Source organism: Clytia hemisphaerica, unplaced genomic scaffold, assembly GCF_902728285.1.
Source record: "Clytia hemisphaerica strain Z4C2 unplaced genomic scaffold, Clytia hemisphaerica genome assembly, whole genome shotgun sequence".
Lineage (NCBI taxonomy): Eukaryota > Metazoa > Cnidaria > Hydrozoa > Leptothecata > Clytiidae > Clytia > Clytia hemisphaerica.
Genome location: NW_027104274.1, coordinates 1,234,282 through 1,370,621, shown reverse-complemented (window position 1 = coordinate 1,370,621; position 136,340 = coordinate 1,234,282). Strand labels below are relative to the sequence as shown.

At 35.4% G+C, this 136,340-nt stretch overlaps 3 protein-coding genes and 1 long non-coding RNA gene across 9 annotated transcripts; all 4 read right to left on the bottom strand.

The window, feature by feature from the left end:
* Positions 1-62,311: 62,311 nt before the first annotated feature.
* Positions 62,312-62,836, bottom strand: LOC136816807 (tropomyosin-2-like). The gene has a single exon (XM_067073134.1). The coding sequence runs from the start codon at positions 62,834-62,836 to the stop codon at positions 62,312-62,314; it is 525 nt and encodes a 174-aa protein (XP_066929235.1).
* Positions 62,837-97,237: 34,401 nt separating this feature from the next.
* Positions 97,238-109,026, bottom strand: LOC136816793 (uncharacterized). 5 transcript variants are annotated; one of them, XM_067073118.1, is made up of 13 exons: positions 108,765-108,852; positions 107,348-107,612; positions 106,815-106,847; positions 106,544-106,636; positions 106,010-106,384; positions 104,679-104,777; positions 104,060-104,434; positions 103,694-103,720; positions 102,979-103,020; positions 100,678-101,136; positions 100,119-100,313; positions 99,408-99,551; positions 97,238-98,474 (listed from the first exon to the last, which is right to left on the bottom strand). In XM_067073118.1, exons 2-13 carry the CDS (start codon positions 107,418-107,420, stop codon positions 98,383-98,385), a joined length of 2,007 nt encoding a protein of 668 aa, XP_066929219.1. In that variant the 5' UTR covers positions 107,421-107,612; positions 108,765-108,852; the 3' UTR covers positions 97,238-98,382. The 5 variants fall into 5 exon arrangements, with proteins under 5 accessions (XP_066929219.1, XP_066929221.1, XP_066929216.1 ...); XM_067073120.1 differs by lacking the exon at positions 106,815-106,847 and having other exon boundaries at positions 108,765-109,026; XM_067073115.1 differs by lacking the exon at positions 107,348-107,612 and having other exon boundaries at positions 108,765-109,026.
* LOC136816806 (uncharacterized) lies at positions 108,855-115,234 on the bottom strand. Its single transcript, XM_067073132.1, has 9 exons — positions 114,874-115,234; positions 114,405-114,486; positions 113,699-113,892; positions 112,870-113,091; positions 112,220-112,477; positions 111,612-111,989; positions 111,087-111,134; positions 109,382-109,431; positions 108,855-109,004 (listed from the first exon to the last, which is right to left on the bottom strand). Exons 1-9 carry the CDS (start codon positions 115,226-115,228, stop codon positions 108,855-108,857), a joined length of 1,737 nt encoding a protein of 578 aa, XP_066929233.1. The 5' UTR covers positions 115,229-115,234.
* A 10,857-nt stretch (positions 115,235-126,091) lies between these two features.
* Positions 126,092-128,061, bottom strand: LOC136816792 (uncharacterized). Of its 2 annotated transcripts, none has more exons than XR_010847982.1 (5): positions 127,855-128,061; positions 127,481-127,580; positions 127,054-127,252; positions 126,723-126,844; positions 126,092-126,515 (listed from the first exon to the last, which is right to left on the bottom strand). It is a non-coding gene; the product is annotated as an uncharacterized lncRNA (long non-coding RNA). The 2 variants fall into 2 exon arrangements; XR_010847983.1 differs by having other exon boundaries at positions 127,054-127,229.
* Between the last annotated feature and the right edge of the window lie 8,279 nt (positions 128,062-136,340).

The following is a 136,340-nucleotide window of genomic DNA, read 5'->3' as shown; positions in this document are numbered from 1 at the left end:
GCATCTGATCCTTCTTTCGTTCGAGGAGAAATAAAGCATATAGACAACTTACAGCGTCAGTTTCTTTTTGTTCTTGAGAAAGCTGAGGCCATATTTTCCACCAAAAATGTCATTGAAGAGTTTGTGCACTGGACAAAGAAACTAGATCAAGAAATCTTTTTTGCAAAATCTTCCTGTATAGATTGGCTAAAGAAAGTTGAAAATGAAAGTGCCAAAAAATTAAAATCCAAATCGAAGTCTCAATCTTCTAGTTCTAAATCCAGCTCGAAAGAATCGTTCATATCTAAATGTTTTCGTTCTTCTAGACTTGTCGATGAAAAGACTGAACTAGCTGCCTTAGAGGTTAGGCGTGAATTTGCAAAATCTAAGGGGGCTACCGAAAGACTTATGGATATAGAAGAAGAAATAGCTGTTAGACGTGCTAAAATTGATGTTTTACAGAGTCATCTGCATTCTTCAAATGATGTTCAAGATGTTGAAAATCTAGTTATTGATGAGTCAAAACTTCTAAATCGTCGTTTTCTCAAGTCTGCCAATGAAAATTTAGTGCCTTTTGATAATCAAGTCTCAATATCTGCAGCAGAAAATTCATTTTCTTCAACCTCAAAAGAAGACCTGAGTCAAATCAATCTAGTTCATTCTTCAGTGCCTTCTACAGTGCCCTTTGCAGTGTCTCATGTTTCGTCGTTTTCTGTTACATCTGAGGATTTTAGAACTCCTTCATTACAAAAACCTTTAGTGTCTTTTTCGACTGTGAATACTGAGCCTATGTTTCATTCGACTATCTATACTTCACCACGTGTTTGTACTGGGTCTATTCCAAATAGATTTAAAGCCTGTTTTTCCACCTAATCAATCTGATGCATCTATTGAAAAACTATGTGAACTTTTCCAACTGCAAAGTGCTCCTGATATTGATTTAGACGTTTTTAACGGAGATCCATTAGAGTTTAATTTTTTTATTACAAGTTTTCAAGAAGTAGTTGAAAAGAAAATTAAGGATTCTGTTGGTCGTCTTCAGAGATTGATAAACTTTACTACTGGTGATGCCAAGGAATTAATCAAGAGTTGTGTGTATGATACCAAGTACGGCTATGATACTACTAAGCGTTTGTTGAAGAGTCGATATGGAGATCCTCGTCGAGTTCTTTCTGCGTACTCAAAGGAATTAAAGGAGTGGAAATTTATAAGATCTGGTGATTCTGTTTCGCTGAGAAAATTCTACACTTTTTTGATGAAATGCAAGAACGTCGTTGAAGGGAATTATTTGAATGCTCTAGATTCTATTGATAACCTTTGTACAATTATGTCAAAACTTCCAGGCAACAGTCGTGAGAAGTGGAATAGAAATGCTTTGTCTTTGAGAACAAGATAGTTTCGGGAGCCAGAGTTGAAGGACATGATTTCATTTGTTGAAGAAGAATTGACTTTGTGGAGTGATCCATTGTTTTCGAAAGAAGTTCTAGAACAAAGAAAATTGTTGAATGATACAAATCCACCTTTCAATAGAACACCTTCTGCAGGTCCGAACAAAGGTTTTAGAAATTATCATACCGGTTTTCAAATAAAGTGTCGTCTCTGTGAATCTGATCATGATATTGAGTATTGGCCCGGGGGGGTACTACCCTTGTCGACCGACGGGGGTGCTCCGCTGGGGTTCGAAAAATGGACCCTACGTGGGACTCGAAATTTGCGAAAAAAGTGACCCTGAATGGGACTGAAATTCCAAAATTTTCTCAAATTTTCTACTTTTTCCCCAAATTTTCCAAAAATAGGCACCCTACGAGGGACTGATTTTTCTATTTTGGTGTTTTTGCGACCCTACCTGGGACTTGCGGAGGTTAAAAAAGGTACCCTGACCAGCGGAGCATCCCCGTAACCCATCTTGTCCTAGTACCCCCCCCGGGAGTATTTGCCACTTTTTAAAGAGAAATCTATGAGATATAAGATCAACTTGTTAATGAGGTTTCGTCTCTGTTTTGGTTGTTTTTCAAAAAATCATGTTGTAACAGCCTGTAAGAACATTCGTGTCTGTAAAATCTGTAAGAAAAACCATCCTACATCTTTGCATGGTTATGTTCCAAAGTCTAGAGCCCCACCTAAAAATGATTCTTCAACTTCTGACAATCCAAGATATACACCTGTTTCATCATCAGTGCCAACTACAACATCTCAGAGTGTGCCTATAACTTCAGCATTAGTGTCTGGTGAATCTGCAGTCAGCATGTGTGTTGTGCCTGTTTTTCTAACTCATCCAAAGACAAAACGAGGAGTGAAGACCTTTGCCTTGTTAAATGCATGTAGTCAGGGTTCTTTCATTGAAGAAGCTCTGTTGAAAACTTTCTGTTCAGATTTTGTTGAGACAAATATTACCATCAAGACAATTAATGGCTGTTGTTCTGAATACGCAAAGAAAGTTGAAGGGCTGCTTGTGAGAAACATCAATAATAAAAATTGGTTGAAGTTAACCACTGTGTACACAAGAGAAAATCTAGATATTGATGGCGATGTGAGATTGTCTTCTGAATCATTAGAGAAATGGCCTTATTTGAGTAAAATTTCTGATCAGATTTCTCAATGTTTTGGAGGAAAAGTTGGCATATTAATTGGTTCCAATTGTCCAAGATTGTAATAAAGCTTGCAGGTATCACACTTAAGTAGCCTGTCAATAATTTTGTCAAAAAGTGTCACTTTGTCTTGAAAATGACAGGTAACGTCCACGTTATTAAAAGTAGCATTAAAGATGTTTCTCGATAGGAAGAAACACGCGCATTTCCTTTCATAACTTAAAGTTATGAATGGTCTGTTTTGTTTTTTTACAAAAATGAGCGAAAAAATGTGTGATTTGAGTGGTTTCACAACTTTAATCACAAAACGTAAACAGTTTGGCTGAGTTTTCCATGCTTTGCTTTGGGTTTAGCTTTTTTTTGTGCTGTTATTATTTAAGATAACAATCTCAGACTTGATTTTAATTTGCAACTCGAACTTTTAATTTGCAGCTCGCACTTTTAATATGCAACTCGCACTTATTATGGAACTCGCACCTTCAATTTGCAACTCGCACATTTAATTTGCAACTCGCGAATTTTGTGTGTTAAGATGCAACTCGTAACTCGAAACTCGCGATTTTATTTTGTTAAAATGCAACTCGTAACTCGTAACTTGTAACTCGTAACTCGCATATGAAAAATCCTCGTATTATCTGCATTTGACGGATAAATAATTTCCAATATATATAAAAAACATTCTTGAGCATCAAACTGCTCAAATCTGGAATGGTCGTATCCCCCGATTTCAAAGAAAGCAATTAGTTTATATGTTTCTATTGGAACAGCCGAAGAAGTCATTGATGTAAATAATTCATTGATTGCTATTGTTTTACTTGGGGTACCGACATCAATTTCAAACTGACAAACACGTTCCCGAAGACTTTTAATTGAATACCATGCTTGGACAAGTGAATTAAAGAAACAAACATTTTGACCAAGATTTTTGGGGCCTAAAGGTGCTGTCCTTGATTGCAAAATATCCATCTTTTCAGGACAATGTAAAGTGACAATTAATTATTATATTTAGCTGAGTAATGTTAGGAGTATTGGTATCACAACTCTGTCGGAGTGAAAACCTTTACCACAGTTGAAAATGTGCAAAGTTAAAAAACAAAAAAAGTAAATATACTTCCCTAGCTAGCTGGAAACAGGTGAACGAACCACCAGAAAAACTTGACAATGGAAGCCAACAGCAGTGGTAAACTAGACCAAACACAGCCAACAGCAATATGAATATAACAACAATTCTTGCAAGAGCAGATAATCCAAACGCAAAAACAAATTGTGCAAAATAGTATGTTGATACTAACAGACTAATAAATCAGATTTCTCAAAATTTGTTAAGAAATTTCAAAGAAATTCAACAATCAATCAAACCAGTGAGTGACAGACAGACATATCAACAGAAAAAGCTTTTGTTGGTAGGTACAGAAACAGATTCAAAAAAATCAACCAATCAGGTTCAGATAAATCGACCAATCAAAAAACATTGTCTGCCAGTTTCCTAGTAGCGCGGGAAAACAAACCGATAAGAAGAGTTTTTTTGCTGCGACATGAGGATTTAGTTTCGAAAGCGATGCGATCTGAGGAAACACGAGAATTTGGTGTCATGTAGTCATACACGAACACTGAATTTTCAAAAATGTTTAGCCATATAGGGACCAATTTAGTATATCGCGCGCACATTTTACCAAACGAGATACGCGCTGCGCGCAGTAATTAAAACATCTAAATACCTGTGTGTGGGCTCCTGTTTGAGGATCCACAAAATTATATGTGTGATTTACTTCCTTGCTCTTTGATGATTAAGATGTCACAGTTATTTGAGCAACGCTTCAAGACTTTGACTTGGAGATGTTGAGCAGGTCCACCCATTTGAGGGGGATGGTCGTGAATGGAAGCCTGACATTGCTCTCGCAAGCCTTTAACCATCTCTGAGACTGTTGGGATGGAAACATCAACATCATTCTTGATAGCATAAAAACGAGGGAAACAGACATATTTCGAACACCCCTGTGTCTGTGACAACAGCGACCACGATAACCGGACCTGATCCGTTGCATATCTGGTCTGTATTTTACACTTACCGTAAAATCGAAAGAGAAACCGTGTATTTTTCAATACGCCGTTCCTTAACTCAAATCAAATGACTTTGGAGGTTCGGTGAAATGGTGGTGGAATGGCCCTCCCATGTTACGTAAGATAGTCCCAAGTTGGAGCAGTTGACGGTATATCTTTCAATTGAAACAAAAAAAAGGTATATTTCGACTCCCTAAACACAAAAAATATTACTACCGACCAACAAATTTGAAGCAGTTTGAATTATATTTTATGAGTGCACGCGAACGGAACATATTTTAGATTGCCGTCTAAACTAATAACATAATTTAACAAGGGGGAGAAATTCAAGCATTCATCAGATTTTGAAGTTGGCTATCAAGAGCAAAGTCATTATAATTGTATCTTTGTACATAAAATGACACATTTAAATGAGAGGTTCTGTAATCGTATTGCATAACTAAAGGTGTACGTACAGAAATTACAACCTCTGCATTTCCATTGTATGCTCTCTTTCGTTTTTTTGTATCGTTATCAATAACCATGCGAAAAAATCTCTTCTTTAGAAGATTTGATCCATCGTACCGAGTCGGATGGAAGATAAAAAAGGCAGTTCTTTTCCCTGTAATTGTAATTGTTGTTTTGGAAACCTTCTTTCTCTTCCCTGTGCCACGATATTCGTGACTCATCTCACCCCCATAACCAACACACAGGGCAAGAATTTTAGAAAGAATGGTGGGAGGGAAGAAAATGCTCACTTGAGGAAGGAGGCATGTCAACTTTCCTCTGCTAAGTTTGGCCTGAATCCTCACACCAATTTCATTGAGAAAATCGTCCAATATTGGACCAACTAGAAGCAACCTATTGCCAAGAACTCTCATGCTGGCCATTCAAAGCACCACCACTCGAACAGTCTAAGGGCAACATATAATTTCTCCTCCAATCACACTCAAAAGAGACCAGTTTGACTTCCCGTTCTCTCCAAAACAATTTTGTGCCTTTTCTCTCCGCCGTTTTGTTTGAATTCTACCGAAGTACTTTTCCTCTCCAAATGAACTTCCCGCGAAAAATCGACTTCCAAAGCTGCATCCTGATCGGCCGATTGAGTAGATTACGTAATCGGAAAATCTTTTCCGAGTGGTAAACAAATCGCGCTTTTTGACCACCGTGTTTAGTCCGAAAATTCAGGTCCGGGACCACTATAAATTCTAAAAGTGGCAAAGTTTCCCAGGTCTTGGGCCAGCAATTCAGGTCTTGGGCCGCTTACAGAAAAAAATTTGCAGCCGGGACTTCTGAAAACAGATCCTTAGAGTAATCAATTTCCTAATATTAGAGTGATATTTTTTGGCTCCTAATGTTTTTTTGTGTCCTAGGAGAACGAGAAAAGAGGATAATCTCGAACAAGTTAACAAGCCAGAAAAACCTAAATTGCTAAATTGGGTATGTTATTTTTGATTATTTGAAACTGTCGAAACTTTTTGTGTGGATTTTATTTCTTGATTCGTTATTTTCCCGATAAGTACATTAGGCGTACAAAATTTCGCAAATTTGAAAATTCGCAAAATTCACAACATTTACTTTCGCGTATTTCTCAGGAAAAAATATTTTTCGCGAACATAAACTTTTGTGAATCGTTGGATATAAGTTAGCAATTTTGAAGGAAGATTATCTAGATAGAAAGTAATGAATGTTCCCAGAATCCGACAAAACACGGCGATACGTACCTGGATGTTCGCGCCCGGACCGCCTATGTTCGCGATCCACATTTTTCTACTTTCTGTTTCATATTGGGCTGCCCAAATTTAATTAGAAAAAGTCCGTGAAAGAGTTTTTAGGTGATCATTTAAAAGCAAAAATCGTTGAAAGTAACAAAGCGAAAAGCAATTTGAAGAACCCTCACCTCCGCCATATTGCTTCTCATCCTTGCCACAAGAATGTGTTTGAGCAAGACAGTTTGAATTGCAGTATCAGACTCACAGAGTTTCACAGAGTCTGTGAAATATTCGAACCAGACTGTTGTGTAAAAATGTTATCTTATTCAGACGTTTTATTTGTGTGCCCCTGGATGTACTTGAAGAAAAACATTTCAATTGAAAAAAAAAATAACTCTCATATTTTGGAAAAAGGACGTCTTGTAGTAACCCTCAAATCTTACCCGTGAATGGATGGTAAAACTACTGTTTTTCTGCCGTCTGGAGGACCTACTTTTTGATAAATAACGAGATTGCTCACGGGAATTTTTTGACCCGCATTCCGCGCGATCGTGTTTAATCGCCCGCGCGTTTACGCTCTGTGAATTCTGTCTGCTGTATATGGGTACTGTATGCAAGAAAAAGCTCCTCTCCTCAGTCTTTTGAGACTTTAAGGAGATTGGAGAGTGTCCTAACCCCCCAGATGGAAATTCTAATTTTACAGGCACTAGCAGGGTTTACAGCCCGTTTGCAGCAGTCCCACTAAATAGTCCCGTAAATCCCCTGAGAATCAGCGATCGGCTTCCGCATGTTGGAAATGATCTAAAATCATTTGTTTAAGAAGTTAATACCTTGACAGGGTAAATAAAATTATACAGGTAATGGCAAATAAAGATATTGTATATTTCATCATTCTTCACTCATTCAACGTATTAAGTGGCCGAGTGGATAAGGTGGTGGACAGATGGGTATGCGAAAGCCATTTTCGAGAGTTCGAATCCTATACGGTGCGTTGGAGTTTGTGTTATTTTGTCAGCATCGACTAAAATCTTTCTGGTTTTATAGTCTTATTGAATATTTATGAAAATTCCCATTATATTTTTAAGAAACAAAAAAAATTTCAAAGTAGTGTCACCTCAGTGTAGTTTGACTCAAGTACAGTATTTCAAAGATCAGGTTGGTTATTAGTGGGTGGAGAGTCAAGAGTCAAGAGTCAAGAGTCATGACTTTCCCTTCTCTTGAAAATCCAGTATTCCAAAACTTTAAACTAAAAAAAAATGCATAAAAATCGACTTTCGTCTTTTTTAATTATTATCACTTTTTCCGAACCACAAGTGAAAAGAAAAGCATCTAAAAAATGATTGACAGGTCTAAAAAATGATTGACAAGTGCGGTTTTGCTCGCGCGGGTTAAAAATTCTCGTGAGCAATCTCGTTATTTATCAGAATGCGAGGACCTAGAGATTTGCCATCTTTTTTTAAAAAGCTCTCTGTAGAGGAACTTTTTCCAGTTGGGAAACTACCATTGAAGACTGTTCCTCTTGATAAAACGCCAGAAAATGTTGCCGTGGAGAAGCAATTTGACTTTTTCAACACACCGAGGAAGGAAATGAAAGAAGGTGATGTATTTTGTTTTAGTGGGAAACGTTACAGAGTGGAGAGTGTCACCTTGGATATTTTCAATCCCTGGCTAGATTATGTGTCGATAGGACCTGGTAAGACGTTTAATCAAAATAACAAAAAAAGCCCTATGAAATTTGGATCAGTTCCTGAAATTAGGATACAACATGGGAGTTGTAAATGTTTTATACAAGAATGCTAGTTTTAATGAAGCTAGTAACCTAACTCATGATGTTGCTATTATTCCTTAGTTTCTTATTATTTTTTATATCCTTTTTTAAGGTCTCTTTTCCTTTGTTAGCCAAACTGAAACTTTTTTAATCTTTCTCATTTATTTTACTGTACAATTACCCAAGCAGTTCCTTGTCTAGATCTTATTAAAAATGAAGACTTGAGTGTGTCCAATTATGCGCGTTCGTGCAAAAACTGGCACTTAGGAAGTTTGCGTTGTAGACGTCCTTGTTTTCATAATATTCTGGGCACTGCATCAAAATCAAAAGTTCCTTGTGAAAATTGTCTAGAAGTGGACTGAGCTGATTGGGATTACTAAGTCTATCCGAAACAGATATCTGAGGGCAGCATTGGAAATCTCCAAGAATAATTGGGTCGGACGATTCTTCAAAGTGTTTGAGGATGCCCGTCATTGTAGACAGTTGAGAGTTATATTTGTCCTTGAAATTATTTGTATTGTTTATTGATTGTAGATATACACCAATTAGCATTATGGATGAGAAACTGTTGATTTTGATATTAACAGCTGTGGCGATTTCTTCCTCTAGTATCGGCACTGGTTTTTGAGGGCATTTCGTTTTACGGACAAGGAGTGCAGTGCCACCAAAAGGTCTTCCGGTAGTCCCCTTCTGGGCAGGTGTGAAGAATAAATGAAAATGTTCTTTGAAATTGTGTATTAGTTGTTGCTCAGCTTCTGTCAGTCATAATTCTGAGAGATAGATAATGTCACTTTGAGATGTTATGTGTTCAATATACTGGCTGTTTGATTTGTAGCCATAGCAGTTAAAGCAGATAGCAAGATTTTGTTTATTGGTAGCGGTATCCATCTTCAGTCATTTGGTTAAAGAGTTCAAAGCGATTGTTATGGGCAACGTGAGGATAGTGGTCATAGTGAGCACGATTTTGGTTTCAGTCGTTGTTTTCAAAGCCATTGTAGTTTTGGTCGTTATTTTGGTATCTGTGGTTATGGTAATAATGTTCATTTTGATCTTGTTCTTGTTGATTCTTTGGTGGTCTTGGTGCGATCTGTGTTTTTTGACTTTGAAAGGTTTTACGGTCATAACTTGCAAAACCGATTGAACTTGCAACAGCACCTTAAAGACATGTATTTTCTGAGCAAAATTGCTTTGCTTTCGTCCATTATTTAAAGGGAAAATTCACAAAGGTATCCTAGATGTTAATCAAGCAAAATTAATCCGTTCAAATAATTCCTTGCGTTTATGAGATGCTGTTGCAAGTTAGACCGTGTACGGTAATTAATTTTTATTAATTTGTGAAGAATCATGAAGAGAAACTTTGTTTTCAAATATAATACTTCTTTTTTGCATAAGATAAAGTAAAATGTACAACAAAAGCTGCTTGAGGCAAAACTAATATGTTTGCAAGTAAAATGAAATACAAAGCAAAATAATTCATAAGAATTACTAACTTAACAATAGTAATAAAAACAAACAAAGGACCTTTTGATTAAACAACAAAAGAAGTTGCAAGCTAAAACAAAAAATATCAACGAAATGTATCTAAAAATAAAATTTGCAAAGCTGTTTAAGATTTACTAGACTTAAAGTAGATTGTTACATTGCTTTTATATTCCTAGAGAAAATAATCAAATACAAAATAAATCTTGAGGTACGATGAGAACACGAGGGTCAAATAAATGTGAACAAAAAGAACTATCCATACTATCGAAACAATGTATGAAATTCAAAAAATGAAATACAAAATTTTGTATCTAATAACTGAATGTAATAAGAACAGATTTGAACCCACAAAGTTTAATATATATGTTATTTCTTACTTTCCTCTGCTAATTCTCTATGCGTTTTCTAAATTATTTTCTTTCGTCAATAAAGTTTTACTTTTGCGTTTTCCGCCGCTGTATTTATTCGCTTGCGGTAAGCGCGTCATGTAACTAGCGAAAGTAATTTACTAGGTTGGTTTTTGTTTTTGTGTACTTTCGACGCCCCTTTTGTTTCTATTTCTATGCTTTCGGCGCTATAGTCGTATGCCGTAAAACTTAAATACAACATTTTGATAGTGTAAAATGCAAGCTTCTTTGCTGGGGAAATTCTTGCTGATTCAACGGGTGTTTTCCAAATGGTGAAAATGTCTAATTTTATGGATGACCGACTTATATCGAAAGTGCTTTTACTGCAGGGAAAAGGAAGACAGAGTAGAGAGGAAACAAACTTGGTAAACTTTGCAAGAAGCTAAGTCCTGAGAGGGACGTGTTTTTCTGGATTCATTTCTACCTCAAGAAAAAGGAACAATCATAAGACGAAATTTATACAAGGGAGAATGGATATTGTCATTATTGTGGAAGCTCAAAAATTATGGGAACGATTTGCTTTGAATCTTGTTGTGAGGAATTTTTGGAGGATTTTATTTTGCCTATAATATCAAAAATGGAGAGATTTCACATATTACATTTTCCTATCAAGAAATATATTATACAACAATATGGCTTCAAAATTTTTTCTCATCTGGGAGCGATCTGTTAACACCCGTGGGATGAAAGGTTGCAATATCAGCATGAATTTTCTCAAAGAGCTCCTCAGAGATCGGGAACCTCGATCAATCTAATGCAGACAGAGTATCCAAGGCTGTAAATAATCTACACACCATCGTGCAAAAATTTGAAAAAAAATTGGAGATAAAAAAGCAAGCATCTTCAAGAAATAAGGCAAAAATCATTGAAGATGTCAGGAATCTGAGTGCAAATCTTTTAGAAGATAACATTTTTGCTGAAGATCCAAACAAAATTAGCAGTTACGATTCTTTTCCAAAATTTAATGAACAGACTTTGTCATCATTAGACATTATAAAAATTTATTTATAAAATAGATTGAAAGAAACTTTGTAACATATCTTTGTTATTAGATTTTTGACGTAGAAAATATTCTTATCTTACCACCTAACTATTTTGAAAAGTAAAGATAAAATGTAAAATTTAAGGCTTGTGATACTTTGCGCAAAGTAACGGAATTTCGTTCCGTCTTTTTCTCTTTTCTCTTTTTCTTAAATCAGGGGGTAATGTATATCTACTAAAATTGATCTCTTTTATCAAAGAGTGTCAAACAAATGTGACCACCAAGCAATTTATAGTACGTTGAAAATGAGACTGGTATTGGTGCGGACAGATCGATAAAATGTGCGGCAAAAAAGCGGCAAAAAGATTACCGTGCGGTAAAATGATACCTTTGTATCGACCAGAGATTATCCAAAAATCTTTCCCAAAAAATCCATTCAAACGCACTTGATCGGTCACTAAAGAGCACCATTAGAATGAGTGCGGTATTCAGTGCGGTCATGGTGCAGACATTTTGTTTTTGTTGTTTTGCTCATTTGAACTCGAGGCTGAAATTCTTCTGGCAACCGAAAGAAATATAAAAAACGGAGGGACCGCACCATCGTCCGCTTTCATCGACGTTTTGTCCGCGCAGACCATACGGTACTGTGCGGTCTTCTGGCCCCTTTTTTCAGCTTTTAGTCGCACAATTAACCAGTCCAAAAGCGGCAGAAGCATAACCGCACCAATACCGGTCTAACTTTTAATGTACTCCAAATCGCTTGGAGGGTCACAAATTAAAAACGATTTTTTTATAAGAAAATCAAAGGATTAAGATTCAAGACTTAGACTTCTCCTGTATGTAAGATTTTTTTTCTGTTCTGTTTTTCAAAGAATCAAAACAAAAATTTATTGAAGGGAAACTATGAATTTTCGAGACTGGGATGTTAGACTAATGAACATTCATTTAGCAAAATTCCGTCTTATATCAATAAACTTGGAAGTCGTTTTACTATTTAATCGCACGTGACAGGGATATAAGATATGTAAGACTAATGAACCTTTATTTACAGCTTGATATTTAGCGAAATTCCGTCATATATCAATAAACTATGGAGCCATTTTACTATTTAATCGCACGAGACAGGGATGTAAGACTAATGAACCTTCATTTACAACTTGATATTGAGCGAAATTCCGTCATGTATCAATAAACTATGGAGTCATTTTACTATTTAATCGCACGAGACAGGGATGTAAGACTAATGAACCTTCATTTACAACTTGATATTGAGCGAAATTCCGTCATGTATCAATAAACTATGAAGCCATTTTACTTTTTAATCGCATGAGGCAGGAATGTAAGACTAATGAACCTTCATTTACAACTTGATACTTAACGGTTGTCGTCTGAAAAATGCACATAGATGGCGGAAAAAATCCAAGAAAATAATCAAAAATCACCATCAATAAACGACTTTTGCAGCCCGTCAAAGTGCATAATAACTGAAGAAAACGCACTAAAAGATACCCTACAATGCAGGAAGTGCCACCGTTTAGTCCATTATCTTTGTACAGAACTGCCACTTTACCAGATCCAGATATGCTTGTCATACAAATCAAGAAGTTTCCAGTGTCAAAACTGTACCAAAATCGCACCACAGGTAATGGAAAGGTATAATTCAAATGAAACATCAAAAATTGAAGGATTCGAAAACGAAATCAAAGCCTGTGAGAATATAATGAAAAGGCAGGACGAAGAAATAAACCATTTGAAAGCACAAAACGTCAATGTTATGGTTAACGAAATGAAAGAAACTATCGACACCAGAATAACCACACTCGAAAAGAAGATTGAAAGCATCATCGAAAAGAAAGAAGAGGAAAGACCACCAATGAGCTACGCTAAAATCACATCCAAACACATCGAGAAAAACATTGGAGATGTGTTTCGAAAAGAAAAGCAGGAGGAGCAGCTGATTCGATCGACAGCACGCAACCTAATTTTTCATGGGATTGATGAATCGACAGATGAAACTGAAGAAGTAACAAAAATCGAAGACGAAGAATTTATCCATGACAAAATTATTGGTCAGCGGCTCCATCTGAGGAATATAAAGATTACCGAGACGCAGCGAATCGGGAAATTTACGAAAGAAAGAGAAGATAAAGCGAGATACCGACCAATCAAAGTCACATTTACGAACGAGGAGGACAAGAACACAGTGTTGCAAGCAATAACAAAAGAAAAAGGCTTTCCTTACCGAGTGACAGAGGATTTGACCAAAAATGAAAGACAAATAATCAAAGAATGGTGTAAGGAAGCCGAAAAAATGAATGCTAAAATCAAGGGAGACAACACAAGATGGAAAGTCTCAAAAAGATCATTGTAAAAAGTAAGAGCGGTTTATAGAGGCTCATGTGTCTTCACGGTGGCCTGCAAACCTGTAAAGCTTTATTATATTTAACGAAATTCTGTCATGTCCCCGGTGGAAAATTGGCAACCCCGGTCAAAAAATAATCAAAAATTTGAACCCGATCAAATTTTAGAAATTTATAGTCGAGGGCCGGTCAAATATTATCCTTTTTAGGTCACCCCGGTCAAAAAAGAGAAATGCTTATCACCCTGTCCCGAAAAATTGAACCGGGATATTTTCTTGAGTTATTTTTTTATCAACCTATTTCAAGGCTTCCATTGAGTCTACATTCTTTAAACTTGAAGTATTTTACTTTTTAATCGCACGAGACAGGGATGTAAGACTTAGTAAGTTTTATTGCCTGAAGAAAAGTTGCCTTCGTCAAAGACATCCGTATTTTTGGAAGGGCTTGATAAAATGCAACAATAACACAAGAAAAGAATTGGAAGACACCCAGAAACAAATAATAAAAAAGGGCTTAATCTTGACTTATAATATCTATCATATCTACAACACCTTTTATGATAAGTATTTTATATAGAGTCCAAATTTATTGATAATTATTGATAGCTTTAAAGTTTATTGATATAACGGAATTTTGCTAAATATCAAGTTCTAAACGAAAGTTCCTGGCTCATAACATCCCTGTCTCTATTTATGATATTGTACATTATGGGCCTTAGATTTTATTTTGATATAACACGGAATTTTGCTAAGTATCAAGTGTTTCAAAGCAATATAACACTCCTATCTACCTTTTGGGAATAAATTGTCAAGTTATTCATCAATTTTAAAGAGATTTTGATTTTTAACGGAATTCCGTTTTTTTGCGCAATATATCATAAGCCAAAATTTAAAACATAGAAAGAAATAAGGGTACAATCTTTTAAAAAACTTTCAAGGTCATAATCAAAATCAGACAAATCTTCATAATCTGAAAACGTATATTTTTCATTGTTTCCAGTCTCTGCAACTACCACACTACTAGGATCAGGTGTCTTTTCAGATTGTTCAATCTCCATATCGATATCAAATAAATCATTTAAATCTTTATTAGAATAAAAATCAGAAACTATTTCATAAACACTTTGAGCAATATTTAAATCCAGAATACATAAGTTATCCATTAAGAATTTTGGTGAATCTATAAATTCCAGTTCATATAAAATTGTTGAAACGATGGATTGTGTCAAACCACTCATAGACGATGATGGCAAATTTAGATTATCTGATAAAAATTTTCGATGATATTCATTGAAGGATATTCTGATTGATTCTCGATCGCTTAAAGACACTTCCCTGATCTGGACTTTTAGAATGGAACATGTTTATAAATAAATTATTTGGATCCTTGACACCATTTGCGTAAATAGACATCCCCAAAGTTGCTTCAAATTGACTAAAAAGCCAAGAAACAAGATTGTGGGAATTACAGTAAATAAAAACTTTTAGATTTTCCAATTTCTTCTCAATCAACAATTTCATTAACCAGTTACTCTCGGGTGCCTAATAAACGTACATGTACGTTTAACGTTCATGTACGTTTAACGTACATGTACGTTTATTAATTTTGACAAAGATTTTCTTCAATTTCAAGTCTCTACTTGTGCTTCTGAGGCTAAATACCTTTCTTTGACTATGAAGGTTTTATCTATTCGTCAAATGAAAGCAGAATAGCCATTATTTACCCCCTAACCTAACCTGAAAAGACCCTTCAATTAAATTTTTATGCCTCCATTCTCGTTTTTTGAATAAATTAAAATTATGCAAGGTCACACTTGCAAAAATAAAAAAAACCGGGTTTGTTTAACGAAACTGTGTTAGAAGTTCTGACCACGGCTTTTGTGATGTGATTTCACCTCGCTCAAAAAGACCTGTCTATCTGCTGAACAAGGAATTCGACATTTTGAAGGTTTCCGCAGTGAAGCGATAGGCGGGTTTCCTATCTACGACAGACTTTGATTTACACTCTTGATAAGGAAATATGTATCGCCACTTGCTATTAGCTGTTAAAAGGTAAATAAAAGTTCTTCGCAAAATAAATCAAATTTTTTTAATGATATTTACACTTAAATACACTAAGATACATTTCATTGAAAAAGACTGACTGAATATGTAGATTTACCGAGTTGGATTTTTTAAAAATCATCAGACAATTTTAAGATTTACGCCTTTAGAATAGAAATATATTTCAGTACTTACACGTAGAGACCACAACATCCTTGACGTGAAAATATTCTATCAGCTTATCTAAAGAATCAAATAGAGAACTTGCTGAATTTTGATATGATATGATATTAATTCTAAATGTTATAACTCAATTTTCAATTTAAATTTTTATTCTTAGTAACGATTTGCGATCAACCCTTTAAACTGTGCGTTTTAGGGGGGAAATTTAGGGGACATAAATATTAAAACTTTTTGAAAGAGGTGAGTCCATTTTGAGCTATGAACTTTTCCAAAAAAATCTTTTACCTTCTAGAATGGCAAGACATGAACAAAACTTGCTTTACCCTTACATAGAAAAATTTTAAACCAACAAATTTGTCTAGCTGTGGGATGTATAGAGGGATTCAAGAAATAAAATAATAAGTTACAATCAGAAAAGCAACTGATAGTTTATAAATTTTGACTAAGAAACGCTAGCCTTTTCTTACCTATACAAAACTCCTTGGTGTCTTCTGATACCTCTTCAGTACGAGAACTGTTCATTTGAAGCTTTTCAAGATTTCCTCTTTCTGCATCTGATGGAAGAAATTAATCACAACACTAGAGGCCATGAACGGAATGGAAGTTAGCCCCTGGAGTGTCAAAGAAATCACAAAGCAGCACGGCGATCTTTGATTGGATTAATCGGATTCAAATTTCCTTGTTTTAGCCAAAGTTTAGTAACTAAGGAAAAATGCTTTCTTTTTCTTTTATCCTTTAGAGGACAAATATAAGTATATTCTGTATATAAGTCTCTAGCACTTTCCTATCTGGAATTATCTTGATTCCGATTTAGAGGGATCTCAACCGGGATGAGGACGGGATAGAGGGATCAATAACTGGTGAACAGTTTGATGTATCAAAAAAAGTTTTCTCCTGCTTTTACATTGTTATAAGGAGACTTTATATACCAAATTTCATCTCCTTCTGAGCACTACTTAAGGAGATACAAGGGATATTAGCCAAAATAATCCAATGATACCTTTTTCTAATCGTTTTAAACAGAAAAATAGATACCATTTCTTGTTTGAAGGACAGCGTGTAAGCGCCATATAGCGCACATCTTAATGGATTGTTTTTGTTCTACTGATCTATAATAGATGAAGATTTGCAACAGACATTTATAAGATCACTGTTAATAATATTTTTGAAAATTTGATCAAAACAATGTTTCCTAGAAAGTTGAAAGAATTTTGCTTGCATAGTAATGTGAAATATCAAGATATAACATTTGGTCTTTAGAATACCTTTTTACGGTGAAAAGCTAATTTTTAACATGTTTTGATTCTTTATACATCCTGAAATCCATCTTTAACACCTCAAACTCTTCAAAAACAAGAACCTGTTCTTCCTTGTTGTCGTTCTGAAAGTAAATTCAATTAAAAAAGATATCACACTTTACAAAACAGTAGTTTTCGGGTTGAGACCTAGTTATGTTGTTATTTCCTTTGGTTCGGACTGTTTACAAAAACATTATGCAACCGATAATTTCATGGGTTGGTGTAATTTAAGATGCACGATCTAACGATTTACGATTCACGATGCGCGATCCATGCATAAAGTATGCTGATTATTCCTAATAAATATCATAAAACTTAAGTTATATAACATAATTCTAAAACAATGGCATAATCTTTTCTCGCTTTTGTTTACCACGGTTAATTTATGCAACAAAAAAGAAATGAGTAAGTAATGAACTACGAATAATTACGACCGTAAAATTATGAAAAAACTAACTTACATAATCATAATGTTGATAATGGAAGCTACCTTGTGAACATAATCTTGCAATAGACAGATAGTGTAAGTAATCAATGCACAAGAAATATTTTTGCTCTCTCATAATCAAATATAGGAATTTTCTTAAAGCAAATGTACGAAGCAAAAAACTGGTGCTCTATTATGAGAAAGAATTTTCTTTCGGTAAACAATTCCCCTATTGATTTCAAGTTATGAAAAAGAGAGAGAGTACAGAAGGTGAACGCACGTGGTTTTCACTTTCTTTTATTTAAAAATAATTTGTATAATCTTACATAAATGATGTTTCCAAAAATAATTGAGTTTCAGCGAATGAAAGTTTGTAAATTGCCTAAACATTTAATCATAATTTGCATAATTACGCATGAATTAACATATTTTATGCACGGATCGCGAATCGTGCATCGTAAATCGTTAGATCGTGCATCTTAAATTACACCAACCCGAATTTCACAGTGGAAATACATTTTACCTGGTTGAAGTTTATAACAAATTCTGATGAATAAAGAAAATACTACAAATATAAGTTTGAAATCGACGGCAATAAATGAGCAAAAAAAAAAAATTGATTCGATTTTTCTCTTCATTTCTCAAATAAAATTGATTTTTTTTAATATTTACCCTTTATCATTGCCTCTAAAACAGCTAGAAAGACCTGTAAAATTGGATAGCTTAACTATAACTAGTAAAAATAACGATTTATTGAGAGTGATCAGAAATAACATATAAATAAAACTAAATAAAATAAAATAAATAAAACAAAATAAAATAAAATAAACTGAGTTTGAAATAAAGATATTTTGTCAACTCTTTATTATAATAAAACTAAATAAAAACTTCAACTAGTAAAATCTAACCCTTTGAGTAATCTTCTTTTGGCTTAGATGTCTCAAGGTTGCGGTCGTCTTTTTTCTTTTTTTTAGGAGGTTCTATATAAAGTCGAGTGAGAGTCATGTTATTGGCTATTCATCACATTAAGTAGATAAAGTAAGAGAAAGTTGAAATTAGCTTGTAAAAGAGGAGAAGAATCCTTCTAACACGATTCCACTCGCTGATGTCAAAAAATTAGATAAAACATTGGATATGCAGTTATTCACATTCCTTTAAATTTGCTTCAAAAAAAGTAATCTAATTAAAACATAAAGATTTCAGAATATCTAACCGATTCGACTACTTTCTTTTGCTATTTCGTCGTTACCATTTTCATTCGCGTTATTGACCATTTTCGCAATTTTTCGTTTGCCTAAAAGGTGACAATAAAGATAAACTGAAATGAAAATGTCTTCTTGTTTAACACCTTCCCCTATAACAATAACTCATGATTTAGTAGCCCTAACTGTAACTAAGATTTGCTCTAATTGTACTAAAAGTCTTGTAGGAAATATTTTCTGCAAATTACCGGGTTTGGATGAAGTTTTACAATCAGAGTCATCAGAACCCTCATAATCTGTTGGTGGAATAAAATCTGGATCATCATCGTCAGTCTGGTCTGAACCTTTAATACAAAGCCCATTATTTTTAATCGCTGTAATCTAATGTTGTGTTCTTAGAAAAATGACATTATATAAAGTAAATAAAGGAACTTAAACTGAAGCACAAAACTAATAAATACAAAGAAAAACACAAATCAGTAAGCTTCAAAGTCAAAGGAAAATACACTATACTAAAACAAAAAAAGCACAAATATAATAAAATTAAATCCCTCTTTCATCTCTAGCAGCATTAAAAAGGAAGTCTGAAATAGAGAAAAGCAATAATTACGACTAAATATCATCAAGATTTTATGAGGAGACTGAAACAATTAATCATTGTGATTCTAGTAATGAAGCCTAAAGTGTAAATAATATTATCTCATACCATCTTTTGAATTTGCCAATTTGTCATTGAACTTCTGGAGCTCCTCTCCTGGCATGACACTATTGAAGGCTTTACTTTTGGCTTCTGATTGCCACTTTCTTTCAAAGCTCTTGCCCGCTCGTCCTACAGACATTCATTACATGTTTTCACCAATAAGCCCATGTGCTGAAAACCTGACCCATCACATAAAGAACATCGAAACTTTTCCATTGTCTTTGTTGCTACTTGTTTAAAGCATAGTAATATTTTCTAACCCAACAATATAGAACAAAAGTTATTCTACAATAAATTCTCTTTTTCTAAATTATAAATCCTGCCATTTTTTGACGCCAAAGAGTAGAAATCGTGACAATTAATTTAAAAAAAAGTAACAAGATATAATCATAAAGAAGCAACAAGATATAATCATAAAGAAGCTATTTTATGAATTTTCAAACATTAAATTGTTGTCCAACTCTCGATTACATTTAAAGATCTACCTCTGTAATGTAATCGAGGGTTGGACAACAAAATTTATCATCAGATGAAGGAATATGACATCAAGAACTTTCTTTCTTAGGTTTAAGCCTGAAAAATCGAAATAATGACTACTGATTGCTATAAAGTTTCTGTTCCTAAAAACTACTCCTACCATTAGCCGGTAAAAAAACAGTCTCTAATGACGCATTAGATTTAAACGTACAAGGGAATACACCAAAGTTTCTGCAAATTATGATGAATATTAAGATAGAGAAGATCGATGCCAAGAAACATAAAAATTGTTCACAAACCTACGTTATCAACACTGATGAACGGTTCAAATGCGACCACTCTAAAATTTACTAAGTCTTTTGACTGAGAGCTCATTTTTTGACACTTTCAAATGTTTATTCAGAAGGATGGTGGTATATATATAGTAAAATATGCATTAAAAAAGTATGCTATTTACAGTAAAAGATACAAATACATGAACAATACATTACAATGACATAAATAAACGGCATAGAAAAACAGTTACGATTGACGGAACACATTATAAAACAGACAACACAAAATTAGCACAACATATAACACAATTACACATTTACAACGAGGAAAGGAAGTAAGAAGAAATTGAATATTTTGGTTGTCGTCAGAAACAACAGGAACAACATCAGACCAGGAGGAAGAAAAGGTGGAACATCTAGAAAAATTTCATGAGGGACGACATCAGGGACAGCAGGAACGGGAGGCAGAGCAACGGGTACAGGACGAAGAACAGCCGGAACAGGAACAGACATCTGAAAGTTGCCCTAAACTAAGCCAAGGTACATATATGTTCTTTCTTTCTTTCAATTGTAGCTTTTGTAATTATCTGTATAATAATAATAATATAGAAATTCATATTAGGCCGAGATAATGCGTTTTACCCTTATATAGCTAAAATATTTAGGTTCTGCCACACGACAAAAATTGTAAAACTGTACGGTCTGCTATGCAAAAAATACTTGAACGTTCCATTTCAAACTTCAACTGTGGCTAGTACTTATTAAAAAGTAGCTGCATATAAAGTTTCATGATGTAATTACAAGTAAAAAAAAAAGTTATGAGTGAAGCAGAAATTTTCTCGCGAGAAGACAAAAATTGAAAAGTCTACGGTTCGCTATGCAAAAAATAATTGAACGCTGTATTTCAAACTTCAGCTGTGGCTAGTACTTATTAAAATGAAGCTACATATGAAGTTTCATGATGTAATTATAAGTAGACCAAAAGTTACTGGTGAAACCTAAAGTAGGTATAGTTCATAGACACCCTAATAATTCCTACTACCAGGTTTCGTTTCCACAGTGGTCATTAGTGTGTTATTTTAGGGTTACCTCTACTTGCTGAAAATAATGGACCATTCAATTTCATCTTTTACATGCACTTTAGTACTATGCAAATGAAGCTCCATGTCAAATTTGACATTGTAATAATCAGTAGAACACGAGTTATTAAAAAAGATAATAATATTTTACGCAAACAAAAAAATTAACACTTATCATTCAGCTGCGCAAAGAATATTGCACTGCTCAATTTCATTTTTTACATACACTTTAGCATCATACAAATGAAGCTCAATGTTATAATGAGTAGAACAAAAGTTATTTAAAAATATAAAAACATTTCACGCAATCAAAAAATCTGTCCGCTGCGCAAAGAATGTTGCACCGCTCAATTTCATTTTTTACAAACACTTTAGTACCATGCAAATGAAGCTCCATGTCAAAATTTACATTGTAATAATCATTAGAACAAAAGTTATTTATAAAGAAAAAAAATTCTACGCAGTCAGAAATATTTCAAACTTATCGGTCCGCTGCACAAAGAATATTGCTCCGCTCAATTTCATTTTTTACATACACTTTAGTATCATGCAAATGAAGTTCCATGTCAAATTTGACATTGTAATAATCAATAGAACAAAAGTTATTTAAAAATATGAAAATGTTTTATGGAGTCAAAAAAATTTCATTTTATCAGTCCGCTGGGCAAAGAATAATTGACTGTTCAATTTCATCTTTTACAAGCACTTTCAAGAAGAAGCACTGACATTATCATGATGGTCTTTGGGGCGATACTTTTCATTTGTGGATGTATTGTTTACTAGCAGCACCTTTTAGAAAAAGAAATATGTTTTTCTTCCAGTATACAATATTCTCGTACGAATGGTTCACCTTTCTTAAAAATGAATCACCATCACAACTTCCCCATTTGAAATGGTAAGGCTTCACTGGATCCGGCGCAGATGATGGTGGATCAGGAGATTTGGGGCTAGCTTGTTGGTATCTGTTGTGCCTTGTTGAAGGACCTCGTCATTGATTGATGTTATTGTTGTATTTGTCGTCTGAACCTTGGTCTGGACAACATCTGCTTCTGGCGGGGTTTTTTTCTTGCAAGCTTTTGACTGCATGTGTCTTTTCAGTCCTCCGGTGGTTTTGCAAATTTGTCCACATTTTTCACATTTTATAGTTGTTGAGATCTCGGAGTCTTAGCTGGATGCCATTTCTGCTGTCTTATCGTAAAACACCAGGTCTTAATGTATTCTACACTCTACCTACTTGCTGCAGAGGATTTTTCTTCCAGCTATATATATTCGAGCCAGTCAGTCTATTTCAACTAACCTTCTGCAGCCTTGACTACAGGCGTCTTTTCTTCGAGGTATTTGTTCGCCCTCACACTCCGGCCACCTTGCAGCGGCAGTCTTTTCTTCAGAATTTGTCGACCTTATCTTTTTGATAGGAGAGGTGCCTTTCGCTTCTTCATTGTATAAAGGATGCCACATTGCTGACTGTAACATCCCACCATGCATTTTTTATGGATCCATCTTTTCAGAAATTTTACGGATAGCACGTAGCACACTCATGTTTGAAGATCTGACTCCTAGAGTCATTGAGCTTTTCATTCGAATGCGAAACCAGGGAGCTTCAGACGCTTTCTTGAAGAAGCAAGTTGTCATATGTTTTTCCAGGTTTCCAGACTGTTTTATGAAGTATGGGAAAACCGTCGAAGAAATTTTACATATTTTCAAATTGTTTTTTGTGTATTGTGTGTGCGTAGATACTAAACCCCGAAACGGGTGGGAAACTAGTGGAAACGAATGCAAACGGGTGGAAACGAATGGTGAAACGAGTGGAAACGAGTGGTGAAACGGGTGGAAACCAATGAAAAACAACTGGAAACACATGAAAACGAGTGGAAACGAGTGCTAGGGGGTAAAGATAATTTGGCATTCGCGTTCTATTCAGGTTCTAATGGTGATTGGTGCCATATACTTGATGGACCTTTACGGTTTGGCGAAAATATATTGTATTAAGAAGTATAAAAATGATGTTTGGATAAACAAATTTTCGTTACTTTTTGCTCACCGAAAACCAATATTGCTTTCCCACTAAAAATCGTTAAAACTAATTTTATTCAGTCCCCTTAAAACAAAATTGAAAATTCCATCCTTTTTTACCACCTTTTTTGTACACGAAAAGGTCGAAATTTGAACAAAATATACTTGACACGTTTTCGCGAATTTTCGGCCTTTTTGCAAAATCGTTTTGCATTGCTCTTTCACGAAATTAAATTACGCGAACAAATAATGAACATCAAAGAGTTTAAAGATACAATTTTATATAAAATGAAAAGCAATATAACAGCACACTCATGGGATTTTGAATTTATTAAAAAGAGTATTGTTGCATTAAACAGACTGTACCTTTATAATCATAAAGGTTGGCGAGTCCAGTCAAAACACAGATTTGATCTGCAGCGTCACGCTTCACCTTGCCTCAATAGTTAACTCAAATTGAAACAAACCATTGCCAAACAAACTCTGGTAGTTTTTTATTATTTCAGAGAAGTAAATGCTATATTATGGCACACAAATTGTTGTGTGTTTTTTCCCAAACGAATTCCAATTAGAGAAAAGCTTTATTTCGATTGGGATAAAAAATGTGATCTAAAATATATTAAAAAACTTACCGCTTACAAGACTTCATCTTTCCTGACAAACACCGTAAACAAGCCAAGATTGGTCGCTCTCGCTGGAAGTAAACAAACACTGTAGTTAGTGTTATAGTTTGGAATGCAAATCTTCCTTTTACAAACTCTCCTGGTGTTAATTTTCATTGTGGTGCGAAGATTATACCAGATCGATTGGAGGGCTTTTCCGAGGGCTTTACAATGTAATGGTCCAGATACACAAAAGGACGCCCAGAAAAGGAAGGTTTTTGTACACCCTTTGATAAAAATAAAAGGAAGGTTTTAAAAATTGGAAGCAAGCAACACAGTACAGACAGGTCTTATTAGGAAAAAATCTTCCCTTGCCTTACATTAAAAAGACTTTGCAGTGATCATTCACATCCTAAGGAAATATCAAGAATATATGCTTTGCAGCAACAACCATGTTTCTTTGTCATATAAAATCCAACCATAAAAACATATAACATCAAAACACAAAAGTATCTGAAATACTGGATTTGGTTTCAAATGAAAATAAGCTGCTTACTGACTACCAAAAAGAAAATCGCTTCCATTCTGTTATCAAAGCAGCGTTCTGTTTTTAACAATGTTTTAAGAGACATTTGAAAAAAAATTATTAGTTTGATATGAACCCCTAGCACTCGTTTCCACTCGTTTTCATGTGTTTCCAGTTGTTTTTCATTCGTTTCCACCCGTTTCGCCACTCGTTTCCACTCGTTTCACCACTCGTTTCCACCCGTTTGCATTCGTTTCCACTAGTTTCCCACCCGTTTCGGGGTTTAGTATCTACGTTGTGTGTGTGTGTTTTTTTGTTTTTTTTTTAAAGAATACACCGTTTAGGAGTGTCGACTGCGCACGCGTCAATCCAATTTTCCATTGTTTTGATTTTAGCGACCACGGAAAATTCACTCTCCTCCGTAAAAAAAACGATAGGTAAACATCTGGTTCTCATAAGGAAACATAGCAGAAAAACGGTAGGTAAAGAACTCCTTTTAATCATAACTTCTTTTCCTCTTGATGAATTTTTGTCAAATTTTCAGGAGAAACTTATAAAATTATCATTGATATCATGTTCAAATATCTAAATCATTCTCTTTAAAGGAGAGAAAAAAATTCACAATGTTTACATTCCTCTAACCTTTCACAGTACTAAAGTGCGCATTTTTACCTACCATTTTTACCGGCCTCTGCAATGGAGTACCGTGAAGATAGCGAGACTCCTAAACGGTGTATTAGCATTAGCATCGGAGTTATTTATTTCCTACTTTTCTTTTCCCCGTGCGGTCTTCCCGTCACGGCACGCCGAACCGGGTTCCCGTCCAACTTTCGATTCTATTCTTTTCAATTTTTGTGTGTTTTTTTCTATTTTTGTGTGAGATGGTGTTTGCTACAAATGTTTGTTTCACCTGTAGTGTATGTGTGATAGTTGCTACAGTGTGTCTGTTTGCCCTTTTGTACTGTATTTTGTTGTAGTGTCTGTTATTTGTTTAGAAGCTGCTGGTCGGTTCCTTTTTGTGGGGGCCCTTAAAACACGTGGAAAGTCACTATGCCAGTCACAAGTCTGGGACTTTGGGCTATATGTTTTGTGTTTGTATGTTTTTTTGATGTATTTGATGTGATTGCTTTTGTATTTGAAATGATTTTACGGAAGTGTGTTTATCAAAAAAGTTTTTTGCAATTCATTGTTTCTCCACTTTCTATCTTCATTTGCATAAGGTTTTTCTTTCACATACCACTATTTAAATTCCCTTTAACTTTTTGCTAAATAACCCTCTGTTTCGGATTGATTAAAAATTTAAAAATACCAAAAAATCGTAAATATACATAATTAACAAAAATATTCTAAACTTTTTTTTCGTTTTTATCAGTTTGAGTTATTTGCATTTATATATCAATACTTTCAGGGATTTTTCCAAGCACTTTGAGCTACTACCATTTTTATATAATTAGGTTAAGTTTCAGAGGCGTGACAAAACGCTAGCAAAGCGAGCGCAATTCAGAGCTGGGGGTCTGAGGGGCGCTCTAAGCCCCCCAGCAGGAAATTTGGCCCTGGATTGCTTTAAACAAGAACAAAAAGTGAAAACATTAACGCCGCTTAATTAAAAGTTGAAAGGTTTTGGCTCATTTTAAGCCGGTCTTTTTAACGCTGGCCCTTTAAACGGGTCCAAAAAATAACACATTAAGGGCCGGCTTAAAAAGGGCCGATTGGGTAAATGGAAAGAGTTGTGGCAAAAGCGAAAGAAGAAATAACAACAAATCTGTTTTTTTTTAAACATCTATAAAAGAATATACAAGTAATAATGAGGATTCTCTTAAACATAACAAATAAATCTTGCTATTTTAAGTCTTTAGATTTTACTAATTAAGTTACGATCTTTTCTACTTACTACTGTCACGATCAGAACAGACATAGAGTTTTATGTATTGAGGGACAATGAATTTCTAATTTTAAGATAAAAACGTAAAAAGCAACAATTAAAACAGAATCTGCTTTTTAGGAAAAAATCTTCAAAAGAATATAAAATGTTTTCAAATAGTAAAATACTATAAACAAAATATAAAGATGCCACGGGAATGATTAATAATGGTCTATGGTCAGTTATTTTGCAAACGATGAGCAATTTCTCGGGTAAATTAATGCGTGTCCAAATTTTCGTTAATTCTTCGGACCCATCATCACCCCTCCTAGCATAATAAATTATACCTTTAAAGAAGCGCATTACGATGTAGAACATGAAAATCGGTGTTACTTAAATTTAGGTTTTGCCAATTTTGCGAAAAACCGCAAAAACCAAAAAATGCTGATGTCCGCAAAACTTGTTTTTTAAACAACTCCAGTTTGCCTATTGGTATGAACATGAAATTTGGACCAAAGTTGCACATTATTAAAAGAATCATTGTGAAAAAAATTTTTTTTGAAATTTTGCTGATGTCTGCACTTTATTGCAAATTTTCGTATTTTGCTGATTTCTGTTGACGTCAGCAAAATTTGAAAAAAGTGATTATGCAAAAACGTTTTTATTACTGATATGCAACTTTGATTCAAATTTCATGTTTATACCATTAGCCAAACTGGAGTTATTTAAAATACAAGTTTTGCTGACGTCAGCATTTTTTGTTTTTTGCGGTTTTTCCAAGGATGGAGATCTGTAAAATTGAGATATCGATTCGATTTCACTTTTACCGTAGCTTGCTAATTCTTCTTCCGTCTGTGGAATTTGAGCTGGATCAAGTGCTGTAAAACCTTTCAAATGTTCTGGAATGTTAAAAGCTATCTCGATTTCATCTACTAGCTTTGAGATGAAAGGTTTGATGACCTTATCTTCAAAAGATGTATGGTCAAAGGCTTTGTTTGAACGAGATTCGTAACGCCCTTGCGCTGATTGTTTTGCAATATCAAGAAACGATTCAAGTTTGCCGAAATATGAATCAATAGGGGCAGATGGGCTGTTATATTTAGCGTTCAACTTTTCAATTAATTTTTCTTTCTCTCTGGGTATATCCAAGAAATTGAGCCGTGAAGACTGTAGAAATTTTTGCATTGTGTTTGTCATCATAATTACATCAGTTAAAATGCAAAGAGTAGCTATTGTGGTTGGCTTGATAAGATCGTCACGTAAACCCCTCACTGCTGGTTCGTGTTTCCGTAAGAATATTTCATCAAGTGCAGCAATCAAAGCCTCGTAAAGGTCTAATACTCTTTGACCAGCTTGACCATGACTTAACCAGCGAGTTACGGCTGCTTTGATCAATTTGAGGGATGTTAAGTTGTATGCCTTTTGAACCTCGTCGAAAATTGACTGTTTAACGGTACTTTTTTTAAGTAATAGATAGAGATTTAAAAGTAACCCATCAAAATTTTCGAACTCTTTGAACTCTGGAATTAAATGTGCAAAACACAATGCAAGACGGTGGTTACGACAATGTATATAAATAAAGTTTGGAGTAATGTTCCCAAGAAGAGCTTTGAGTCCGTTATGCTCACCAGACATGACAGTGCAACCATCCATTCCACCAAATCTTGCGTGATCTAAGTTGATCTCATTTTTCTGACAATATTCGACAATGGAATCAAAGATGCTGCGAGCGTCTCCTCGTTTAAGTTGAAGTAGGTCAAGAAAATGATTTTGAATTTCTCCTCCTTTTACAATTCTCACTTGAAGACAAAGCTCAGATCTGTTACTATCATCAGTTGACTTGTCAAGTAAAAGTGTGAAATCTTCGCAGTTCCTTAATTCTTCTAGAGTCTCTTCTTTCATCCATTCACTGATGACTTTAACAAGTTGAACGACAGTGGAAGTCCAGAGATAAGTTGCATTTTTATGTGACTCCGCAAGTTCCATGTACTTCTTCAAGACAGCGTCGCCTAGATCAAAACTAACAAACTCAACAAAGTCCTTGTAGTTGTATGTATGGGCCCAGTGTTTTTTAATCATAAACACTGTTATTTTCAGAAGCTTGAGAAGAGCTTCTTCTGTTATCTCGGATTCTCCAATCTCTCTCCGTAGTTTTTCCTCTTCAATACTTGATAAAGTGTGTTGCATCTTGAATTCTGTAAAATAGATTGAACGAAATGTATTTTATAATTACACGCCTTTCCTACAAGAATCAAATCTATCCCAGCTGGGACACAACGTTGTTTCAACGTCCATCTAACGTTCAGAACGCCCATATAACGTTATGTGAACGTTAAAATAACGTTGTGTGCCAACTGGGATAAGAATATCAGAGTGAAAATTGCCTACATTTTTTACCTCAACCAAAATACGATATTCTTATAAAAAGGGTGTATCTAAAGATACGCCAACTAAAGTTTATGAGCCAATAAATCGAGAAAATAATTGTGAATGATGAAATATTAGAAAGCCTGACAATTGACATCAGCATTCTACCTTAGAGCAATAAAAGTTGTAAATTGTTGGCATTGTTTCAGAGTACTTTGTCGAGGCTTTATAGTGCATAAGGGTGCAAATGTGTCATTGTCATAGTTATTGTCATTGTCAAGTTACTTGTAACCGGTGTAATGTAAGATCTTTCGTTACTGTTTTTATAGACGTTCATGTACTCTATGAAAGCAAAAATAAAAAAGATAATAAAAGTGAGTCGAGAATGGTAATATAACGTCAAAAATAAGAAGAACATGTGGATATTTAGGTGATAAAGGTCATATAGTTGGAAAATGTCTGTCAATATCCGAGTTATGAAGAGTCCTGATATATGTTTGATGTACACACCTTCGTATTCTTTGACGGAATCTTGATGTTTCTTCGAATTTTCATGTCCTTCCAAATAGCGTTTTGGGTGGTCAGTGAGGCTTTTAACAGCTTCTTTTCCAAATTTGCCCCCCAGGAATTTTTTTCACAAATCGGGCTCCGTCACTTTTCAGGCATTGCCATTTTGTATCATTGTGCAAAAAATAAAAAAAAACTAATGAGCCAATCCCGAGAAAAGCTTGTAACAGACGAACGGACAACGGTCAAATTAAAGGACCTCCCGGTAGGTCCAAAAAGTCATAACTAGAACTCTAAGCAATCCAGTGTGGAATCCCGTATCTGGGCGGCCGAAGAGGAAAAGAGAAAAGAGAAAATGAGACACAACTTCCAGAAATTAACATCTTTACTCTGTTATAATATAGTAATTATAAATTTTGAAGCCTAGGGACCGCTTGTCCGTGCTCTTTTGGATTGAGATGCGATTGCTTCTTCATTTGATAGTGAAGGTTTTCGTTTTTTATCATAATCTTCCTCTTCTGATCTCGGAAGAAGTTCGTCGTCCATGAAAACAACAATAGCAGAAATATTGTCCGCACGAGCACGTTTTCACTGCCAAATGCTAAGTGATTACATCCACCAAAAATTTTGCGCAATTACGGATCTTTCTTTCTACATTGCGTTCGTATTGACAAACATTTTCCACGGCTTTTTCCCCATTCATCACTCCCCATAAACCATCACTGGCCAAAATGATGAATTTAAGTGATGCATGGTCAACATCTGGTTCCGGAGAGACGATAAATTTGTTGGAGGATTCGTCATAACTCCATTGATCACCCAGTGAACAAGACAAATTTAGAAACGACACGCTTTCATAACGTGGCGTGGTCGAGTGGTTGAGTTTGACTGTGCGCTTCCAACAGACTCTTGGTTCATCCATCCCAGCAACACGTCCTCCCATTTGTTCGAACCTAAAACAAGAAAAATTCAGTTAATCCAATAAAAATAATATGAAAGGTTTGAGACCTATGCTGACCTATGAAGACCTTTTATCCCTGTGTAATTAATTTATCAATTGTGTGCCTGCATTTTCAACTATTAGTTTATTGGAACCCCCTTGTACACAATGGGCTACTTTGGACAGAAAGTGGCCATGAAATAAAACCTTACCTAGCTTTTTCGTTTACACTTCCAGGCTTATGGTCTACCGTCTTAGGGTTAATAGCATAAACACTGACTGGAACTGTAAATTTTTGCGCAGTTATGAAAAAAATATTTTGAATGGATCAATCAAAATTTTCAAGCAACAACACATCATTATAAGGAAGCTATTTATGAATTTTGAAACAATAAGAAAAGCTGGTTAACAAAGTATATAAGAAAGGCAAAAATGTCAAGAACCGACTGGAAAGGTGTAGATTTGCGCGCAATTTTGAAGTGGGTTCACAAGACAAAGATCTGCGGTCCGCTTTGCAAAAAATAAATCAAGTATATACAAAAACCCTATAAATATATAAACAATAAAAATACAACATTATTTACAACAAAACAACAAATACCAACAAAAAAGAACTATACAAAACCAACCAGATGACCAACAATTGCAAACACCAACAGGGAAAACACAGTGAAAGCCACCAAAAACAACAAGCAAAGCAGAACGGAAATAGTATTAGCAGTAGGAACAACAGGGACAGCATCAACAACAGGAACAACAAGGAGAGCAACAAGTAAGACAGGACAGGGAACAACGTTATTATTATGATCCATGTTAATGGTTAAAAAGCAGGAGTTCTTCAAAGAGACACTCTTGCTCCTTTTCTTTTCATAGTTGTTTTGGATTATGTTTTAAGAATTTCTGTTGATACTTTTAACAAAAAGGGAATTCAAATTAAAACGCCCCAGGGCACACGTGATCCTGGCTTGTTTGTGACTGATCTGGATTTTGCTGATGATCTCGCACTTGTTGCAGAAAGTATTCAAAATCTCGAAAGTCTACTCCATTCTTTAGAAACTTTAGCAAGTCAGGTCGGTCTTTACTGTAACGGGAAAAAAACAGAATATCTTTGCTCCTCTGAAAACTTTCTCCCTTTATTTTCTTTGAAAGGTGTTGACATTAAAAAAGTAATCGATTTCAACTACTTAGGCTCTCTTATCAACAGTTCTGATAGCGACTTTAAAACCAGGAAAGCACTTGCGTGGAAAGCTTGTAACAAGCTCAACAAAATCTGGCAATGTGATCTTGACAATAATCTCAAGCTGAAAATTTTCAAGTGTCTTGCGGAGCCCATTCTTCTTTATGGTTCTGAAACCTGGACCATGACAAAATCTATGGAGAAAAGTCTTGATGGGTGTTATACCAATCTCCTAAAAAGGGTTCAAAATCTTGATTGGAGAGATCATCCCAACCTCGCCCAAATCTACCAAGGTCTCCCTAGAATCTCTTCTGTTCTTTCTTCCAGGAAGCTAACTTTTTCCGGCCATTGTTTCAGAGCAAAATCTGAAATCATTTCAGATATCTTATTGTGGTGCCCTACTGGTCCTAGACACTCAAGGAAGTGAACTTTCCTCGACAATTTGAGGCGGGAAACAGGGCTCGAGTTAGAAGAACTGAAAACAGTTATGTCAGACCGTGAGCTGTGGAGAGAGAGATACTCGGTATTTCCGACCTAACGGTCGAAGGATGATGATGATGAATGGTTATTTAGATTTTTTGCTATTAAACAGAAGATGATATGATTACTGAAGAAATAAGCCAGAAATGTAGCAACATATACAATAATAAACAAGTAACGTGACCTCTCTAAAATTTAGTAAGTATTTTGACTGAGAGCTCATTTATTTGACACTTTCGAATGTAAAAAGGTCAGCGTTTTCAGCTGTTTATTTAGAAGAATGGTGATATATATATAATAAAATATGCATTAAAAAAGTATGCTATTTACAGTAAAATATGTAAATACATGAACATTACATTACAACTAGTCATAACTTTCACTAAATGCCCCTACAGAAAGATCATGTCATGCACTTATAAAGCTTTAATGCTTTAAAGATTAAAACATTGAAAAATGATCAGGAATAATTGATTGGTTGATTGATTGATTGAGGCATTTGCCTGAAAAAAATAAATATATTCCATTAACAAAAGACTTGAAGAATTCGCAGCTTGATAATTTAATAAAATTTAAGGAAAAGCTGGAAAAGCTTCTCAAAAATATATTTCAAAAATTATGGTATCATTAGCTTACAGCTTTTCACATCTCCTGTTTGTTTTTTTCTCCTAGTTTCTTTCTTACAACAATATATATCGTGATTATTATTAACTAAATAGACCTTTTCTGATAATGCCGCAGACATCTTAGTTTGTAGGCAAAATATATAGTGGTGAATAAATCAACAAGATGACCAATCAGAAATAGCTTGTTTTTTTCATTGGCTGCTATATTTCAACAATTCTCTATTGCAACTATGCCTAATAAACAATAGTCAAGAGGATACTGCGTATGAAATTTATCAAAAAGTTCTGCGCCATCTTAAATAGGGTGAAATAGAAACCAATCCTAGTTAAGACCCGGCCTCCACTTGCGTACGCTCTGATTGCACTTCTCAATAGAAAAATAAAGGAATGCCATTGTGGTCCATTCAGACCTACAGTCGAGAAAAGTTGATGTGCGTCTAATTTTTTTTTCAAGTGCAAAGTACTTTTTCATGATGCAATCTTTTCTCCAAGCTGAAAGGATTGAAGCCATTACGGGCCGTCCATATAGCAAAGATTGATCCAAAGATGTACGCAAAGATTTTCCAAAAATTTGATACCCCTCCCCCCTTGAACGCAGAGAACAATAGAAATGATGTCATTTAGACAATAGATGTACGCTTTTGCTAAACCCCCTCTCCCCTTCACTGCGTACGTACTATAGATGGCCCCTTAGGATGATCGCAGCACAGATAATGAAGAGACGTGCCTTCAGGAAGCTAGACTTTTTGAGTTTATAGCTATATATACTTTCACTTTATGGTGTTTCTGTATGACTTTCTGTGTACCTGATTGGTCTAACCACCGTTAAATGCCTTCGGGAAGGTCCATCCTAACTTGGAAAGCCAGAATTGGAGCTATTTCACCAAACCACTGGAGCGTAAGTTATTTAGGCTATCACAACTGCATGAAAAATAGGCTATCACAACTGCATGAAAAAGTTGAATGTGTGCATGTAAAGTTAAACGAATGTAAACAAACTTTTTGCAGGTTTTTGAAATAGATTTACCACACTGAAAAAGCAGTGAAAAAACTCTAAGTGAGGTAAATCTATTTACATTGATTGACATTCAACATTATTCAGTTAACCACTTTTGGATTCAACTTTACATATGCATACATTCAACTTTTTTGTACTTTGCCGGTATCTTGTTTTACTTAGTTAAGAAGAAGGACTTTCTCGAGTTACGACCATATGATGGTATTTAAAGCTCGAGAAGCTCCAAATACAATAAAGGTTGTTATTAATAAAATAACAGACAAAGATAAATTAGAGTTTGAACAAAAATATCAAATGTACATTTGAAAACTTGAGCAAATTTCTTTAAAGATTCCGGAAAAAGAATTGAAATCATTGCTGAAGTGGACTTCTGACTAAATTACAGTAGTTAGTATTCAATTTCAAAGACAAGAAAGAAAATTTGACATACAAAACACTTTTTCCAGTCAATGAATCAGCTCATCATCATAACCAGTCTGCCATTTTGTTTGTTTTGATTTGCACAAGTAATATTGCAATGTATGTTATATCATACACTGTTATCATTTGCATTTATAACACTCGCTTCAGCTTTTCAAAGCTAAATCAAAACTAAAATTGTAATATGTAATAATGGTAATAGCATATAATGTAATATGAAAATATGTATACTACCGTCCTGGAAAAAAACTGAACATTTACGGAAGAGACTAACTACAGGTATGCTTGGGCGACAAAACAAACACGCGCAACACTTCGTTCGTTGCGGGGGCAATGAGATAAATAAACGACACAGAAAAACAGTTACGATTGACGAAATACATTATATAACAGACAGCACAAAATCAACACAACATATAACACAATTACACATTTACAAAGACAATCAGAACGAGGAAAGGAAGTAAGAAGAAATTTAATATTTTGGTTGTCGACAGGAACGACAGGAACAACATCAGGAAGACCAGGAGGAAGAATATCAGGAAGGACTACATCAGGGACAGCAGGAACGGAAGGCAGAGCAACAGGTACAGGATGAAGGACAGCAGGAACAGGAACAGACATCTGAAAGTTGCCCTGAAATAAGCGCATGGTACATATATGTTTTTTGTTTCTTTCTTTTGTAGTTTTTGTAATTATCTGTAAAATAATAATAATAATATAGAAATTCGTAGGCGGGGATAATGCGTTTTACCCTTATATAGCTGAAATATTTAGGTTCTGCCCCACGACAAAAATTGAGAAATGTACGGTCCACTATGCAAAAAATACTTCAACGTTCCATTTCAAACTTCAAATGGTCTTAGTACTTATTAAAATGAAGCTGAAAATAAAGTTTCATGATGAAATTATAAGTGGAACAAAAGTTATTCGTGAACCAGAAATTTTCTTACAGAAGACAATTAAATTGAGAAATGTACAGTCCGCTATGCAAAAAATACTTCAACACTCCATTTCAAACTTCAAATGCTGTTAGTACTTATTAAAATGAAGCTGCATATAAAGTTTCATGATGTAATTACAAGTAGAACAAAAGTTATGGGTCAACCAGAAATTTTCTTACGAGAGGACAACAATTGAAAAATCAACGGTCCGCTATGTAATTAGAAGTAGAACAAAAGTTATAGGTGAGCGAGAAATTATAAAGTCATCGGCGCGACGACCCTGCCGATTCACCGGACATTCCGGTGTTGTTTGTCCAGTTTAAAAAAAACTGGAAAAATCACCGGACACAAGTCCGTTGTAGTGTCGGGTGTCTTTTATTTGCAAGTGAAAAAATTGCACCGGACATTTTTGCCGCGGCATTCTCCGATGTCTGGTGTAACGGGCAAGGGCGTTTTCTTAATGCTCCTCAGTCCCGCCCAATATACTTTTGTGCGCGCCCATAATGTTTCTCAATACTTCTATGGTTTTTCCACTATTACTTTCCTTTTGTCTTCATCTGGATTAGGTTTTTTTTTCACATACTACTATTTAAATTCTCTTTGAGTTTTTGCTAAATTTACCTCTGTTTCGGAATGATTTATAAATTAAAAAAATTAAAAATACCCAAAGAAATCGTAAATATACATAATTAACAAAAACGTAAAATGTTGAAGCAGCAAATTTGTAAAACATAAAAAAATGAAGCGACTGCTTAAGTAGAAATTTTCGTCATCTTTCGTGACTTCATCAGCATATACCTCAACAAAAAATGATATCCTTTTTTTTAGTAGATAATTTAACTCCTAACCTGTCAACATAACGACCACTTTTTTAACTTTTGGATTTTGGTTGCCTGATGGAACGTCTATAAAGAAGATTGTGATATGTATTCAGTAAAAAGCAAAGTTAAATCATTAAAAAATATCCATTCGTATCAAGTTGGAAGATTTGATTTGCGAACGTAGTCCGTCATCAAATGATTTATTTCTATATTGTCATAAGTATGATTTATTATGACACGATTTAATACCCTATAGAACTTAAGGATTATGTCTCCGTCACTTATTTTGAGCTATTGAAAATTCAACACACTAACAATTAGATGAATCTTGCTTCTCTTGTCTGTTAAAATCTGTAAAAGTGAAATATGTATTTCATTGAGAGAAAATGATGACCTAAAAAATTTATAACCCTAAAATATCTTATCAATGACTACTCAAGTTATCTCATGCTAATTTAAGGTTGAAATACCACTTACTGAAATACCAAGAGGCTTGAAAAAAAGCTCTTCAAGTTCCTGAATGAAATAGACAAAATTTTTAAAGTAGCTGTTGTATCGATATTTTAGGGTTAAATATTTGGAAAAAGCCGCAATTTAGAAAGCGAAAATAAAGTTGGAGATCAAATTACTGTTAATGATTGATTTAATGTAACAAAAGTTATTTAAAAGATAAAAACATTAATGGTCTTTTGAATTTACCAAAACCAGAAGTAAAGATTCACGGTGAACACACTTATATTTTAACAAATTACTTACTTCTTTATACTTCAATTCTTTTTTTTCAATGTTCATTTCTTTATCGATGCATTTCCAGATAAAAGTTATTCTTTGGCGAGTTTGAATGGCCTGGCTTTTGGAACGTCCAAGTGAAATATACCATCTGATAACAAATGTAGTATATTAAACTTTTACTAATTGCCTCAAAAGTTTATTCGTATTGAAAAACTACACTGCAAAATCTCAAGTTTTAAGTAATGCTTGTTTGAAGTAATTTTTTACTCGTTTCTAGTAATGTTTTTACTTATATTAAGAAGTGAAGATTTGTCCGAAGGGTAAGTAAAACATTTACTTAAATTGAGTAACTTTGTAAAGAATTCTTGTATTTAGTAATGTGCGATTATAGGAAAATGCTAGGCGAAAAAATTCATCATGTTGCTAATTTTCCTTACCAAGTTTGAAATTTTAATTTGCTTTATTTATGGCTCTTTTTTATTTTCTCAATATTACAATAAAAATATTATTCTTAAAGTCAGAATACAAAGACAAGGAACTGGACTCAAATTTACATTCAATAACAGTTTTCTTCCACAATATGGATAAGAAATAAAAAATAATGAGTATAGAGGTAAAAATGAATGAGTATTATAAGTAAAACAAAACAAAATCTAATCTAACAGATGAAAAAAGGAAACTTTATAACGTTAAAATATGCTTTTTATGTAATATGTGCAGTAAAAAACTACTCTATAATCTCTAAACATACGGTGTGTCATTTTCATTTTCAAATCATCAAAAAACCAAATAAAAGTTCGTCAAAATTGAAAATTTTTGATGAAAAACTGATAAAGAAAAAGGTTCTTCAATTTTGAAGAACTTTTTTTTCAGTTGCCATGGTAACCAATGACGTCACTTTCCATGGCAACGAGGGGTCGTCCCTAGCCTCACCTCCCAAATTTTGATCTTCTACATATGAGGAACAATAATAAATCATAAAATCCCTTTGCACAGGCTTTATCACACGGGAAGCTTTTTTGCGACTAGTAGAGAAAACATCCCAAGCCATGTTCAAATAAATATTTCTCCTTTTTGTTTTGTGTACCCAGATAAATCAAAATGTTTCCAAGGTTAAATAGAGTTTCTGAAAAATTTGTGAGGAACACAAAAGAATGGATCAGTTAGGTAACTAACCTCAACTTCAACATATAAAGTTGATTTTGACGACTTATTTTTTGATTTTTGAAATAGCACTTGGAAGTTTTGCAATATGCAAGACAAATTGTTATCTAAAACAAAAAAAGGAATGATGCAATGTTGAACTGGTTGAAAAGGACAAATTCAGTCAAACATATTTATACTTTCAAACTTTCTAAATTTTATGTAATTGAGTTAAAGTTAAATTGTTTAAACACCACCAAATTCTTCATCTTATGGAAAATTTCTTAAAATTTTAACATCAACTTCAATTTAACTTTTGAAGACAAACATTTCAATTGATTCTTTCAAAGTCACACTCAAATTTCTACTCACGATGGCTAGGCAGCCCTTGTTTACCATGAAGCTGTACGTAAGAAATCTGATTGTGGTTTATAAAGCAATGCAAGGGTATTATTTTGAGAGCATTGCTTTCTAGATAAGACATAATTTTCTTAGTGAAAAAAAGGTCGAGCAAAACAAGTATTTAAATCAAATATGCAAAAAGGTATTATATTAAGTGCACCGAGACCGCCCAATATTTTTGCATGGGTCCTCAGTATTTCTAAAATTTTCCAGATTTTTTCTTGACCATCCTATTTGAAAGTTCTAACTTTATACCGGGTGCGCCACAAAAAAGTTTCTCTCTTTGAAACTGAACTTCTCGAAATCCAAAAATTTTAAAAGGATCATTCCTATTTCATTGGAAAGAAGAAAGATAAACTTAAATTTTGATGGGTTATTTAATAAATTCTGTTCATTAGATCAAAAGTTATGCTCAATTGAATAAAAAATTTACTTTCAGAAAGTGCCCGAAAACGTTAAAAATCGACCTATCAAAATTTTATTTTAAAACTAGCAATCGCAATAGGCTTTACATGATTAAGAACATTTTTCAGTAATTAAACACATAAATTTTGAAACTAATGGGTCAAAAGGGTTTAGAATCTTCATCAAAATCATTTTAATTTACTTTTACCGAGATTTTCTTAAGATTTTTGGTTGTAGACAGGATAAAGTCTATGTAAGGCTGGATGTACCTCGAAACCCATATTTGATGTATTTTTCTGAACTTTACAAGATTTTTTGGCTTTTTTCGGCGAACTTTCTTCCTTTGAATGTAATTCATCAACCTTCCTTTATATAACAAAAGGTCATTTAGACAGCTAATTATCCTTTTTGATGACTAAAACGAAAATACTGATGCCTCATGTAATTATGCTTCTGTTTAATTTGATAGGTCGATTTTTAACGTTTTTGAGCACATTCAGAAAGTAACTTTTTTATTCAATTGAGCATAACTTTCGATCTAATGAACCAAATTCAATAAATGACCCATTAAAATTTAAGTTTATTTTTCTTCTTTCCAATGGAAAGGAATGGTCCTTTGAAATTTTTTAAAACTTCCAGAAAATTAGTTTTAAAGAGAGAAACTTTTTTGTGGCGCACCCGGTACTACGTCTGATTACTTACCATAGGACATGATAACTTTTGATCTATTGAATAAAACAAGATACTCTGTGCTTCCAGTTCAAGTCTTTCAACGCATTTTTGCAAAAAATCTGGTTATTCTGATCCAATTACAATTGCTTCTTGAACAATCTGTAAATAAAGAAAGTGAAAGACCAGAAAATTCGACTTTCAATACCAAGAAATTTTCTTAAAATCCCTGAAAAGTTCCTCAGTATGGGGGTGTGTCAGTACTTAAAATACCATATTCTTTTTTGAAATTTTAGATAACTTGACATGAAACACCAACTTTGAATAATTCTCCAGTACAATTTTTATTTCATTATCATGAGATCTGGGCTACTTGCTTGAATTCTGGGTAAACATAGGTCTTGAAAAAAATTTCCCCATAAGGCTGCATAAGGTAGTAAAAAGTGGGAGATGAGAAAGAGAATTTAACTCACCTGAGCAGCTACCGTCTTTCCAAGTGAAGGATAATTTATGAAAAAGGATTTTCCCATTTCACCTATTTCATGATGAGTTGGTAAACGCTGTGCAAAACTGAATGCTTTTGAGGTCATGTTAACCATAGTTGAATGAATAAAATGCTTTTGTACTGTCACAGGCATGTCTAGCTCTTTGTTGGTGTAGGGTGCCAGTATTTTATCATAATAAATTAAGTACGGGGGTGATACCTTGGGAGTTGTACCAGTATCAATACTATCTGATGAATGATGGCTTGCAGCAACAGATATAGTAGGACTAGGCTTGGGAGTTGTACCAGTATCAATACTATCTGATGAATGATGGCTTGCAGCAACATATATAGTAGGACTAGGGAGAGACGAGTGAATTATTTTATCACTTGGGGTACCTTAAGTAAGTGGATTTGATTCTGGTTCATTTTGTAGTGATTGTGCTTTAACTTCTTTTTTGAGAGTAATATTTATAGGAAAAAACTTTGGTTTTAATGCATTTTGTGAAGCTTCATTTTCCACAGTGATACCTACTGGAAGGGAATTTAAAACATTAGAGGATTGTCTTATTTGTACAAATTTTGGCAGGAAAAATATTGTTGGCTTAATACTTTAATGTCAAAAATTTTTGCGCTCAGAAAATTTTGTGCATTCTGTGAGAATTTTGATTTTGTGAATCAATTTTCGAATTTAGACACCCACCCACCCCTATAGTACAAAATGTACCAAATACTATCTAGCAAACTCCCAAATACACACCCACCAACACCCCCTATATTTTACAATATATTATCCAGCAAACTCCAAAATACACCCCGACACTCAAGTCACCAATTTTCGTTCTTTGCTTTCTGTCTGATAGATGGGCTGCTATGAGACCTAAGGCACTCCTTGAAAATCCGTATGCTTCAAGTTTAGCAATCAATAGTTCGTGCGAGATGCAGTCGAAAGCTTTTGATAAGTCAATGAGCAGCGCTGCAAACTTTTTCTTTTCGTCTGTAGCTTTCTTCCAAATTTCAGTCATGACTAAAAGTTGAGTTTGTGTACTCATTCCTTTTCTATATCCAAATTGTCTATTGCTCAAAATGTTGTTAAAGTAGGTTGAGACTTGGGTATGTATGACTTTTCATAAATTTTTGACAGAACTGGGAGAATGAATACTCACCGGTCTGAAGTTGCCCTTGTCATTATTTGAACCTTTTCTCTTATACACAGGTGTTATATCAGCAAGTTTTTAATTCTTTTGGAAAAGAGTTTGACTCGAATGACGCATTTATTTCTGAGCATAAAAACTTGGAAAACATATCACAATTATCCTTTATGATTTTCACTGGAATATCTGAGCTTGTCTGTGATTTTCCTTGCGCTAAGTCCTTAACGATTTCCCTACGTCCTCTTTCGTTGTTGGTATAAAAGAAAATTTATTTAGTATCAGTTTTCTTGATTTCAGTGACACTTGGGTGTTGTCTATATTTCTGAATACAAATTTCAGTATGATTATTTGTTTCGTCAAATGCAACATAGGGAGGCTCAGGCAAGTTTAGTTTTGACATTATTTGGCCATAATAGTCAATTAGTTATGCAAAATTCTCTCAGAATATGTACCTCGATGTGTACAGTAAATCAAGCAATATCAACCAGTAAAATATAACTAATGTTTATTTATAAAATGCACAAAGATTTAATCTTCTTTGCAAGTTTTTTCGTGTTTCTTTAATCGCGACTTGTTTGACAAGAACTTTTTGCAGGTTTTGCACTGATGGTTCGATGTTTTTTGGTGTACTTGCTGCAAATGAACGGTGACTCGGGAATTTGATGCAAAGCCTTTTTCACACAGGGTGCAGTTCTATGTTTTCCGTGTGATTTGTTAAAACATGACGTTTTAAATGCCAAGGCGACTTTTGCACCTTGTTGCAAGTTAGATCCTGTGTTTTCTTCTTTTGTATACTTTTTCTTTTTTCTTCGACAACATTTCTCTTTCACGTTTTTTTTTTCGCGGGCTCTTAGTCGCTATCCGACTCTACGATTTTGACTTCTTGTGGCTCCGTCACCTTAAAAAAATACGAAACAAATTAAAATAAAGGTATTTCTGAGCGTATGTTGAATTCTTGAATCAAATGTTAGTAAGACGTATAAAAGAAAAGATTTCCATAGAATTTCACCCGTAGTAGGGGAGAATTTGTTCGTTTTTTTAAGGTCGCTCGATTTTTTTAGTCAAAGCACTTGTCATACATTTTTGGAAAGCTAAGGGGTAGGGGAATCAAAATAACTTGGGTGCCAATTTATTTTCGGACACTTTGGTGTGATTTTCGGACAAATACGACGGTCTCAGGCCCTCTAAGGGCCCATCCACCGAAAGTCGGGCGGCACATACCCGTCAGCTCGCAACCCTAGCACGCCCCCCGGGCTTTTAAGACAATGGGACTTATGACTTTTAATCAAAGAAGATCTATTTTTAAAAGCGACAAAGCAATATTTGAAGCTGTTCGAACCCTTCGCTTGAACGCTTCACGTGCATTCCAGCAAGAAGCAGTAAAAATGCTTTTCTTTTCTAGACTTTCTTTGTTTTTTTAACAAACATTTTTATGATTAAACACGTTAAGCCCACTAGCTTGAAATTTTCAGTGTGAAACCACCCAAGGCCTGCAATGCTTTTATGCATCTCGAGAAGAGTTTATTAGTCTCGCGAGAACACCGTTTTCCCAGTGTCATTGGAGTGACAAAGGTATACCGTGAGTGGTCCTAAATCCGACAGCCCCGCCTAATTCTGACACACCAAATAACTGTTATGAAAAAAATTCTATGTTTACAAACATTCCTTCTCCAAGTTGAACTATTGCAACGACTTTATAATGTCAAATTGTCAATTAATGTGATAAAAAAAGTGCGAGTTGTAAAAATAATTAGCTCTACTATTATTCTGAATCTGTTTCCGTGTTTAAAACGTTAACAATTAGTGATAAAAAATTATGTTTTGTACAAGAAGACATCATTGTAATTTGGTTCAAACCAATGTGTATCAAATCTCTCAGTTTAGTTGACACTTTGGTATCTTTATTGCGTCACAGCCAAAGGTTTGTTTTTATTTTAGTTTGTATCTTTGAAAGACCCCTTCAGATTTAGGCAGGGCTGTCGGATCTAGGACCACTCACGGTATGTCACGGTTCGCGGAGCTCGCTCTACTACCAATTCTTTTTAGTAAATAATTATAGAAATTTCCCTAATTTGAATGGATGCACCAAAATAATTAGACATATTATATGATAAAACGTACCTTATGTAAACTTTTGCCGATGTGTACAGCTCAGCTGTCAAAGAGATGACACACGTACCAGAAGTATCTAACGTCTTATGGTCAATAACACTAATATTGAGAAAATCACCATCGATCAATTCGCCAAAGCTCCACTTCTGGCCGCGTTATCTAGACACATCGACGTAAGGATATAATCCCTGGTATTGACAAAATTCGTCATTGAGAGGCTGCTTGGTTTTGAGCAGAGTGATGCCAGAGTGGACTTCACCTGCGCAGATTGATCGAACTTCAAGATGTCATCAGGTGTGAGCATTTCCTCAATCTGCTTGACTTCGTTCTTCCAAGTGCGCTCTTTTTCTTTCTTTCGGTACACGGTTATCCAGGAGTCCATTAAGTTTTTCATCTCCTGACACTTTGACTCAAATTGTGTCAGGGACTCTGGATGGTTGGTCTCAATAAATTTATAGAAAAAGCGTAGAGAGTACAGATAGGATTTTACGGTACCAGGTGCACGATCAAATTCGGCCAACCATTTGTCCCTGATGGCCTTCCTATCAAATAGGTACTTCATTTCGAATTGATCAGAACTAGCCTCTTTCAATATGACCGTGGCTTGGTTTTTATGTTGCTCAGCCTGACGAGGTGTTTTCAAACCACCGTCAGGTGACTGAAGCCAAGATACTTGACTGAAGCCGTCAAATACTGATCGCTTCCAAGGCACGAAGAGTAGATGAGCATCATCGTCTTCGTCATCCTCACAGATGTCCTCAGTCACGTTGTCAGCTGAAATTTAAAAACGGGGATGAATTTACTATTTATGTAAAAACTTTAGTTCATAAATATTTATTTTGAAGACCTAACAACATTCCAAACTAATAAAATAAAGCCAAAACAAGCAAAAGGGAACACTAGTAATTTATTTTTATTTCCTCTATTTCATAGTTCGCACCCCCCTTATCCCCTTTATAAAGATGGGGGGGGTAGGGATGTTCAAGAAATCTCAGAAAGGGGTAAGATATTTTTTTTTTGTTGAGAAGAGGAAGTTTTCATAATGCCTTGAAAGAGCGAAAAAAACTCCGTTGACACCCCGGTTTTCAGGAGGTTGTCTCAAATTTTGAAAGAGGGAGGAACCTAAGGTAAGGGGGGGGTTCTCTAGACTAGGTTGGGGGTAGTGACCCCCTACCGAACTATGTTTTTTTTCTAGCTCTAACCCGGTAAATGTTGAAAGTATACATTACTATCTACCATCAGAGCAAATATAACTATCTACATCACTCACAAACAAAATTTGATTTTAACAAATTGAGCTTTTTAGAGAAAGGAACTTTTGCCCGGGAAGAATTTCATGTTTTTGATAAGAGGTTTTTTTCATTATGCGCGAAAATATCTCTATTTTAATTAAGACTAGGTATAAAGCTCTTAAAGGGCGCCAAAATTGTATAAAATAATTAAAAACTACAGGGAACATCCAGCGTTCCCCTGGGACAAAGATCAATGATGAGACTAGATAAGTTAAAGTCAGCCTAATGAAGAAAGTTTTTCCTTTCCTCGATTATTTTTTCAGATGATTCTTTTGCCCTCGTTTAAAACTAATACTCACCATTTTCGACTGGATCAGACTGTTCCTCGTAAATATGATTTACATCATCAGGATGGGTAAAGTTTTGTGCTGAGAAAAATGAAAAATTGGAAAAGAGTTGGTTAGCTATCTAGGATGAAATACTTTCCAAGAAGATATAAAGAAGTTAAATTAAACTAAAATATGGAGAGCTATTCTTTCCCACGGATGATCATGTTGTTTGTGTTTTAGCTAATAGATTTTCTCCCGGGTGTACTAGGTTTGAGAGGTGACGGGTATGTTCGAGCCAAAAATTGAAAATTGACCCTTTGAGAGACTGAATTTTGATATTTTTGGGACCTTTGAGAGATTTTGCCCAAATTTTGGGTGATTTTCACGTAGCCTTTTGTACTTGTGCTATACCATTCAAACTTTTTCTTAAATTCTGAGCATTAAGCAGTGAGATATCAAGTACAAATGACCCGACCAGGGATTGAACCTACGACCTCGCGCATCGTAGCCAAGTATTCCATCTTTACACTATGGTTCGCTTCAACGTTTTGTTTCCAGGGTTCGCAATTGACCGTATAGGTAGTTGATTTTTATCAGGCGGAAAAGTTGGGTCCAAATTAATTATTTCATGTCTAAGGAACTGTATCGTACGGGTTGTTCGACAATATATCCAAGCAGATTTCTGGGAAATTTCTTGTAACGGACTTTTTTTGCTTTAATGCTTAGGTCGTAAAGTGTTGTTTTACCTTGCTCCTCATTACTAAGTCTTAGCGATTGTGGCGGTCAAAGCTGTTTCTAATGACGAATGACAATGCGCTCTCGAACTAAGTTAAGTGAGCAAAATAGGAGAAATATAGGTAAAAATACATTTTTATCACCTGAACCGTTAAAAAGTGCTGATAATGACAACGTAACCTTAACGATTTCGATTAAGTCCAACATTTTCTATATTTTTGTCGAGTTATTTAGTATTATAAAGCGTGTAATTTGTTAAAGAGGGTCAAAACAGGCCAAAATAGGCAAAAACGGCTTCTTTTTACCCATTTTTCTCCTTGCGAGCCCCTGGAAAACATTTTTCGAAGCTTTTTGTTTTACTACTTCTTTTGAGTATATTTAACAAGTTTCAAGACATTTCCATGGCTAAGATAAAAAGATATGGACTGATGTTACTGACATAAAACGGCTTCTCAATAGTAATTCCTTACCCAAGCTCTTTGGAGACCCCCCTAATTCAAAAGTCCCTTTAAAACGCTATTTACCTCTTCATTCCATAAACTGGATGTCGAGCAGCACGAAAATCGTATATAAAGTTACTACCCCTCTAGGTTGGCGCTACCCGGCACTCAGGAGCTGGTCTAAAAACACATGGCTTGAAGCTGTAAGGAGATTCGCTGCCATTGGGAATAGGGAATACTACTACATAATTCAAAAATAGTTGGACAGTAGGGTCTTTTCTGATACTCATAACTCTTTCTGACTTCTTGTAAGCAAATTTTTTGTTTGTCTTGAAATTATCTTTCTTTTGATATATATTACTTGTATATTTGAACAATTTTATTTCGGACATATTTTCCGGACATGTCCGGTTTAAAACTGTCCAAAAAAGTGGTTTCCAGTTGAGGATAAACCAGTTATGACACTTTTACTCGTGCAATATAGGATATATTTTTCTCCTTTAGAGTTTTCTATAACGATATATGACGAAAAATCTAAACTCGAAAAATATATCCCATATTGTACTCGGTACCGTGTGACTATTACATATACACAAAACAATGTACTCGAAATGTAAGAAGATATCAAGGCAAATTGATGATGAAAAATAAAAAAATGAAAATCATAGGTGACAAACTAACCGAAAGATTTTTATCATTAACTTAGAATGATAGTCTGTATTTTTGGTTTTCATTTCATTTCTTAAAGCTTGCTCAATATTATTCAATTTCCCTGAAAGAAAATTAATATGTTACTCTGATTTGTCAATTACAATTAATAAAAACTAGTGCAATGCAGTGTTCCTTCTAAAAATTAATTATCCAAAGTCAAAAAGTGACTGAAACAATTGCCCAATTCGTGGCCCTTTGAATAAAATAGTACCTATTAAGAAAAGTTTAACTGTTACTAAAATATTTCTCTCAATTAAATTCGTTGTCTCAAAAAGTTTATTTTGCTTACCTTATAGCCTTAAGGGACTAAATTCTGGCGCAAAAAAAATTGGCAGATTTGGCCAAAATCCAGAAAATTAAGTTCCCACCAAATTTTATTTCTCATCGTCCACCAAATTAAATTCCCGCCAAATTTAAATCATTATCGTCTAATTCGTTCCCCGAATGTGTGCTATTTCAGGCCTTGAAACAGTGTTTTTCTTATTTATCAATAGCATTTTTTGGCCGAAATATACCTTCAACTACCAAATTAAATTCTCTCTGAAAACTTTTTGGACCATCTGCCAAATTAAATTCCAAATTAAAGAATGCTGTAAGAATAGTTTATAAGTATTATGTTTTATAATGGATTTACACCATTCTTATATAAAAGTGTGTGTCTTGGCTCCAGCTAAATGTTGTGGAAATAATGCTGCATAGGTTTTAACTTTAAACGAGCCTAAGTTCCCGACTAAATGTTGTCGAAATTACGGCAAAGTGAAAATAGGTTTTATCTTTTAATGGGTCTAAGCAAATTGGTCTAAGTTCCCCCTGAATGTTGTCAAAATTACGACAAAGTGCTTATAAAAGCGAAAACCCATCTTTACTTTTCCTACTTTAACTAACTTTTACCTCAAACAATGCTTATAAAAACGAAAACCCATATTTACTTTTCCTACTTTAGCTATCTTTTACTCCAAGCAATGCTTATGAAAACGAAAACCCATATTCACTTTTCCTACTTTAGCTATCTTTTACTCCAACCAATGCTTAGAAAAACGAAAACCCATATTCACTTTTCCTACTTTAGCTATCTTTTACCCCAAACAATGCTTATAAAAAGAAAACCTATATTCACTTTTCCTAATTCAGACATCTTTTATTCTACTGTTCCATTACTTGATGCATAATCACGAAAAAATCATTTTAATAATTGTTCAAATAAAGAAAAATCAAACAAAAACAAGTCATATAAACACGCTCGTGGACATATGTTTTACCCCCGCAAAGAGAACTTAAAAGATCTCCCCCGCTACAGCTTCGAAAACTCATACTCAGGCAGACCTATTTTCACATCAGCGCTATAAGTACTGGTGGAGGAAACTGCATTGTAAAAATAATCGAAAGATATAACAAAAGATGAACAGTTTAGATGCTAACTGATAAAGCCAATCAGCAACTCTAACAAAATGAAGTCTTATAATACCAGAGAATCTGTAAAATGAAAAATTTCTCATCATGATTATCTATCAACACTACTTCAAACATTGAAGCCCATCAATCGCAGTTTTAGTTTACATCAGGAAAAACAGCACTATTTTTTAGGATGAAGTCGTAAATATCATATATTAATGAGACGTTGTATTGTTTTTTCTGCTCTTACTACTTCAGCACACGTATAGACACAACATATCTCATCTAAAGACCAGCATCCGTCGGGTAAATCAATAGACTGTGCATTAAGAAAAACTTCACTTCTCACCTTCTTAAATGTCTTAAAGTAGTTTGTCTTTCTTTTAGCTCCAACAATACCTTTCAACTTCGTTTGATTTGTATTCCTTCCATTAGGATTTTCACACCTTTTACAAGAGCAATTAAGACAATCATCTCCACGCTTGAAACACGGGCACTTTGTTTTACGTTCCTCTTTATCTTTGCAAGATGTTGTACACTTACATCCTTTACCCTTAGATCGAACCTCTTTATCATTGCTGCAGTTCCTGCAGCGACATTTTGCAGAACAGCTACTCTGAGCTTTCAAACATGGACAAACCTTTCCATTTTCTTTCCATATGCACCCTGACATGCAGTAAAAAATGACTAAAATAGAAGAAATAATTTGAATTTATTTATTTACTTTATTTACTAGGCGAATTAAGATTCCACATTAGGATAGTCCGTGGATGTTAAGAGATAACAAGTAGCCCTTTGGGCATGAAGGCCCAGCAAAAGCGAAAAGTTGTAAAAACGTGTTAGGGGTCATCGTACAATGCTCTACAATGTTGCATAATCAAAAAAGAAAAATACCAAGACGGGGGTTAGCTGGGGCAACAATAAACGAGACGATGCGCATCACCTATATCAAATGCAACAACGGAGTATAATTTTTTGTTGTTCAATAGTTTTTCTTTTATAAAATAACGTTTGGTTTTTATAAAATAAAGTTTAGTTTTTCCTATGCAAAGTATAAAGTTAGGTATAATGATTTCGTTTGCTAACTCAGCTTTTTTAGATTACAAGCTCTTTCGTATTGAATAGATACAAATGTGAAGCAATTTTTAATAGAAAACAGAGAGAAATCCAAAATATTTGTTTATCTCAGCAAAAAAGAACAATAAGCCGATATCTGGTCTGATACGAAATATGTGCTCAACATGAAACGGGAATACTTATGTTAGTACATAACCTATAGTACATAACCTTTAAATATAACGGTTTTTTGTGTGAATGGTTTTTCCTTTGCCTGTACCAAACCCTACTTCTTTATGTAGCTGACAATAGTAGTGTTTGTTACGTTTAGAGATATTTTGTGTGAAGCGTGTTTTCAAAAAGCCTCTAAGTGAAGTGGAAAATTCTTATTGTCATCTGCAAAAGAAAGTCAATTAAATTCTCTTGGGACATTTACAAATTTACAAAAAAATTAACTACTTTAGCTTTTTATGACACATGCAATAAAAGGTCTAAAAGTTGATTCTCAAGTTAATTGTTTTCAACAGAAAATGCATGTAATTAAGAAATAACATTTCATTAACAAAGAAAAAAATTCAAACACTCCATTGTCTCTAATAATCCCAGATCAAATACAGTTTGTTTTTCCTATGCAAAATAGAGTTTGTTTTTCCTATTATATATATAATAAAGTTTGTTTTTCCAATGTAAAATAAAGTTTGGTTTTTAATTCAAATTTCTTTATTTAAATTTTGATACTAGTAGATAAATATTAGGTGAGCGGAATATGAAGAGTAAGTTAAGTAAGCTGAGTCGATTTCGTAAGCTGAGTAATCTGATAATGTCGCAAGTTTTGATTAGCCAAGTAATCTAGTAATGCCGAGTAATCTAGTAATGCCGAGTAATCTGCGGTTGTTCCAGGTAATCTGGTGATGCCAAGTAATCTGAGGTAGGTTGGTTGAAGGGTTTAACCCTTCAGTAGGGGTTTAGTAACCCTTTGGTCTTGAAATCTGTAAAAAGAAATAGAAAAGGAATTTAGAAAGATGTATACTACTCATCATCATATCAATTGGAAATTAATTAGTCAAAGAAAATATTTACATGCAAAGTTATTCAAGAAAAATCACAAAAAGCCAGTCAAATTCATGGCACATGCTGATAAAAATAAATTTCATTTACGAGAAAGCTCTTGACTATTTACTTACTTAATGGGAACTTTTTCCATGAAAACAGTTAAAATATGAGCAGAATTACTGTATGAAAAGTTTTCCTGGGATAAAATAAACTTAAAGGGTACAGATGGTTTCTAATAATAATAATAATAATAATAATAATAATAATAATAATAACGAAAATCACGAGCAATGAACAAGAAGAGATAAGGCGAATGATCCTTGAGGAGTACGCTCGAACCATCATAACCCCGTTAGAAGAACGAAAAAACATCCAGAAACCAAGTAAAAAGAAGGGAAAGTCTCTGGAAAAATCCATCGGGAAAGTGAACGAAGCTCTGGAAGGCATTCCATTGCTAACCGACGTAGCTGACGTCACAAACCTCGATCACCTCGTCTACGCGTCAGCGGTCGTGGCAATTGAAAGAGCGCAACTGCAGAAAGAATGTCTCCCGAAAAAACGCATCAAGACGAACAAAAAGACTGATTGGACATTCAAAATGCAGAAACGAATCGACGATATCCGTGCCGACATCAGCCGTGTGTCGCAAATGGTTGATCCTAACCCGTCACCAAAAATGAAGAAAAACTCTAACTCTATGAAAAACAAATACAACATCCAAAACGATGAACAAAGAATAACAACACTCGAAAAACTGAAACAACGACTTCTAGCGCTAAACAACAGACTCTCTCGATATCAGAAACGGCAAAAACAATTTCAACAAAACCGTGACTTTACCGAGAAACCTTCCAAATTATACGATCAACTCCGTGGGAACCGAATTACCATCTCTGACCCACCCGAAAAAGAAGCTATCAAAGAATTTTGGAAACCGTTGTATGGCAACCGCAAAGAGTACAACAAAAACGCGTTATGGTTAGACGAGTATAAAGGATCAACCAATCACATCATCCAAGCTGAATACACTGATATCGAACCGAAAGAAATCGCTGAATCGTCCTCCAAGTTCGCAAATTGGAAAAGCCCAGGAATTGATAATATTCAGAATTATTGGTGGAATAAACTCAAAGTATTCCACAACAAAACCGCACAAATCATGAACTCAATCGTTAAAAACCCGGAAACTTGCCCTCAGTGGTTAACTACTGGCCGAACAACCCTCGTACCAAAAAAAGTCGAAACTCGAAATCCCTCTAATTACAGACCAATCACCTGCCTCCCCATCGTTTACAAAATCCTCACCAGCATCATTACATCAAGAATGCTACACCACATCCAAGCCAACTCAATCATCCCCGTTGAACAAAAGGGAAATGCCAGCAACACCTACGGCACGATCGACCAGTTGATGATAAATAAACTGATCATGGTTAATGCCAAAAACAAACTGAAAAACATCTCAACAGCGTGGATTGATTACAAGAAAGCATATGATTCAGTTCCGCATGACTGGATCATCGACACACTCAAAATTCACAAATTCGACAAAACCATCACCAGCTTCTTTGAATCCACAATGACTAATTGGCAAACATCACTCACCCTCAACCACGACACTGGCCTGATCTCTACCAACAAATTTTCCATCAACACCGGAATCTACCAGGGAGATTGCCCATCAGGTACATTGTTCATCCTTTCGTTACTTCCACTATCCTGGCTTCTAAAAGAAAGCAAACTCGGTTATCGATTTAACAAAGAGACAACGATATCTCATCTACTCTTTATGGATGACTTGAAACTGTATGCTGCGAATGATCAACAACTCAACAACCAAATCAAACTGGTCAAAACATTCAGCGACGACATCCAGATGAATTTCGGAATTGAAAAGTGCAATAAAGTGACAATCAAACGGGGAAAAATCACGAAAAGCGACAACATCGTACTCGACAATGGTGAGATACTAAAAACCCTAGACCAAAACAAACAATACAAATACCTCGGGTTCAATGAACACCAACTTACTGACAAATACACCAAATCAGCACTGAAAAATGAGTACTTTAAAAGACTGAAGATGCTACTCAAAAGTGAACTCAACAGCCTCAACACAATATCCGCCATCAACTCTTATGCCGTCCCAGCTCTGTCGTATGGCTTTCCTGTACTGGACTGGACGATCACTGAGCTAGAGAACATCGACCGCGAAACGAGAAAAGTCTTGCAATCATTCCACGTGATGCACAACCAAAGTGACGTAACAAGACTCTACCTCCCGAGAAAAGAAGGTGGAAGGGGTCTTATCAACATCGTTGACCACTTCAAAAACTGCATTATCAACTTCAGCTCCTACCTACTAACATCAAACGAACCCTATCTGACCTTGCTATCCAACTGGCAACTCACCCGCGGTGCAAAATCGATTCACGCTATGGCCCAGTCATACAGCCAAGAAATCTCTCTCGAAATACAGCAGCTTTCCATCCTTTCAAAAAGCCAACGAAAAAGCAAAATCAAGATAAAACGAATTGAAACAAGAACTGAAATCTTGAAAGCCAAGAACCTCCATGGACAATACTTCCAGCTGCTTGACGAACCGCACGTTGACAAAACCCTAACGACAGACTGGATACGATCGTCAACCCTGAAACGTGCAACAGAAGCCACCATATGCGCGATTCAGGAACAAGCAGTTACTACCCGCTACATTCAGAGACGAATTTTCCATCAGCAAGTCGAAGAAACATGCCGTATATGTAACCGAGAAAAAGAGACCATCCACCACATTATATCAGGCTGCACAGTACTTGCACCAACAAAATATCTCCAAAGACATAACAACTTGTGCAAGTACATTCACGAGCTTCTCATGCGTGAAAACGATTTAAAGCAAGAACGCACCCCATGGTACGAACACCAACCACATCCAGTGGAGGAAAACGAATCCACCAAAATTCTCTGGGACTTCTCCATCCAGACCGACCACCAAATCGACCACAATAAACCCGATATCGTCGTCCTAAACAAACAAACGAAAGAAGCACTGATCATTGACATCGCAATTCCGTCCGACTACAACATACCCCGTAAACGAATTGAGAAAATCCGAAATTACACCGACTTGGCAGTAGAATTAAAAACTTTATGGAACCTGAATAAAGTTAAAATCGTCCCAATCATAATTGGTGCAACTGGTGTGATACACAAAGGATTGAGTGATGATGTAGGAAATCTTGGTTTGACTCAAAATAAATTTAATATTTCAGAGGCCCAAAAAATAACGCTGTTAGGCACAGCACATGTCGTCCGAAGTTTTTTCACTTTAGCTTAAAATTTCTCTAGTTAAGCAAATTAAGAACTTAAAAAACAATAAACTTTCTCGAAAAATTTTTAAAACTTTTTCAACTCTTTTTCAAAGCCCGGGATCCACGTAAGGCAAGTAGTATATATATTGCCGAAAAGATAGGAGCCCATTTCCTCATAGTCGAGTTGTAAGTCTAGTCTTCTAAGAAACTACTCTTCAAGTCACCTTAAATTGGGGATCTTCGTAAAACAATAGGCTTATCACAAGTAACGTAGGAATGCAAAACAAGCTTTGCATACCTCAATACAACTGATAAGCGCATGGTTGAAAAGGAGAACCCAAAAGAAAGTTTCGAGCGGTTAAGAAATAATACAAATTGAAAAGACAATTTTATATTTCTATTATTTATCTAGCATGTTTGAAATCAAATTTTGAGAAACTCTACTAAACCCACCATCTTAACTTTTGAAACAACATATTTTCAAGTTTAATTAGCAACTCTTGATTCCACAACTTTTAAATTCAATCAAGCTCTTCAAGTTATCCATAACTTTGAAATAACTTTGTTTTGATAGGCCTTTGATAAACTTACGGCATAGTTATTTATTTTTCTAAATAAATTATTTATTTTGAATATTATCTCTCTAGGAAAACAAACGTTTTTGGCCGACTTTCTTTAAGATCTTTTCATCCAAGTTAAATTTTTTTTTTTTTTGAAGCACTCCAAGCTCTTGTTAGTTCTTTTAGCACTCTTGAAAATCAAAATCAAGACTTGAAATCAATATCAACGGTATTATATTATGTTTTTAGTATTTATTTTAGTACGAGGTGTACTCTTTATAAATTATAAACAGGAACCCTCTATTGTACTTTATACCTTATATACGGAAAGAAATGAGTAAATAATAATAATAATAATAATGTATACAAGTTCAAGGCACACGAGGGCCTCTGAGAACCGGATCTTGATTACAATTGTCTTGTCTCGAATCTTTTCGGATGTTTTTTCCAAGCTTCGTTGAGTCTTTCTTTAAAGATTTTGACAGTCTTTGCCTCTACAACGTATCTTGGTAATCTATTCCAGTTTGGTATACTCCTGTAAAAGAACGAGTTGGTTTGTGCGCCTCGGAATCCATCTTTACCAAAATTTGGTATCAGCTCATCTTTGTGTCTCCTGTTCGGACGTGTTCGAGTCGATAATTTACTTGGAAGAGTATTTTTATCGTAGTAGTGGAGATGTTTGTATACTTGGACCATATCACAAAAGAGTCTCCTGAATTCAAGCGTGGGGAGGTCAAGTATGCGCAAGCGTTCTTCATAGGACATATCTTTGCAGATAGGCACGAGTTTTGTGGCGCGTCTTTGTACACCCTCGATCAAATTAACATATTTTCGAAGTTTAGGTGACCATACCGACTGAGCATACTCCAAGTGCGGACGGACAAACGAAGTATATAGTACTAGGAAGATGGATGGATTCAGATGTTCAAAGCTCCTGTTAATCACTCCTAGTATTGAATTTGCCTTCTTTACCTGCTTTGCAATATGCTCCTCGAATGTAAGTTCTGAGTCGATCACAATCCCAAGATCTTTCTCTTCAAAAACATGTTCAAGCTGATTTCCATCCAAACAATATGGATAGGCATGTTTGATGTCAGAGAATTTGCCAATAGTTAGTACGTGACATTTGTCGGGATGGAAATTTAATAACCATTCTTTCGACCACTTAACTAGCGCGTCTATATCCTGTTGGATGGAAATAGAGTCTTCGATAGTGTTGACCTCTTGGAAGATTTTGGTGTCATCAGCAAAAAGGAGAATAAATGATGAACTCACTCTTTCAGGAAGATCACTGATGTAAAGAACGAACAATAACGGTCCAAGGACACTACCCTGTGGGATACCACTAATCACGTGATCCGTTGTCGAAAATGATTTATTTACTTTCACTGATTGGGTTCGTCCATTTAAAAATGATTTTACCCAAGACATTATCGGACCATCTATGCCGTATGCTAATAGTTTCTGGCATAAACGACGATGAGGTACAGTGCCAAAGGCCTTTGCGAAATCAAAATAGATACTATTATGAACAGTTAACAATAGAAAAGAGAAAGATGCAGTTTCCTAAGGAGTTCTTGTTCATCATCCAGCTTCGCTATTACATATTCCTGCTGCAAGAAATGAAAAATGATGTCAAGTTAGACCTATGCTTTCAATTCTTTTAACTATGTTGCTTATAAAAAAACAGAGAAATCTCGTTGTCAAATTAAATAAGAGAGCCAAGAGGCAGCATTTTAGAAAAGCAATCCAAAACACTCAAGGTCGCCCGAAAGACTTCTGGAATTTTTGTAAACCTTTCGTGTCCGATAAAGGCATTTCGGACACTCGGATTGTCTTAAATGCTGCCGACGGTTCTATTATGCAAGACGAGAGGGGAGATTTCAGAACTGTTCAATAGTTACTTCAATAACATCACAAAGCCCTTAAATCTCTTCGAATGGAACAGTGTGGGTATTCTACTTCTGATAACGATCCTGTCATGTCAGTCACTAAGTCAATGTTAAAATATGCTGACCATCCTAGTATTCTCAAAATCCGATCGAAAAATTCCCACGGTCCATTTGAATTCAAAAAGGTTGCTATACCTGAGGTCTATGAGATGATATTGAAATTGAACTGTTCAAAAAAGACTAGTGGAAATATACCAAACAAAATATTGAAATCTTCGGTTAGTATCATTTGTCCATTTATAACAAATCTTATAAATTATTCTATTGAGAATAGTACCTTTCCTGACAAGTTAAAACTTGCTGAGATAACTCCTGTTCCAAAAACTGAAGATAGTCAAGACGTTGGCGACTTTAGACCCATTAGTATTTTGCCAGCTATCTCCAAGCTCTTCGAAAAAAATCTATCAAACCAATTAACATCCTATTTCGATAAAATATTTTGTAATTTACTTTGTGGATTTCGTAAGCGACACTCAACTCAGCATGCACTTATGCAACTTTTGAGATCGTAAAAAAGCTTGGATGATGGAAATATAGTTGGTACAATACTAATGGATCTTTCAAAAGCCTTTGACTGTTTACCGCACGATCTAATAATAGCAAAGTGTGCGGCGTATGGAGTTGATCTGAAAAGTCTTTGCTTGTTGAAAGATTATTTATCCAATCGTTATCATAGGGTAAAAATTGGTAGTATTTTTAGTGATTTTCTTTTACTCAAAACTGGTGTTCCTCAGGGTTCTATTTTAGGCCCATTACTTTTTAACGTATTCATAAACGATTTTTTTGAATTTGTTAAAGAAGCATCAGTCTGCAATTTTGCTGATGACAACTCACTTTCTGCTTTTGCAAAATGCATTCTCCAAGTCTTGCAAACCCTAGAACTTGAAACTGTGAATTTATTCGAGTGGCTTAGAGTAAATTCCATTGCAGCAAACCCAGGAAAATTTCAACTGATGCTTCTCGGGAATGTAGGAAATATTGATCATATTAAATTGAATATTGGTAATGTAACTCTAGAAGCGAAAACTGTTGTTAAACTTCTAGGCGTTAAAATAGATTGTAAGTTGAATTTTTCTGAACATGTCAAGACACTGTGTAAATCAGCATCCAGCAAAGTTAAGGCCTTATTTCGGATAAGACTGTATTTAAATATCAACAGCGCCAAAAAACTATCAGAGGCCTATATTTTGTCAACTTACTGCCCTTTAATCTGGATGTATGGCTGCAAAGGCAACGATACCCTCATTAACAAAGTCCATGCGAGGGCGTTGCGAGCAGTCTATTTTGATTTCTCTTCAGATTTTGAAACTCTACTAAACAGGGATGCCAGTGTTTCCATACATGTTAAGAATCTTAGATTTCTTCTCTGTGCAGTATACAATATTATTTGGAGAGAAAGCCCAAGTTTTTTATGGGGTATGTTTATTCTAACAAAGTCGCCATATATACTTCGTTCTGGAAATAGGAGAATTCTTTTACCAAATGTAGGCGAAACCAAAACCTACGGACTAAACTCCTTATTCTTTCGAGGTAGTCTTCTTTGGAATTGCCTGCCTTCTGAAATCAAAGCTGCCGATTCTCCTAAACTTTTCAAAGTTAAACTCCAAAGCTGGCCGGGCGAAAATTGTACCTGCAAAATTTGTGCATAATCTCCATTGACTTTTTAATTTTTTATTAATTTATTTATTTTAAACAGTTTTTACTAGTGTTGGTTTTTATTAGTTTTGTATTTATATGAAGCTATTTTGTTACCAACAGAAAATAAAAAGTTAATAATAATAATAATAATAACAATTCCCCGTCTATCTCAGTAAGTACCAACCTGAATAAATCAGTCATAATGGTGGGTAAGAGAGAGATGACAACTGGTCAGGAATTGTCCACGCAGTTGGTTTTCAAGCTGAAAAGAAGAAATATTAATTTAACATCAAAGAATTTGAAAATTTACCAATTTTATAACCATTTTGAAGCAGATGAAAGGTTGTTCTAATAATAATTCTGCTATGTTTGTTCTATGTACCTTAAAGGGAACTAATTTTCACGGTCCGTGAAAAAATCAGAAAAATTGCATTTTCCGGGAATTAATTTTTGCGGTTAGTTCAATTCTAAAATTTTCACAGTTGATCCTGGTGTAACACATAAAAATTACAATAATAATTTTTGAGAAAAACCGTGAAAATTAGTTCCAAAAGTTTTTTAAAAAGACGCAATGAATTATCAACATTTTGTAAGAAAAGGCAGTGCGCTGGCCAATGAAAGAAGAGTTTTTTTATCAAAGCTAATTCAAAACTGTACTTTTAAAGTTGCGATTAAATTGTGCGCAAAGGTGAAAGCAAGTGAAATTGTATGCTTTCAGTGAAGTTTGTGGACGAAATCAAAAAGAAATTGGCTAAAAAGATTTTCGTCACAATACTTGCTTTTTTATCGGCATGTAGTTGGAACTCCTCCCCCCCCTAATCAGCCAAATGCCGATAAAAAATTCGAAAATCTTTCGTCAAAGAAGTAAAAGATGTAAAAGAGAATAGACCTTTTTTCAAAGAGGACGTCCTGTTGAATAATTATGTAGTCCAGCCATAAAAACAATGATAAAGCCATGCATAATTACTGTATCATGCATATTGTAATAATTATGCATGGTTTTATCATTGTTTTTCTGCTGCACTACATAATTATTCAACAGGGTGGCCTCTTTGAAAAAAGGTCTATGTATTCAAACACAGCCAAATTGACTGTCCAAAATTTTACTAGGCAATGGTTGTGGCCGTTCTCTCCTTCGTCATGCTCGTTTTCGGGGTAGAGCGGAAGAAAAGGCAAGAGGAAAACCGGGCAATTAATGTCTACCCCCATATCGCCCTGGAAATTTCTGGGGTTGCCAGGGACATGCGTTAATGATTGGTTTGATTGACTGTCAATTTCGTTTGATTCGTTCGATTCATGGACAATGATGTTCGATTGCGTTTGATCAGACAAGGCCGCGACCACAGAATTCCCTCTATCAAGCACCGCCCTCTATTAAGCGTTGTCCCCTATTTAAAAAGCCCGCACCCTAAAATCACAAAAATTAAATGAGGCACACTTTAGTTAGAGTAAGTAATATTCAATTGATTCGATTATATCTCATAATCGAACGGCAATAAATCCTGGGTAATATTTGATTGCGATTAAATTGTATTCGACAATCGAATTAATCGCATCATTCAATTGCGTTCGATTGACATTGTCTGGAAACGGGCATTGGGCTGCTCCAGTTTAAGTCTGTTATAAGGCGGTGGACGACACAGGTTTTCCGAGGTAAAATGTTTTTTTGAAAGTACTGGATTACCAATACAGAATCATTTTTATAGCAGAAAAATCTTGAATCTGATATTGTCAGATTGTCTAATCCTGACCACCCCTTTCTAATCCTGACCTACCTCTAATACTAATTTTACAGAAAATACTGTCTTTACTTTAAAAACTTTAATTTAATAGTATGAAGAAGAACTAATCTACTAAAATACCATCTAAATTTGGAAAAATTGTTTGTTTTAGAGGTAGGTCAGGATTAGAAAGGGGTGGTCAGGATTAGACGTTTTGTGGCCTATTCTACTCGATCTGAAAAATTTTATTCCAAAATACATACCTCTTGTTTTACAAATGAGCAAGCAGCAAACAACACAGTAAAAGGATGAATAATCACGAAAAATAGCGATTGTATATCAATAAATCTGTAAACAGCAACAATCAATGAAACAACAGCGTCTGAAAATGTCAGAGTTGGTCTGATATTTCAGGAGGAGAAAAAAACTTTGTCTCCACTTAATCCGCCATTTTGAGCTATAAAATGCAAAGAGCGCGAGATCTACAACAACAACAACTTAGATAGACTAGTAACTAGTCGTTGTATTTCACTCTGCAGCTCCCCTTGCAACAGACTAACTCCCTTCACTGAATACAATACGCAATACGGACACTTGCTAGTCTACAATTTAGAAGGAGCGCGGTTTTTGTAAAAACGAAAACGAAAGTGGGACGGACAAACAGACAGTTGCTTTTGAAAGGCCCGTTCGCTAACGCTGGGCCAAAAAAACAATGATCATATGGGACTGTTGGATAAAAATGTTGGTTTTAATTAGTACTACTTGTCACTATTTTTTGATACGCCAACGTTAAATAAAGATGAAATAAAAAATAAAATAAAAACAGTGACTGATTAAAAGATAACTCATACAAGAAAACTTTTACCAGTAGGTTCAAAACTGGCCTCAAATAATCTAGAACTCATACAATAAGACATAAAACCACCATTGTTAAATCTTTAAAAACATACCACATCCGGTTACAGTCTAGAATTTCTTAGGATTTTTCAAAATAATAGTCCCGAAAAATGATTGTAACGTAAGGCTGCTCTTATATTTTAAAAGTTGAGACTGATTTTTCAAACAAAAATGAAAATTGAAGTAAGCAAAACATTCTGAAAGAACAATAGAAGCTTTTTAGCATTTTCTATTAAAATTGGATTTTATTCAAACAGGAAAAGAAGATATGGAAAAATAAAGTGAAATGCAGGGCAGTAAGGCGCCTAAAGTGTAAATATTTTTACCTGATTTTTCTTGTTGATTCTCTTCTTGCCTATCTCTATTATCTTTATGAGTATCGGAAGAGTGAACAGTACTGCTATAATGCATCTCCCATAAGATAAAAGCCAATATAAGAGGCTTAGAACAAAGGATAGCTTGTGGGATGAATGTTTCTATTGATAATCTGTCATTAGATTGGACAATCATGATAGGAATTTTGAGAATATCACTTACTTACTACCTTTACCATAAAGTTCCCATTATTGGATGAAAAAACCCCACGTTGTTCAAAGCAAGAGATATCATCAATTCCAGAGTTAACAAGAAAACTCCTATAGTCAGCACCATTTTGGAGGGTCTCAACAAACAGTAATCTAAAAAAAGCAAATATATTTAGGAAGTGCAGAGTGTATACCAGGCTTTAGTTCCAGGCTAATCTCGAGCAGATATTGGCTGCTCTATACTTTAATGGGATAAATTTTTGCGGAGACTTAATTTCGCAGATGGTATTATCGGGATACAACATTTTCATGCTATTGTGTCTTTTTACTACCAAATTATACATTAGTTGTTGCTCAATCAACATTTTTAAAAGTAGTTATTTAAAATTTTTTTGAGAGTTTTGTTCCTAAAGATTTTGTGGATAAGACCATTCCAAATTTCCATCAGGACTTAATTTTGCAGATATGAAATGAAAAACCCAAATCTGTGAAATTTAATCCCGAAAAAAAATTATCCAAGTAATAAAGAAAAAACAAAGAGAGGACAAAAAACTTGATTAGATTATGAATTTGGATTCAAATGGAGTGGATTTTGAAGATAGTACATACTTTTGATGTTTCGACAAAATAAATATAAAAATCAATTTTCGTAGTTTTAGAAGAAACATTTCAAGATTCATTGTCAGGAAGAGCTGCAATCACTTTGATTATATTTTGACTGAATTCAGATATCAAAATTATATATTGTTTGAAATCGAAATAGTATCATTATTAAACAAGGCACCTTATCTCTTAAAAATGTTTCCTGTATTTACCAAGTAGTTTTAATTTGAATTTTAATCTTGAGGTAATTACGGGGAGGCCCGGAATCTTTGAGTTAGCAATTTTCGAGTTAGCAATTTTTGAGTTAATTAAATTATGACGTCATAAAAGTGCAAATTATGACGTCACTTAACTCTAACTCGATTTATCATTTTCAAAAATAGGATTTTCGAGTTAGAATTAACTTGAATTTTATTTTTCGCAAAATCCTTTTCGAGTTCAATTCATCAAAGATTTATCTAAATTGGACATTGTTGTACAAGATGACAACAAAAAATCATCTGGATTTCATATCAAATTGGAAGATTCGCTATTTTATCTGGGTACATATAGATACTACGGTCATGGCGATTTTTACGACGCGGGAGGGTTTCAAAGTGCAAGGAGCGCTTATAATATGCAGCACGATCCATTAAAGCTTTTGGACACACAATTGAACTTTGCATTTCATTGCGCTACGTCTTCTCTCGGAGTTTCTGTGGAATACCTCAACGCAAAGGAGCCACTGGTTGGGGCTTTGTATCGATTTCACGTTTGCTACCACATCAGTAGAGTTTTAAAGTATTTTAGCACCTTTACCTAATGAAAAAATTTTTGACAAGTACAATAATAACTGTTCGAAAGAGCAAGCTTTTATTGTCGCCGATGAATATGGAACATCGAGAAATTTTTATCTTTACAGAGGTCATTATTACTATTGGAAGGATTCTCACGCGTCACCTTTTAAGTGGATCATGCCTGACTCACACGGCTTTACAAAGGCAGGTATTGAAAAAAATAAGCGGAAGTATTAGGGCTTATACTTATCTTATTTTGACGTCTCAGTATGGAGCAAGGCATTTTTAGGTAGCGGTGCTGAAGCCATTGTTGCTCAACGACTGTTCCACGATAACTTAGAAGACGTGATTAATAAGGTAGTTTCACTGCAAGATGGTGCTTCGAGATATCAAGATTCGTTGAAATACGCTCGATCAAATTTGGAATATAGCGTCGGCAAAGGCTTTACATGTTACCGTCAAATATGCTGTTGAAGCCTTTGAATCAAGTCATGGAAGGGTATAATGATAAGATTGTAATTAACAGCTCAGGTCATGGTTTAGGAAAGGTTGTAAAGCCAACTCCGGTGATCTTGAAAAAATCACCGCAGATTTCAACTTAAAAGACAGCGGATACACATCTTCAATTGATTCCTAGGATGACAACTATGCGAAAAAGAGTTCATACTTTTGACGATCACGGAGACGAAAAAACAGCTATTGTTTTTGTAGGTGTGGCAGCGATTTTAGCGATTTGGCGATACTTCTAGTTTTTTTTTCTTTCGTGAAGAATAAAGGTATTGATGTATTTCGTAGCCTACTAAAGCACCAACGGACGTTAAGAATATCCAAGTGTAATTTGCAGCAGCTTACGCCACTTTTTGAAACAAATTTAATATAGCAGCGAGAAGCGATCCAATGGCTCCAGGCAAAGTTTTAGCGACTTGCTCTGCTAAACGCCCTAGAAGTCTTGCGAGAGCCTTTAGCTTGTTTTTAACCTACCCTTTACCCTTATTTGATTTAGGAGAACCACCTGGAACACCACTGCCTCCACCTCCTGTTAAAGACAAGACTAAGGTAGAAATAATGGTGCCAAGGGCTGTGATGGCTGCTGTAATGGTTAAACCGTGTTCTTTGAATATGTTTTTGACTTTGTCTTTGAGACTTATATCATCTTCGCAAAAGTCGTAATGCGTATCATGAATGCGAGCAATTTGACTCGAAAGTTGTTTTTGATTTTGAGAAGCAATTTCAAGTCTGACTTTTCGCTCTTGTTGAAACTCTTTTAAACGAGCTTTGAGTTCGTTTTGTTCTTGGGGATCTCTAGCGTTTTTGAGTTCGTCTTTTGTGCCTTTGATTTGTTCTTCAACTTCAAATAATTTTGAAGTGTTGAGAACAAATTCGTCTTTGAATCTTGTTAACGCCTCGTCAAGGCCGAGCATTTCTCGAATTTCAAGATCAGTTTTAGTAACAATATCACGAGAAAGGGTTTTTACGCTTTCAATGATTTGTTCACCAGTCATAGTTTTTATTCGATCATATCAAGAATTTTAGATACGGCGAGTATAGTTTGTTCCGACGGATTTATGATATCGTTGATTGTTTTTTGAATTCTAAAACCACCATTTCTTTTTGTGAGGGAATATTCCTTACCATTTTTGATAAAATAGAGTTGATTTCGCCCTTTTTCGTTTTTGATTGTAAATTTATCATCTAGATAAAGCTCAGCACATTTGTCAAATTCTCATTTCATGTGTTTGTACAAGTCGCTTATCTTAGATCTTTTTATTTGACGTCGTTGATTTTCGATTTATGGTTTGGGTGATAGTAACGGGCGAACTTCAGTTGGTTCATCGTAAGTATAAGGTGTTGAAGAACGAGTATGATCTGTAAAAGTAGTTGTCTCTTCGTCATTAAATGATTCGTTTTCATATGCATAATCTACATCATCGTTATTTTTTGTTTCCATTGGAACATCTTCTTCGATTGTTGGTTCAAAGATCTTTCTTTTTATCTTATAATAAAGATGTTTGCAAGATATGGAAATAAAATGATTGACGAAGATATCAACAGAGAAAGATATAGAGACGAAGATTTTAGAGCGCGCACTAATAATGCTGATAATGTAAAACCGTATACAGGAGAAGATATCGACCCTAAAAGAAGCTCTCGAATAATTCGATCAAAAGTAATAGAACGTAAACATATTGTGGCTTATCCTCTTCAAACTTCCATTAAGCCTGAGGGACTTTGTGTTTTAAAATGCCTGAACTTGGTGAAAGTGAAATGATTGTACCGAAGAGCTTTTTCATTAGCGGTAAATTGGACATTAGCAGTACGGAAGATGTCAAAAGAAGTGCCATTCCAAATATTGGTCGAAAGCTGATTAAAAAATTCCACGTCAAGTTTGGTACTACAGACTTATTCACCGTTGACTACTACGACGAAATCATGACTGGTTTCTCAGGGAATCCAAAGCGAAGCTGGTTTAAAACTTAGAGTAAAATCTCACGATGCAGCTACAACTGACGCCGAAGAAGTAGCCATTGGTAAGGCGTTAAAAAATAGGTTTGAAATTCCGATTGATTTTGAATTACTCAATGATATTGCTCCCTTGTTAACTTCTCGTTTAAAAAATGACATTAAGTTAAATGACATTAGGTTTGAAATTTAAAAACGGAACTGCAAATTACGATTGAACGAGCTAGTTCTGGAAGTGGAAATTTAAATTTACACGTGTTTCTCTTTAGAGATGGGTATTTAAATATAGAAAATGGTGTTCTAGCGAATTATGAAGTTTAAAAAAAGGATGAATGTTGTAAAATATACTGAAACGATAGCAATGTTTATTGGATCAGCAGGTGCAGGTAAAAGTAGAGAGGTTTTACGTCTTTTGGAAAATGAATGCTGGCATTATTTTGAAATAGTGGTATTCATTTGTCCTATAAAAACCATTAATAGCACGTATATTGAATGTGATTTTTTATGGAAAGATCCAGGAATATATACAATTAAGCCTGAAGATAATCTCATAAAATGGGTAAATACCATTTCACAAAGAGCCATCGGAAGTAAACACTTTTTATACTCGACCAACAAAAAGCATGAAACGTGAAAATAAATGTTTAAATGAGTTAATAAACTCACTTAAAGCTATTTAATCAATCTTTGATGTGTATAATTTCCACCTAATTTGAAATGTCTAACTCTATCAGGATTTGCAACGATACAGTCACGCTCTCTCAACCACCTCACTTTACTACTCTCAGTTTAAAATTTGCTTAAATATTTCATTGATAACCTTAAAAATGCGAAAATCTTCGGCATTAGGATTAAAGCGGATAAATTTACAACTAAGTAAATTTTCAATAGATTTTTGTCGCTTTATTTCATTACTGACGTCTCTGTCGCAGTCATCACACTCGACAGCAATTTTGTGTTTTGGGAAATATAAGTCGATCCGATATTTATCAATCACAAATTGGTGTTTCCTTCTTCTCCATCAATAGCTTTAATTATGCAACCAATCTCATCGCACTACTTTGAATATCAACCATAAATAAATGAATCTGAATGTTAATTAAAAAGAGCTCATAAAAATGTGTTTGGAATTCATTGGATATCCAAATCACAAAGCCAAAGCGGCTGAAATCGCGCAAATCAGAAAAATGAAACCGAAAGATCTCAGAAAAAACTAATTGAACTAGAAAAGGAGGCTAAACTTATTGAGGAAAACAAATGTGACGCTTGTTTAAATGAACAATTTATTCAGCGAAAAATTGACCAAAAAATATATGAAGAAGGACTCCTTAGCTAATGCAACACGAAAATTATTATTGTCAGCACTCAGACCTTGCAGTAGATGACACTGCAAATAATAAAAATCAACAAAGTCCACATTTTCATGAAGAACGCATGTCTCGATCCTAGATATTCGTTTCCAGTCTCCTATTTTTAACATGACGTCACTCTAAAAAAGATATTTTACCATATTTCACCGGGCTACTGGCTACCAAACACTTTCAAGCTAAAATCGACGGGCTACCAGCGGGCTACAATCAAAGTAGCCCATCTTAGAAAAAAGTCGATGAAAATCAACAAAGTCCACATTTTCATGAAGTGCGCATGTCTTGTTCATAGATACTCGCTTCCATTCTCCTACTTTTAACATGACGTCATATCCATAATAAGGGAATGGGTTCGACAAATAGAGAAGGAGACATGTGCACTTAATCGAAATTTGGACTTTGTAATTTTTTAGCAAAAGGTTTTTAAATGGGCTACATTGAGCCCAGCTGGTAGCCAACTATTTTTAGCTTAAAATCGCTTGGTAGCCAGTAGCCCGTTCAAATATGCCAAAATATTTATTTTGGGGTGACGTCACATCAATAATAGGAGAATGGGATGAAGAATGTATGAAGGAGACATGTCTTCTTCTTGAATATTCAATCCCATTCTCCTATTTCAAGTATGACGTCAACCAAAAAAGATATCTTGCCAAATCAGAACGAGCTACGGGCTATCAAGCAAATTCAAGCTAAAATTGACGAGCTACCAGTGGGCTACCAGCGGGCTACAATCAATATAGCCCATATTAGAAAAAATCGATGAAAATCAACAAAGTCCACATTTTCATGAAGAACGCATGTCTCAATCCTAAATATTTGTTTCCATTCTTCTATTTTTAAAATGACGTCACTCTAGAAAAGATATTTTACCATATTTCACCGGGATACTGGCTACCAAACACTTTCAAGCTAAAATTGACGGGCTACCAGTGGGCTACCAGCGGGCTACAATCAAAGTAGCCCATCTTAGAAAGAATTCGATGAAAATCAACAAAGTCCACATTTTAATGAAGTGCGCATGTCTCGATCTTGGATACTAGTTTCCATTCTACTATTTTCAATGTGACGTCACTCTAAGGAAGTTATTTTGCCATATTTGAATGGGCTACGGGCTACCAAGTAACTTCAAGCTAAAATGGGATGGCTACCAAAGGGCTCCCCAAGGGCTACTCTCAAAGTAGCCATATTTGTAAAAAACAATGAAAAATTACAAAGTGTCCAGTGTAAATGTGTACGCATGCGTTATTTAAAAAAGTCTGCCTCGTTGTGATGAATTTACCCCATTTTGATTTTGTTGTTACTTAAATAGTGTCTTACAGTTAGTCTGTCACCTTTCTTTTAATTTGGTGTTCAGTAAGAACAGAACATGCCGAAACGCAAGATTGACGATGTTATATATCTTGACTCCGCTGATTCCAGCGGAGTTGAAACAGAATACGAGACAACTGTGTACAAAATTGATGGCATGCCTTGCCTAAAGAGGAAAAGACTTTACAAAGTGCGGTACCAGCGAACTTTGCCACAGTGGCTCGTCACAACAGAAAATGAAGTAAAAGAGGAATCAAAGGAAGTAAAGAAAAACGAAGAAGAAAAAGCGGAATTGAAGGAAGTAAAGAAAAACGAAGAAGCAAAACAGAAATAAACATTTGAATCTTGGCAATTTTAGAATGATTTTAATTTTTATTCAGAATAATTTTCTTTATATCGTTATCGAATTTTCGTACAAAGAGTACTGAAAGATAAATGAAATATCATACTGAAAGCTCAGAAACCCTTGTTTTTTATTCTTAAATGCAACAAATTAGAAACTTAAAATCTTTCTTATTTAAATCAAAGTAGCCAGATTTGAAATTCTTCACCAAGAAATGACCAAGTCCAAGTTTCAATAAAGTGCCCATGTCCCGTTCTTAGATTCTCGTTAAATTCTTCTATTTTTAGTATGTCGTCACATCAAAAAATGTAATTTTTCATTGTTTTTTGTTAATGGGCTACTTTGATAGTAGTCTACTTGCAGCCAACTAGTAGCCCATCATTTTTAGCTTGAAATTGCTTAGTAGCCAGTAGCCCGTTCAAATATGCCAAACTAAAAAATTCTGAATGACATAAAAAATAGAAAAATGAGAACGAATATTGGAGAATGAGATATGTCTCCTTCTTATATACTCGATTCCATTCCCCTATTTCTAGTATTACGTCACTCAAAAAATATATTTTTGCGATATTTGAATGGGCTACGGGCTACAAAGGACATCAGTGAAGTTTGCCACAGCGGCTCATCACTAAAGAAAGTTGTACCTTAACAACTTGGCATACTGCTCGCAATGCATTGGCTTTGGAATCCCGACTTTTGCATCTCGGCCTTATGTATTTTACGTCAGCTGGCACACCACTTTCATATATTGCTTTCAGGATTTCGTCTTCGATAGCTTCTGCCATCATCACCACAAAAAACGCCACACCCGTTTTGATCTCATTCTTTCCAGAGACGCCTTTCTTTTTAGAGTTGCTTTTGGTACCAGTCACACACGCTAAGATCAACTCAATACCAGGGATCTTGGCTATCTTGGTTTCCATTTCTTGTTTTTTTTCGACAACTTCTGGACCCATTGCCCGACATGACACCATGTGACTATCTCTTGGTATCTAAATTAGGAAAATATAATTCTTTAATAACCTTTTGACGGAATTATCAGTGTTCAAGTACAAAACTTTAATAAAATTTAACACTAAAAAACCGAGTCAAATAAAAATAAATTGAAATGTTGAGACAAAAAAAAGTTTAAAACAACTTACTTGTAGAATGATGTACCTATGTAATGCAACTTCAATATCATCACTTGTCAAAGATTTGGCTGGATTCGAAAACATCTCGCCAACACACTCCTTACGCAAGAAGGAAGTCACGCAGTTTGATTTTTTTCTTGCAAATTTATATTCCTTTTCAAAAACGTTGCAATTCGCGAAGGGAATTGAATCAAATCAAATGGTTTAATGTAGTTGATTGTCTATAAGTATCCTCATTTCAGTGAACGCGAAAAGAACTTAATATTATCACCCATTCCATTCCCTAAAGACCTATTTATTCTTTAAATGGTTTGACAGTGCTGAAAGAGTTCCTTTGAGATCAATTTGTTGTTTGGTGAGTTACTTGTGTACGTTTTGTTCACTTACGTTCCTTATTGTTAATGACCATTTTAAACTTCGCTTATAAGAACAAATTGTTCATTTAAGCATAACTTGTTTGTTCCTTATGCTAAAGAAGAGTTTCTTGTTCCTGATCGAGAGGAACAAAGTTTACTCCTCTAAAAGAGGAGCTGCTGTTCCTCCTTAGGAGGAACAGCTTGTGATTTGAAGGTGCCGAATTTAGATCTATATATATGGCTACCAGTCTTTTGTAAAGAAGCATGTTGAATATCATTGGTTCTTATTTTTGACAGGGGGTGTTTTATGATGTATTTTTTAATTCTAACCAATGAATAAACATCAAAACAATGCTTATCTTTTTGGACTTGTCTTGGTTACCCCCTGGTAGTTTGAAGCAATCTTGGAACTGTTTCATTGGCTCAACTTGGTATGGGGGTATATTTGCTGATAAAAAAAGAAAATATCTTTTGTGGACTCTAAAAATCATTGATATAGGTTTTTTTTACCCCCGCGATGGATAGGGTATTGCTAATATAAAAAGGTACACTTTTAGTTCGACCAATACAGTGGTGGCTGCAAGCCATGAACCACGGCGTTCACACGAATCGCTGTTTATTTGTTGATTGGAAAGCTGTGAATGGTGCTGCACGTTTCAAAAGGAAATTAATCATACGAGAAAATGTAAGAAAATCTTTCACTTGTCCAATAAAGTTTTGTCTTCACGGAGATTTCTTGAGCAGCAGAGGGCTCAGGAAACATATTGACAATAAACACCCATGGTTTTATTACTTTGATAAACAGCCTGACATTAAAAGAGAGGAAATCGAACTAATGCAACCCAAAAAGAAAAAGGCGTGCACTTCAAAAAAGGCAGCATTTTCATTAGAGGAAGGTATTGGACTTGACTTTCTAACTTGGCTATGTACTACATGTGGAGGAGGAAAGACAGAAAAAGAAGCAAGACAAATAGCCCAAAGGACGATGAAATTTCTAATGCAGGCATTAGGGAATAACGAATCTGATTACGAGCTAACATACAACTTTATAGATTGCTGTATAGGATCTCCTACCATAATCATTTCATTTCTCCGTACTTTAGAAGAAGAGTGGGATTTATCATCTTCTGCTGCACTCAACTACATCAAGTCCATTGGTGATATGTTGGATTTTAGAAAGTCTCAAGGCGTTTCCGATAACAGCTTGAGGAGTTTTACAGTTACAGAAGTATACTTACGACGTGCAAGAGAAAATCTCCGAAAAAGGAAGCGTATCGAATGTACTAGGAACATTGATTTGGAGACTTTGATTTCTCGTGACAGTTGGGCAACAATTGAGGAAATGGAACAGGTTATCCCTTTTCATATTAAAACATTTAAGCAAGTAATATTAAAGTGTTGTGGTGGTGATTGTTTTGTCACCAAAAATGAGATGGTGTTTTGTATTCGTTTCATAACAACATTATTGTTTCTACGAGTGAAGTGTTCACGGCCAATGACTTTTCAATTTTTAACTGTTGCTATGATTAACAGAGCAAAAACAAACGGTGGTTTTATTGATCAAACTGAATTTAAGACTGCTCCTAAGTATATATTCGATACTCTTATTATCACAGAAGATGTCATGCAGATAATTGACCTTTACCTGGCTCACATTAGACCTCGTTTGAATCCAAGTTGTGATTATCTGCTGTTATCTACTAATGGAACCCAATACCAATCATTGACATCTGCCATGGTAATGTTGGTGCATCAAGCTATTGGTAAAACTATTAATCCTACCAGATACAGACAAATAATAGAAACAGAAAGCAGTGAAAGATTATCCTTGGATGAACAAAGAGTAATCAGCGAGGATCAAAAACACAGCTCGAATGTTGCCAAAGTGCATTACAAGAAAAAGCAATCAAGACATGTCGCAATTGAAGGAAAGAAATGTATGGAAAAAATGACGGAGCATACCCGTACTGGGCTCAGAAAGGACCTATTAACCTTATATGGTGATATAGATTCACATTTCGATCAGAGCGTTATAGAAACAAGCCGAAGACTAATAGAAAGTGATGTGGAGCAACCCTCAACCTCGAAAGTCGCTGACTGTCAAATGTCAAACCCATCTTTTGAAGTTGCAGAGGAAAATTCGGATAATAATTACTCTAGTGATTTGACTATTTTCACTTGCATAGGACAATATTAAAGAAAACAATGCAAAGAAAGAGACGCCCAGCTCTACAAACTCTAAAAGAACTACAGGCCGAAATGTCAAATTTACTGCGGAAGAAGACCATTTTTTGAGAGCTGGCATGAAAAAACATGGCAAGTCTTGGGCTGTTATTTTAAAGGACAGAGACTTTAAATTTCACGAAACAAGAACACGCGACTCTCTCAGAATGAGGGCAGATTCAGTTGCATTTAAATCTTTTTCCTCGAAAAATCCAAATAAATAATAAGTTTGTGACATATATTTATTAAGTGAGGATGTTACTTGTAAATCGTCGAGTTATTTCAATTTTGCCCTATTTCTAGTGTTTTATTATTACTGGGAGAATTATGTTGCTTATACTACTTCTCATCTTTATGTTTGCGTTAATCTGAAATTGTCATGAAGCCCATGTTACACTAGATCTTAACATTAAGTATCAATAAGGTTTTTTTTTTAAACTGGATTATTTGTTAAATACATGTTTTTATCTTATAAGGACAAAACCATACCGGGTGCGCCACAAAAAAGTTTCTCTCTTTGAAATCAAATTTCTCAAAATCTAAAAATTTTAAAAGAACCATTCCTATTTCATTTTAAAGAAGAAAGATAAGACTTAAATTTTGATGGGTCATTTATTGAATTCGATTTATTAGATCAAAAGTTATGCTCAATTGAATAAAAATGTTACTTTCAGAAAGTGCTCGAAAAAGTCAAAAATCGACCTATCAAATGTTTACTTTAAATTTGGCGATCGCAATAGCCTTTACATAATTAAGAGCATTTTTCATTAACTAAACACATAAATTTTGAAACTGAAGGGTCGAAAGGGTTTAAAATCCACATCAAAATTAATTTGATTTAGTTTTACCGAAATTTTCCTGAGATTTTTGGTTCTAGACTGGATAAAGTCTATGTAAGGCTAGATCTACCTCGAAACCCATATTTGATGTATTTTTATGAATTCTACCAGATTTTTTGGCCTTTTTCGACGAATTTTCTTCCTTTCATTGAAATTCAACCTTCCTTTAAATAACAAAAGGCCATTTAGACAGCTAATTATCATTTTTAATGACTGAAACGAAAATACTGATATGTCATGTAATTATGCTTCTGAATAATTTGATAGGTCGATTTTTGACGTTTTTGAGCACTTTCCGAAAGTAACTTTTTTATTCAATCGAGCATAACTTTTGATCTAAACACCCCTGTCTCAGTGCCCCGGTGGCATGATTTCAGTACATGATTTTTTTCAGTACATGGTTTCAGTACATGATTTTTTCCTACGTCACTGCAGTAATCAAATTTTTATTGCACTCATTTGTAATCATCCTAAATGGCTTGGGAATTCAAGAACTGTTTTTTATTGTCGCTGTCTTTATTCAATTTATATCTCAATTCACAAATGAGTGCAATAAAAATTTGATTACTGCAGTGACGTAGGAAAAAATCATGTACTGAAACCATGTACTGAAAAAAATCATGTACTGAAATCATGCCACCGGGGCACTGAGACAGGGGTGTATCTAATGAATCAAATTCGATAAATGATCCATCAAAATTTAAGTTTATCTTTCTTCTTTCCAATAAAATAGGAATGGTTCTTTTAAAATTTTTAGATTTCGACAAAATTACTTTTAAAGAGAGAAACTTTTTTGTGGCGCATCCAGTATACAAAGTACAAGGTATCGATGGCCTATAACATCTTTTCTGATAGCATAGATTAGATACCCATACCATCATATTATATCATATCAAAATGGGGATATTAGACATTTCATAAAAACATTATGATGATATATGGTATTATGGTATACGAAATGATATTTTATGGTAGGATATATACAATTATAATGATATTATTCCCATATAATATCATATCTTGTAATATCAGTATGATGATATACGGTATTATGGTATACAAAATGATATTTTATGGTAGGATATATACAATTATAATGATATATTCCCATATAATATCATATAATTTAATGAATGATATAAGTAAAATCTACACGTTATATTTTTAAAAACTTTTCTGATATCATAGATAGATTAGATAGGATATGATATCATACCCATACCATCATATTATGTCATACTCAAAATCGGGATATTATACATTTCATAAAAACATTATGACGATTATATATCATATTTATTTATATCATATGAAATGATATTTTATGGTAGGATATATACAATTATAATGATATTATTCCCATATAATATCATATCTTGTAATATCAGAATGATGATATATAAGTAAAATCTACACGTTATATTTTTTTAAATCTTTTCTGATATCATAGATTAGATAGGATATGATATCATCCATACCCATGGATACCATCATATTATGTCATACTCAAAATCAAAATGGGGATATATTAGAATTCGATAAAGGCATTATGATGATATATGATATTATGGCATATGATGATATATCATATTCATATCTTATTTATATCATATACATTATCATATTTCATGGTAGAATATATACAATCATTATGATATTATATCCTCCTGTAATGATCTTTCATGATAACATTAAAATTCTGATATAATTTTATGAAGAATTGAACTGAAATTCTATTTTGGTTAAACCTTTATTTGTGTAATGTATATGGTATTTGGTCCGACCTGGGTGAAGATTTGAACAAGATTGCTTTTGCATAATGATATTATGATGTCTTTTTTACGTGTCAATTTATATTGAAGACAACTATAAATTCTAGTTTACATATATCTTCAAAGTAATGTTACATCTGATAAGAAAATCCAACAAAAATAACTAGAAAATAAATGCAGAGTGTCAAATAGAGTTGTAAGGTTGCAAGTCATTTCGTTTTAGCTGTTTTAAAGAAACCATTTTATCATCACTAATAAAGTAAAATTTCAAACTCGAAAAAAGGAATTCATATTTCCTTGGCCTATTTGGAAAAATTTAAAGACTTGAGTTCTGAGACTGCTCATTGTCAAAAGAAGAGGTTCAGCAAAAGTCAAAATATAACAAAAATCTTTTTTAAATTTTAAAACCTTTTAAAAAGTATTTGAAAACACGATATTTACAGTACAACATGTTACACATCATCAGTAGAACAGCTTCCTCTCTACTTTTACATCCAGCTGCTTGCGTATTACCCTTAATTGATCCTCTACATATGGATGCTTTTCGAGAAAACTTTCGAGAAAACCCTTAACATCAAATCCGGTGCGAACTTTGCCAGACACCAAAAACCATCCGTCAACTCTTGGTTCTGCACCACGCCTATCAACACCCCCATGTTTTGCAAAATTATCTACAAATGTCAAATAATAAGCAGATGTTAATTTGCCTCCTTTGTCGAAGCGTGTGTAAATAGCAGACGGCAAATTTCCGACCAATACTCTTCACTGTTGATCTCCGTGAATTTGAATCGCTTAAAACATTTTTCAGCCTTGGTGTATTCCACTACAAGTTTGGATGCTTTGGGGACAGAATCAATAGCGCCTTCTACATTCTGTTCTGGTGACAACATCGTCTCATCTTCAGTCTCCGACGCCAAAAGCCGTTTTTCCAAGCTTGCGTCTATTACCTCTGTATCTGTACTTGTTCCTAAGATAGAAAGAGAAATAGCGTAGATTAAATAACAAATAAACATCTGTCATTCTACAGATTCTTGTAAGCAAGAAATTATCGTTTCCGTCTGCAAAAACAAAGGCGAAGAGATCGTGATGCGAAACTTTAAGGTCAATGTCTCGACCAAATTTTTGGTGTAATTGTCTCCTTCTAAAATATATGTTTTAGATTTTATCGTATTGATATCCTTTTAAAAAGGTTTTTTGCCTATGGAAAATCATAAAACTCTTACCATCAACCGTAGCAAGACCGTCCGAATCAGTTTGTGGCATTTCATTTGTGAGCGTTGATTTGACTTCTTTTGGTAAAGGGTCTTTTTGTAAATTATTATCAGAAACAGCTTCGAACGTTTCATTGGATTTTAGATTTGAAGAAGTGTTCATATCTAGAATGGAAATTAAAGAGCCGGATAGGTATACATTTAAGTTGTCACGGAAAGGCCACGTTTTCCTTGCGAGTCAATTCAAAGCTCCCTTCACTATTGTCAACTCTATTAATTAAAGCAATTTTCTTACCAGGGCCACTGTCGCTGTCTGATGAAATAATGGCTCTCTTTTCTTATGAAGGGTGTTTGCCCAATTAGCTTTGACTTTTCTCTTTCCTTGTTTTGTCGATGGGCCTCCTAAAACACAATGTATTCGGTTAAATCTTACCAGGAAAATCAAGAATATCTCTCAAAGAAAGAAGTACGAATCAACTCCAAGAGTTTGAATGGATATAAGAATAAAAAGTCAAGCGTGCCTTAAACACAAGAACAATGGGTTACAAGGGTGCAACTCGTATATTTTTTTATTTATTATCAACTAGAAATTACCTGGATCTTGAGTGCCGGTTGTATCTTCCTCGTGTGATCGTGTGTTTACACCAGCTAGTTTTTTCATTTCCTCCATTGGGACACATTCGCGAGTCTGAAAATTTGACAAAGATAAACAGTTCAACCAAATGACATGTAAAATATAACTTGGCTCAAGAGTAATACCAAAGGTTGTTAAGATATGTAAGTTTTTATGTTAAAAAAGTGTATTGATTACCTGAGGTGTCAGGAAGTCTGTGACCTTCCTCTCAAAGAATCGTTCCTTCTTGTCAATCAAAAATTCGAACTCTGATAGTTGTTGCGTTATCCACAGTAAAACTTCAAATGCGTGGTCCTTGATCCATGCTGGAGCTTTCGGGTCAAAGTCTTTCAATTTCTTTGTTGGCATAAATTCGAGGCGTTCCTTTACGTTGGCATCGTCTTTTCCGAAATTCGGTTTATCATTACAGGTGATAAAGATCCCTGTATGAAAAAAAAAAATCTTTCAGATATTGTTTTGGGTGTGATAGCCGTTTTAACTGAAATATAATGCCAATACTTAAAAAGTGTTATACCTGCTTTATTTGTAATCCTTTCTGCTGCAGCATGTTTTCTCGGTACTGTGAGCATGTCACCTTGGAGAAGAATTTTTGCTACATCGGCATCGACAAGCTTTGAGCAAAATTCGTCGATGAACAGAACCATTGTATCATTTGTCATCATGGATAGTCCAAAGACCTTCTCTTTTGACAATGTGGCAAAGAATTCTGGGTGAGTCAGACCTTTCAACACATTCACCATTGATGTTTTACCCGAATTTGGTGATCCTTCTAGTGTAAGCTTCTTCGTTTTCATGGGAAGTTGACCACCAAGCAAGCATTGATAAAATTTGATCAGGAAGTGTGTTCGGTCATTGACATCTTCAAAGCTGTTCATCACAGCATCTTTGAAATATCCTCCGCTCAAGTCTGGATCGTTTGGCATCTCTTTAAATATTCTTGGTGATATATAAACCCCTCATCCTCCGGCTTGTATGGACAATTCGAATAGCAACGGCTAGACAATTTAAAAAATCTTCCACCCGATATTTCAATGACATCCGGATCAAATGTTAGCTGTGTTACCATCTAAAATATAAAAATTGTTTTTCATTTATGCATGCGGCCTAAGACTGTGATGCTTAAAGGTTCATTCCCTGTTACAGAAAACATAGACTAATGGAACTCTAGATATTTAATGACTGGTTAAGTTTTTACCATGCAGCCTGGATCCTCAAGCATCGATTTGAGGGATGGTAAGAATTGGATGATTTCGTCTTGAAGGTCTGGTATTAGAATAATTGAGTTGAGGTAGGTCTTTGCAGATGCCATTTGGACGTAAGCAAATTTAGCTGAATGAAAAAAAATTTAAACATTTTTCAAGAAAGACCATGTTTTTTGAAAAAAGACAAACAAATCGAGGGTTGATTAGAAAAGTTAAAATTGGAAGGTACTTATTTCTTACCATTTGGATATTTCCGATAAACATTGCCACGGTACAACGCATGTCCTGCATTTTTCATTGCATTTCTAAGGGCTTGCATTGCCCTACCCAGCGGCGTTGAAGGAACGCGGTTTGAAATGACTTCGTCGAAGTTTGTTGGAGCGCCACATAATGCTGAACAATCAAGTCCAACTCGTTTAAGGTTTGCTGCCCAACCCTTCACATCTTCAGCATATTTTGGGAGGAAGGTGATGATGTAACAGGTGTATGGATCCTGAATTTCCTTTGCAAGCTGTTTCCCAAAAGCATTTTTATGATCCTAAAGTAATAAAAAAAGATGTAAAAATTGATTTATACGAGTAATATTGGTCGGGAATGTCCCAAGAATAATTGGGTTTATTAGCCTAGCCAATGTTAGACTTTGAAGTAGATTGCTGTAATTGGTCTGGTAAAGGTTGCGAAGGCAACAAGCCTTTGGTTTTTGACATACAAAACATTGGATCTCTTTAAAAGGAAACACTTTATAAGTATAAGTATTTTGGTGCCAGGGGAAAAGACCAACATTCCAGCCAACCCTTAGCCTTGTGGTATATTATCACATCTTGCCTATCAAGATGCTCGAAGCCAAAAAGCCTTGGAATGATATAAAGAGCACAACCAAAATTACACTATCAAAGTAGAAAACTTTTCGGTATGTTCAGGTGTTACAGAAAACACTTTATGGGTAAAGTTTGACTCAGCCAATGTCTAGTTTTATAGAAGATCATCACATCTTGCCCATCGAGATGTGTGAAGCCAAAAAGCCTTGAAATGATAAAAAGCACAACCCAAATTACACTATCAAAGTAGAAAACTTTTCGGTATGTCCAGGAGTTACAGAAAACTCTTTATGGGTAAAGTTTGACTCAGCCAATGTCTAGTTTTATAGAAGATCATCACATCTTGCCCATCAAGATGTGTGAAGCCAAAAAGCCTTGAAATGATAAAAAGCACAACCCAAATTACACTATCAAAGTAGAAAACTTTTCGGTATGTCCAGGAGTTACAGAAAACTCTTTATGACTTGACTCAGCCAATGTCTAGTTTTATAGAAGATCATCACATCTTGCCCATCAAGATGTGTGAAGCCAAAGAGCCTTGTAATTTTGAAATGGTTAACAACAATTTTCACTAAGAGCAGAAAAACTAAGTGCGAGTAAAGCATCCCGAGACAACATTATATACTGAAACTGATTTTTGCAGCGCTACTACTATATAGCCTATTCATAGCTTGGTAGTAGATCTTTGAATTTAGCTTGACACGATTTGTTAGCCAAATAGCCACCTAAATAGACATTTTGATTTGAAAGATGGTAAAACATTTTGATAAAGGGAAATTCAGGTTATAATTTGATCTACTTTCACGGGTCGAGCTGTCCCGCCGGGTCAGTGAAACAGGCGCGACTGGCCTATTGCGAGGCAATCAAAAGGTGTGTTATATGCTTGAAATTTCAAATATGTCATAGCATAAATTTCTATACAAATAACCAATATCATCTTGTTTTCAAAAGAGGATTTAGACCTTGATAAAATGCAGCGTTGAAAATGGTGAGATTTTTCAAATTAATTGGCTTCTGGGCTCCTCCGACCTACCAAAGCCAAAAACTATGGGCTTCTTTTGGGCTACATTGAGGCTACTATCGGCTTTATCTAGAAAAGTTGACTCTGTATTTTTTGAAGTTCTAAATTTGTTTCCAGTGTTTTTCTTTAAAATGGAATATCAAGGTTTTAACTGTAAAATGGGGCGTGAATTTTGATGGGTGCCTTTATATTTATATATTCCATGTGATTTGTAATTTTTAAGCCACGTGTTAGCTAGTAGGTAGCTGTCTGAATTGATCTTGTTTTTTATTAAGAAGCTTGTAAGCCTTCAATTTTGTAGACATTCAATTAAGAAAGACTTGCACTTTTCAAGTGTGCGTTGCACCTTAACATTGTATAAGAAAATGTGGCACCGAAGAGCCGATGCAATACGACGTTGTCAACAGAACAGAAACGGAGAAAGTGCTATGGAATTAAATTTCGATGGATTGACATTGGCAATTATGTTGGCAGCAATTTGAGCAAGTCAAATTGAAATCAAACTAAGTATGGTTCTGTGACACGCATGCGCACAGCAATCTTTTAACTTTACAAGACTTTAAAATTGTGATCACAAATCCCCAACTTATTGGCTATGTCTAATTCTAAGGGCAAAAAATCATTTGCTACCAACGGATTTTGATAAGGCTTGTTTGAGCTACAGACCCAATTAAAGTAAAGATCTGCTGATGCGAAAAATACTGTGATACATGCCATCCAGAGAAACAAGCTTTTCGGCTATCCTAATCACAATCAGCATAAATCTATGTGCTACAGACAATCTAAAGAGAGGCTATCACTAATTTGTTTCAAGGTAAAAACGCCAACATCAAAAGAAAGTCAAACAAAAATTAGGCGTGACAGGCGGGCAGAAAGTGGAAATCGTAACGCCTCCATCGTAATTGGATATATAAAAATAAGAAAAATTTAACTTACTTTGACCGTCATTTTAAGTTCTTGCAAGCCATCAACGTTGGATCTTCTGCATTTACCTCTCGGGCGAATTGTTGAATTCATAGTCGATTGAGGTGGATTTAGACAGAAACTTGAGACATTAGCATCTATGCTAGAAATTGTGCTCTTATTAGAACTAGAATGTTCCGCGCAGCTAATCTGCCATTATGGAATAAAATACGGAACCAAAGCAAAATAGATAAAATAAACAAAGTAGATACTGAGTATCCTTGTAAATATTAACATCCCCCCTTGAGGGCAACTTTCTCCTTTTTACTTTTGTCCAAAGAGATATTGTCCGAATTTTAGTAGATACTGTTTCTTTGGTGGTTTTGTAAAGATATCAGCAACATTGTCCCCGGACGGGACATAATCTAACAAAATACTTCCTTCACCATAACATTCCCTAATGAAGTGGTAGCGGATATCTATATGCTTCGCTTTCGTATGCTTCACAGGATTCTTTACGAGTGCTAAGGCACCCTGATTGTCATTTTTGACAATAATTGGTTGCGTTTTCGATTGGAGTAATTCGTTGATCAAACGATTGAGATAAATTGTCTCTTGACAAGTAATTGATATAGCCATGTACTCAGCTTCACACGTTGATAAAGCGACAGACGACTGCTTCTTAGACTTCCAACTGACAGCAGGACCTTCTGGGTTGAGACTAATAGAGTATCCGGTAACGCTTCGGCGGTCTTCCACAGATGTAGCCCAATCGGCGTCGCTGAATGCATGAACACGAAGAGGGGTTGATGACTTTCGGAAGGTCAACTTGCGATCAACAGTCTTCTTGACGTACTGGAAGACATGTTTTATCATTGCGCAATCTCCAGGATCAGGACAGGAAAGATGTTGAGATAGTTTGGTTACGACAAACGATAGATCAGGTCGGGTACAAGTCATCGCATATATCAGGCTTCCAACCATTTGACGATATTGGTGGTTGTCGTATATTTGGTGTGTGGCTTCAGCGTACGAATTGATGTTCTGCTCACACGGTGTCGTTCTTGGTCTACAGTCATTGAAACCAAAAGTTTTTAGAATGTTCTCCAAGTAGTGACTTTGTGACATGGTGATAGTTTCATCTCGGTGTTCAAATGTTATGCCGAGGAACGTGGATAATTGTCCAAGATCTTTCATCTCGAACTTAGTAGATAAGCTTTCTTTGATTGACTTCAGGAGTTGCATTGAATTTGCTGCTATAATAATATCATCGACCCAAACTAGTAGAATGACTGTGTCTCTCTCGTTACGTTTTGAGAAGAGACATGGATCGGATGCAGACTGTTTGAAGTTAAGTTCATTGACAACATAGTCATGTAAGAGTTTGTGCCAGTTGCGGCCGCTTTGCTTAAGGCCATATAACGATTTCTGCAACTTCCAAACTTTATTTTCGATGGCATAACCGATTGGTTGAGATACGTAGATGTCTTCATCGATAGGTGCGTGTAGAAAAGCTGTTTTGACATCCATTTGATGAACGATTAAATCTTCTTGAACAGCAAGTTGGATCAGTGATCGGATTGTCTCCATACGAGCGGTAGGTGAAAAGGTTTCAGTGTAGTCGATTCCTTCGATCTGGCTATAACCTTTGGCAACATACCTTGCTTTAAATGTTGGTTGATCTGGGTCACCTTTGACTTTGTATACCCATTTCCCATCGACAACGGCACGGTTGGTTGGCGGATCAGTTAGTGTGTAGGTATCATTACGTTTCAGTGACTGTATTTCGTTCTCCATGGCCATTTGCCAGTTTGATGCTTCAGTGCAATTCACAGCTTCATGGTATGTGACTGGAGTTTTGACATGATAGCAAAAATCAATGTGGACGTGATTGACAGAATCTTTGTCTTCGACTTTGGGTTCTTGCCGGTTCCTCAAAGGATACGACTTTGGTTGTGATGGTTCAGCTCTGACTGGTTCTGCTTTGATTTCGTGGTCTTTGGCGTCGACCTTAACTTCAGCTGGGTTAGCTGGTTCAATATGGAAATCTGGCTCAGATGCATCATCACTGTGCTCGAAACGATCAGTAAATTTAACAAGTCTATGTTTCATGACTGTTCTGTTTTCAGGGTAGTAGACGAGAAAGGATGGGCTGTTTCGATCGTAGCCCACAAAATAACCTTTCTTGCAACGTGGATCTAGCTTCTTCACGTAGTTGTGGTTGTATGAGTAACATACGGTACCAAAGATGTGGAGCTGGGCAATGTTAGGTTTTCGTCCTGTGATAAGGCTGTAAGGAGTGGTCTTGATGCGTTGAACATAGCATCGGTTTCTGATGTGTGTTGCGGTCATCAATGCGTAGGTCCATAGATATTTTGGTAAACCTGAATCAATGATGAGTGCCCGGGCCATCTCGAACAGGGTACGCCAATTTCGTTCAGAGGTACCATTTTGGTGCGGAGAGTATGGTGATGTAAGCTCATGTTTTATATTACGATTTCTGAGCAGTGTTTTAAATTCTTCAGAGATGTACTCCCCTCCATTATCACTTCGAATTCTTTCGGTATCTCCATTGGGAATAATCTCAGTATGAAAGTTCAATGTTTTAATCTTACCATATGGGCTGGTGTCTGCAAAGAACTTTTCGGTGGCTTTCACAGCATCTGACTTCTCCTTGAGAAAGTAGGTAAATGAGCAGCTTGAGTAATCGTCAACAAAGATCATGGCATATCGATATCCCTCTTTGGCAACTGGGTCCACAGGTCCAGCAAGATCAGTGTGAATAAGCTCAAAGGGTTTGGTTGCTCTGATGTCTGGATCAACATTTCGAGTGTTTGTTTGTTTGGATAAAACACAAGTTTCACAGTCGAATGGCTTTGACTCTGTAATAGTCATCCCCTGGACGACATTTTCTAGACTTTTCACATCAGATAAATTGCAATGTCCCAAAATTTTGTGCCAAGTTTCAAGACTTTCTTTACGACTGGTATTTTCTGACGATTTGCATAGGTAGTAGAGACGAGCATGTTGTACAAAGGGAAAAGACGTTCCATTGTAAATAAGGTTTGATTTTTCGCCATCAAAAATTACTTTGGCTCCTTTTTCGAGTGCTCGTCTAACTGAAAATATGGATTGCGGAAATGAAGGTACATACAGGGTATTTTCCAATGTTGCTTTAACAATCTTATTGTCAGATGTACGCAAAGAAATTAACACTGTCCCTCTTTTCTTTGCTAAATTATTGACAAGAGATCCATCTGCAAGCTCGATGTAATGGTTTTCCGGTTTGAAATCGTCATCGGTGGATATAAAATTTGCATCGGTATTGACCATGTGAGATGTGGCACCACAATCCACTAAAAAGGTATCAATATCAGACATAAGTTTTAAGTTATTGTCGTTGTCATCACATTTAAAAGCAAAACTGTGGTCTGCTTCGTCAAGATTTCCTGCTTTCTTTGATGAATGCTTTTTGATTTTTCGACAATTTGATTCAAAATGCGTCGAAGACTTGCAATGAGAGCAGTATTTTCGATTTTGCTTTGGTTTGGTGCAATCTGGTGCTTTGTGTCCTGGGATTCCACAGTTGTAGCAAGTAACTTTAGAACGATGATGCTGGTCGTTGGTTTTCATGACAGAGTTTTTATCAGGTTGTACTTGTCCAGCAGAACGTTGAGATCTGGCATTTTCAGTGTCTTCAAAATTTTTCAAAGTTTGTTTAAATTTTTGAAAATCTTGGATGATTTCTTCAGATTGGGTTGTAACTGCTATGAATGATTGGTATTCGTCTGGTAGCCCCTTAACAACCATGGCAACAAGGAGGCCATCGCTAACCGTCTCCTTTGACATACGAAGTGCATTTGCTGCAGATTCTGCTCGTAGAACGTAGTCAGTAATGGTTTCATTAGGTTTTTTCTTCAGCGAAGTGAGCTGGGTATAAAGTGTGATAATTCGGGGCTTACCACTGCCTGCGTAATGTTCTCGAAGTATTTGGAATGCTTTACGTCCATCATCTCTTGCATCTCTCATTATCAAGGAGATAGAACGTTCATCAAGTACTTGAATAAGCTCAGCAAAAGCAAGTTCCTTGTTGTCGGCGGAAACATCATCTTCACCAACAAAAATGTTTTTGAGTTTTCTAATCTTCATGTATCCAAGGAATTTTACTTCCCATAGTTCAAATTTTCGTTCGTCTCCGTCAAACGTAATGTTTTTCCAGTGTGTGTTGGCACTGGGCCCATAACCTGTTGAATTCATAGTCGATTGAGGTGGATTTAGACAGAAACTTGAGACATTAGCATCTATGCTAGAAATTGTGCTCTTATTAGAACTAGAATGTTCCGCGCAGCTAATCTGCCATTATGGAATAATCCTTGTAAATATTAACACGAATGTATGTTACGAAATGGTTAAATCCGGCGTCGTGTATGACACGTTTTATTTCGTCCTCAAGCGACTCCGTCTTTGTTACTATAAAAAAGGCCAAACCTTTTCGTATTTTTGATTCTTCCTCAATTTTTTCGGTCGATTTGACTTTGGCATTCGTTGCGACGCCAGTTACACAAGAGACAAGAAACTCGACTCCAGACAGGTTTCCCAATTTGTTATCAAGCTCTTTCCTTTTGGTCAGTGCCTCACCTTGTTCTGATACTGCCCGGCAACTTATGATGTGGCAAGATCTTGGTATCTAAAAAAGAAAAAATTTCTTCATTCATCTAGAACCTCAATAAATTACAGTCTTTCAGGCTTTAATAGCTTACATGGACTAATAATTAAAGGCTAAATATAATCTACTGGCTGGCTAACTCTACATTTCTCACAAAACTAAACCTCGGAATAGCAGATTGAAAAAGACGCAAAGACGATCAGGCTTATAAAAATTTTCCCTTTGTCTCAAAACTTGCATTCTACAAGTTTCATTGCCTTCGGGGCTCCATAAGATATGTAACGCAAACATTAGCAGGCTAATTAAGAACTTTAAACTGGCCCCAGTGACAGAAAAAAATATTTGACAGTTCTCACTTTTCAATTCCGGTAATAACAGAAAAGTACCAGACTTTGATATTCCCAACTTATCAAATAACATGCATTCTACAACTTTCATTGCCTTCGGGGCTCAATAATATATATCATACAGAAATTCACAGGCCCACTCAGAACTTCAGACCGGCCCATGAAGATGATGAAGACACAAAAAAATAGAGTAAAAAATATAAAAGCAATTTGAAAGTAAAATGACATTTAACTTACGTTTAAGAGGATGTTTCTTTCCAGAGCATTGCCAATGGATTCGTTCGTAAAACTCTTTGCTGGCTTGAAACTCATGTTCGTTCTAGCTTCACACCGAACAAACATACACAAGTAACTCACAATCGCTCTCCAAAAAACTGTCGAATTTAAGCGCTTTCCAAACGAGAAAAAGTAGATTAGTTTCTTTTGTTTACGCGAAGAGAACAAAAAACAATCAAATGATTATTGGTATATATTTTCGCGTGTTACAAATTTTCGTGAATCGCGAAATTTTTTCGAAAAAACGTGTTTCGCGTGTATTAAATTTCGCGATTGCCGACTTCTGGAAAGTTTTTGCGTGTATTAAATTTCGCGATTCACTAAATTAGCTATTTTCAGAAAGTGGGAATATAAAGCAAGAAAAAGACTGATTTTGCTTCAAACACAACGTTTTTGATGTAAAAATACTAACAAAATACTAATTTAATTTCGCGATTTTGTAATTTTGAAAAATTTAAACAGTATTAAATTTCGCGAAAATTTACCAAAAAACTCGCGAAATTAAGTACCCGCGAAAATTTGTAACACGCGAAAATATATACCAATAAGGGCCCCATTCTGCAACTTTGGCTTCGATGTAATCCTTGCGTAGGCTGCATTCCCGATCAGGGTGCCGAGATGTTTTCGTCCTTTGATAGTCACTTCGATAGACGTTGTTGCGAAGACACTTCTAGCATACCCTTTTTATATTCTGGTTTGACTATCAACCACGACTTGGAAGATTTCGGGTGATATCCGATATTTGGATCGACTTCAGATAGAACATCCTACCAAGCTTTCTGGGCATCAATCTTGCCAGCTCCTCTAAGATTGTCTGCGTATGCTACTTGATTGATCCCTTCTTGAGATGAGTTGTTAGTGGTAATAAACTTAAGCTGTATAAAGCCATTGCAATAGGATCGCCTTGTGTGGTACCTTCAGTGGATTTCGACTCGACACCACCAACTACAAATAATCTTGGTTGATTTCTTCTTGAGATGAGTTGTTACTGGTAATAAACTTAAGCTGTATACAAATAATAATATATACAAATGTATATAAATAATTACAAATAATCCTTGGTTGATTTCTTCTTGAGATGAGTTGTTAGTGGTAATAAACTTAAGCTGTATAAAGCCATTGCAATAGGATCGCCTTGTGTGGTACCTTCAGTGGATTTCAACTCGACACCACCAATTTCAAATAATCGAATTTCATGGCGATAAGAGTTTTCAGCAAACAATGCTAGATGTGGACAAATTATCTTCATGTATTAGATCGGTACGATTAATGCTGTTGAACGCGTTGCTTGGATCCACCAGTCTCTACAACAGTCTCGAAACCTCTGAGTTGTCCTGTACATAGTTGTAGATTTCCAGCAGCATCCTGTATGTCTTTCTTTTAAATTGTTGTTATTGATTTTCCAACAATTCTTCTAAATACTTCACCGATGCCAATGGGACGTACACCTGGATTCTTGTTGAGTGGTGCGACAGTGCACGAAAGAAAAACCTCCATATCGCGGTCATTCTTTTTATCACATTTTTCGGTGCACATCGTGATGACCATTTTGGCGATAGCTTTCGCCAGATCGTGTGAGCGGTCACCAAAACTTTTTGAAAGCAACAATCGATGCCACATTCTTGAGTCGAGTTGGGAGGGCCCTTTTTTGTTTTAGCTGCCATCTTTCTGAATTAGTTCTGCGTTAATCACATGGGATGAACATCGACCACCGGACCTTCAAGAAGAAGATCGTCAAATTTGGGCTAGGCTTGCGGTTGCTTCTCTTGAAGTGTGTTGATGATCTGGTCATTGATCGGTACTAGACCAGTCGAGCCTAAATTTAGTCTATTTTGGCCCTTTTTAGGGTTTTAAAGGTCCATTTTCCAACCCCCCCCGGTAATTAGGTCCGCCCCGTTTATTTAATTTGAAAATTTTTTCCAACCCCCCGTTTATTTGGCACCTAAGATAGACTAGTAAACTAGTCGTTGAAAACAGACCCATATACAAAAAATCAAGCTCCAAATAAAAAGAATCGAAGGGGTGAAGTTGCGTCTCTTTTCTGAATTTCAACGACTAGAAGCTACTTCCCTCAAAAAACGTTGTTTAATTTTACAACTTTTTTTAGGTTTTTGAGAATCCATCCAACTTTATTGACTAAATGATATTTCATAGTAACATTGAACATGGGAACATATAAATAAATGAGCATTTCTAAAAACGCAATAAACAGAAAGAAAAATAAATGCAATCACGCACGGGTCAGACATACAGAAATCTGTATGTCTCTCCTTACATTTTTAGGTGAAGAAGGAAAGGCGTTGGAAGTAGCTTCTAGTCGGTTATTTTCCTTTTCTCTCACGCGCGCTGAATATTTAATTAGTGTTTACATTATTTGATTGACAGTTTTATTATGAGGTTATAAGTAATAACCGACTAGTTTACTAGTCTACACCTAAGAGTATCTTCTTGGTGTTGGAGCTGAGAATTCGATTTTGGATAGCTCTACTTTCTCTTGTCAGCTCATAAAAATCACCCTGCTCCCAAAGATTCCGTCGTCGGTCCAAACATTTGATATGATCTTTATTTTTCGATAACCTGGTAGGTTTTTATAGGAAAATACAGGGCATGATTCGATAGAGTAGATTTGTTGTTCCATTCATTGATCAAGCGGGTGCATTATTCTACAAAGCGTTTGCCGGCACCACTGGGGAGATTGAACAAACTTTTCTTCCATTGGTTGTTCCATTGCATGTTGCGTTGAGAATTTGTGTGTGGACCCCATAGTTGTGGTTCGTTGTTAAGTTCATTTGTGTTGGGTGGGTTGAGTTCCACATCATGGTAAGCTTTTACATTTTTGTTTACGTCATTGTTGGTTAAGTTTTCCGACGTTACTTTTTTTGATTTCGGCGAGACGTGTCTACCTCCTGGCCGCAGAGGAATTTTCTTCGGGCTTTATATTCGAGCCTTTCCAACTAACCCTCTTCACCCATCACTGTGGGCGTCTTTTCTTCGAGGTACACGTTCGCCCTCACACTCACGCTACCTTGACTGCGGTAGTCTTTTCTTCATAATTTTTTGACCTTGTCTAGCACCACTTCAGATTGTGACGGAATAAATTTGCATAAGAGCAAGGAAGAAAGTAAGTTTTGCTTGTGACACGGAACACTTTGGTTGTATCACGATGCTTTCTTGAAGATTTCTTTCCGATATTCCAGATTTTTAATTCTTCTTGGTTTTTCTCTTTTCTTCTCCGCAGTTTGACCGTCCGCCATTTTTAACCGTTTAACCAACGCAAATGAATCCAACAATTCATCTAACATTTCAATTTCTTTGTTAGACGAAATGTTGGATACGAAAGTCACGTGGAAAATTTTGAAAAGTTGCATGACCCAGAAAAATAGAGCAATGAACAACAAAGAGCCAGAAAAAAGTTAAATGAGCCACTATAATCCAGAAAAAAAGCACGATGACACAAAAAAAGCACAATGATCCACAAAGACCCAGAAAAAAGCTTAACGAGCGACAAAAACCCTAGAATTATGCCCCTTAAACCATATCAAAAATAGTACAAAGATCAACAATGACCACGAGAAAAAGCAAAATGAGCCACAATGACCCGAAAAAAGCAAAATGGCCAAGAAAAAAGCACTATGAGCTACAATGACCAATAAAAATGAAGCTATGATACACAATGACCAAGAAAAATGAAGCAATGATACACAATGACCAAGAAAAAAGCACGATGAGCTACAATGAATTAGGAAAAAGCGCAATGATCCACAATGACCAAGAATAATTAAGCAATGATACACAATAACCAAGAAAAAGCCCAATGATCCACAATGACCCAGAAAAAAGCTTAACGACCGACAAAAACCCTAGGATTATGCCCCTTAAACCATATCGAAAATAGTACAAAGATCCACAATGACCACGAGAAAAAGCAAAATGAGCCACAATGACCCGAAAAAAGCAAACTGGCCAAGAAAAAAGCACTATGAGCTACAATGACCAATAAAAATGAAGCAATTATACACAATGACCAAGAAAAAGCGCAATGATCCACAATGACCAAGAAAAATTAAGCAATGATACACGATAAGCAAGAAAAAAACACTATGAGCTACAATGACTTAGGGAAAAGTGCAATGATCCACAATGACCAAGAGAAAAGCACGATGAGAAAAATGACGCAGAACAAAAAGACAATGATCCAAAAAGACTATGAAAAAAAATAAAATGAGCCACACTGACAAAGACCAGAATTCTTGATATTCATGACGTAAACTTTTTCGCCGATTTTTATAATCCGCCATTATGGGTGGCATAAATCAAAACAAGTCGCTGAAATCAAAGTATATATTCTTGGCTGAGCTTCTTGTGTTTCTTGATCATGTACTGTTTCTTTGGTGCTTTTTTGATTCATTCCTGCTTCAATTTACAAGGATGGCGAAGGCATGCAGTGTGGTAAGTTGGCATAGTAACCGTCACCTGAAAGATAAAGTTGAGAAGCTTATCAAGTACAACAATATTAATAATCTCAAACTAATTGAAACACGGAAAACTATACGAGAACATGTTTTTTTAGTAAACAATGACACAGACAAGATGAAATTCTACGCAGGTCTTCCATCTTTTGAAATTTTTGATGAAATCTTTAACTTTGTTAAAGATCATGTGAATCGAGATGAGAATTCGATTAAATTAACACACAAACACGAATTCATTATTGTTTTAATGAGGCTTAGACTGGGCCTTTTGGAGCAAGATCTGGCGTACAGATTTGGAGTTTCCCAACCTACTATCTCGAGGATCATCAACCACTGGATCGGAGTGATGGCTACCAGGTAAAGGTCTTGTTGGGTATGACCCCACAAGGGACAATTTCATTCATTTCCCAACCGTGGGGAGGATGAACCTCAGATGTTCATGTCACTTAATATTCAGGCCTTTTGAAAAATCTTGTTCCAGGAGATGTTGTCATGGCTGACCGTGGGTTCACCATAATTGATTCAGTTGGAATTTATTGTACTACATTAAAAACTCCTGAGTTTACGAAAGAAAAGTCTCAACTGGAAAAAGTTTCTCTAGACGAAACACGTGATCTGGCTTCCGTTAGAATTCATGTAGAACGAATAATTGGACTGTTACAAAATAAATATACTTTGTTACAAAAGATTGCCCCTATCAACATGTTAATGTTAAAAGCTGATGGAACATGAATACTATCAGAAATTGTCATAGTTTGTTCAGCGCTCAGTAATTTAAATGGTCCTGTGGTACCCTTGGATTGATAAATCTATAGATCATTAATTTTTTTGAAAATAATATTTCAAAAGTATTCTTCAAAAAAATTGAACAAATATTTTTTAACATTATATATAAAAATAGTTACAATTAGTTTTTGGCTTATTTTTTGCTTTCCCACAGCAATATGAGCAAAACCATTTCTTCTTTGTGACTTTTTCGATACCCAAGCAGGAAATATGATACTGCTTCATGACACAAGATTTGTCGGCACAAGTAATAAGTTCTGAGTCATTAGTCTGTTCACAAGTACAAATATTTTCAGCCCTGTTTTCTTTGTTTTTGATTTCCGGAAGTGGAATGCGACATTGCGAATACCATTACCATTGGCAATATCAACTTTTTCAACAAGAAAGTCATAGTCGATTTCAATGACTTCAACAAGACAATGTTTATACACGTTTTTTTTTTTATTAGAACACCTAAAATTTGGCTGAGCCTGGATGTGCTTATTTTTTTAGCAATTTTCAGCCTGAGATGTTCTTAGATGCGTTCTTAAATTTTCAGACTACTCTAAATCGACAATTACATGCAAAATAAAGAGAACTTAAAATTGGTAAAATTTGGACAATATTTGACTCTCGATTTAGAAAATCCATTCCTAAGTTTGTTTAAAACTGCTTGAAAAGAGGAAACAATTGTAGTTTCTTGTCATTTTTTTCCAAACTGAGGCTGGGCATGTTCTTACGATGTTCTTAATTTTTCGACAAATTTCAGCCTCGATGTTCTTATAAACTGGGTTCTAATAAAAGAAAAAACGTGTAACCAAAAACCATGAAATAGCACGCCTCACGATTAGCCATGAGCATTTGCAATTATACCTGATAATAATACGTGTGATCTCGCTTTAGGTAATATTTTACATCAGATTCATTGAACATCATACAGAATTTTGCATCAGTTTTTGCTAGGTCTGTAGGAGATTTTTCTTTACATTTGATAGGGTATTTTATTTCAATAACATAGCTTTCTTTACAACATGAGCAATCTAGTAATCCATCCGGTGAAGCACCGAGAAATGGAAATTCACTACTTCTAATTAATCCAGATTCTGTAATCTTTGCGTCACTATGCTCATGGTTAAGATAAACTTCCAGGTAGGAGAGGGCAACTTTTTCTTTATCACAGCCATAATTGTTGCATTGCTTGTGAATTTATGCTTTTGCGAAGAACAAATTTGCATGGTTAGGCTTTTCGATGGCTGTGATACATCTGAATGACAGGCTTGTCTAAATTTACTTGCTGTAATGACACCAGCGCGTGCTTTGAACCAAAGGTTTGATTTAGCCTGTTCTCTTGTGTGTTGTTCAATAAGGTTTACATCTTCTTCGGTGATTCTCAAAGAGAACATGAGAACGTGACTGATTATATGCTGATTTTTGGCGTGAAACAGCGTGAAACAGCGTCGTTGTAAGATAAAAGACGGTTCGAAAGTTATTTGAGAATTACGTAGATTATTAAATTTTGGAATTTTATTCCGCAGATTATTAATTTGTGGAATTTCAACGTAACAGCCGATGACGTCGTTGTATTGCTCAGAAATTTGGCTTGTGAGTTTTTATTACAAAGGGGCTACCCTGTGCAAATTTTTATGTTCCGAGACTTATTGGTCGCCGAAATACGGAGACTGGTATTTTTGCACTACGTCAAATTACGTTTTTCTTACGTAACTCCCGTCAAAAACGTATTTTAGAGCTGATTTTTGGCGTGAAACAGCGTCTTTTAAATACTAACACACGTGCCAAATTTTTTTGCAAGATATATAACGATTCGAAAGTTATTTGAGAATTCCGTAGATTAGTAATTTGCGGAATTTCAACGTAACTGCCGATGACGTCGTAGTATTGCTCAGAAATTTGGCTTGTGAGTTTTTATTACATTATTGGTCGCCGAAATACGGAGACTGGCATTTTTGCACTACGTCGAATTACGTTTTTCTTACGTAACTCCCGTCAAAAACGTATTTCAGAGCTGATTTTTGGCGTGAAACAGCGTCTTTTAGATACTAGCACACGTGCCAAATTTTGTTGCAAGATATATAACGATTCGAAAGTTATTTGAGAATTCCGTAGAATTTTATTTCGTTGATTAGTAATTTGCGGAATTTGAACTTAACTCTCGATGACGTCATTTTATTGGTCTGAATTTTTTTATGTGAGCTTTTGTCACAAAGGGGCTACCTTGTGCAAATTTTTTTTGTTCAGAAACTTATCCGTTCCAGAGATACACAGAATTGTACACTACGTCACATTACGTTTTTCTTACGTATCTTCTTCCCACGTCGGGTAGGGAATTTAATTTTTTCAGAGAGGACTTTAAATTATACTTTACGGGCTCACCCCAAATTTGGGCTTGTTGGTCAAATTTCTCTTTGAATTAGAGCAGTTCTAAGTTTTGGTGGTGAACGGTTATTGGGTAGCTACGTGATTTTACGTTTTTCTTATGTAACTCCCGTCAACAAAAAACTACAGAGCTGTTTTTTGGCATGAAGCAGAGTCTAGCGGATACTAAGATACGTGCCAAATTTCGTTTTAAGATATAAAACGGTTCGAAAGTTATTTCAGAATTCCGTATATTAGTAATTTGCGGAATTTTCATAATCAGTATGGCACTAAATGCTTTATTGGCCTTAATTACGGTTTACGTAGGTTTCATATTCCCAAAATTGGCATGTTGCAGCATTGATCCATTATGAAGACGTGTGAAGTTTGAACAATATATTGCTTCAAGAGATATCAACGTACTCCTTAGATTAGTAATTTGCAGAATAAAATTCCGTAAATTAAAAGGCGGAATTTTATTCCGTAAATTACTATAAGCCAGAAAAATAACAATGATCCAGAATAATCTAGAAATTTAGCATGATATGAGTAACAAAGTACCAGCAAAAAGGACATCGAGCCAGAAAAAAACATTATGCACGGCAAAGACTCAAAATAACGCACAATGGCCGATAATGACCCAAGCACAATGGTCAAAAAGACCAAGACTGAAACGAAATGACCAAGTAGTATCAAAATATACCTTACCTAACTACCGTCAAATATTTCAAATGTATTATATTTTTTTTTAATTTAAAGCTCGGGGCGAGAATCACAATTTCCGTATTTCCACTCTATTTCATTGGATATAATTCAATCAAATATGATTACTTTGCTTGTAGATCGAGCCATGAAAAGGAAAAGACTGAGATTTTGTAAAGAGATATTATTTATTTATTTACAGTAATATATTTCCCAGGTCTATCGACCTCTATAATAATCATGCTTAATATTTTACAATTTATGGAGATCTTTTTCCCATTCTTTGAAGTTGGCGACAGATGTTGCAGCTACAACATCAACTCCAAGACCATTCCATATGTCAATACTTCTGTAGAACAACAAATTTGTTTGATACCCTCTGACACCATCATTTGCAAAGTTTCTTTGTAGTTCGTAATCGTGCTGACGTTTCGGGCGTTCGCGAAGGACAAACTTTTGACAGGCCGATGATTTATCATAAACGTGAAGATGTTTATATACTTCAACCATATCGCCAATTTTACGTCTGATTTTCAGTGTCGGAAGGTTAATCTTACGGAGACGGTATTCGTAAGATTTGTTCTTGTACCCGCTAACCAGTCTCGTGGCCCTTCGCTGAACACTCTCAATGGCAGTGATGTGTTTGACGAGTCGTGGAGACCAAACGGCTTGAGCGTACTCAAGATGAAGTCGGACGAACGCTATAAAAAGAGTGCGGAGCATTTGTGGTGAAAGAAAGTCAAAACTTCTGCTGATCAGACCAACGATTGAGTTAGCTTTCTTGATTTTACCAAAGATGTGTTCTTCAAAATTCAGTTTTCACTCCGAGATCTTTTTCTTGATCCACGTGCTCCAGGATTAACCCGTCTATTCGACAAAGGATTTGATCCAGTCTAACGTGAATCCTTTGATACCGTATATGCGTCGAGTTTCTTGAGTAATCTGCGGTGTGGAACTGTATCGAAGGCCCTGGCAAAGTCGAAATAGATAACATCTAGCATTTTACTTTTCTGATATTGAGTCTGAACATTTATAAAGATAACTCAATAATTGTGTGACTGTTGATCTTTTCCCCAAAAATCCGTGTTGCTTGTCAGAAACTTTTTGTCTACTAGGAACTTCATTATTTGATCTTAAACAATTCTTTCCATCGATCTGCAAGCAATAGATGTCAAGCTAACTGGCCTGTAATTTTCTGCCTAGTTCTTTTTTCCTTTTTTATAGATCGGGGATACGTGCGCAATTTTCCAATCTAGAAAGCATAGCAGGATGAATCTCATCTGGTCCCAGTGACTTGTTAGGGTTCACGCTTTTCAGTTCTTTTCGGACCATTTCAATGGTGAGATCGAAAGTTACACATGAGTCTTTACGTGATGCAAACTCTGGTAGTGGTCCAGCAGGCTCTTGTGTAAAAACACTACAAAATTGATCCTGTAGTACGTCTGCTTTATCTTCATCCCCATAACAGAGTGATGAGTTATTCTTCAGGTCAAGAAGGAGAGGAGAAATTCCCGGTTTTGTTTTCATGGAGCTGCGAATATGTTTCCAGAATTTCTTTGAGCTTTTCTTCGCTTGATCACAGATTTGTTCTTCTAACCTCCTTCTTGTCTGTGCTATTTTTCTACTTACAAGGTTTCTTGTTATCACGTATTCAGCTCTACTTCTCTGTTCTGTTGAAGTGCAAATCGACCTTATCCATTTGCGGTGGAGACGACGCTTTTCTTTGATGGTTTTTCGAAGTTCTGTAGAAATCGCAAATACAATCGATATCTGAGCCCCCCCCCCAGTGGTTTGCGTGATGGCGTGATTGGGACTTTTTTCTTGCGTGATGGCGTGATTAGAGATTTTTTAGGCGTGATGGCGTGATGCGTGATAGGGCAACAATTTGAGGCGTGATGCGTGATTTTGGCTATTTTTCGCTATTTTTTTGCGTGATGACAAATTTTAGCGATTTTCGTGATGCGTGATGGAGAAAGTTTTTTTGCGTGATGGCGTGATTAGGGGTGCCGCTGGGGGTCTCATATCTAGGTGCTCGAGTCGAGGTTCTATCCAAGACTTCGTATTTTCTTATTAGATTGTACCAATAAGAAAAATAGATATCCAAACCTCTTGTTTACTTTGGAAGATGGGTATGTGACCATCTGTTAAGATTTATCGATTTTTAAGATTTTTTAACATAAGATGCTTCAAAGTTAACATATTGCGCGTCCTCCCTGCAAAAAGGGTGCAAAAATAACCATATTACCTGGAAATAAATGCCTGGGCGTTCATTGAATTTTTAAGTTGTTAGAAGAGGTGTTTAAAAGAACGGAGTGTCTAGAGGGCCGTCACCGTATCTTAAAGCTCTGGAGCTAAAGAACCGTCAACGGGTCTTTAGACTTGTGAGCTAGAGTACCGTCATAAAAATATAACGGATCTTTAGAGGTTAGAGATTTGCCGTAAAATGACGGATCTTTCCGTTTGTAGACTACAGAGCCGTCACTAGGATTTGCCGTATTAAATTGACGGATCTTTATGTTTGAGAGCTAGAAAACCGTCACTAAGATTAATTGGTAATAAAATGACGGATCTTTCCGTTTGTGGACTACAGAACCGTCACTTGGATTTGCCGTAATAAAATGACGGATCTTTAGGTTTGTGGACTAGAGAACCGTCACTAGGATTTGCCGTAATAAATTGACGGATCTTTATGTTTGAGAGCTAGAGAACCGTCACTAAGATTAGCTGGTAATAAAATGACGGATCTTTCCGTTTGTGGACTACAGAACCGTCACTTGGATTTGCCGTAATAAAATGACGGATCTTTAGGTTTGTGGACTAGAGAACTGTCACTAGCATTTGGCTGTAATAAAATGACGGATCTTTATGTTTGAGAGCTAGAGAACCGTCACTAAGATTAGCTTTAATAAAATGACGGATCTTCATGGTTGCGGACTAGAGAACCGTCACTAAGATTTGCCGTGATGAAATGACGGATCTTTATTTAGGTTTGAGGACTAGAGAACCGTCAGTAAGATTTTCTGTGAAAAAATGACGGATCTTTGGGTTTGTATACTAGAGAACCGTCCGGTCGTATGACACAATCACCACGGCTACTCGATTATGTTTACTTTATCGGTTGCCGGCACTATTTTGAGAGCACATGGTTTTTATTTATAATCTACTGACCGGAATGATCTTTTTATAAATATCTCGTATCGGATTTATTACTATAAGGTCTGTAAATTCTTAACGCGCTTTTTTGATTTTTTCCGGTCTGTAATTTGTACTAAAGTAAAATAATTTCTAGCGCGAAAGTTCTCTGGATTAAACAGACTGCTGTTAAACTCGTCTCAAGTCAAGTGTGCTGTTCTTGTCAAATTTGTTTAAATTTTTGCCATTGTATCTATATTTGAATATTTATCCGTTGCTGACTCTGACTGGAAATTGGACACTCCTAACCGCTTCATCCCCTGATTGTAAATTGATTTTCAAAGTTGCTGACCCTGACTCGAAATTGGACACTCCTAACCGCTCTATCCCCTGACTATTGTAAATTGATTTTCAAAAGTTTTGAATGGATTTTTAAGATTTTAAATCATGGAAGAAGATGTTCCACTATTTTATGTTGGTAAAAAGTTCAACTCGTTTTCCGAATTGGAAATAGACCTTGAAAAGTACAAACAAAGTCATCATGTAGAGATGTACATTAGAAACTCAAGGACAGTTGAAAGTTCTGCAAACCGTGTGACTAAATCATTAAATCGGCAGTTGAAATATTATGAGGTGAAGTATGGATGTGTTCATGGTAGAAGAGAATTTGTCGCCCGTGGTGCTGATAAAAGAAAAAGGCAGTAAGTAAGTAAGTACTGTAGTCTTCATATGCTTAAAGATACGGTGACGGTGCAGCAGCAAGAGCCTTAAAAGAAAGGGATGTTTATTAAACATATAATAGCAATTGTATATTTACAGTATTCTTAGGTTCCAAATAAATGAGGGGGATGGAAAATTTTCGACATTTTAATAAACAAAGGGCTCTTAATTGCCGGGGGGTTGGAAATTCTTCTTCTGAAAACCCAAAATATAAAATATAGGCTAAAATCAGGCTATTTAGAGCAAAATAAGGGGTCTTCTCTTTGACAGCTGAAGATATTCTTAAAAATTGATAAACAAAGGGGTCTTAATAAGGGGGTTTGGGAAATCTTCAAAATATTAAAAAGCCGGTGGGGGGGGCGTTTATTTGGAACCTAAGAGTACCATTCTATTAAGAGTTATTGATTTATTTCTTATCGTCGGCATGAAAAATATGAGCTATCTGTTTGGCTAAAAACGTGTACATAAATGCTGTATTTCATATATATTGTACCGTACAAATACCTTTTACTAACGGTTTTTCCGAAATTTCAAATCAAATATTTGATGCTACAATCAGAATTCAGTGTGAAAAGTAGGTAAAGAAAATGTAGTATACAAAAATGAAGCCACTTACCCCACAACCATCAGATTGAAAGTAAAATCTATCGCTAGATTTCTAAAAAGTACAGTCCTCAAAAACAAAGGAATCGCTTGATAAAATCCGTCATCACGATTGCGGCGCGTTTTAGGCGCGTTCTGGATGGGAAATTTGTGATTTCATCTTTTCTTGCCTGGGAAATGTTAGAGATTCTTCTCTAGCCCTTCGGTCTTTAAACTCAATGGTAGTAGTGCTGTCTCAAAAAAAAGACGATTAAAACTCTTTTATTAACAATAAAGGTTTATTTTCTAAAAAGAGTTCGAGTACAAAATTATATTACTTTTTTATAAAAAACTGTTATAGAATATAAAATAATATAAAATATAAACATGGAAAAGATCTTTCAAACTTAAATACCGTAAATCACCGATTAAGCGCCCCGCTTGAATTAGCGCCCCGCTCGAATAAGCGCCCCCCCCCATTTAGTTAAAATAATTTTATAAGCGCCCCGCTCGAATAAGCGCCCCCCTCCAGGGAGGGGCGTATATTCGAATTGGTTGCCTAGGCTAATTGCCGGGATAAGAATTTCTCTTCAGATGATTAACAGTCGAAAAAAAATGGAACAAAAATAAAAATCAAGGTCTTTTAGCTTTCTTTTTTTTCTGTTTCTTTTTCTTCAGATTATCGTTTTTCACTTTTACAAAGCAGGGAAGTTTCTTCAGCTTGCTTTTAGTTATATCATTGATAATCTTTTTCTTCTTTTACTTCTCAACTCAAGCAAGACTTGAGCGAAAAGTTTATCGTCGGTATAATTGCAGTATATTTAACAGGAACCACAAGGCCGATTTCTCTTTTTCTTTTTCCAGTGACTTCTGCCATCAAATTATTAAGTTAAGTTAAGTTAAGTTTAAGCAGATTCCGAATTTGTTGATATACGAATTTCTGAAATAAAAAAATAAGCGCCCCGCTTGAATAAGTGCCCCGCTTGAATAAGCGCCCCCCTCAGAGCCTGAAAAATTAAATAAGCGCCCTGGCGCTTAATCGGTGATTTACGGTATATCAGATTCAAAAAGTTGGTCACACGTAAGAAATATTAGAATTTTCAACACTGTAATATTCACAATTGAATTTATTCTTAACAAGCTTGTCAGTCAATCTCGTACCCAGAGCCACTTCCACCTCTTTTGGATTTAACCAATGGATGTTAGTGATAGGGCCTGGGCTCGAGCTTGCTTGTCACTTGACGGTTGGTTATTTTTTTTTAGAAAATAAAACCTTCCTTTCACTGTTAAAAATGTTTTTTTTTTCGAAATTATTCATCGACCCAAATCATTTATTTTTTCTATTGTTTTTTATTTTCATTTACTAATAAATTATATCTTTTTAAACTTTATACATAGCAAAAAGGAATGGGGATAATCATCATCAAGGATAGATCGGATTGACCTCAGCTTCTTCTTCTTCTTCCTTTTCATTTTCCCCTTCTTGTTGTTTTTCTTCTTTACTGATTTTCGAAGCTAAAAATTAAATGAAATAGAAAACATTTACATTAAACCCTCAGACGCCTTGCGGAGACGCGTTTATTTGAAGAGGGGGAGCTTTCATTGAAATGATTTCCTCTAGGGTATTGATATTACTAAGGTGACTGTATTGGTATTGATATCAAAGGAAGGATTTTCAGACATATTTTATCAGTTGGGAAGAAGTCCCAAAAGGGAGGGGAGCTTATTTGCCCCCCTTATTCAAAGTAATACAATAAATATATTTTCTTGAAACAAACTTGGTTACTGAAAGTTGCAGAGATCTTTTATCCACTCATCTATTATCCACTATCATACCCTCACTGTTCAATTTATATGCATGTGTACTTAGGTATGCCATGGTGATGGCGTGGTATCACTTTAAATTTAGCTCAAGAGATTTTATGACAAAATTATGATTGACGCACACAAAAATATTATCTTTTGATTAGAAATTCTCACAGTAATCTGGTCTGGTTAAACTATCACAGTCTTCAGACTCTTTTCAAAACAATACAAGAGCTGGCTTTATGGATACATGGATGAACTGATATGAGAAAGGGGACAACCAGCTTTCTAAAATTGTGAAAAAGGATGGTCACCTCCTTTTCTCAGGAACCCAACACACTGGAAGAATTGGCTGAAATATCGTCCCCAGTTGAAAATTATACTCCAATTTTCGTCCCCGGTGAAAATAATCAAATGTAAACAAATCTTTGAGGTAAAATATTGAGCTGATTTTTCCATCCCCACTGAATTTTCTGGCTTCAAAGCAGTAGAATTCAAACCCTCAGCCATGAAAAACATGGGAATATCAACATACATCCAGCTTCAGACCATTATTATTACCCCCACAAGCTACTGAAAAAATTCTATCGGGTCTATGAGAAGAGGGTGTGGCAAAAGAGGATAGATTTTAAAACGCCTTACCATTCAAACAAACTTTTGGACATTTCTGATTCAATTGCACGAAGTTGCTGTCGCATTGATCCTTCTCGTAGATTGGATTGTTACATTGGACTCCGTCTTTGGTGCATTTACAGACTTTGCAATCATCATCTTGCCAACGGTTTCCTATGTAGAATTTTAAAGAAGAAATTAAAATTATGTCCAATTATAAGTTTTCCAGAAAAGAAAATAAAGAGAAAACTGTCCGGCGAAATAAGAACCACAAAGGACCTATGTTTCTCTCTGAAAAATGGACTTAGTATTTGAACCCGAAATTGATTAAATATCACACCTGATTGACGACATAGAACTCAATCGATTGTCATAGATAAAGAATTATCTTATTTAGAAAACGAATCAATATGCTCGTTCTGTAATCAAATCTTTATTGAAGGTTATGTCCAATTTGGCTCAATTTAAAATTATTTAGCGAAAAAGATCTTGAAACAATACTGTCTCGATGCACCCGGTAAGATTCCTTTGGACACTGCGGTTGAAGTTGTAGCCAAATATTAATGGATATGGAAATATTTCTGGTTTTGATACGTGGGGATTTCTAATCTATATTGTTTACAACTTAGAAATCTATTGATATCACAGGACAAATTTTAAAGCATATTATATAAGTTTTAGAAGAGGTCTCAACAGGTCAGATAGAGAAATGGTTGTGTCTCAAAAAAATACATGTCTCACCTTCAACGAATTTTCGACCATCCTCTACTTCGCAGATGAGTTTATTTTCGCAGACTGGACAACAAATTCCTTTTACTTTGACATGTTTCACACCTTCGTCACATTCTTCAAGAGCACATCCAGGTGACATACACATTGGGCTGCCCATGAAACAGAAACACGATGTGCAGCCGTCACTCATTGTCCATTTGTCCACTGTGGAAAGAAATCGAGTAGAATTTAAGAAGATGATGAAAGTTCCGCTTATGTTTAGATTATTGATGCAAGTGGAATGACAAATGTAAGATGCTCAAGATTTGAATGTTCAGCATTTTTTAAAGTTTCCTTTTTGCATTCTCGTGGACTTACATGCATACAAAGTTTCTAAACGCTTTTTTCAAAAAAGAAATCCAAAGAATCTTGCGACTTTTTGTCTTTATTGATTAGAATGAAGTAGTATCAACTATCTGAAGATTTTTTTTTGTGAATCATGAATACTCAATAAAATAGTAGAATGTCCAGGACTGTGAAAGTTGAAATAAAAGAAGTTTCCGGTGAGTAAAGAAGCAAGAAAACTTACTTTCTTTGTAATATGATTTCGACTCTCTATCCCAACATTCTTGTGTGACGCATCGTGGGCAACATTCACCTTCTGGTGTAACTGGGTCCTTACACATAACTGGTGCACAATCTTGAGTTGCACAGATGGTTTCACCGTGTTCACACGTGCATGAAGAGCATGCGTCAGGCTTCCAGTTAGATTTGTGTGGTCGGGTAGTATTAGTTGTCTCATCGATACAGTCTTTAGGTGGTGGTGGGACACAGATTGGACAACATCTGTCTTCCTTTTGGACTAAGTATTTTGGATCACAATCAATTTTGCAGGATTCCAAAGCACAAAAACGTTTTCCTTGGTCACATGAACAATGTGCACATCTTCCCTCCATCCAATTGTCTCCATCTTTGTAAGTTTCATTGGTGAATGGGTTCACGCAGGCCGATGAGTCGTCCAATGGGGCCGGTGCAAGCTCTGTAGTTCCTAACAGGACCAATAGAATACACGATAAAAGCATGCTTGGATACATGGTATCAATAACAGTTTTGTAGAAAAGTGATTAAAGTTTTCTTTTGTGAGTTTGAGCTTTCCAATGACCAACAACTAATGATTTAGCTTATTATCTGCCCAAAGCTTTATAAAATTATTTTAAACCTCTACTTTTTATCTACAGAAAGTCTCTCTATGGTAAGGTCAAGACCTTAGCCTACGCTTTTTTATAGCTTTTTTACTCCATCAGATTCAGGCATACGTCATATGAGTATGACGAAATTTTTTTCTTTAATGTTTACAAAGACAACAAAAAGTGATATCATGAAATTTCTTTCACAAATTAAGACTTTTATACCGGGAAAAATTGGAACCTTATAAACATTTATAAAGGAAAATGCAAATAGAATTTTTGCCATAATGCGTTTTCAAGATGGCAAGTAATACCCTGATCAAAATCTCAAAATCATAGAGAGTTTTCCCACAATGAATCAAATGAAATAGTTCACACTCCCCATGAAAAAATTCTTATAATAAAATATGTTTTGATACTAAATAATAATATTCATGTCAACAGCGTCATTTTTGCAGACCTTGACATTTTTGTTAAATGACGACGTCAAGTGTCTGTGACGTATAGTGACGAATTTTTGGCTGACTTACGCATATTGCGTATCAACATTGAAATAGGACCAAAAACAAGGCACTTGACGTGGATTATAAAAACACCCACATAGGTCTAAATAAGTGATTTGCGTTTTTCGAGGAGGGTCGGCAAAACTGTGAGGAATTTCTAATTTAGTAGAGATTTAACTGAAGAGACACTTGAAAAACATTATTTTGAACGTGACTTAAGGAGAAGTGAGAAATCCTCTCTAGGAATGGATTAGATGAGGCATCTATTTTCAAGTAAGAGTAAATACTGTAAATACTAATCAAATAAAATGACAAGCTTATTGACATTTTAGGGTAAGTATGGGATCAACAGGAAAGTAGCACAATCACAATTACTAAAACGGACGATTGCTATCATTAGATTGAGAAGTCTGAATGAGATTGTGTGAGACTTAAAATTTGTCTTTAGAATTCATTGGAATTCATAAAAATTTGTTTATTAATTTCAACTGACAAAACCAAAAAGAAAAGGGAACGGAAAATCATACACCACTGTCTCGCAAACCCAGTGGGACATTTTCCTTTAGTGGGAATAACAATTTATATTGAAATCCCAATGGTGATAGAAATTTTATTGGTCCAAGGTTAAGAAATTCAGTGGAGATGGTTTTAGAATGCAAACATTGATTTTGGAATAGGGATGAAATCCCCGGGGGGGGGGGGGGGGGGGGGGGTACTAGGGCAAGATGGATTACGGGGATGCTCCGCTGGTCAGGGTACCTTTTTTAACCTCCACGAGTCCCAGGTAGGGTCGTAAAAACACCAAAATAGAAAAATCAGTCCCTCGTAGGGTGCCTTTTTTTGGAAAATTTGGGGAAAAAGTAGAAAATTTGAGAAAATTTTGGAATTTCAGTCCCATTCAGGGTCACTTTTTTCGCAAACTTCGAGTCCCACGTAGGGTCCATTTTTTCGAACCTCAGCAGAGCACCCCCGTCGGTCGGCAAGGGTAGTACCCCCCCCCCCGGGATGAAATCAAATCTAATTTACCAGTGGGGCTGAAATTCTAGGATATCTACCCACCAGGGACGAAATTGTTGCCAAATTTTCTAGTGGGCTGGGGACCCAGTGGGTTTGTGATAAAGGGATGTATGTAATTATTAATGTTTTGTAAATTCTCTGGGTTTATGAAAATTGCAATGAATGATTCATCAATGAAATTACCTTCTTCAACATCTCCAGGGACTTCAGGACCAACTTCTCCTTCTGTTGATAAAAAAAAACAAGTTGAGATATCCAGGGAACGAAATACCCTCGGGTGAATATAGCTCTCGAAAGAAGAGCCTTTGGGTTTCTGTATTTCCAACCGTGGTCACAACCATAAGACAGGAAAACGTTGGATCAAAAATATGACCTTGGAAGAACTACGAGTTGCTTATCTCTAATTCTATCCTCAAGGGACCAAGACTTTTATGCGAATTATAGAAAGTATTTTAAGCTGCCAATATTTTAATTTGAATTAAAGAAAGATTCTAATTAGAAAGAATATACTGTAAAGTTGTCCTAGGCTATTTGGAGCTATTGATTAATAAACCTCCTTCTCACAGACCCGGTAGGATTTTTCAGCCAGCGGGGTAAAAATAATGGACTAAAACGAGATGGGGATTGATATTCCCTTATTTTTTATGCCTGGGGATTTCGATTCTTTCGTTTTCAAGTCAGAAAATTCAATGGGGATGGACAAATAGCTTTTTGCATTCTGGATTGTTGTTTTTTTATCATTTTCAGTGGGGACAAAAGTTGGAGGATAATTTTTCACCGGAGACGATATTTTGGCCAATTTTCCAGTGGGACGGGGTCCCAGTGGGTCTGTGAGAAGGGGATGTATTATTGCAGTAAGATATTCTCCTGATGTCCATTTCGGGAAAATATCACTTACCTCCTTCAGTAGTGTCTTTAACGTGTTCTGCAAATGGAAAAGGGAAAATTATGACAATAATATCAGGAGTAATCTTGTTCGAAAGCTGGGTTTCATAAAGGAGGTTTCCTTCAATTCCTCATTTTACTCTATTTACCCATTTTATTATTGTCGTTCATACGGGGGGTATGAAACTTTAAGTACCAAAAACTTATTCTCAACAACGTAAGCAGGTCGAAAATATAATCGAGCACTTTTGCCACTGAACAAAACCTAGAATAATGGTATGTACCTATTTCATATAAATTTCAAAATTTCGATACAAACTTTTTGGCTAAATTTAATTTTTCAAGAAACATTAAAAAAAATTTTTATTTCCATTCTCACCTTTCAAAAACATTTCGTTGTCATCATAGCGGTCAGTTTCATTGGTCAGCGAAACCATAAAATTTGTATCTGTGTACAAATCACCTTCTTCGAAACCCATACCCTCAGAACACCATCCTTTGTTCAAAACAGCTGAGATGGCAAAAAACTCGTGTAAATCTTCTTCGATCGGTTTAGGTACGGTAAATTTGTATTGGTAAGTAGTTTTGATTTCGACACCAGAGAGATCGAATTTTCTTTCTCCGACAAGGAATGAACTACCATCAGCGATTGAAATATCTTCCAATCGGAGTTTGATACAAGATCCATTTGGTAAAACCCCGAGTTCTTTTTTGAATTCAATTTCACCGGTCAAGGTGATGGTACGGTTTAGCTCTGGAAATAATAAATTTTTTTGAATGAATGAAAAACAAATATATCAGTGATATGAAAGTATTTCCTCGCTTTTTTAACAGTGATGAATCGATTATCAAGCCTTAAAATTGTTATAATACCACTAAAACAGTAAAAAGTGTCATTTGGACTCTTTTTTAACTCTTTCTTAGACGGTAAAATTTGATAAAATGGAGCTCTTTCACTTAAAAGTACCGACTTCAAATCGAATGTATGTATGACTCACCAAGAGAAACATTAGGTGCTGCACCTCCATATTCTTCAAATCCTCCAAACTCTTCTTCTTCTTCCTCTTCATCATTATCATCGTCACTTCCTTTGATTTCTGAAAATGTGGAGATTTGGTTTTAATTCCAAAGAAGCCTCAATGCTGGACAAAAGGTTGGTAGACTTCTGCAATATTTGCAAAATACTTCAATATCGATCAAAAACAAGTTCCCAAGAGGCTTTGGGTGCTTTCCAAACCCATTCAAAGCTGTTCAAAGTCACAAAGTCTTTGAAAGTCACCCACTGCAGTCTAACCGCAAGGGCAAACCACAAGGGCTTGATTAACTGGCTTACACCAGTATCAAAACGTTGATTTTTTGCTTGTGGTTCCCTCAAAAACAATTCAAAAGCAATGCAACGACTTCAAAAGTGTTTTTCTTAACTTCCATCCCCTTTCAGACACATAGAAGAGTCATTTTGCTCTATTTCTCATCATTTTTCACTGAAATTTCATTTGTCTACAACCTTTTGTCCGGCATTGCTAAAGCTCATTCTCGAGGCTGTCAGAATTAAACCCCTTATAAGGTTTTTTACCATGTCTATTATAATTGCCAATTAAAGTTGGCAGAAAGTTGGCTGTCTAAAGTCAATACATTACCCTCTTTTAACGTCAATTAAATGGCTTCTTCTATTTTTTTCAAGCACATATTTTAACTATCAACCTTCTACTCACTTTTGCCTACCCTAAAAATCAGGATAGACATGGCAGAAAGTCAGCCGTCTAAACTAGAGCAAATAGAATTAAACCAGCGATGACCAATAACGATGTTTTACTGACAAAAAAGTCCGTCTACATTAGGTTTCAGAAACCATGTCAATGCACTAGACCACTCAGCGCTAGTTTAGACTGCCAGCATCCTACCCCAATTGCTAGATTAGGTAAAAAGTGGACAGAAAGTTAGCAGCTGCTATTTTTGCTTCAAAAAAGCCATTGAATTGACGTCAAAAGAGGGTAATGTATTGACTTTAGACAGCCAACTTTTTACCAACTTTAACTGGCTCTTGAAAAAGGCAGGGCAGAAAGAAGGCCGTCTTAAACAGAGCTCGATGCACTTGACCACCCCCTCCCAAAAAAGAAATGTACAAACTTAAGGCTAACACAGACTTCCCGTGGAAGTGTGTTCAATTTTGAAGTCGTCTAGTCGGCCATGTGGTTTTCTATTTTACATTGGATTTTCGAACGTTCGAATTTCAAGATATTTTAACACGCTTCCTTTATATGTGATCCCCTATCCTGTCAAGTAGTTGGAGATCAGTGAAGCTGACCCACTTCAAATAATATTAACTTACTAGTTACGTCAATATTAACAACATATTCATTCTCATCTGTCGTCAATCGAACATGATTCAAATGATCGGAGTAATAATCGCCAGCTCTTAAGCGTAATGAATCATCACTACATTCTCCATGTAACAAAGCTACACTGACATCGTACTGTCCGTGTAAATCTTTCTCGATTGGTTTTGGTGCAACGATGGTGTAATTCAATGTGGTGCTGTTTAAGAAATGGTTCATGAAATCAAATCTGCTTTCTTTGACGACAAAACCATCAGCATCGGCAATGGATGCATCTTGAAGAATGATTTGTAAACACATGTCTTTCAAAATGGTTTGATGTTCTTTGAATCGAATGTTTCCAGAGATGGTTATGGTTTTGTTCTTTTCTGAAAATAAAAGATGTTTGATTTGATAAGAATATTAGAACGAACTCATTTAAAATCCATTTAATACAGTAATATGGGTGTTATATATGATGTAACGATGATTGTTTTTTTATCAGTTTGTTCCTTCCGTGAATTTTTGAAAGGAGAAAGTTTTCTTACCCAGTGTGACATTGTAAGCAACACCAGGTGTGTATTCACCAGTGAATGGCCCACCATCTGGTCCTCGTGGTTCATCACCTGGAAGTTCTGGTTCTAAAGTTAAAATTTAGTTTTCTATACATCTGAATGTTGTTGCCAAAATGTTCAGCTAAATATTTTTCAATGGTCACTTCTTGTTCTGATAAAATACAATCTCTTAGATTCTTGGCAACTTTGTTTCAATCATTTGACATTATCACCTAAGTAGTTAAAGGATAGATAGATAACTTACCCTGGTCGCCGTTAGCAAGCATTTTCAACATTTCTATGAAATAATGATAAAAAAACGAAGTAGGAAAAGTTTTGTATAAAGTTGAATTTAGCTGTTTAGGTTGTTGGTGCTTTTTTGTTTTTTTGTACTCACTATCTAAGGTACTCTGTGACAATACATCATTATTTATCTCACTTTGGTTAATACAACCCTGTCTCGCAGTCCCGGTGGAACTTTTTTCCTTAGTGGGGGTAAAATACGTATTGAAATCCCAATGGGGATAGAAATTCTATTACTCCAAGGGTTAAAATTCAGTGGGGATGGTTTCGGAGCACACTGAATTACGAATGGGGATGAAACCAAAGTCAATTTCCTAATGGGGCTAAGATCCACTGGGGATGAATTTTTTGCCAAATTTATCAGTGGGGCTGGGGTCCCAACGGGTCTGTTACACAGGGGTGTTTTTTTTAAAGACTAGTTATTTCTTTCAAAAAATCGTTCGTTTTTTCATTAATGGTTTTTTATGTATGAGCGTGCTGATTATTTCATTTAACCTTTTGTTGCTTCTTCTAATGGCACACAAAAAAGGTCTTCTGCATGTGCATCCTCCGTCACCATTTGGAACATCACGCATTACTTTCCTCTGATCGTGTCGACACATTACGTTGACTGGTGGGCACGCTGATACACAACTGAACCCATTTGGCGAGGTACATTCACAATAACCTGAACAATCTTTCGATAAAAATTTAACACCAATTTTGTGACGTTCACCTTGGAATACACATTCGTCTTCTTGGCTCATTTGTATTTGTGGCGCTTGAAAATGAAAACGATTTGAATGTGTGGATAATGATTATGAATGAATGAGGAGCGTAGAAATATGTTATGCCCAATTGGTTGGTTTTCAAAAAATAAATCTGTCTTTCTGACATGCAGTTATAGCTAAGGTAACGATATATAATAGCATGCACTAAGGTTTATGTCTCAATTTCTGTGCTTTAAGCCTTAACTGTTCACCATATATATTTTAGCCTAAAAGTTGGTCAGGAAATTTTAGCCCATATATTAGGGGGGGTTGTACTTTTACGGTGTGACGGGATTGGCCCTTTTTTTAGTACGGTATTATGGGATTTTACGAAAAAAAAGACGGGAAAGACGGTGACGGTATTTGGCCTTATTTTTTGTCATTATGCCGGTATTTGAACCTGTACAAACCGGTGTGACGGTGTTATCATTTTTGTCAATTTTCGGGATTCCGGGATTCAGCAAAAACTTTGACGGGAAAACGGTATTTCGAACCCTTACAACCCCCCCCCCTATATTACATATGGGGATATGATAAACAGAAAAAGAATTACGTCAAAAGATTCCAGGGGTGCGGTTTTTTAATTACCCTGTATATATTGTAATATCTATAGGATATTATTTGGGTAATTGTGGGGAATACGGACCAGGGGATGGGTTCTTATCAGAGCAAAATATATGAGATAGGTAGGTATGCAGGCTGCAAATAAACTTGATGCGCTAAAAGTTACATAAAAGAGGAATCGGGTCTCTTAAGGCCGGTCTCTCCACTTGCGCGCTGCGATCGCAACTTTGGTTTCAATCATTTTTGCTTGGAGAAAAGATTACGTCATAAAAACGCAGCGCGCGCTTGGAAAAAAAGTTGAATGTATTTCAACTTTTTTTTCAAGCGTGCGATCGTTACGTCATATCGCACCAATGGAGTTGCTTCATTTTTCTTTTGACCAATAGCGTGGAAGCTTTGCTCGAAGAAGAGCAATCGCAGCGCCCGCAAGTGGAGACCGGCCTTAAAGCGATGCCACTTTGCAACGCTCCAAAATACTGATCTCACTGAGGCCATTCGACACAGACAAGATCTATCATAGCTCAGATCTATAACCCTACCCTTGTCATGTTCTAGTTTATAGGTACATTTGAACAGCAAAATTTAAAAAAGCCTCTTACCATCTTCCGTAACGGTTAAGTTTCGCATGCATTCAGTCATTTGACATTGACATTGTGGATATTTAGCATGTGGTTTGGCGACCTCCATAGCTATGGAACCTGATTCACATTTAGTATCAGTGATTGGACACAAAGGTGTACAGGAAACTCGATCATTGCCAAGACATAAACATTCTCCTTTGCAACCCTTGTTTGCGAACCGTTCGCGAACGGAATATCTTTTTCCTTCGAAAGTACATCCTATGGACAAAGTATTTAAGTTGATTGAACAATCTGCAACTAAATTTAAATCTGTTTTTTGACATTCTAAATGCCCATGGCGTGAATACAGTACAGTATATGCTGCTCTGCCATCCAAATCTCCTGAGTGAATATAGTTGGACAGAAATTCTTATTTCTTCACATATGTAACTCAAATTTTTCCTTAACTCGAACAAGTTTTACGGTTTCTTCATTTAACAATATCTTATAAATCTTGCTCAATGCATTATTTAATCTGATGATTTTTTTATCAATTTTCCCATCCGTTAAAAAAGTCATGTATGATCGTGAGATGCAGAAACAGAAACAAGAAATTATAACAAAGATGATCTAACCAGCAAATATCATTATTTTACCTTTTCCGAGTGTAAAACAACTTTGCTTTCATTAGTGTCGATTTCAGTGGCTGAAGAAGAGTGAAAAAGAAAATGTTAAAACTTCAAAACAAGAAATATAAATAAATACCTAGAAACAGGGAATGTATTAATCTAGCAAGCTAGACGACTAATTTATACATAGTAGAAATAAAGCAAAAAGTAATGAATGGAACAATTTTAGTCGTCTAGAAACCTTTGTGCACTAACTCCAAACAAAAGAAAAGTGTCAATATTGCAATTATAATTTTTTCCTGCTCAAAATAATTATTGAGAAAAAAAATATGTGTGGATTAGTGTATTGAAAGTTTTTAATTTGAGTTGATTTCGTTTTGAGAGTTTGTTGTTGCTTGATAAATTGTTTTCTCTGTATCTATAAACCTATAAGGCTGGAACACCGGATTCTTCCAGTCGTTTATACAAACTAAATCCCGTTATTAGTATTATTATTATTAGTATTGGTATTATTAGTATTACACGCATTATAAACGACTCCAGTCTAGGAAGGAATGTATAGAAACCTTTTCTATCTTTACCAACGTTCCCATAGTGAGAAAAAAGAAACAAGTTTTGAAGTTCCTAGCATGCCCCCGGGGGGCAGCTGGGCAAAAGGACCGACGGGTATGTGCGGGTCCTAAGGGTACCTTTTCCAATATGTTTAAAATGCACTGTAAGGGTCGGAAAAACTAGAGATGCACTGTAAGGGTAGAAATTTCAGAAAATTCTTGAAAAATCTAGATATTTTGACCATTTTTTGCACGAAAGGGATCGAAAATTTGGGGGAAAATGCACTCTAAGGTAGACTGGAGTCGTTTATAATGCGTGTGTAATACTAATAATACCAATACTAATAATAATAATAATACGGGATTTAGTTTGTAAAAACGACTGGAAGAATCCGGTGTTCCAGCCTTATAGATACAGGGGCTAGCTACGCAGAAACTTGCGTAGCGAGAAAACAATTTATCAAGCAACAACAAACAACTCTCAAAACGAAATCAACTCAAATGAAAAAAACTTTCAATGCACAAATCCACACATACTTTTTTTTCTCAAGAATTATTTTGAGCAGGAAAAAATTATAATTGCAATATTGACACTTTTCTTTTGTTTGGAGTTAGTGCACAAAGGTTTCTAGACGACTAAAATTGTTCCATTCATTACTTTTTGCTTTATTTCTACTATGTATAAATTAGTCGTCTAGCTTGCTAGACTAACTCTAAGGGTATGATTTTCACTGATTTTTGCTGCACTGTAAGGGTGCAATTTTAAAAGCCAATTTTCGGCCCGGACATACCGTCAGTCCGCAAACCCAGTGCCCCCCCCGGGCATTAAAGGGGCCCCCAGCCAGTGGTTTGGGTGAATGCGTGAATGGGCTTTTTACTTGTGTTAAGGCGTGAAAATCAAAAAAAATTGCGTGAATGCGTGAGTTGGAAAGCTTTGCGTGAACAGAACTTGCGTGAACCGCGAAAAAAACATTGGGTGAATGCGTGAATTCGGGAAAAGAATTTGTGTGATTGCGTGAATTGAAAGTCCGCTGGGGGGCTCATTAATAGAAGTTTATGCCATCAATATTATCTTGAAAGGCCAGCCTTCATTTCCTTATTTAATGATGCTAAAAGAAAAACTCTCCATCCTAAATAGATCCAGCTCTAAAGGTGTTTAATTTTCAAAATAAAATACTAACGTTGTGGTGGTCCTTGTGGTTCTTCTTTCTTCTCTTCTTCTTCACAAGCTAAAGTAAGTATGAAACGAAGACGAAAAACTTTGTTTAATTCTCAAGCATGAAGCTGGTAGATGAATTTGATAAGCTAAGCTAATTAAACTAATAAGTTAAGAGCATGAAAAACTTTCGTTGTACGTAGTTCAAGGTAAATTTAATTATGACAAATATCACAATCAGACCACCTGATTTAAGATAATTTTGGGAGAATTAGTTTCTCTAATTGCGGTCGCTTGCCGAAATAAGTTCTCGGCAAGATCGAAACAATTGCTTTTCATGTAAACTTTTTTGTGATTTTTAAAATTTAACTTCTGAAAATTTGTTGCCAAAAATGCTCAAAAGGGATTGATTGACCCTGTCATTCGATAAAATCATTTCTCGCAAAATTATGTTACTTGCCAAAATAAGCTATTGCCAAATTTAATTATCTAGGGATTGTTGCCTTAAAATTAGTTTCCTTAGTTTATACTCTAATATCTTAAAACATACCGTAGCAAATGATCTTGAAATCTTTATCATAAGAATCTTTATCTCGAGACAAGCTGACTCCGAAATGAGTATCGGTTATAAATTCACCACGCTTGATGACTTGCAATTTTTCCGGACATCGTCCCAAATGGATTCTAGCGGACACGGAATAGCGTCTCAATAACTGACTCTCAGCAGGTTTCTTAAACGCCATTTCATACTGGAACATATTGCTTGTATCGAAATTGGAAACATTGAAACGTTGAGTACCAATGACTGTTGATGGAGCGTCCATTAAGCTGACGTCAGCAAGAGTGACGTACAGGCATGACGGCGACGGTAAAACCTTTTTGACTCCTTTGAAATCGATTCTTCCTTTTAAAGTCATTTCAATGTCAGCTGAAATTGATATAAACAAATAAAGCTCAAACAATATTGTTCATTTAACGTTGACAAAGTTGAAGACATCAGACAACAAACCGATAAATTTCTCGCATCATGCTACCACGCAGGAACGCATTAAGCATGTCAAAATCCCGGTCTCTTAGGATATAAATTTTTAATTTTCTGCTCAAATATATACCTGTCAACCATCAAACATGGCGACTCCCCAGGATATAAAAACTTACATAAGATTGGTTTTCTTGGTTTTGGAACAGGCCACGACCATTCATCAGCAACTTTCTTGATTTTCAATTCTCCTGCAGATGGGTTGTGGTTGGAATACATCTCTTTTCCACACTCTTTCTTAGTTTGGAATCTGTTTCCGTTACCTCCACATCCACCGTAGATGAAATTCTCACATTTTTTGGTAGATTTGTTGAAAAAGAAGCTTTTAATGTATGCGAAACATGGTCCAGATTCTTTTGGTTTAGCACAGACAATATCTATAAAGAAGGAATATTACGTGATAATATATAATAAGGTGTTAGGAGTCAGTTGGTCAAATATGTTGGCGGGGAAAAATTTTTGCCATCTACTGACCATTCCATTACTTTTTTCCCGACTAAATTTTCAAATTTGTCACTTCTCCCACCCAAATTTACAATCTAGGTAGCTCAGCCAAACTAAGTTTCCAAAAGAAATTGTTTCGCGCGCTTTCGCTATCCCACAGATAATCTCGTAACTCGTTGTAAAAAACACTAATTTTGGTCAATAAGACGTACAAATATGAATTTAAATTTTCGAAGGAGAAAAATTACGTGGGTTGCCCTCTCAAAATGGTCCTTACTTTCCAACTAAGATTCCTTCTCCGATAAGGTAGTGGAATTCCTCTTACCTGCTTTTTCGCAGACAGGTCTTTTACAAGTACAGTGTGAATCTTTAATAGGGAAAGATTGTTGCTCTTCAATCTCATCTGATTTACATTGAATTACAGTCGGTGGACATAAGGAAACGCAATTAATTTTATCCCATCCGTCACACGAACATTTGCTACTACAATCTTCAGATATAAATTCTTCTCCAACTTTGAATTTTTTTCCTTGGTGATAACAAACCTCTATGGAGAAAACAGGAGAAAGAAATTATGGTACATTGCTGCAGAGTATAGTGTATTTTGGAACATCATAAAACGTGAACAAGCAAAGGGTTAAAAACATAAAAACAACACCCGTAGGAGAGTAGACACTGACCTTTATATACCCTGGACCAAGTTTCTCAATCCCAGCCAAGCAAAATCTTTGATCGGAGTTTTTTGAAAATTGGTACCCTAATGGCGGCACTACTCGATAGCGGTGTAAATGCATCGAGAGCGCTAGGTCTGCTTTTCCTCCAATTCTTTTGATCATGTAGCGGCGTTAGACGTTAATTTTTAACATTGCAATGGCTTCTTCTCGGGTACCAATTCAAAAAAACTCCAATCAAAGATGGCAGATATTGCTTGGTCCAGGGTTATATAAAGGTCAGTGAGAGTAGACGAGTGAGCAAAAATTCTACCTTTAAGGTTAGAAATGCGTCAAAGGATCTAAGATCACAAACTTTTCTTTTGAGTTAAGATGCAATGGTACAATGAAAAATGCATCCGTCCAACGGAAGTTTAGTGAACGAACTAAAATACTCTTTTGCCGGTTTCTTTTCTTCATAAACCTGTTTTTGAAGAATCTTACCTTTGCCTTTCTTTTGACATTTTCCCAGATTAGGGTAAGATGTAAGGTCATCAGATTTTCGTGTTATCATACATGAATACTCTTCCTCGCATTTCAAAGCTTCATCTGCAAATGGTCCAGTGGAGCATTCAAAACCTAACTTTGAAAGACATTCTTGGTTGAGACGAGTGACGAAAGCACCATTACTACAAACTCTGAAAACAATGAAAACAGGTGTGTTTTTTTCTCAGGACTTTGACGATAAAACTTTTTCTTAGTGATTGGTATTTTATCCAGCAGCGATAACAAAATCCTTAAAATACTTATCAGTATTTCAAGGTTAAAGAGTCCAGGTGGAGATTTCAAAATAATTTAGCGTGTAATAAAATATATGCATTCCGGGAATTCTTCAATCGGAGATAGACCTTTCAGCTGACTGATTTTCCGGTAAAAGGACCAAAACTGTGAAACAAGGAGTGATGTACTAGTAATCATAGGCGTGTAGCGTGATACCCTGCAAAATTTATGGATGAGAGCGGGTTTTTACGACACTGTAATTATTGTCTTTGTTTTATCAAAAGATAATGAATACTGTATGCCATAAACATCTGCACTCCCTCATAAATTTTGCAGGGTATCTTGCTACACCTATGGCTAACGCTAAAGTGTTTCTAAAAGGGGGAAGAATTCTATATTTGAGATTGTTGATGATGAGAAGGAGACTTACTCTTCTTGGCAGGGCGTTTCTTCGGTTCCAGCACGAACGATTTCTCCATGTTTGTATAAACCTCCTTCGGAGTTCTTGCAGCCTGAAAATTATCGAGAAATTAATTACAGTTGACGCTCTCTTATTCGACGTTCTACTATTCGATACGCTCCATTATTCGATAATATTTAAAGTCACCGTCAACAAAAAACACTCATAAACGACGCTCTACTATTCGATGGAAACTCGATTCCCCTTGAAAATAGAATTAGAAAGCGTCAACTTTAGTAATAATAAAAAAGACATATTGGGTTAAATAAGATTCACAAGAATGTCGGAGTTTTATCATTGTTGTTATGAAAGACAAAACATAAATTAAAAAATGGCTTTTACCAATAGAATGAGTTTAATTCTCTTCTCCGCACGCACGCACGTGAATTTAAAATAACGGATCTGGTACGCTTAAAAATTACGCATCTAGTAAAGATACCTTGGCATTTTCCGGGAACGTAGAAAAATTCTTTCTGTTGTTTACACATTTCTTTGTTGACGTGACACATAGTCCGGTACTCGTTGCCTTCCACATCACAAAAGAAGAGTTCGGGATCTCCGGTACAATCCATACTACAAACACATTTTGGTTTGTCATTATCGTCAATCACACAAGTAGAGAAATGATCGCAAATGACCAAAGCGCATTTCCCGAGACCAGGTGGTAAGATTCCTTTTGTTATCTCGTGTGGTAGGATACCTTTTGGTAAAAGATCTTTAGGCGGTGGTAATTGTGGTTTTGCGGTTACCAGCACCGCTAATACCAGTGGTATGGTGATTAATAATTTATTCATATTTCTGAAAACAAGAAAATAGAGAAATTTGGAAGAATGATGAGAAATGAAACAGGAAACGATAAAAAAGTTGCCAGAACTGTAGTACTTTTTGATAAAGCTTTTAGAGAGATGTGAGGATTAAAGTTATCGCGACGCTATATTATTTGATACGCTCTTTCGTTTGATGGAAACACAATTCCCCCTTGAAGATCGAATTAGAGAGCGCCAACCTCCAACAGGTATTTAGTCCCTTAATAAACGGTTACAGAAAAAGGTCGCATAATTCGGTGAAAAATCAAACTTAGCTGTATTAGTTACAGTTGGAGCAACTACGTATGCTCGTTCCAGTAGCAAAAATTGCTGTATATGAATATAGGATTAGATCTGGAAGCGGTACGACACATATGTATGTATAAAAAACCATAGCAGACATTCAATTTTGGGGTCTTCACGTATAACGCTACTTTGATAAAATCAACACGGCAAGTAATCGAATTTCCTTTCTTAAATTATAACGCTCGAATTTCCAGTCATGCAACCATAAAAGGGTAGATATTTTCCCATTACAGAAACTTTCCGTGTTTTAGTAGTGGGTAAAAAAATGGTCTTCAAACCATTCTTAATACTCTATGTAATTTACACGAAAAAAATAAAATAACCATATGTTGCTTGACAGAAATTTGCACACACCAATTTAGAACTGAGGTAATTTTCACACCTCTCAGTAAATTCATGAGAATAAATTCAATTCATGAGAATAAATTCAAGACCCAAGGAAGGAGGAGGCTATACAACTACCCTCAAAAGTTCTTGAAAAATGAGACACTCAGAGAAATATCAAATTCTCATCAACTCCATAATGTCATGACAAAAAGGTCAAATACTTTTAAAGTGTGTGTGCAAAAAGTCAATATTATATATCTCTCCTCCTAGTAAGAATTGCTATTTTTCGCAGATCAAAATATTATGAATGAAAACAACAAAAATTTCCGACCTACGTCAACATATCTTTTGAAAACATACACCAGAAATAAGATGAGTCAAAAAAAATAAAACTCACAATTTTCCGGACACGTCAGCTTCGTGAAATTGATAGCATGTAAGAGCCCCCCCCGGCAGACCCTTGATTCAAGCGATTACGCAATTTTTTTTCCAAATTCAAGAATTCACGCAAATTTTCGCGAGTTTTACGCAAACCTGATTGTTCGGGAAAAATCGAGGAAACATTAGAAATTGGGCGGGAAAAATCACGTATTCATGCAAAAAAATGGGATGTTCTGGAGTTTTTAAGATACTTCAGTAATTGGTCATTCGAAGTAATAAAAATGACACATTCTTTAGAAAAAGCAATAAAATTGTTGTATTACTGGTTAACGACCAACCAAATCAAGAAAGAGCTTGTAAAAACTCCAGCTTGTCCCAAAAAAATGGATCAAAAAGTAGATTTTCAAGTTCATACGCAAGTTTTTTTCAATTCACGCATCTACTTACTTTTTTTCAATTTTTACGCATTCACACGCAACCAAAAAGGTCCATTCACGTATTCACGCAAACCGCTGGGAGGCATGTAAAGCGTGCTAGCTCACAGATTTCTCAACTGCAATACTCTTTGTAAACGCCTTCGAAGACGTAGATAGGTAACCATGTCTCAAACACATATTCAAAATTTGTATGCCACTCACTAACCTTGACAGCCCTAATCTCTCTTAGGGTCTAATCATATAAAAAAAGTAAAAGAAAAAAGAGCCTTAGAGGTAATGAATGGAAATGTTAAATGATGGTGATAGATTGGGAATGGTAAAAATTTGAAAATGTGTACACCGTTCAAAGCCACTGAGGGTCATTAGAGGGGGGGGTTTCAGGGGGTACCCGATTCCGCAATTCCGCCAATTTTTTCTCCAATTTCCGTCAAACCGTCTTAAATTGAACCAAAATTCCGTCACCGGAAATTCCTTTGAAATTCTATATTTTTGTCGAAAATTCCGCAAATTTTGAATATCTTTTACCAATTCCGAAATTCCGCAAATTTTTTTGCTAAATTCCGTTTTTCCGCACTAAAATTGTCTAATTTTCCGTCTCCGTCAGAGAACCCAATTTCCGTAATTCCGTCTAAATTTTCGCCAAATTCCGCCACTCCGTCCGAAAAAAGGGCCGATTCCGCTCCTCCGCCAACCATGAAACCCCCCCCCCCATTAGAGACGGAGCTAGAAAAATAAGTTAACACATATCCTCTCTTGAAAAGAAATACTAATCCTAAAATGTTTATTTTCTTATCCTTTGATTTCCTATTTCTGTCTATGTATATCTCTCCAAAGTTAAACGAGCGCTTGTTCGCCAAAGCCAAACTACCCGCGGTACTACTTTCAGTTATCTAATTGCTACAAATTAATGTATTAACGAGTTTATGTATAGAAGAATATCAAGGGTGACGGTAAGTAAAGTCGACGCAAAAAAAATTTCATAGTTAATGTATGGCTCTATATCGCCTTTGCACACCTACCCAGATGAAGATATTTGGTGTCTTTACCGTCATTGAGCAAAGTGGATGGCGATTTTTGGGACATATCAACTTTTCTTTATACTGTCTCCGCCAAAATTATCTCGAATACATAAACTCGCTATTACAACGTAAGGTAAGTGTGGTGTGTAATATCGATGTCTTTAGATTTTCACATTTTCAAAACAAAAGAACTTTAACTTGATGTCTTACTAAAGGTCATAGAATGTTCTCTGGCTGCTGAAATAAAATATCAAAATAAATTCCAGGTAAAATAGCTTCTCTCTCTCTCTCTCTGTTGACTGTCAAAACACAACTCATCAAGACGAAAAATATTTTGACTGTCTGGCTGTTTTAACAGACATTTCGAATCAATCCTTTTATTCTGTCATATAATCCTCGATAAAGTATAACAAAATAAAATCATTCAAAATAAAATTTTCAACCAGCAAAAGCCTTTCGGTCTCTTAGGTCAAAACCAAATATTACCCATCTTTACGACATTAAGACTTATATAATATTAATAAAGTTGATCGATCATGTTAAAGTGTGATTTGTATTGGTTTGTGATGTAGAGGAACGGCTGTTACACACCCCGAGTGTCACAAATTCCCGGGGGGGGGAGTACTTAGGCAAATGGAGGGTACGGTATGTGCCGCCCTTAAGGGTACCTTTTTTGGACTTCCAAAGTCCCGCTAAGGGTCGGAAAAATCAGAAAATCAAATTTCAGTCCCAGTAAGGGTCGGAAAAATATGAAAATTTCAACTTTTTACCCCCTGAAAGATCGAAATTTGGTCAAAATTGGTCAAATTAGTCCCGCTAAAGGTCGTAAAATTCCCAAAATATTCCTTTGTTTTCTCCTTTTTAGTCCCGGTAAGGGTCCAAAGTTCGAAAGTCGGGCGGCACCCCCCCCCGTCAGCTTGCAACCCTAGTACCCCCCGGGCACAAATTATATGTCACCCTGAAAAATCAGCCCAATAATCATCCCTATAAAGATAACATACCTATCAAAGAACTACATATTGAAGCCTGATACCCAATACAAAAGACACTAGTTATAATTTTTTATCCCGCCATCAAAAGACATCACGTGGAGGTGGGATATAAACCGTATCCTGTCTACCTCGGTCCCCCTCGCGTTCGATTGAGAAAAAAAGAAGACATTGCATATTGACGAACGCGCTTTCGTATGTTTTGTTTTGAAAAGACTTGAAATCGAAATCGAAATCGAAATGGTCGGGGTTGAGAAAGTCAACAAACAGAAAATCTTTAAAAAATTCGGCAAGCCTCGTCACCAATACGGCTTTTACTGACCCTGTTTATCATGTATCCCACCTCGAGAAGACCGTGTAACTAATATCATTTTTTAGATCAAACAATTTTCACAATTTTCACCATCGATAAGATTTTTATCCCATTGGGTAGAAAGTTTTCACCGCGGGTCACTATAACAGGGGTGCTATTATAAACCAAGGGGCCTTTACAAGGTTTAACATCTCTTCAATGCATCCCTGATGCTAGCTCTCAGTTTTCCATCAAACTTTCAAACCACTTTTCGGAGCAGTTGGTTTGATCTAGCCCATACAATTCATAATTTCAAAATTTGAACAATCAAATTGGTTGGTTGAAAAAAAACCCTTGAAAACCTTTTCGGGAATGGATTAATAAAACCACCCCATCATATGTCATAATGTAATATCTTTCAAAGAGTTTTCTCAATTTGACAACCAATCCAATATTGCCAAAATCTCGAAATCATGAACTCCAAAATATCTACTTTCTTACTGGTTCTTAGGAAAATGGATAAAAATACCCAAAAACTACAGTAGCGTAGCCAACAGGGGCGCAAAACCTGTGTAGGAGAGCAGATTTTTATACCACTATAATTACCTTTTAATACCATGAAGTCATAAAAATCTGCTCTTCTATTCAAATTTTGCACCCCCTTGGCTACGCTACTGAACTGATAAATTTAAGAACATGTTAAGAACATTTTTAGGCTTAAAACTCAAATAGCTAATAACATCCGAAGGTTTCAAAATTTTTGGATGTTTTTATAAAGAAAAAACGTGTACAGTACTTGAGCAGAGTTGAGCGATCGCGGTTTATAGCAAAAGTTTTACGGACTGACGTTTGGTTGTAAATATGGTCACTAATAAGAATACGCAAATTTTGATTTAGCCAGTGAATAAATTCGCCATCAGAATAAATCATGAAATGAAACGTAGTCGTAAAAGATTTGAAACAACAAAAAACACCACAATTTTTCTCATGCCATATGTTACCAACAAACCGAACGACATCCTAGCGATATAGAAACTTTCTACTATTTAAACTGACACACTCGAAAGTTGTAGAAATTTTTCTGTCCTATCTCTCACTTTAAGAGCCTGTTTATAAACAAAACTGTTGGATTAAGGTGACTAAAAAAGGTCACAATCCTTTTGTTTTTCCTGTACTGACAACGTCAGTAATAAAGCAATCCTTCGTAGAGGCTAAACTTGTTATAATAGGGTTCAATAATAAATTTTAAACAGTAGATTCAAGACGGTGGAGCACTTATCGGGTCATCAATAAGGTGCTATAAAGTTTTATTACGCTTATCGAATTTCGCTTTAATTATGACGTCAATTTTTCTTAGAGCTGTTTTGAAGAAATTTTTATCAAACGATATTTAAGTTAGGATTTGCTTTGATGAAATAGTTATTGGAAAGTGCAAAAAAAGGCTTACGTAATCTAAGCACAAAATGAATGAATAAACTGTAAAGCGTGTGCCCTGAATTTTTCTTTCTCTTCACGGACCTACATATCTTTGCGGAATCTCAAGAGGCTGATCTAAGCAAGTATGACGTCATAAGACAACTTCCCAGCAACCAAGTTCGTTGATGGATGTGAGCCAAGTCATTTGCATTATCAAAGTAGGTCAAACGTCTTACTTTAAAAATATTCTTTGCACGTACAGACTCGTAATCATACAATAAAGTTCGAAATATACACTCCCTTCTCACAGACCCACTGGAAAAATTGACCAAAATATCGTCCCGGTGGAAAATTACCCTTCAGTTTTTGTCCCCGCTGAACATAATGAAATAAACTAATCCTAACTGCAAAATATTGTGCTATTTTACCCATCCTCGCTGAATTTTCTGGCTTGAAAACAATTGATTTTAAATCCCCAGTCATAGAGGATATGAGAATATCAATCCCCATCGAATTTCAGTCCGTTATTTTTATCCCCACTTGCTGAAAAAATTCTACCGGGTCTGTGAGAAGGGGTTGTAAATATATAACAAAGTGTTTCATCGCAAAATTTAAAAGTTCGGGCAAGAATGGCAATACAGCATTTCAGTTTTACTTTATCAGATATTTTGATTTTGAAGGGGTTTAGTGCTTTTCTGGACAACATTCTCTGCATTGTGACCTTTTTGAGTTTTTGGATAAATCTAATGTTAAAAGTCAAACCAAAACCTTTCATTCCAAAGCAAGTTCATTTTAAAATTCATTTGTATTTTTTAAATTTTCCAGGGAATCTCCCTTTGATTATAGTCCTTCAATTCAAAAGTTTTTGTACCTAGTGCAAAATAATTTGACATGAAAAACCGCCCAACAGGATAAACCAATTTGCCTGTTTTTAAAATGATGGATCAAAAAACCTAATTTTTCAAGATGATTTTTCGACAAATTTAAATCCCATAATTTGAAATATAAACACTTGAAACAGGAACTTCTGTTATAATCTGAATGTTGCAAACTTTCCCACTCACTGTTATGACTACGTTTCAGAACAAAAATAACAGTGAAGTAGTTTTCTAGTAAAGTTATTACTCAGGTATCAAAAATATTTTGATAATGAATTAAACTAAGAAAAATGCCTGCTGTCTAAAAAAGGTATGTTGTATCAAGGGAAAATTGTGTGTTATTGGGAAACTCTCACTTGATGACGTCAACAGTAGTGTGGGACGATTTCGTTACTTTTTCTTTAGCTTCCTATGAATCGTCAATCGTCAATCTCAACATTTGTGGGACTTACTCAATCGCTGACTTTATAGTTGCCAAAATTTGCGAGAAGATCACTCTAAATCGGACTGTTTTTCCCAAAGATACGCCACTGTAGTAAGGATTGGATTATATATCAACATATCTTGTGACCACCTAAAACCCTTGTAACAGTGTCATGGTCAAATCAGCCCTGGTGGAGAAAAATCGTTAAAAATAACCAAGATTTAAAAGCACTGGAGCAAATACAAAAAGTTCATGCAACGGAATTCCAGGGAAATATCAGCATGATTCCAAGAAATTATCTTAGTGATCTCAACTGCTTGGGCTGATATAAAAGTAAAAACCCCACTTGATCTTTTTTTAAATTTGTTTTTGTAGTAAAGGACTGGAAATAAAGAAATTCTTTTTCTGTCAATTGGTGGGGCGCGTTAGCTTGGAATAAAGGAATAAAGTTTTTCATCCCATATAATAGCTTGTTGGTCACTTATTCCTTTGGCGATACTATTGTCAGCAGGGTAAATAGATTAGCTTTTGAGCGATCTTTGAAAAAAAGAGAGATGATATTATTGTTATTATTGTTGATAATTTACAAGGCATACGCACAACTTATGCCGACAAGGCTGAATAAGCAAAAAAGCTTTTTTTTACAATCGTAATCGCGTGGTTGGGTCGTCGTCGTAAGTTACCCCCTCTTACCCTGCAAACTGCAGACAGTTACGTTTTAGATATACTTCTAAAAAAAGAAATAAAGATAGAAAACCCGATATTCTGTCCGTGGTTTTGTATGCTCGTGTTACGTCACATATTTACGCTGAATGCGGTTCTAACACATCGTAAACATCTAACTAGATACATACCAGTTTCTTTCATGGTCGGAGTGCAAAAATTTTTAAACTCAAAAACCAAGTTAATCCAGTATAAACTCTGAGACAGAAGATTCTGATTAATTCATGCAAAGACGTGTTCAATCTAAAGCCGTGGTCCAGTTAAGAGTCTGTCCTACTTTACGGTTCCTTTCAAAGTTTTTCTTAATAGCAAATGTAATTTTAAAGGAACTAATTGGTTTAGCCTATACCAAACTCTCCTTCGCTGACTGAAAATATAAAAAACGCCCGTGAGCGGGTTGGTACAGGCTATGATTGGTGCACCTCAATATACTTTAGAACCCAGTTTGTTTCCACTCTCGTTTTTAGTCAGGAAGCAAGGAGCCCAGGGGGAGGCACTTAGCCAAAATTTGGTAACGGGACGTACCACTGGTCAGGGTCCCTTTTTTAGGCTCTGAAGATATCTGACAGGGTCTTAAATTTACTAATTTGGAAATTATGGACAGGATGGAAATTGTCTACTTTAGTCATTTTGGCCACTTTTTAGGGTGAAAGTGGGAAAACTTCTCGATTGTTTTCGTGACAGGGTCCCAAATTTACTAGATATTTATATCTGACAGGGTCCATTTTTCAAACACCAGCGGTACGTCCCCTTCAGCCGTCAAGGTCAGTACCCCCCTCCCCCAGAGCGGTACAGCCAATCATTGATAGTAACACAACGTCAGTGGTTCGCTCAAAACCATGATAGATTAGATGTCATTTCTGAACCTACCGAAACTGAAAATTCCATCATATTTTGATTCAAAATAGCGAAAGTGATAGTCACGCCTTGAACAAATATTGCTGTTTTTAGAAAGAACTCAACAGTATTTACAGTTCTTGCTTGGATCTTAATAATAATTAGTCTGAATCGCAGACTTCAATCTATAGATATACTTCCTATATGAGAAACTTTTTTTCACTAGTGGATGAGTAGAAGCTTAGTCTGCCGAATTTTGGCAAAAAGCGGCATATTCTGGGAAAAGGAATCGACCAAGTATTAAACAGTCTCTATAAGAAATTTTTTTCGCTAGAGGCTGAGCAGAAGCCTAAATAATAATCCTCTTTCGTTAATGGATAGTGTGAAGTATCGGGTAAAAAAAAGTCATCAGGGGAAAGTAACAAGATGGTTTGAGGGATGACAAATATTTTTACAGATTCAAATTATTATCAGCAGGAGAGTAAAAGAACCTTTGGCAAAGGGGCTTTATATATCCTAATAACTTAATTCCACGCCAACTTTCCTCGATGACGGTACCTGACAGACGAGATGCTGAAACAGGAAAATGCTTCTAATTTGAGGGCTAACTGTCAAATATTGAGACCTTCCCTTTATTTGATTTTTTTCCCTACAGGGGATAATTAATAGTGGAAGTGAACTTTCCTCTGAAAAAGACTGTTGTTGTCGTTTTTCCAGACCATTCCAGCAAAGATCTGGCGCAATATTGCTGCTTTTTAACCCATTTGTTAACTTTAGCACCAAGATTAGCAGCTAAGTTGTTTGCATTTCCAGAATCAGCACTAACCCTGTGCACTGCAGTGTATACCCCTTAGCACTAGCTAATTGCTGGTAGTTACGAATACACCTGGCCAAATTAACTGTAAATATAACCGCTTAGGCAGCCCTTAGTAACTAAGTTTAGACGAGGTGACTAAAATTAGGGCGGACTGATAAGGACATGTTTTTTTTTACTGTATTAAAATCAGGTTTTCGAAAATCGTGAAAATCACTTTATTTTAATTATTTCGTCATTCGCATGATGAATTTTCCCAAAACTTTGATATGTATTGATATTTGGGAAGGGCTTTGAAATGAGCTCTTTGAAATTTCAAAATTTGGAGTATTTCAGGATTAATTAATCATGGAGTGTTTTGGATCATATCTCACTCCATGACTCATTATTTGGTCCTGAGGAGGTTTCTATGCATTCCTGAGGTAGCCTAGAATCATAAAATAGCCTTAGGAGTATTTTTTTTAAAGGCTAGAGTGAGTTATGATCAAAACAATCATAAACAAAAAATATCATCTTTATTGCATTATCAGCCATATCACTATCGTTGAAAAGTTATTATTAGATTGGAGACTAAGCCTGAACTTAATTTTAAAGTAAATGCATGTAACCATAAAGGATTAATACAACCTAAATAACCTTACAAAATTCGTTAAATGGAATATGAATAGTATATTTCGGGGGGGGGGGTTGTACTTTTACGGTGTGACGGGATTGGCCCTTTTTTAGTACGGTATTACGGGATTTGACGTAATAAAAGACGGGAAAACGGTATTTTAAAATCAGACGGTGACGGTATTTGGCCTTATTTTTGTCGGTATTTGAACCTGTAAAAACCGGTGTGATGGTGTTATCATTTTTTTCAATTTGTCGGGATTCCGGGATTCAGCAAAAATTTTGACGGGAAAACGGTATTTCGAAAACCCCTACAAACCCCCCCCTATTTCTGACGAGAATTAATCAGAACTAATGGCAATAGCTATGATAATTTATGGAGTCTGGAGTGTTTTAAGATCAAATAATCTTTGTTTTCTACGATAACAATGGTACGAACATTACTCTATTAAATTATTTTGTCATATTATTTATAATGAACATATAAAAATTTTACTTGAACCGCTACAACAATGAAAAAACTCAGAAAGATGAAGAAACAATAAACCAGCCGAGGCTGGAAGGTCAGCCTTGATGCTTAGTTGGATTTGCTGGAAGAAGCTTTTTAGGAATTGTATGCGACTTTCCAGAAAGATATGAAGGAACTGTACATGAGTTAGTGTGACTTTTTTTAATGCGTTTGCTGTTTCAAAATTTTGCTGTTAGGATTAGGTACTTAATGCAATGTAGCAATGCTTTGTGTCAATTTGACTTAACTATTGAGGCAAGGTGAAGCGTGACGCTGCAGATCAAATCTGTGTTTGACTGGACTCGCCAACCTTTATGATTATATAAAGGTACAGTCTGTTTATTGCAACAACTCGTTTCGATAAATTCAAAATCCCATGAGTGTGCTGTTAGTGCTTTTCACTTTATATAAAATTGTCTCTTTTAAACTTTTTGCTGTTCATTGTTTGTTCGCGTAAATTTAATTTCGTGAAAGAGCAATGCAAAACGATTTCAGGGACGATTAGGGGACTAAATAAAATTAGTTTCAGAGATTTTTAGTGGGAAAGCAATATTGTTTTCGGTGAGAGCAAAAAGTGACGAAATATTTTTTTATCCAAACAACATTTTTACAATATTTTCGCCAAAGCGTAAAGGTCCATCAGGATCAAGTATATGGCACCGATCACCATTAGAACCCGAATGCCAATTTATCTTTACGGGGACTCGTTTCCACTCGTGTGTTTCCAGTTGTTTTTCATTCGTTTCGGTGTTTAGTATCTACGTTATTTGGCACCTAAGAGTAACGATACAACTATTCTTGAAGGTGGCTTAGGCAAAGTGGGTGCCAAAATCAAGTTTTGCCACAATAGAGTCGATTAACGAGCTTTGAAACAATTTCAATTTTCAATTTATAAAAAAAAGATTTGAACAATGTTGTTTTAGATAATCATGTAGTTGTTTATAAATATTAACAAAATTACTATTGTACAAAAATCACTTCTTCGTAAGACATTAAAAATTTACTCTCATTAGTTGAAATAAAGTCTACAGTATCATTATTGTCCAATTCCAATTTCATTAATTCCAGCAGCAGTATTTCGATTAACAAGGCAAATTGAAACAAGATAGGTATAATGAACCAAAAAACATAACAGCATAATACTCCAATAACGAATGGTCATGACGAAAAACTTTTAAAAATGCATCGGTCAATCTAATCGTGAAACGTGATAGAGAGTGCTTAGGATACGTTAACGTGTATATATTTCCAATCATATCAGCATAAACAGTGGCGAAGAAACTTTGAAAATTGATTGTCGACGATTGAATTTCTGGAGAAAAAAGAAAATTACAAGATATTTTTTTATAATATTTTCTCCAAATTAAAAACAAGAGTTGAATTTATTGATAGGTAGAATGTATGAAGTAATCATTTCAGTAGATTCTCACTTTTTTGACATTAATACTCGCATTCATCAAAATATCAATTGACCACTGTGCAAACTTTTAATGTAGGTCATTTTGGAGGCTTATAGTACCTTAATTCGATTTTTGTAGTGTCGACATTCAAACTATTGGATGGTGTTAGAGGGAAGCAATATTTTCGTCGTTGATAAAGAATCATGATATTTGGTTACTGATTGATCTCTGCATAGTATATCTGCAACAAAACAATGAAGATATTAAAGTCCCATACACAGGTAAATAATGACAATAATATGAACAAAGTCATTTCACTTTTTAAAACTTAGATCATTCACGATTAATTGCGTACTGCAAAAAGATTGCTTTGTAAAATATACCTATAAATGCATGTGAAAGTGTCAGCGTTAACCTTTTAGATGGACAAAAAAGAGACCTTTAGCTTACCTATCACTTTTATGAACTTATTACAGTATTCAGGTGTCGAGAAACGAGCCGATGGTTTAAAAGTACCAAGCCATGATGAGTGAAATGATCGATTATATTGTACCAAACAACATCAAATACAGGAACGTGACGGTATACCAAGCACAAACGATGCAAAGCCATGGAATTTTTCGACACTAAAAACATGTAACACCGGATACTAAAACAACAATAAACAATCAACAAATTACCAACATTTTCATTTCAACACCAAATTCAATCATATATACATTCTGTCCATAATATTTTTTGTCAATAGATAATAGATTTGAATGTTCATTTTTTGTAGATTTTGTAAAATGTTGATTTGAAATGTGACAGTTTCTTATGTAAGAAAATAGAAAAGCCTTCAGGTTTTTAAATGTTTTGTAAGGTTTAATTAAATTACCTGAATGTACTTTGTAGCATCGACTCTGAGTTCGGAGTAACACAGTGACAATTGTTTACGAATCATGATAGCCAAATGACAATTGATCGTTGATTGATATCTAAAATAACAGAGTAAAATATAAAATTAAAACGCACTAAACACCTCGATGTATTTATTTGTATTTTCTTTTCAGAGAAAACGTGTGATAAATTACTTCTTTTCGGAAATTGGTAACCACTTCGATAGATTTTATACCAATTGTCTGTAAAAATACCAACCATTGTTAAGAATATACCTATTTGTCAATTTTTTTAAGCAGAGAATCATAAACTGTGACTTTGAAGTATAGTACTCAAGTAGTATTCTCTCAAAATTTATCAAGTCTTACTAACCTCTTGTTTTTGTAACTTTTGTAGCATCTAGAGTTTCTGAATTTGGTGGTGTGAAATCAATGTTTTTTCCAAGTTGCCAATGAATCAAAAATTTGTATCTTTACTTTTAGGTTGCCTCATTCTACCAACACTATTACGTAACAGGAATTAATACTACAACAAAACCATTAACAAATTACCAGCATCATACCATACAAATACCCATATATTTTCTCCAGCCAAAACATAATAATTTAGTTACAGCAGAACGATTAACACGCAAATAATATTCCAGTCCAGTCCAACATATAGTTTTAGTCCAGGGTTTTTATTTGTATTGTTCATTTTGTTAATTTTGTAACTCTAAATTCTGTATAAATTGATGAGTTGATTAAAAAAATACTATAAAAAGTGTAAAAGGATTTTCAAAAAAAAATTAAAAAGTTAATGCATATCATAATTCAATTTTTAACTAAAAAATGCACTATAAATAAATAAAGAATGTACAAAATTAATATTCCAATTTGATAAAAAAAATTCTAAAAATCCAAATTTTTTAAATAGATAAAAAAAATTCTTAAAATCCAAATTTGTTAAATAGATAAAAAAAATTCTTAAAATCCAAATTTTTTAAATACTGTACATAAAATTATAAAAAATTATGTGACTGATGAAAATGTCTTTTGCAACTAGTATCGTGTCCACTCAAAAGTGACAAGTGACGTTTTAAAGAAATTCATAACCATCCAAAAGATTAAAATTTACAAGAAAGTTTTTTTATTTTTAAGGCACTAAAAACCTTTTTAAAACAAATTCCTTATTGTCAGTTTTGATTTTTTTTCTAAGATAGATACGTAAGGGATTCAAAATTCATCAGAATAAGCTGTGATTTATTTATTTATAAATGTACTGAATCGACTTTATAATGAATATTAGAAACTTTGCTCTTGAAGAATTTTGTATCCCTTATGTATCCCACCCTCCAAACTGTAAACCCCCCCCATATCAAACAGTTCAAGCAGTCCAAGCAGTTCAAACAATTTAAGAATCACTCACAATAGTGAAACAAACTCCATCATGGTCGGAGAAATAAATATCCTTTATAAAGCAATTCACTTCTCTCTGGCTAATAAAAAAACTTGTTTTTATATAAACATGGTCCAGAAGGCCACCAGCAAGATGAGTTGGTTCATTCACTATCATTTTGAATGAAGCAAGTATTTCGTTTAGGTCTTGATTTGTTGGATCTAGTGCATCAATATTGAAATCTCCCACAATAATGTCTACATCATCATAACTTGTCAGTTGCAATAGTTCTTCACGAAAAGTGTTTCTTGAAGAATTAGGTGGTCTGTACAAGATTAAAAGGCTAATAGGTTGACTACTAAACGTCTCTTTTTTGAATTTTATCAATGTGTAACCTGCTGCTTTATTACACTCTAAAATTTGAATAGAAGAATTTGTGCAACATGCAGTGTTTTGAAAACGATTAATTGAATTGTTGTTATACTCAATATTAAAACTATTTAATGTTTGATCAATTCCACTAGTATCACTTGTAGGTGATAGCGAGTTTCAGTAAGGCATAACAAGTCACTGTTCATTAAATTTTCAGATTTTTTTAGGTCAACAGCATGTTTATGCATCGAGCGAATATTAAGAAGGGAGATATTTAAATACTTGGGAGAGGTAGAAACAGATGAAAAAGTTTGAACCTTTTGCAAACCAACAACTTCTTCTCAACGTTCATATTCAAGCCCTGCTTCAGTGTTGACTCTGATAGCATTTCTACTATATTCACCAATTAAGAATAGTCCGTTTATGTCAGTTACCCTTGACAAATTAACATACTTTGACCTTCATTGAAATCTCTTTGACCAAATACTCAACGCTTACGACTGCTGATTGAAGTGTTAGCCCTTGGACTTGTGACTAGTACATGCCATACGATAGATCAGTGGAAATTGAGTTCTTTAACCATAGGTGACTTTTGCTTATTTTTTTTAGTCGCAAAGGTAGATTCTGCTCTTTCGATCAACGTCCATTGTTTTTCTCTACATACACTATCCAATTGGATCCTTTTTTACCTGCGTGGGACATCATCAAGTTTTACATATAAACCAGATATTTTATTATTGCAATCAAATTTGAACCTCATAACTGTTCCAACTTGTCCATTGACTAATCTATCAGCAATGTCAATTTTTTTGATATCAAAACACGAGCACCTACTTTCATTTCATAATACGAGCTAAACCACCTGTATCTTGCTTAGCATTTCAATAAAATTCAAATCACTTCTTGTCAGATTTTTTGGTACCTCATCTTGTGCAGAAATTAGATGCTTTTCAGTCGGTAATTTTTCAAGCATTTGCAAATTGTATAAATCTACTGGCTTATTTTCTGCATAAATATGAGTTATATTAGCAGGGTAGTCTGGACTGTCTTTTGTAATGAATCTAGATTTTAAAAGTTCTTCTTTTTCTTCATCAAGTTCACCTAAACGTACTTGATTTAATAGATCTACAAAATCTATGTCATCTCTGTCTCATGACCTCAGTCAATTCTGCCATTTGGAAACTTCTAATAATTCAAATCCGACAATATTTGCATAGATGAACAATCAGCTTTGTAATTGGATCTCTATAAATTGGTGGGAGTGATACAAATCACCACAAAGTAAGACCGATTTTCCACCAAAAGGTTATCAGAACTGAATATTTCACGTAACCTTGAATCAATATTTCGAAATAAGCGACTAGGTACCATGGAAATTTCATCTATCATTATAATCTCAACGCAAGCAAGTTTTTTTTGCAAATTTTGTTTTGACATAGCATTCAAGGGAAATAGCTTTTTTGTAGGAATAATCAAACCGTGTGAATTGTGGTTCCATTGACATTGATCGCTGCTACCTGTTGGGGCAAGCCAAGAATCCTTTGTTTAGTAGGTTCTCCTCCTCTGTACATTAAAGTTTTAGACAATGAGTGATAAATTGTTGTAAGTAAATGGCTTTTTCCCACGCCTCCGCCACCGGTTAAGAAACTATGGAATGGCTCTACAATTTTAGGATCTTTAGAAGACAGGTTTTTTACAAAATTTCTTCCCCATTTGTGTATTACATCAAAAACTTCTCTCTGTTGAGGATTAAGAGATCTTATACGAGTATTTATTTCATTATCAGGAAGCAAAATAGATTCCATTGTATGCTGCCCTAAATGGTACTGGTTTCATTAGCTTCCTCATCTGATTCTCATTTTATTTGCAGTATTACTTTCAAGCTCAGCATTTGTTTCTTCATTTCCTGCTGTTCAAATCATTCATGTTGAGCGTGATGTCGTTCTAAACCTTACTAATCATCATCTACTAAACCAGAAATGGTTGGATAAAGCTCTGTTCCTTTCAATCATTTCTACAAACCTGTTCACATAGTTTCTGTGTGTAAGAATTGTGTTCCTGCGAGAGTAACTATTTTCATTACGAAAAGGATAATATAACATTAACAGAGATGAGCATAATCTTCGGGGTGCTTGTTTTCTATTTGGCTCATGAAGACGGAGTCTAATGGAACTTTACGACATTTTGTATCTGACTGGACAAGAGTGGAACAATCTTTGGGGACCCATTTTTGGTGATTTGATTCAACTAGATCATCTACAAGTCATTGGGCTGGCAATCATTTGTTTATTATCTACATACTTGATACTATAAAACCTCAAAAATTCAGCATAACACATTTTTTGAAACAGACACATAAATTCCATTAGCATAGTTGTTGGTTGGTCTATCACAATATCGGTCTAGCATATTCTTTTTGAATATCGAGGTACTATCTTCAGGAAGCTCACTTATTGCTCCGGCCTAGGAGCCTTTAATTCTCTCTTCCGACAAGAAGGGTCGTCAAGACATTTTTTGTCTGTTTATCTAATCCGATGATCTATTCCGATTTAACAAAAACGGATCACTGATTCCGATAATACTGTGATTTGATTGGCCGAAAATATTAGAAAAAGATGGCTATCGAAAGGTCGTGGACTGGTGAGCTGTGAATACTGACAAATCTCAGTGAAAAATTGATCATTTTCATCCTTATTCATGATGTTTTGAACATGATTTATGAGAAGTTTGATGTTGCGTTGACGTTGTTGCTATTGTATACTGAATTCAAATACGTGTGTTTCTCTGATTTTATGCGTAAAAATATCTATTGGGACTTTTGGTCATCTAATTGGTGGTTGTCCTTTTGGATTTCAAACTTGACATGAAACTTTCAAAACACAGCCATGATACACAGTATTTTTTGTGGTGTTATGTATGGCTGAAATGATCCTGTTTTGGACTTTGTTATGTTGATTATCATCGGTGGCGACCGTCCTTTTGATTTTTCAAACCCGACACAGATTTTTTACAAACATATCACTATGATAATTCAATAAGGATAAATGAAACACAGTTCCTGTTAAATTTTAACAGATTGGAGAAATTTTCACAGTCAGACAGTGTTATGGCTGAAAATATATTTTGGACTTTGTTGTAATTTCATCGCGGCTGGCGACCGTTCCTTTGATTTTCAAACCCGACACAGATTTTTTACAAACACATCACTATGAAAATTCAGTAAAGGATACTAAAACACAATTCCGTGTAAATTTGAACAAGATCGGAGAAATTTTCACATTTATGGCTGAAATGATCGTTTTGGACTTTGTTGTAATTTCGTCGCGGCTGGCGACCATTCCTTTGATTTTTTCAAACCGACACAGATATTTTACAAACATCACTATGAAAATTCGGTAAAAGGATACTAAAAACAATTCCTGTGTAAGTTTGAACAAGATTGGAGAAATTTTCACAGTATTATGGCTGAAAATGATCGTTTTTGGACTTTGTGTAATTTCATCGAGGCTGGCGACCGTTCCTTTGATTTTTCAAACCCGACAAAGATTTTTTACAAACATATCACTATGAGAATTCAGTAAAGGATACCGTGAAAAAGGGTAACTTGCATCAGTGGATGCAAACATGCATATCCCTCAAATGAAAGACCCGGCTGGTCATTAAAATACAAAATAATCAAAACAAAAATAGTAGAGTAGAGCTGCCAGCGGAGCTGCGTAGTGTATTTAATGACCAGCCAGGTCATCATTGAGGGCTGCATGTTAGCCTCCACTGATGCAGTTACCCTTTCTCACGTACTCAACACAAATTCCTGTGTAGTTTGAACAAGATCGGAGAGTTCACTGTATTATGGCGGCTGAAAATGATTGTTTTTTAATCTGTATCGTACCGTCAACTCCCAACTGGATGAGGTACGCAACATGGAACTGTTGATATCTGGTCTGTATTTTCACTTATGTAAAATTGAAAGAGAAAATCAGGTATTTTTTAATACGCGGTTCTTAACTCAAATCTAATGATTTTTGAGGTTTGGTGAAATGCTGGTGAATGGCCGTCCCATGTTGCGTAAGATAGTCCCCAGTTGGAGCAGTTGAGGGTAATTTCATCGCGGCTGGCGACGTTCCTTTTGATTTTTCAAACCCAACACGATTTTTACAAACATATCACTATGAGAATTCAATAAAGGATATAAAACCAATTCCTGTAATTTCATCGCGGTGGCGACCGTTCCTTTGATTTTAACACCGACACAGATTTTTACAAACATATACTAGGGAATTCAGTAACGGATAATAAAACACATTCCTGTGTAAATTTGATTTCCACAGTGTTATAACCGAATGATATTTTTGGATTTGTCTTATTTCATTGGCTGGGGTGACGGTCCTTTTGAGATTTTTCAACCCAAAACAGGTTTTTTCCAAGTATACCACTATTTTTACACACTATTGTACCATTTTTAATTGGTTTATCCTACTTCCCCCAATATTATCCCAACAGAAAAAATAATGCTTAGCTAAAGCCGTGGCCTCTAATTTAGGCTTTTTCTCCCGAAATTTTATTGGACAAATAAAAACTTGGAAATATTGACTTTAAATGTTTATCTCCTTTAGCTCCCAATTTTGAACTTTTTAGTCGAGGTGTGGGCGGGGGGGGGGTGGGGTTGGTTCTTTAGGCAAGAAAGTGCATAGTATCACTTAGAAGAGTAAACTCCAGCTGGTTAGTTATTCGGTTAAGATTATTTCTCATACCCGCTCTGCAATGAATTATTACTTTGTTTCTGATTTTTGATTAGCAGTTTGTGGGCACGCTACACAACTACTCACAAGCTCATCTTTCACTCTTTTAATCTCTTAAGCCGGAGCTTCCAGCGCAGCTGGTTTATTTCATTTTCATAAGGCACATCTAAATCTTTTCTCTGGTACATTGGTGTTTGAAAAATTGTACACTGGAATATTTCTTACCAATTCAGGCATGCTAAGATATAAGCTTCTTGCACCGATTACTTCCCGTTTTGAAACATAAGCATGCGCATAGATTTCATTTGCTGATATTTATCTAAATCGTTTTCAATGTTCTTGAAGCTTGGTTCATAGCATGAGACACTCATCTTCAGTTTCGACAGATATGCCACATGTAATAACAGCCTTGTAATAATTTATGGTTGAATATCCAGATTTGCTTGCAAGCTTCAGACCCTCAGTAAAATAATTGGTTTATTACTCTTACCGTAGTTGAATCATTAAGAATGTTTGTTCTTCCTGAATCCTCAATCTCCTGATCACCATTCATTATGAACACCAGTTCTAAAAACAAGAAAGAAGCAAACAGTAAAGGTTCTTTTTTACTTTAACTGGCAAATTTTTTGTATAAACTTTGCATGATAAACTTTTGCCAACAAGCAATTTTGAAAGGGTAAAATTTGTGAAGCTAACAAAAGTTCATCTCACAAAAGTTAATCGGGTTTTTAAGTATTTCAGTCATTATTATAAAATGATTCTTAAAGGATTGGTTAAAAAGAGGGAGTTTGCTACCAAATCATGCTTTCAAGCTTAGCTTTTGCCTAGAGCAGAGGTATATAGAAAAAAACCCAAAATGAAAATATCCCGAAACCCCAAAATGAAAATATCCCGAAACCACAAAATTTCACTTTTTAAAATTTTTAATGCTCTTTTCATGTACAAAATTAGAGTGTTACAAACAGGTTTCATAGGCTTTGTTTGAAGTTTTTGGTCGAAAAATGGCTAAAAGTGACAAAAATTTAGAATTCATCATTAATTTCAGAGGTTTCACGTTGGCAACAGGCAGTTTTGGGCGATTCTAGTGATTCAAAGGTGAATATGGCCATTTTGCCTTATGAAAAATAAAAATAATCAAAATTCACTTCCAGACCCCAAATTTTCAAAAAACTTGATTTCATTTTATTTTTAAATTCTCTCCATCAATTAGCTTTCTAATGAAGGGTCATTTTGATCTGGTTCTTGAAAATGTTAGGTTTTTTGTCCAAAATTTCACCTTCTAGTAAGAGCTACCTGCTTGGGGTACATCTAAGAGATTTTTTCACGGGGTTTGTTTAATTATCCTATGCGTCACAAGAGACAAGAGAGAAAAGTAGAAACATTTCCCTGAAATTTAAAAGAAACCTAATAAGACTCTGACGTTTGGACAGCTTGTCAATAACAAAATTGAATAAAACTTTTCTCAGATTTTATTCTGTTAGAAAATTATATTCATATTTGGAAAAAAAATTTTCTTACCTTCATATCCTTTTAAAATGTACCAAAGAAAGGGTGGCAAGACATTTCTCAGAGAAAAAAACAAAATTTTTTATGCATGGACACAGTATGCAAACAACTTTTAAAAAAGTTCCACCAATTCTTGAAGTTAACACAGACAAATAGTCCAAAATGTTGAATGCCTCTGCTCTGCACAGATGAAAAAGAGAACTTTCTATGCCATGTGAGAAGAGCTTTGAAGATTGAAAAATGAAAAAAAAAACCCATAATCCTTTGTTCCACCTATTGAATGGCCAATAATAAGAGCCAAGGAGATTTTTACTAGGGGAAAAACTTTGACTGTTTGAGCAGTTGAGCAAAATAAAAAGCAAGGCAATTTATTGGCAATCAAAAAGCTTTAATTTACTATGTTAAGCGCATGTTAGATTTACCACATTAGAACATCATATGGTAAATGACATAGCAAAGAGACCATTAAAAGTTTAACAATATGGTAAAATTAACAAACAATATACTCATCTTTTATTTTTGACTTCTTCCATTATCTTCTCGAGATATTTCTAGTGATTTTTTATTCAACACATATTTCTTTTCTCTTATATAACATCAACCAGACACCAGGCCAACCAGCATACTTTTCTCTTTTGATTCTAGATCATAAATAAAACCAGCAGTGAAATTTAGAATTTTTTGTTCGGTTCGGTGGCTGCCATCTTGAGATTTCACGCGCTCTGCTCTAACTTTCTAAATTGGATCCATTGAACGGAGGACACAAAAATGCTGGGACACAGAATGCCGAATACAAACCCGAAAAAAAATCCAACTTCGTGGATTTCATTGGTTGGTTTGGTTCCGGAAAAATAAATGTCTCGA

Coding starts and splice junctions, on each gene's coding strand:
- LOC136816807 (XM_067073134.1), bottom strand. CDS start 62,836: ATGACTGGTGAACAAATCATTGAAAGCGTAAAAACCCTTTCTCGTGAT.
- LOC136816793 (XM_067073115.1), bottom strand. CDS start 108,852: ATGGAGGTCGCCAAACCACATGCTAAATATCCACAATGTCAATGTCAA. Junction 104,778..106,009: donor TGTTAATATTGACGTAACTA/GTAAGTTAATAT, acceptor CCACATTTTCAG/AAATCAAAGGAAGTGACGAT. Junction 98,475..99,407: donor TCCAAAAGTTTGTTTGAATG/GTAAGGCGTTTT, acceptor TTTAATTTTTAG/CTTCGAAAATCAGTAAAGAA.
- LOC136816806 (XM_067073132.1), bottom strand. CDS start 115,228: ATGAATAAATTATTAATCACCATACCACTGGTATTAGCGGTGCTGGTA. Junction 114,487..114,873: donor CGTTCCCGGAAAATGCCAAG/GTATCTTTACTA, acceptor GATAATTTTCAG/GCTGCAAGAACTCCGAAGGA. Junction 112,478..112,869: donor ACCTGTCTGCGAAAAAGCAG/GTAAGAGGAATT, acceptor CCTTCTTTATAG/ATATTGTCTGTGCTAAACCA.